At 46.7% G+C, this 144179-nt stretch overlaps 1 protein-coding gene across 1 annotated transcript; it reads left to right on the plus strand.

Annotated features, from left to right (window-relative positions):
- Positions 1 to 42856: 42856 nt before the first annotated feature.
- OPTN (optineurin) lies at positions 42857 to 107342 on the plus strand. Its single transcript, XM_082256806.1, has 13 exons — positions 42857 to 42998; positions 43961 to 44145; positions 44508 to 44654; positions 53396 to 53472; positions 54702 to 54836; positions 65332 to 65434; positions 68881 to 68996; positions 81266 to 81415; positions 81626 to 81698; positions 93874 to 94032; positions 104912 to 105036; positions 105786 to 105853; positions 107075 to 107342. The coding sequence occupies exons 1-13, from the start codon at positions 42863 to 42865 to the stop codon at positions 107185 to 107187; spliced, it is 1587 nt and encodes a 528-aa protein (XP_082112932.1). The 5' UTR covers positions 42857 to 42862; the 3' UTR covers positions 107188 to 107342.
- The last annotated feature ends 36837 nt before the right edge of the window (positions 107343 to 144179 follow it).

Raw genomic sequence — 144179 nt, forward strand, 5'->3', positions numbered from 1 at the left:
TTCTGGGTATTACCAGGTGTGGGTATTACTGTTCTGTGTATTACCAGGTGTGGGTATTACTGTTCTGTGTATTACCAGGTGTGTGTATTACTTTTCTGTGTATTACTGTTCTGTGTATTACCAGGTGTGGGTATTACTGTTCTGTGTATTACCAGGTGCGGGTATTACTGTTCTGTGTATTACCAGGTGTGGGTATTACTGTTCTGTGTATTACACAGTGTGTGTATTACTGTTCTGTGTATTACCAGGTGTGGGTATTACTGTTCTGTGTATTACTGTTCTGTGTATTACCAGGTGTGGGTATTACTATTCTGTGTATTATACGGTGTGTGTATTACTGTTCTGTGTATTACCAGGTGTGGGTATTACTGTTCTGTGTATTACCCGGTGTGTGTATTACTGTTCTGTGTACTACCAGGTGTGGGTATTACTGTTTTGTGTATTACCAGGTGTGTGTATTACTGTTCTGTGTATTACCCAGTGTGGGTATTACTGTTCTGTGTATTACCAGGTGTGGGTATTACTGTTCTGTGTATTACCAGGTGTGTGTATTACTTTTCTGTGTATTACCCAGTGTGGGTATTACTGTTCTGTGTATTACCAGGTGTGGGTATTACTGTTCTTTGTATTACCAGGTGTGTGTATTACTGTTCTGTGTATTACCAGGTGTGGGTATTACTGTTCTGTGTATTACTGTTCTGTGTATTACCCGGTGTGTGTATTACTGTTCTGTGTATTACCAGGTGTGGGTATTACTGTTCTGTGTATTACACGGTGTGTGTATTACTGTTCTGTGTATTACCAGGTGTGTGTATTACTGTTCTGTGTATTACCCAGTGTGGGTATTACTGTTCTGTGTATTACCAGGTGTGGGTATTACTGTTCTTTGTATTACCAGGTGTGGGTATTACTGTTCTGTGTATTACCAGGCGTGTGTATTTCTGTTCTGGGTATTACCAGGTGTGGGTATTATTGTTCTGTGTATTACTGTTCTGTGTATTACCAGGTGTGGGTATTACTGTTCTGTGTATTACCAGGTGTGTGTATTACTTTTCTGTGTAATACTGTTCTGTGTATTACCAGGTGTGGGTATTACTTTTCTGTGTATTACTGTTCTTTGTATTACTGTTCTGTGTATTACCAGGTGTGGGTATTACTGTTCTGTGTATTACCAGGTGTGTGTATTACTTTTCTGTGTATTACCAGGTGTGGGTATTACTTTTCTGTGTATTACCAGGTGTGGGCATTACTGTTCTGTGTATTACCAGGTGTGTGTATTACTGTTCTGTGTATTACCAGGTGTGGGTATTACTGTTCTGTGTATTACCAAGTGTGTGTATTACTGTTCTGTGTATTACCAGGTGTGTGTATTACTGTTCTGTGTATTACCAGGTGTGGTATTACTGTTCTGGGTATTACCAGGTGTGGGTATTACTGTTCTGTGTATTACCAGGTGTGGGTATTACTGTTCTGTGTATTACCAGGTGTGTGTATTACTTTTCTGTGTATTACTGTTCTGTGTATTACCAGGTGTGGGTATTACTGTTCTGTGTATTACCAGGTGCGGGTATTACTGTTCTGTGTATTACCAGGTGTGGGTATTACTGTTCTGTGTATTACTGTTCTGTGTATTACCAGGTGTGGGTATTACTGTTCTGTGTATTACTGTTCTGTGTATTACCAGGTGTGGGTATTACTGTTCTGTGTATTACCAGGTGTGGGTATTACTGTTCTGTGTATTACTGTTCTGTGTATTACCCGGTGTGTGTATTACTGTTCTGTGTATTACCAGGTGTGTGTATTACTGTTCTTTGTATTACCCAGTGTGGGTATTACTGTTCTGTGTATTACCAGGTGTGGGTATTACTGTTCTGTGTGTTACCAGGTGGGGGTATTACTGTTCTTTGTATTACCAGGTGTGGGTATTACTGTTCTGTGTATTACCAGGTGTGTGTATTACTGTTCTGGGTATTACCAGGTGTGGGTATTATTGTTCTGTGTATTACTGTTCTGTGTATTACCAGGTGTGGGTATTACTGTTCTTTGTATTACCAGGTGTGGGTATTACTGTTCTGTGTATTACCAGGTGTGTGTATTACTGTTCTGTGTATTTACCAGGTGTGTGTATGACTGTTCTGTGTATTACCCAGTGTGGGTATTACTGTTCTGTGTATTACCAGGTGTGGGTATTACTGTTCAGTGTATTACCCGGTGTGGGTATTACTGTTCTGTGTATTACTGTTCTGTGTATTACCAGGTGTGGGTATTACTGTTCTGTGTATTACCAGGTGTGGGTATTACTGTTCTGTGTATTACCAGGTGTGTGTATTACTTTTCTGTGTATTACTGTTCTGTGTATTACCAGGTGTGGGTATTACTGTTCTGTGTATTACCAGGTGCGGGTATTACTGTTCTGTGTATTACCAGGTGTGGGTATTACTGTTCTGTGTATTACTGTTCTGTGTATTACCAGGTGTGGGTATTACTGTTCTGTGTATTACTGTTCTGTGTATTACCAGGTGTGGGTATTACTGTTCTGTGTATTACCAGGTGTGGGTATTACTGTTCTGTGTATTACTGTTCTGTGTATTACCCGGTGTGTGTATTACTGTTCTGTGTATTACCAGGTGTGTGTATTACTGTTCTTTGTATTACCCAGTGTGGGTATTACTGTTCTGTGTATTACCAGGTGTGGGTATTACTGTTCTGTGTGTTACCAGGTGGGGGTATTACTGTTCTTTGTATTACCAGGTGTGGGTATTACTGTTCTGTGTATTACCAGGTGTGTGTATTACTGTTCTGGGTATTACCAGGTGTGGGTATTATTGTTCTGTGTATTACTGTTCTGTGTATTACCAGGTGTGGGTATTACTGTTCTTTGTATTACCAGGTGTGGGTATTACTGTTCTGTGTATTACCAGGTGTGTGTATTACTGTTCTGTGTATTTACCAGGTGTGTGTATGACTGTTCTGTGTATTACCCAGTGTGGGTATTACTGTTCTGTGTATTACCAGGTGTGGGTATTACTGTTCAGTGTATTACCCGGTGTGGGTATTACTGTTCTGTGTATTACTGTTCTGTGTATTACCAGGTGTGGGTATTACTGTTCTGTGTATTACCAGGTGTGTGTATTACTGTTCTGTGGATTACCAGGTGTGTCTATTACTGTTCTGGGTATTACCAGGTGTGGGTATTACTGTTCTGTGTATTACCAGGTGTGGGTATTACTGTTCTGTGTATTACCAGGTGTGTGGATTACTGTTCTATGTATTACCAGGTGTTGGTATTACTGTTCTGTGTATTACTGTTCTGTGTATTACCAGGTGTGGGTATTACTGTTCTGTGTATTACCAGGGGTGAGTATTACTGTTCTGTGTATTACCAGGTGTGTGTATTACTGTTCTGGGTATTACCAGGTGTGGGTATTACTGTTCTGTGTATTACCAGGTGTGTGTATTACTTTTCTGTGTATTACTGTTCTGTGTATTACCAGGTGTGGGTATTACTTTTCTGTGTATTACCAGGTGTGGGCATTACTGTTCTGTGTATTACCAGGTGTGTGTATTACTGTTCTGTGTATTACCAGGTGTGGGTATTACTGTTCTGTGTATTACCAAGTGTGTGTATTACTGTTCTGTGTATTGCCAGGTGTGTGTATTACTGTTCTGTGTATTACCAGGTGTGTGTATTACTGTTCTGGGTATTACCAGGTGTGGGTATTACTGTTCTGTGTATTACCAGGTGTGTGTATTACTTTTCTGTGTATTACTGTTCTGTGTATTACCAGGTGTGGGTATTACTGTTCTGTGTATTACCAGGTGCGGGTATTACTGTTCTGTGTATTACCAGGTGTGGGTATTACTGTTCTGTGTATTACTGTTCTGTGTATTACCAGGTGTGGGTATTACTGTTCTGTGTATTACTGTTCTGTGTATTACCAGGGGTGAGTATTACTGTTCTGTGTATTACCAGGTGTGTGTATTACTGTTCTGGGTATTACCAGGTGTGGGCATTACTGTTCTGTGTATTACCAAGTGTGTGTATTACTGTTCTGTGTATTACCAGGTGTGTGTATTACTGTTCTGGGTATTACCAGGTGTGGGTATTACTGTTCTGTGTATTACCAGGTGTGGGTATTACTGTTCTCTGTATTACCAGGTGCGGGTATTACTGTTCTGTGTATTACAAGGTGTGGGTATTACTGTTCTGTGTATTACCAGGTGCGGGTATTACTGTTCTGTGTATTACCAGGTGTGTGTATTACTGTTCTGTGTATTACCCAGTGTGGGTATTACTGTTCTGTGTATTACCAGGTGTGGGTATTACTGTTCTGTGTATTACCAGGTGTGGGTATTACTGTTCTGTGTATTACCAGGTGTGTGTATTACTTTCTCTTACGTCCTCCGACAGTCGCCGCCATCTTCATATTCGTCACAAAGGGGTATTAGACTTTGCTCCGTAGGAGTAGCTAGGCAACAGAATATGTCAATATTAAAGCTTTTACATATCCCCACCCCAGGGGGTGGTCCCCTCAGTCTATACCCTCCTGCTTCCTGTTTCATATCTCAGTTTCAACGTCTAGCTTGTCAGGAGTAGCTGGATGTCTCTATGCTGGGGCATTTTGTCTCAGCCTTTCTCTATTCTTTTTTGATTTTTGTTTGAGTTTTTTCTCTCTCTTTACTTAGCTGTTATTTTTGTCAGCATTAGTTAGTTCTTCTGATGAAGAGGATTCGTGCGGGCTGGGTCTCGGGCTGATCCCCCTGGTCGCAGGTTGTGGGTCAGTGGCTTCCCGGCCTGCCTTCGAGCGTTCAGTCAGGTAATGCTCCTGGCATAATGAACGACCCATGCTTGTTCCGTGCAGGGATGCTATGGTGAGGTGGCTACCTCACTGGACGCTGTGCGGTTTCTCAACCCCATTTTTGCTGCGTCCTGGATGCGACTCTCCCTGTCACATGTGTAGTGGCTTGTTCGCCTGTGCGGGTTCCCCACGCCATCTAGGAGGTAAGTGTATTTGTGTGGGGACCTGTCTGTTTGGGGGGTGTCAGTCTGGGACTGTGTAACCCTGCCTGTGTTCACACTGTTAAGTTTCCCTATCTCTCTGGCTGCATGCTGTGGGCTGCAAGGAGGGGGGGATGTGCTGCACTAATTGTGTCAGACTGTGAATGTGTGAACGGCTGTGTGCTGTGGGGCATGTTTATATCATGTTGGGGCACATTACAGTTACCGCTGCGGCGGTCCGTCATGTTTTAACATACTGTGGTGTGTTTTTTTCCACTTCACTGAGGTGGAAGAGCGGCGTTTTCGGCGCCAAACGGCGCCATTTTGGCAGCGCTCACTCCGGCCGCATGGTCTCACTGCAGGCGGCCATTTTCTTGTAGCCTTCCATAGGCTTGCATAGAGCGCCCTGTGTTACATCGCTTCCTTTCCCTGGGCGCATCGATCGAGGCAGCAGCAGCAGCGGTGGTCTTTACAGGTTTTTACCTAACCTATCCCTATATCCTTGCCTGAGTTGAGTTTTTTCTCCACTGTGGGGGTCAAAAATTGTGCTGGTGTGTGTGTGCGGTGGGCAGCGCTCGCCGCGCTTGTTTAAGGGGCTATTAACCCTTTATTCTCCGGCATTGTATTGGGGCAATGGATTCTCTGGAAAAGCAAAATTCCTGCCACTTGGTGGGTGACCAAGGGTCTGCTGTTTTCCCTCCCAGGGGGGGGTTTTGGCTGCGGTTGTGGCTAACCTTGCTGCCCAGGTAAAAATGCTTGTGGCTGCTCAATCCACAAAATGGCCCAGAGTTTCAATTTCCTCTGATTCAGAGGGTGCTGGTGATGGGGCTGCTATAGCTGGGATCTCCTTATCGGGGTCCCGTTCCTCCCTGGATCTTGTGGGGTCCGAGGTGGAGGCTGAGGTAGAAGGGGTGGATACTTCTCCCCCTGGCTCGCCTGAAGAGCTTGCACTCATGGATGAATTGATTGCTTTTATCAAGCAAACACTGCGTTTTTCAGGATAAACCATGTCCTCCTGCTGCCCTGGCAGCTTATGGGACGCAGAAGAGACGCAAAACGTCGCAGGTCTTTCCTTGCACTGATGGTTTTCAGCACGCTGTTAAGGAACAATGGCGCAATGTACACGAGCCCTTTGCTGTACCAAGTAGGTTCAAGCTGTGGTATCCTTTCACGCCCGCTACTGATGAGCGGTGGTGTGTGCCACCTCCGGTGAATCTCGCGGTGGCGGTTTTGATTAAGTCCGCTGCGATTCCTGCAGAGGACACCCCGGGGTTCCGGGATGCTGCGGACAGGAGGCTGGAGTCCCTTGCCCGTCATACTTACTCTATTACGGGTTCTATGCTAAAGGCTCTATTGGCTTCGCTTATGGCAGCCCAGGCTGTCGCGAATTGGACGCAGGTACTCAGGCGCGTCCTGGTGGCTGAATCAGCCTCACCGGCGACATTGGATATGGTGGATAGAATCCATCAGGGTGTCATGTATTTGTGTGATGCGGACTTGGATATAGTACCGTTGGCTGCACGGGTACACGGTGTGGCGGTATTGTCTCGCCGCCTGGTTTGGTTGCAGTGTTGGTCTGTGGACCAATCTTCGCGCAAGACCTTAGCCGATCTGCCCTATGATGGATCTCGCCTTTTTGGAGAATCTTTGGATAAAAGGGGATCACGGGTGGTAAGAGCACGCTCTTGCCCCAATCCCACAAGGCTAAGGCGGCTTCTGGTAAGAAGCATGCTTCTTTTCGGCCCTCTCAGGGGTCCTTTCGTGCCTTTCGGGCGCACTAGGAGGGCAAGCCGTTCAACGGTCAAGGTTCCCAAAAGGAGCTGTGGTCAGGTAAGCAGAAGTCCGGCCAGTCCGGACCCGCTGCCCATGACAATGCGGCCTGAAGGGGCGCCCTCATCCAGTTCTGGGGTGGGGGGACGCTTGCTCAGTTTTTTTCTTCAACCCTGGTTGGTCCGTGTTCGGGACAGGTGGGTTCAGGAACTCGTTCGTTTCTGGTTACAAGATCGAGTTTTCTCTCTCGGCCGGGGAGCAGATTGTTTCCCTCAGGTGGTTTCGGTGCCTCATCGGGACAGATTTCGGGGGTTCCCTTCCAATCTGTTCACTGTGCCCAGGAGGGAGGGCAGGGTGCGTCCAATTCTGGGCTTACAGGCTCTGAACCGCTTTGTGCGGGTTTGCAAGTTCCGCTTAGAATCCCTGCGGTCGGTGGTGGCTACCCTGGTTCCGGGGGAATTCATGGCTTCCATCGACTTGAAGGATGCGTGTCTTCACATCCCGTTTTTCGAGGATCACCTGTGGTACCTTCGATTTGCCGTTGCGGAGGATCACTACCAATTCGTGGCGTTACCTTTTGGTCTCGCTTCGGCTCCACGGGGTTTCGCCAAGGTGCTTGCGCCGGTTTCTGGCTTTGTTGAGAGCCCAGGGCATCTCTGTCCTGGGGTATCTGGAAGATATTCTGGTTCGGTCTACGACCGGCCAGGGTCTGGAGGAGGACCTGTCCATCATGATGCTGACTCTACAGGAGTTTGGTTGGACGATATATTTTTCCAAGGTCGACGCTGTGTCCGTCGATTCGTCTTCCCTACCTGGGAATGATTCTGGACTCGGTCCAGGCGAAGGTCTTCCTACCGGACGACAATCTCAGGACTCTTCAGGAGGGAGTCAGGTCCCTCAGGGACGTTCCGTGCTCGTCAATTCGGACGTGCATTAGATGTTTGGGATTGATGGTCTCGGCTTTCGAGGCGATTCCCTTCGTCCAGTTTCACACGCGGGGTCTCCAAGCGGAGATCCTGTCCAGGTGGGACGGGCGACCGCAATCTCTGGATCTCCAGATTTAGTTGAGCCATCGCACCAGAGGGGATCTTCTGGGGTGGCTCCGGTCCCCGACGGTGTCAGGGGGCAAGTCTTTTCGTCCTTTTTTCCTGGACGGTGATCACCACGGTGTAATGTTCTGGTACCTCTGGTACCCTTGTTCCATATTTCTCCTTTGCTAATTGCGTCCCATCTTGTTACACAAGAGACGCATATACCTTTAAGACCGGATGACATCATTGCCGAGCGCCGCTATGAGCGGCTATTTCAATCGCCGGCTTTCTCTCACTCATCGCCCGTTCAAACCACATGTTCACCGCTCCTTCTCCTGTGAAGTCGGAGCTGCTGACATTTCCTTTGCTGAACTGACGCCGGAACCTCGCTACTTATCCGTATCTCGCTACGGGATCACCTCTCTCTCTCTATGGACATTATTACTACTAACCTATCTAAGTGATAAGTACCCCACAGGGGATTCCTTACTAACCAATCTCCTACTGTCATCTACTGCAATTACCTGGACTATCTATCTATCTATTCCATACCATCTGCATAGACTGTTGGCTCTTGGGACTACCTTCAACTATCCTTGCACTAGGTTACTCTGTCTAAGTATACTCCATCTGTGTCCTCTTACCATCTGCACTATACTAGACATCAGAACCTATCTGCTTTACCATCACCTGCAACTCTCCTAATACTACTCCTAGTAATCACCATACAAACCTGTCTCTCATCTATACATTCTCATATGTTCTATCCCTCCACTAAACAACTGATTGAGTATATGTATATTGCATAACAGGCTGTACACCGTGATGAAGTCCTGAGAGTTGGATAGGTTTATTCAACAGTATCTCTACAAGGCTACTGAGTGTGATAATTCTGCAGCTGAAAATCCATCCATTAACAAAAACGCATGAACGTTACACACGGATGCCAGCCTGTCGGGCTGGGGTGGTGTCCTGGGCATTCTGTCCGCCCGGGGGACTTGGTCGGGGGAGGAATCCACCCTTCCGATCAACATTCTGGAATTGCGTGAGATGGATCTCTGCCTTCGACGTTGGACGGACAGGCTGCAGAGCTGTCCGGTTCGGGTGCAGACGGTCAATGCCGCGGCGGTGGCTTACGTCAATCGCCAAGGGGGCACCAGGAGTGCCCGAGCAGCTCAGGAAGTGGCCGACTTTCTGTCTTGGGCCGAGACACACGTCCCGGCGATATCAGCGGTTCACGTTCCGGGGGTGGAGAACTGGCAGGCGGCTTCTCTGAGCCGCCGATTCCTGGACCAGAGGGACTGGTCCCTCCATCCGGATGTCTTCTAGATGTCGTGCGCGAAGTGGGGTCTTCCGGATGTAGACCTGTTCGCGTCTCGTCTGTACGACAAGGTGAAACGGTTCGTGTCAAGGACGCGCGATCCTCGGACAGACGCGTCAGCCGCGTTGGTAGCTCCGTGGCATCAGTATCGACTGATGTATGCATTTCCACTGATTCAATTGCTGTCCGGGTTCCTTCGCAGGTTGAACTTGGAACCAAACACAGTGATTCTTGTGGCACCGGACTGGCTTCGCCGGTCCTGGTACGCAGACCTCGTGTTTCTGGCGGTCGACGCTCCGTGGCGTCTGCCTCTTCGAGTAGATCTCCGGTTTCGAGGGATGATATTCCATCCTGCTTACAGTCGCTGGCTTTGACGGCCTGGCTGTTGAAACCGAGGTGCTGAGGGATAGGGGTCTCTCCCCTGAGGTCATTCACACTTTGATCGACGCGAGGAAATTTTCCTCGGGGAAGGTCTTTTACCGTACTTGGAAGGTTTATTTTGCCTGGTGTAAGTCCGGGGGGTTTTCACCTCGACCGTACTCGGTGTCTGGGGTGTTGTCCTTCCTTCTAAAGGGTGTTGCCAGCGTTTGGCGCTGGCTACGATCAAGGGTCAGGTGTCTGCGATGGCCATTCTTTTTAAGCGTCCTATGGCATCTAACTCCTTGGTTGGCACTTTTGTTCAGGGGCATCTGGTCCCTCCTAGGAGGGTGCCTCTGCCTCCTTGGGGCTGGAATCTTGTTCTGTCCATGTTACAACATGGTCCTTTTGAAGGGATCAGGTAGATCTCGTTGTCTATGTTGTCCAAGAAGGTCATCTTTTTTGGTGGCGATCACTTCGGCTCGCAGAGTGTCGGAGCTGGCAGCTTGGCCTGCAAATGTCCGTATCTGGCCACTCACTTGGTTAAGGTGGTCTTGCGACCTAACCCTTCTTTTTTTCCGAAGGGGGTTTCGGAATTTCGCCTCAATGAGGATATTGTCTTGCCTTCGCCTTGCGCGAAGACTCACCGTCCGAAGGAGGTGGAGTTGCACTCCTTGGATGTTGTTCAGGCGGTTAGGTTTTACCTAAATTCGTCTGAATCTTTTCGCTAGTCGGATTCTTGTTTGTCCTTCCTGGGGTCCTCGGAAGGGCGTAGCGGCGTCGGCTTCTGCCGTCGCCAATTGGTTCAGACAGGCCATTGCACAGGCCTATACTTTGCAGGGAAAAGTTTCCCCTATGCCTGTGACGGCGCACTCTACCAGATCTCTGAGTACGTATTGGGCCTGTCGTCATGGGGCTTCTGTGGCCCAGGTGTGTAGGGCGGCGACTTGGTTGACCGTGCACACCTTCACTCTATTCTACAGAGTGGATGTTCATGCATCGGCAGATGCTTCCTTTGGCAGCACGGTTCTTAGTGCGGCGGTCCCTTTGGGTTCCTTGTTTTGGACCTTTGGGCTGTTTGGGATTTCTTTTTATCCCTGGGTTTTTGTTTTTTTCCTGGGTTATTGCTCCCGTTGAGCAAGTTTTTTCTCATGTTGCCCAGCTTGTTTCCTTCCTTTGGTAAGGTTACTTTCTTTGATGTGGAGACTGCGTTGCCTTTAGGCGCGGCTGCGTTTCCCTCCCCTCATGTTTGCACTGCTTTGGGACGTCCCCATTGTGACGAATATGAAGATGGCGGCAACTGTCGGAGGACGTAAGAGAAAACGGAATTTTTGTAAAATCTTACCTGTAAAATTCCTTTCTCTGAGTCCTCCGACAGTCGCCGCCCCCGCCCCTCTTTTGGGGTTTAGGTACTCTACTGCTATTCCACTGAAACTGAGATATGAAACAGGAAGCAGGAGGGTATAGACTGAGGGGACCACCCCCTGGGGTGGGGATATGTAAAAGCTTTAATATTGACATATTCTGTTGCCTAGCTACTCCTACGGAGCAAAGTCTAATACCCCATTGTGACGAATATGAAGATGGCGGCGACTGTCGGAGGACTCAGAGAAAGGAATTTTACAGGTAAGATTTTACAAAAAATCAGTTTTTCTGTGTATTACTGTTCTGTGTATTACCAGGTGTGGGTATTACTGTTCTGTGTATTACCAGGTGTGGGTATTACTGTTCTGTGTATTACCAGGTGTGGGTATTACTGTTCTGTGTATTACACGGTGTGTGTATTACTGTTCTGTGTATTACCAGGTGTGGGTATTACTGTTCTGTGTATTACTGTTCTGTGTATTACCCGGTGTGTGTGTATTACTGTTCTGTGTATTACCAGGTGTGGGTATTACTGTTCTGTGTATTACCAGGTGTGGGTATTACTGTTCTTTGTATTACCAGGTGTGGGTATTACTGTTCTGTGTATTACCAGGTGTGTGTATTACTGTTCTGGGTATTACCAGGTGTGGGTATTATTGCTCTGTGTATTACTGTTCTGTGTATTACCAGGTGTGTGTATTACTTTTCTGTGTATTACTGTTCTGTGTTGTGGCAAACATCGCCACTTACAGAGTATTCTGTCAGGAATGATTGTACAACTATATTATGTGTGCATTGTATGTGTAAACGTAACCCGAGCAGTACCTGTAGGATTTTGTATGGTGTTAGCTGCTGGCTCATGAATGTGTATTGGAAACCCCTGCTGTCCCTCTGTGGAGACCCCGTGTGGCAAACACAGCCACTGGATATTGTCCTATTGTTTGTCTGGCAGAGTAATGTATTATGGGATGTTCAGTTTTGTGTGTGGAATGTCTCTAAGAGGGAGGGGTTTTGGCTGAGTGTAATCCCTGTGTTTTTCAATAAACAAGGCAGTCTAGTGTTGACCTTCAAGCCATGTGTCTGCTGGTTATTATAGGGTTGTTAATATTATACGCTACCAGGATTATTGTATGCTCTGCCTGACTACCAGTGGAGATATCGTGGATCGTACTGCTACTCCGCTACAATTGGTGGCAAGCGACGGGATCTTTATCCACACAGCGAAGCAGCGTTCGGCAGTATTCATGCGAACAAAGAGAAAAGAAATCATTCAGATGAAACCGGAGTTCGGCAGTACGTAAAACTACACGAAAGGCTGGTGAATGGGAACGGATTATACACGGCTAAAGCGGCAGACATTGAAAGCATTGCTGGAGGCAAGATAGCCAGCAACAAAAACAAGGCGACACTGATCGAAGAACTCATGGAAGAAGACAGAGCAGCCATGGATGCAAGGCCAGAAACAGACCGAGAATTTGAACTGGAATTTCTCAGCAGGATAGCGTTGTATCCAAGTACCCCATCAATGGAAACCCATGAACGGGTCGCAGCGGACGTACATGAATACATCATGGCCAAAAGGGGGCCCCAGCCACAACCTCTCCAAGTACACCCAACTCCACTCAGCATGCCGCAAGGTAAACCCAAAATACCGTACCAGGCATTTAAAAACTTCACGGACACGGAGGGAGAAATAGATGGGTATTTGCAAGACTTCGAGAGGCTGTGCCAGTTACATAACATTGATTTAGAGGATCAGGTACAGATATTGGCTGGGAAATTGTCTGGCCGGGCGGCCGATGCGTATCGGGCAGTCCCTAATGCTGACATCCGGGACTACCAGAAAGTTAAGCAGGCGATTTTGACCAGGTATGCCATCACCTCCGAGGCATACCGACTCCAATTCCGGGATCTTAAAAAGCAGGACCAAGATTCCCACACTGAGTTTGCCCATCGTTTGCACAGGGCGGCCACCGGATGGTTAGATGCAACACAAGCCACTTCACGAGAGGATGTTTTGCAATTATTATTGTTGGAGCAGTTTTTCCGGAGACTACCTCAAGAAATGCAGCTCTGGGTAAGGGACCGTAAACCTTGCACCCTTCCAGAGGCTGCCAAATTAGCAGATGAGCACCAAGACACTAGACGGGAACAACGACCACCGCCTAGGGTAGTTGCCCAGCAACCCTATCACCGACCAGTAGTCACCGAACCAGCACACCCGCATTCAGGAGGAGGTAACAGTCAGTACCCCAGGTACCAACCACGAGCCCATACCCGGTGCCATCTCTGCAATGAAATGGGGCACATACAGAAAGACTGTCCCCGGAATCGTCCTCGTCGGCCCTGGCCAAATCAGGGCTACACACCAGCACCTCGAGCCGCGGTACACTGTTACCAAGCAGCCCCTGCATTACAACCCTCCACAGCAATCCAAATGGAGGAACCCCTGGGCACCCTACATGAGGTTAACCCCATCCAAGCGGCATCGGACAATCGACAAAACCACCGACAAGCTGTTCACCTGGAGGGGAGACAACTAGAAGGGTTACGTGACTCTGGGGCTACCATCACGTTGGTCCGGAATCACCTTATTACATCCAGACAACTCACTGGGGATTCTGTAGCTGTGCGAGTAGCAGGGGGAGCCATTTTCAAAGTTCCCACTGCGAAAGTACACCTGAATTGGGGAGCTGGGTCAGGGAATGTGGAGGTGGGCATGATGCAGGATTTACCCACAGACGTTATTTTGGGCAACGACCTGGGGGAGCTGACTTCAGCTTTTGTTCCCCAATCTTCCATCCACGAAGCTTATTCGGTTGTTACCCGGCAGCAGGCTCGCACCACAGGACCACTACTACCACAGACGGGGCGAAACTCCTCCAAACACCAGACACCCAGATTCTCGTCACACAGTGGGGTACAGTGCCACAGGTGCAAGCAGTTTGGGCACTATCAACGAGACTGTACCCAGAGCAGGAACCAAGCTGCGTGGATCCGACCAGGGTCACCCCCTTCAGCACGGACAACGGTCCCCTACTATCCCACAGAGGTTTCCCCAGTCGTACCCAGGTTCAAACACACCGAGGAGCAATGGGGTACCCTTCATGAAGCTAACCCGGTGCAAGCCGCTACGGAGAATCAACAGCATCATCTACAATCGGTCCAGTTAAATGGAATGCCCGCTCAAGGTCTCCGAGACACGGGAGCCACTCTCACCTTGGTCAAGCGACACCTGGTTCCAGATGCTGCCCGAACCGGAGGCTCAGCAGTGGTACGGATGGCAGGGGGAGCAGTACACCGACTACCCACTGCGAGGGTCCACTTGAATTGGGGTGCCGGGTCAGGTCTGATTGATGTGGGGTTGATACGGGAGCTCCCCACCGACATCTTACTGGGGAACGATCTAGGCCAGTTGCCCTCAGCGATCCTGCCAGTCCAGATCCCCGGCCAATATCCTGGAGACCTACTGGCCTTCTGAGGTCCAGACGCTTCAATGTTTGGATTAAGAACAGTATTGAGCCCGGTTGTTGCACTGGAGTTTGGTGGTACAACCTTATGACTTTACTATTCACTACCGCCCCGGAAAACAGAATGGCAATGCCGACGGGTTATCGCGACAAACTGAACTGGAAAAATTATCTGTGAGTATTCCCCGGACATCCCCAAGCCGATCCGTTATGGATCAGACTGTGTATGCCGGCTTGGTTCTGGGGGGAGCATTGTGGCAAACATCGCCACTTACAGAGTATTCTGTCAGGAATGATTGTACAACTATATTATGTGTGCATTGTATGTGTAAACGTAACCCGAGCAGTACCTGTAGGATTTTGTATGGTGTTAGCTGCTGGCTCATGAATGTGTATTGGAAACCCCTGCTGTCCCTCTGTGGAGACCCCGTGTGGCAAACACAGCCACTGGATATTGTCCTATTGTTTGTCTGGCAGAGTAAGGTATTATGGGATGTTCAGTTTTGTGTGTGGAATGTCTCTAAGAGGGAGGGGTTTTGGCTGAGTGTAATCCCTGTGTTTTTCAATAAACAAGGCAGTCTAGTGTTGACCTTCAAGCCATGTGTCTGCTGGTTATTATAGGGTTGTTAATATTATACGCTACCAGGATTATTGTATGCTCTGCCTGACTACCAGTGGAGATATCGTGGATCGTACTGCTACTCCGCTACATGTGTATTACCAGGTGTGGGTATTACTTTTCTGTGTATTACTGTTCTGTGTATTACCAGGTGTGGGTATTACTGTTCTGTGTATTACCAGGTGTGTGTATTACTTTTCTGTGTATTACTGTTCTGTGTATTACCAGGTGTGTGTATTACTTTTCTGTGTATTACTGTTCTGTGTATTACCAGGTGTGGGTATTACTGTTCTGTGTATTACCAGGTGTGGGTATTACTGTTCTGTGTATTACTGTTCTGTGTATTACCCTGTGTGTGTATTACCCGGTGTGTGTATTACTGTCCTGTGTATTACCAGGTGTGGGTATTACTGTTCTTTGTATTACCAGGTGTGGGTATTACTGTTCTGTGTATTACCCAGTGTGGGTATTACTGTTCTGTGTATTACCAGGTGTGGGTATTACTGTTCTGTGTATTACCAGGTGTGGGTATTACTTTTCTGTGTATTACTGTTCTGTGTATTACCAGGTGTGGGTATTACTGTTCTGTGTATTACTGTTTTGTGTATTACTGTTCTGTGTATTACCAGGTGTGGGTATTACTGTTCTTTGTATTACCAGGTGTGTGTATTACTGTTCTGTGTATTACCCAGTGTGGGTATTACTGTTCTGTGTATTACCAGGTGTGGGTATTACTGTTCTTTGTATTACCAGGTGTGTGTATTACTGTTCTGTGTATTACCAGGTGTGGGTATTACTGTTCTTTGTATTACCAGGTGTGTGTATTACTGTTCTGTGTATTACCCAGTGTGGGTATTACTGTTCTGTGTATTACCAGGTGTGGGTATTACTGTTCTGTGTATTACCAGGTGTGTGTATTACTGTTCTGGGTATTACCAGGTGTGGGTATTACTGTTCAGTGTATTACCAGGTGTGGGTATTGCTGTTCAGTGTATTACTGTTTTGTGTATTACCCGGTGTGTGTATTACTGTTTTGTGTATTACCCGGTGTGTGTATTACTGTTCTGTGTATTACCAGGTGTGGGTATTACTGTTCTGTGTATTACCAGGTGTGGGTATTACTGTTCTGTGTATTACCAGGTGTGGGTATTACTGTTCTGTGTATTACCAGGTGTGGGTATTACTGTTCAGTGTATTACCAGGTGTGGGTATTCCTGTTCTGTGTATTACTGTTTTGTGTATTACCCGGTGTGTGTATTACTGTTCTGTGTATTACCAGGTGTGGGTATTACTGTTCTTTGTATTACCAGGTGTGTGTATTACTGTTCTGTGTATTACCCAGTGTGGGTATTACTGTTCTGTGTATTACCAGGTGTGGGTATTACTGTTCTGTGTATTACTAGGTGTGGGTAATACTGTTCTTTGTATTACCAGGTGTGGGTATTACTGTTCTGGGTATTACCACGTGCGGGTAATACTGTTCTATGTATTACCAGGTGTGGGTATTACTGTTCTGTGTATTACCAGGTGTGGGTATTACTGTTCAGTGTATTACCAGGTGTGTGTATTACTGTTCTGTGTATTACCAGGTGTGTGTATTACTTTTCTGTGTATTACTTTTCTGTGTATTACCAGGTGTGGGTATTACTTTTCTGTGTATTACCAGGTGTGGGTATTACTGTTCAGTGTATTACCAGGTGTGTGTATTACTGTTCTGTGTATTACCAGGTGTGTGTATTACTGTTCTGTGTATTACCAGGTGTGTGTATTACTGTTCTGTGTATTACCAGGTGTGGGTATTACTTTTCTGTGTATTACTGTTCTGTGTATTACCAGGTGTGGGTATTACTGTTCTGTGTATTACCAGGTGTGGGTATTACTGTTCTGTGTATTACCCGGTGTGTGTATTACTGTCCTGTGTATTACCAGGTGTGGGTATTACTGTTCTTTGTATTACTTTCCTGTGTATTACCAGGTGTGGGTATTACTGTTCTTTGTATTACCAGGTGTGTGTATTACTGTTCTGTGTATTACCCAGTGTGGGTATTACTGTTCTGTGTATTACCAGGTGTGGATATTACTGTTCTGTGTATTACCAGGTGTGGGTAATACTGTTCTTTGTATTACCAGGTGTGTGTATTACTGTTCTGGGTATTACCAGGTGTGGGTATTACTGTTCTGTGTATTACCAGGTGTGGGTATTACTGTTCTGTGTATTACCAGGTGTGTGTATTACTTTTCTGTGTATTACTGTTCTGTGTATTACCAGGTATGGGTATTACTGTTCTGTGTATTACCAGGTGTGGGTATTACTTTTCTGTGTATTACTGTTCTGTGTATTACCAGGTGTGGGTATTACTGTTCTGTGTATTACCAGGTGTGGGTATTACTGTTCTGTGTATTACTGTTTTGTGTATTACCCGGTGTGTGTGTATTACTGTTCTGTGTATTACCAGGTGTGGGTATTACTGTTCTGTGTATTACCAGGTGTGGGTATTACTGTTCTTTGTATTACCAGGTGTGGGTATTACTGTTCTGTGTATTACCAGGTGTGTGTATTACTGTTCTGGGTATTACCAGGTGTGGGTATTATTGTTCTGTGTATTACTGTTCTGTGTATTACCAGGTGTGGGTATTACTGTTCTGTGTATTACCAGGTGTGTGTATTACTTTTCTGTGTATTACTGTTCTGTGTATTACCAGGTGTGGGTATTACTTTTCTGTGTATTACTGTTCTGTGTATTACCAGGTGTGGGTATTACTGTTCTGTGTATTACCAGGTGTGGGTATTACTGTTCTGTGTATTACTGTTCTGTGTATTACCCGGTGTGTGTATTACCCGGTGTGTGTATTACTGTCCTGTGTATTACCAGGTGTGGGTATTACTGTTCTTTGTATTACCAGGTGTGTGTATTACTGTTCTGTGCATTACCCAGTGTGGGTATTACTGTTCTGTGTATTACCAGGTGTGGGTATTACTGTTCTGTGTATTACCAGGTGTGGGTATTACTTTTCTGTGTATTACTGTTCTGTGTATTACCAGGTGTGGGTATTACTGTTCTGTGTATTACTGTTTTGTGTATTACTGTTCTGTGTATTACCAGGTGTGGGTATTACTGTTCTTTGTATTACCAGGTGTGTGTATTACTGTTCTGTGTATTACCCAGTGTGGGTATTACTGTTCTGTGTATTACCAGGTGTGGGTATTACTGTTCTTTGTATTACCAGGTGTGGGTATTACTGTTCTGTGTATTACCAGGTGTTGGTATTACTGTTCAGTGTATTACCAGGTGTGTGTATTACTGTTCTGTGTATTACCAGGTGTGTGTATTACTTTTCTGTGTATTACTGTTCTGTGTATTACCAGGTGTGGGTATTACTGTTCTGTGTATTACCAGGTGTGGGTATTACTGTTCTGTGTATTACCCGGTGTGTGTATTACTGTCCTGTGTATTACCAGGTGTGGGTATTACTTTCCTGTGTATTACCAGGTGTGGGTATTACTGTTCTTTGTATTACCAGGTGTGTGTATTACTGTTCTGTGTATTACCCAGTGTGGGTATTACTGTTCTGTGTATTACCAGGTGTGGGTAATACTGTTCTTTGTATTACCAGGTGTGTGTATTACTGTTCTGGGTATTACCAGGTGTGGGTATTACTGTTCTGTGGATTACCAGGTGTGGGTATTACTGTTCTGTGTATTACCAGGTGTGGGTATTACTTTTCTGTGTATTACTGTTCTGTGTATTACCAGGTGTGGGTATTACTGTTCAGTTTATTACCCAGTGTGGGTATTACTGTTCTGTGTATTACCAGGTGTGGGTAATACTGTTCTTTGTATTACCAGGTGTGTGTATTACTGTTCTGGGTATTACCAGGTGTGGGTATTACTGTTCTGTGGATTACCAGGTGTGGGTATTACTGTTCTGTGTATTACCAGGTGTGGGTATTACTTTTCTGTGTATTACTGTTCTGTGTATTACCAGGTGTGGGTATTACTGTTCAGTTTATTACCCAGTGTGGGTATTACTGTTCTGTGTATTACCAGGTGTGGGTAATACTGTTCTTTGTATTACCAGGTGTGTGTATTACTGTTCTGGGTATTACCAGGTGTGGGTATTACTGTTCTGTATATTACCAGGTGTGGGTATTACTGTTCTGTGTATTACCAGGTGTGGGTATTACTTTTCTGTGTATTACTGTTCTGTGTATTACCAGGTGTGGGTATTACTGTTCTGTGTATTACCAGGTGTGGGTATTACTGTTCTGTGTATTACCAGGTGTGGGTATTACTGTTCTGTGTATTACATGGTGTGGGTATTACTGTTCAGTTTATTACCCAGTGTGGGTATTACTGTTCAGTTTATTACCCAGTGTGTGTATTACTGTTCTGTGTATTACATGGTGTGGGTATTACTGTTCAGTTTATTACCCAGTGTGGGTATTACTGTTCAGTTTATTACCCAGTGTGGGTATTACTGTTCTGTGTATTACCAGGTGTGTGTATTACTGTTCTGTGTATTACCAGGTGTGGGTATTACTGTTCTGTGCATTACCAGGTGTGTGTATTATTTTGTAGGCATTACTCTAATTTCAGAGTGAAGTCCTGCTCTTTCCAGCCGTGTTATCATTTTCCAGCCTGCATTATGGCTCAATAATAGCTGAGCCCGTCACTGTCACACCCCGCCCTATCCCTTCTCCAAGAAATGGAAAGTAGAAACTGGCAGCGGGTCACATGACTGAGCAGCCCGCATCACATGGTCTGGCTGGGAATTTCCCTTCGTTTTGACGTTGAAGTCAGGTGACCCGGGGGCGTGTTCTGAGCTGTAAGCTGCGGAGTATACAGAGAGAGGCGGAGAGCCCCCAGGAAGGGGGGTAGCAGGTGAGTGGTCGGCGGGCAATGGGCTCTTTTTCTTTCACAGGATGCCGAGGACTCAGAAAGAAGTATTACAGCTGACCTTTACCACGTGACCTGCCCTTCATGGTTTAATTATAATTCCTCTACCAGACTCCTATACATCGTGTAATACATGTGTACATGAAGGCTCTGCGAGGTGTGAGTTCTGCATGTCACTGTATGTTATGTATGATGACTGGGGCCATGTATAGAGGTCATCTAAACTTCCTGGTATCTGCAAATTGTCCCGTACCGCTGCGTACCACCCCAACATTGTCCCGTACTGCCGTGTGCCACCCCAACATTGTCCCGTACTGCCGTGTGCCACCCCAACATTGTCCCGTACTGCCGTGTGCCACCCCAACATTGTCCTGTACCACTGCGTGCCACCCCAACATTGTCCCTTAAAGCCATGTGCCACCCCAATATTGTCCCGTACCTCTGTGTGCCACCCCAATATTGTCCCATACCACCGTGTGCCACCCCAACATTGTCCCTTAAAGCCATGTGTCACCCCAACAATGTCCCGTACTGGCGCCGCTTCACCCCAACAATGTCCCGTACTGGCGCCGCGTCACCCCGGCACTGTCCCGTACCGGCGCGTGTCACCCCAGCACTGTCCCGTACCGGCGCGTGTCACCCCAGCACTGTCCCGTACCGGCGCGTGTCACCCCAGCACTGTCCCGTACCGGCATGTGTCACGCCAAAATTGTCCTGTACCGGTGCGCCCCCCCAAGCACTGCCCCGTACAGTGCGTGTCACCCCAGCACTGCCCCCATTTGGAAGATCTTCATTCTCTTCCTGTATTGGTGATAGGCTCCCCATTGGGGAGATCTCCACTCACTCACTGTGACAGGATCCCCATCTGAGAGATGGGAAGAAACAGGACCTGTGTCAGGATTCCATTACTGTCCCTATGTTTGGTAGCTCTCACTGTTCTTATTGCAAGGCTTAGAACTTCTGGAATGATTGTTGTGTCTATCCTGGAGACACCCATACCCTTCCCTATAAGGGACACAGTAATGGGCCATACACACTATACAATTGTCCTTAGATTTTTTTCCTTTGGATTTACCAAAACCATATAATATGAGGTCAAATCTAAACACTTTCAATTTGTATGCAAGCAGGCAGGCCCCTGCACTACATAGTTGAAGGTAAATCTAAAGGAAATCTAACAGCAAAAGTTGTATAGTGTATATCCAGCTTAAGGGCTCTTTCACACTAGTGTCCGTCGGACGGACTCCCGTTTTTCTCAGCGGGGGATGGATCCGCCGATCCCCCGCTGAGCAGCAAGATGACTGCTGTGTCTCCGCGCTGTGGTGTACGTTTATGAAAGGGTGACTTTTTTTCTCTGTTCGGTTCTCTGCAGTTCTCCGGGGAAAATGATCTCCTCTGGCACCCTTTTTATGAAGCGTAGAACTTCAGTTCTTCCAGGGTGATCAGAGGAGAATTGTTTCCTCGGCGAACGGCCGAGATCTCTATACAAGTGAATGGGGCACCTGTAATCTCGTGAGACAAAGCGAGATTACCTTACTATGAAAATCACTGGCGCTCTTTTAATAAGCAGTGATAAATTATCACTGCTGAATACACGATCCCCACTAATGTTAATAAATAATAGTCCCCTTACATAAATATATATATATATATATATATATATATATATATATATATATATATATATATATATATATATATACTGAATACACAAATGCAAACATTTTATATATATATATATATATATATATATATATACATGTATGTATGTATGTATGTATGTATATATATATATATATATATATATATATATATATATATATATAAATATGGCAGGGGGGCATGATTACTGTGTTGGGGGGGTCTGAACGAGGAAGAACGATGTCAAAAATCTTCCTCCTTCCCCCTCAGTTCTCCCCCGATTTGGTCTTCACTCCCCGATTCACAAGCTCCAGGCTGGTGAATCCGGGAGTGTGAATTCTGACACAGATCACCAGTGAAGTGCGGAGATCGCAGCTTCATAACCTTGCTGTTTCTGTGCCAGGCAATGACAGATTCCCGTGTAAAGAGATGATCATAAACTGAGAATGATCGGAAATGAGCTGTGATCAGCAAGATCACTGCTCATCTCCGTTTCATAAAAGGACACCTGTGTGCGGAGACACAGCTGTCAGTTCCCCATGCATCTCTATGGGGGAAATGGGATGGGAACGGACCGTCGGTCCGTTCTCATCCGATCCAACCCGCTGAACGGATGGAAAATAGGGTTTCCATCTGTCCAGATTTGACGGATCGGGTCGGATGTCAGCGGACATGTCTCCGCTGACATCCAATGCCCTATAGGAATGCATGGGGGGACCGTTGAGATCTGCCAAAAAAACGAACAGGCGGATCTGAACTGTGTGAAAGGGGCCTAAGAAAACCCCATCAGAAATTCTACTTCTTCCTCACTCTAGCCAAATGAAAAAAAAATGCTTTAGCTGGAGTTGGTTTTTAAAAATAGATGATGTGAATAGACAGGGCTATTTAAATTTGTTATGAGATGTGAATCCCTATTTATATTTTGCACTGCACCTCTTGGCATTTGCCTAGCACATGAGAACAGGGTGATATTACCAAGAGGTATTTTACTTGTGGACCAGCAGGGTGACGTGGGAGGACAGCACCCAAACAAAACCCAAGAACGATGCATCCTTCTGCTCTTCCTGGGAAATCTCCTGTTTAATCTAATGTATGCTCTGATGGCATTTAATCTAATTGGCAGCTAACAGGGTGAAGCCTTTCTAAGACAATGCCATTGGTGTTTTAGGCAGGATTAGCTCTAAATTCTTCATTAATGTAACCCTTTAGTGGATTCTGCTAACACTTCTATTGCAGGTATTTTGTTCTGATTAATAATTGACAAACTAAACTTGTACTATGTGCATGTCGTTTCCTGATTCCTGACTATTACATTACCACACCCTTCCTCAGCAAGCACGCTCTACCTGGATCACTTTGTATTTATTTGCAGAACTTTACTGCTCCTTTTCTTATTGTGTGATAACACCCAAACAGAAGTTGCACTCCTCGCATGTACGTGATAGGTAGGTGCGCATATTGATTGATGTTTTGGGGCCTCGCAGGGTCCCTTCCTTAAATGCCACTGCAATAAATGTGTGAAAATTTACATTTATCTGGCGTGGCAGCAGCTTTGTATCGTCTTCCTTATTGCATATCATTAAATGCAGTCTTGGCAAGGTTAAGTGATCATGTATGTTTTTCTCTTATAAGCATTTCTGCTTTCGCTTTCAAGCGGAACTCCAGTCTGGATGTTTTTTTTGTTTGTTTTTCTTCTCAGCTGCAGAGGGGTCCTGAGGCCACTTCTTTCTATTACTCATCATAGCTCCATGATATGCAGCAGGTCACCTTTGTGTACTCTCCTCCACCAACAGCTTTGTGAAACTAGTTTTCTGGGATAAGCCTAACTAATCTTAAAAATGCTCCCTCTCCATTTTTAACACATGTTCTGACTAACCTGTGTAAGAAAGGTCTGTATACTTATTTTCAGACCCCTTTAGTCCAATAGCCTGATCTGTAGGGAGTGCTGCCAACAGATGGGCCATTAAAGCCTATTGGTGATGTCAGGGTTCCCAGGCATTGCCAGCCATTGTCAAGAGCTCTATCCTCTCCCCTGCAGCTGACACGGGAGATCACATGACTTAACCGAAGCGACCTGATAATACGTAAGTAAACATTTTTCTTTTACAGATTAGTTTGCATAGTTTGAAGGAAAGGAATATGTTTATTGAAAGTGGTGGAGTACAAATGTACAATGGCTTACGCGTTTCAGTTACAGAGCGTTCATCATAGCCAGTCTAGTCTGCATAGGTGTTTAGAGGGGAGAAAGAGCATTCTTAAGATTAGTTAGTTTTATCCTGGAATTCTACTTTAACCACTTGCCGACCAGCCGCTGTACTTATACTGTGGCAGGTCAGCTCTGTCCCGCGAAACGACATATCTATATGTCGTTCCGCAGTCCGCCAGTGGGGGCGCGCTGCCTGGCCACAGGGGGAGCCAATCAGTGGATCCGGTCATCGCAATTGCCGCCGGGCACCCGCGATCACTCCCCGTGAAGACGAACAGTGGTCTGCTGTTGTAAACACGGCGGGCCGCTGTTCTGTCAGTAGGGATCCTGTGTTCCTCTTCTTTAGGAACACAGATCACTGTGTTCATTCAGCAAGCCCATCCCCCACACAGAAAGCGCCCTCTAGGGACACATTTAACCCTTCTATCGTCCCTGGTATTAACCCCTTTGTTATGACACCCCAAAGTATGAAAGGGGTTACAGTCGTCTAGGATAATCCACTCCCGAACACCCGGACAGCTATCGACCACTCCAATCTGCCATACATGAAGCACATCAATAATTCCCCCCCAAGTACGAGACAAGGCTCTGTAGTGAGGTTTGATCAAGAGTAACTCTCTTCTCTTTTATTGCAAGAAACACAACACTTATATATACTTTGAAAATACCACATGAACAATGACTGTGTAATTACAGCCAGGTGAGCTCATTAACATACTTATCAATAGTCTCAGACCCTATTAACATACTGTCCTATTTTAGACAAAAGCACTGAGTTAATCAGTAGACATTCTTTAGGAGGGGGCTGCTGGAAACAATCCCCCCCCCCCCCTCTCTCTGCAGCTAATACACATTGAATTTGCAGACATAGTGTCTCTCAACCTCTTTAAAGGAATTTGGAGCGTAGCAGCTAAAACATAGGGGAACAAAGGGGGGCTGTACGGGCCGTGGAACAACCGAACAAACAGACGAAAGGAGGCAGCAACAATATAATACAAAGTCAGATGGTTCTGTCACATGGCTCCCTCCTTGTGGGACACTCCAGCAGACCCGGCTTGACCCTTGCGGGTCAACGTGGGGATGACCAGGACTAGGAAGCTGGAGTGATGTCTGTTTGTCGGGACAACCCATCAGCATTGCCATTGTACTTACCGGGTCTGTAAGTGATGGTAAAGTTATACGGTTGCAGGGCTAGACTCCAGCGTAGCAACCTGCCATTGTCCCCAGAGACCCGGTTAAGCCACACCAATGGGTTGTGATCAGTCACGAGGGAGAACTCCTGCCCGTACAGAGAGGGACTCAACTTTTTCAGGGCCCAGACCAGGGCCAAACACTCCTTCTCCACTGCCGCATAACTCACTTCCCGGGGTAACAGCTTTCTGCTGAGATATGCGACAGGGTGCTCTCCTCCATCCTCCCCGACTTGGCTCAGCACAGCCCCCAGTCCATACATGGAAGCACCTGTGTGGACTAGAAAGCGTTTGTTAGGGACTGGGGCAGCCAAGACAGGGACATTCACAAGAGCTTGTTTTAATGCCTGGAACGCGGCTTCACGAGCTGGAGACCACAGGACCTGCTTAGGGAGGTTCTTTTTAGTCAGATCAGTCAGGGGTTTAGCAATAGCGCTGTAGTCAGGGACAAAACGTCGGTAGTACCCTGCTGTCCCCAAGAAGGCTAGCACCTGGGTCTTAGTGATAGGTGTGGGCCAGTTAGCCACTGCCTCTACCTTGGCTGGCTCTGGTCTCTGGCTCCCACACCCCACTCGGTGACCCAAGTACTGTACCTCTGCCATACCTAGACGGCACTTCTCTGGCTTCAATGTCAGGCCAGCGGCCCGAATCTTATCCAGCACCACCCCTACATGAACCAGGTGTTCCTCCCAGGACTCACTGAATATCGCAATGTCATCCAGGTATGCGCAAGCAAATTCCTGGAAGCCATCGAGGAGTTCATCCACCATACGTTGGAAGGTAGCTGGGGCATTTTTCATCCCGAATGGCATGACCTTAAATTGGTACAGGCCAAACGGGGTGATAAATGCCGACTTGGGGATAGCATCCTCGGCCAGGGGAATCTGCCAGTAGCCTTTACACAGGTCTATGGTGGTCAGTTAACGTCCCCTAGCAATACGATCAAGTAAGTCGTCTACCCGGGGCATCGGATAGGCGTCAGTGGTGGTCCGCTCGTTGAGTCGCCTGTAGTCCACACAAAACCGTGTAGTTTCATCTTTCTTAGGCACTAGGACTACAGGCGAGGCCCAAGGACTATTGGAGGGCTCGATAACCCCAAGCTGGGTCATCTCCTGTATTTCCTTCCACATTCCTTCTCGGACTGCTTCCGGGATGTGGTAGGGGGGCTGTCGTAGGGGGTTCTGTCCGGGGGTCTCTACCTTATGTACAGCTAGAGTAGTGTAACCCGGTTCTTGGGAGAACGTCGCCTGTTTCTCCCACAGAAGCTGTTGAGCCTGAGCCCTTTCCGTGGGGTTTAACCGGTCCCCCAGCGGCAGTGAGGTTCGATCAAGAGTAACTCTCTTCTCTTTTATTGCAAGAAACACAACACTTTTATATATACTTTGAGAATACCACATGAACAATGACTGTGTAATTACAGCCAGGTGAGCTCATTAACATACTTATCAATAGTCTCAGACCCTATTAACATACTGTCCTATTTTAGACAAATGCACTGAGTTAATCAGTAGACATTCTTTAGGAGGGGGCTGCTGGAAACAATCCCCCCCCCCTCTCTCTGCAGCTAATACACATTGAATTTGCAGACATAGTGTCTCTCAACCTCTTTAAAGGAATTTGGAGCGTAGCAGCTGGAACAAAGGGGGGCTGTACGGGCCGTGGAACAACCGAACAAACAGACGAAAGGAGGCAGCAACAATATAATACAAAGTCAGATGGTTCTGTCACACCCTTCCTTGCCAGTGTCATTAGCACAGTAACAGTGCATATTTTTAGCACTAATTACTGTAGTAATTTCACTGCCCACCCCCCAAAGTGTCAGAAATGTCAGGTGTCCGAACTGTCCACCGCAACGTTGCAGTCCCGCTAAAACTTGCCAATCGCCGCCATTACTAGTAAAAAATAAAAATAAGAAAATTAAAATGACATAAATCTTTCCCCTAGTTTGTAGACACGATAACTTTTGTGCAAACCAATCAATATACACTTATCGGGATTTTTTTCCAAAAATATGTAGCAGAATACATATTGGCCTAAAATGATGAAAAATGTGATTTAAATTTTTTTTTTTTTGGGAATTTTTTATAGGAGAGGGTTATACTGCTCCCTACAGGAGTAGGGACACTAGGCCAAAAAAAAAATCTGGCTACACCCATGGGCAGTCCTAGGGGGTATACGCCCTCTCTGCTATAGCCACTTAGTTTCTTTTTTCTGCCTAGTCAGGAGTAAGGACCTAGTTCCTTGCTGGGATCTTTGGTCCTGGCAAAAAAAATTTTTTAGAAAATATTTTTCTCCTGGATTTTTCCTGTGAGTTCTACAATTAACTGCCAGACTGGGCGACAGGCTGGATAATCTTGATCCAGTGGTCCCCCCAGTCTGGCCAGTGAGCGTGTGCAGGCCTCAGCTCCGCGCTAGGTCGGCCCATGCAGCGTTCCTCCTGGTTGACAGTCCCACCCCCCATTTTCGATAGAGAGGAGGATCTGTCTTGAGCGGTGCCCGTCTGGTTCCTGGTATGGTGAGTAGTTGTCCCCTTCTTCCCCTGGAGGGTTTTGGGGCGGATGCAGGCCCCTCCATGAGAAGGTCGGACCCCCGAGTTCTCCTCCTTCCTGGCACCCCTCCTCACCTATCCTAAACCCCCCTCCACCATTACGGGGTCTGTATGGGTGGTCTGTACACTCCCTGGGGTAGGGGGTGGGCCACCAGCGATCGGACGATTGGCTGTGTGGGAGGGGGTTGCACATGGTGGGGGCTCCTGCCAGGGCCCCCATCCAGTCTTGTGCCTATCCTGTGGCTAGGGATACCTCCTAGGTCCCCGAGAGCCTTGTGGTGCCGCCATTTTCTTGTAGCCTTAAGGCTGCAATGCACAGAGGCCATTTTGCGGTGGTTTGCCATTGAAAACAGTGGCCCGAGGGTGGCGTTTTTGGTAGTGGGAGCCCCTCCTCATCCCCTAGTGCTTACTCCTGGATACTTTTCACTTCCCGATCGCATACGTGCTGTGCAGATTCTCCTGGTGACTAGCAGTGCCTGGTTCTGCGGGTGTTTGAGTCTGGTGGGGTCCTTCCCTCTCTGCTGAGAGTTGATTGGTGCTTGTAGCTGGCGGCGGGGGTGTTTTTACACTTACTCTGTGGGTCCCCCTGGGGGCTAATGGTGTCTTTGGAGCACATCTCCCCACCTGATCCCCTTTCTGAGGCTGTGGGGCCCTCCAGGTCCTGACCACCCATCCATGCACTGATGGCAGTCCTGGAGTCCAAAAAACAACAATATCTCTCCTGCGCTCGAGTGGTATGCGGGAAGGTGAATCTTTTAGGCGGTTTTAGGACACAAATGAAGTGGTCTTGTTGCCCCTCTCAGGACCAAGGGTATCCAAAAGGCCCTACAAGAAAAGAACAAGAGAAGGGCGACCTTGTGCATTACCAATTAAAAGTTTATTAAAATCAAAGAAGGGTAGCGTACAATATACTCAAACGTATCATATGAACAAGCATATAGGAAATGGGCACCGCTCGCTTCCAGGATGCTTCTCTACTGCTGGATAGCGTGATGGCGTCCTCAAACCTGATGTGGCTTGCGCGTTTTGAGGGTGGACCCTCTTCCTCCGTGCTAAAATTGCCACTCAGTCCTCCCTCGAAACGCGTAAGCCACATCAGGTTTGAGGACGCCATCACGCTATCCAGCAGTAGAGAAGTGTCCTGGAAGCAAGCGGTGCCCATTTCCTATATGCTTATTCATATGCTACGTTTGTGAGTATATTGTACGCTACCCTTCTTTAAATTTTAATAAACTTTTAAGTGGTAATGCACAAGGTCGGTGCGCCCTTGTCTTGTTGTTTTCTGGCAGTCCTGGAGTCCCTTGTGTCCTGGGAGGAGGTGGCTTTTGGGCGACAGGCTAGTAAAAAGCACCCCCCCGCCTTCCCGTGTCTCATCTGTCACATCAGATTCTGAATCTGATTCGGCCGCCGCGGATGTGGGTCTCCAACCACACACCCTGCTTACTCAGATAGTGAGGATGATTCCTTCACGTCTGCAGTCGTGCACTGGACGCACTTATTGTATTTGTGCATAAGCCTCTAAAAAATGAGGGACGCAGCTGTGACTGCGACAGGAGTTCAGGTTCCCTTGGCACTTACAAACCACCCAGAAAGGCAAAGACGTTCCCCCTTCCCCACCTATTTTGACAGAATTGTCGCAAAAGAGTGAGGACAACCGAAGCGTCCCCTTGGGGTCCCTAAGCCGTTTGCTAGGCAATACCCCTATGAAGAGTCCCTTTTCAAAAAGTGGTATGTTCCACCGGTGGTGGACCCTCCGGTTTTCAGGATAAACAAAGCAACCATGATTCCGGTTGAAGAGTCTCCAGCCTTTAAGGACCCAGCTGACAAAAAAGGCGGAGGCTGTGGCCCGCAATATGTTCACCCTGGCTGGCTCAGCATTGAGGCTGGTGTTCACCATTGCTCTGGTGTCGCAAACTCTGACTGAGTGGGCTAAGCTTTTGCACCGTGACCTGGAGAGAGAACAGCTCCCATCTGCCTACGCTGAGCTGGCAGACCAGCTTGTCCAGGGGCTGCAGTTTATCTGTGGTGCCTCTTTGGATGCAGCTCCCCTAATGGTTAAGAATACCAGAAGCTGTGTCTGTCAATGAACAAAAGAGAAAATGGGATTTTTGACTTTCAGTAAAATCCATTTCTCTGATCATTAACGGATACAGTACCCACCCCTCTGTTTAGTTATAATTCTCCCGCCACTGCTTGTAACAAAAATGAGTGGCTTTAGCAGAGGGAGGCAGTATACCCTCTGGGACTGCCCATGGGTGTAGCCAGAATTTTGTTCTGCCTAGTGTCGTCCTCCTGTAGGGGGCAGTATAACCCAATGGTTAAGAATATCTGGAGCTGTGTCCGTCAATGAACATCAGAGAAAAGTATTATATGGTAAGTCAAAAATTCCATTTTTTTTTCTTTTTTGGTTTATAGCACACCAAAAAAAAAAAAACTCAGAGGTGATCAAATACCACCAAAATAAAGCTATATTTGTGGGGAAAAAAGGAAATCAATTATATTTGGGTACAGCGTCGCACGACCATGCAATTGAAAAGGAACGCAGTGCCGTATCGCAAAAAATGGCCTGGTCATTAAGGGGTAAAACCTTCCGGTCCAGATGTGGTTAAAGTGATACTAAAGTCTAGTTTGCAATTTAAAAAAAAAAAAAAAAAAACATGGCATAATCACCTGCTCTGTACAGTGGTTTTGCACAGAGCAGCCCAGAAAACGGCATGGGGTCCTCCAAAAATCCATACCAGAATCTTATGCCAGCATGCAGGTCAGAAAACAGGGGGGATGAGAGAGCGGCCCCCCCTCCTGGACCATACAAGGCCACATGCCCTTAACATGGGAGGGGTGGGTGCTTTGGCAATCCTGGTGGTTTTAGGGGTCTGCGAGCAGTGTAGGTTAAATAAAAGCCAAGACGGTTTTTGACAAGTCCTCTATTGAAAGTGAGGCATGTCCCCTGTTGTAGCTCCAACATGTCTTCTTTCTCCGATTCCTCCGCCAATGTGTTCTTCCTCCAGTGATGTGCTCTTTCTCTGGTCTTTGCCCTCCGGTGATGTGTTCTTCCTTCGGTCTTCTCCCTTATGGTGATGTGTTCTTCTTCCGTTCTTCTCCCTTATGGTGATGTGTTCTTCCTCCGGTCTTCTCCCTTATGGTGGTGTTCTTCCTCCGGTCTTCTCCCTTATGGTGGTGTTCTTCCTCCGGTCTTCTCCCTTATGGTGATGTGTTCTTCCTCCGGTCTTCTCCCTTGTGGTGATGTGTTCTTCCTCCCGGTCTTCTCCCTTGTGGTGATGTGTTCTTCCTCCGGTCTTCTCCCTTGTGGCGATGTGTTCTTCCTCTGGTTTTCTCCCTCCGGCGATGTGTTTTTCCTCCGGTCTTCTCCCTCCGGCGATGTGTTTTTCCTCCGGTCTTCTCCCTCCGGCGATGTGTTCTTCCTCCGGTCTTCTCCCTCCAGCGATGTGTTCTTCCTCCGGTCTTCTCCCTCCGGCGATGTGTTCTTCCTCTCGTCTTCTCCCTCCGGCGATGTGTTCTTCCTCCGGTCTTCTCCCTCTGGCGATGTGTTCTTCCTCCGGTCTTCTCCCTGGCTCCCGCAGTAGCGGCGAAGAAGACTGGAGGAATAGCACCTCCCCAGAGGGAGAAGGAGAAGACCGGGAGGAATAGCACCTCCCCAGAGGGAGTAGAAGACCGGGAGGAAGAACACCTCCCCAGAGGGAGAAGACCGGAGGAAGAACACCTCCCCAGAGGGAGAAGGAGAAGACCAGAGGAAGAACACCTCCCCAGAGGGAGAAGGAGAAGACCAGAGGAAGAACACCTCCCCAGAGGGAGAAGGAGAAGACCGGAGGAAGAACACCTCCCCAGAGGGAGAAGGAGAAGACCGGAGGAAGAACACCTCCCCAGAGGGAGAAGGAGAAGACCGGAGGAAGAACACCTCCCCAGAAGGAGAAGACCGGAGGAAGAACACCTCCCCAGAGGGAGAAGACCGGAGGAAGAACACCTCCCCAGAGGGAGAAGGAGAAGACCGGAGGAAGAACACCTCCCCAGAGGAAGAAGGAGAAGACCGGAGGAAGAACACCTCCCCAGAGGGAGAAGGAGAAGACCGGAGGAAGAACACCTCCCCAGAGGGAGAAGACAGCAGTGGAGGAAGAACACATTGGTGGTTGAACTGAGAGAAGACCTTTCGGAGCTACGATGGGGGACATTCTTCACTTTTTAGTAAAGAACTTGTCAAAAACCGTCTCTTGTTTTATGTACACTAACACTTTTTTTTTTTTTTTTAGAGTGAATGGGTACATTGTACCCCATACTCATTCACAAAGGTGAGCGTTCCAGAATCTGATAAGCCCCTTGCCCACAGACCCCCATAACCACCGCCCAGGGTTGTTGGGAAGAGGGTTTTGGGGTAAGGGGTGCAGGGAGGGTGGGGGGGGGTCATCTGCCAAGCTGCAGGTTCGGATACGGCTCAGGTATGGATTTTGAGGGGGGGACCCCATGCTGGTTATTATTTTTTATGTTTTTTGCCGTGGGATTCCCCCCTCAAGATTCATACTAGACTCAAAGGGCCTGGTGTGGTTGAATTCTGTTCATTGAAGTCGCATGGAAGTAGGAAATAAGGTCGCAGGGCAAAGTCTGATCGGAAGTCGCACATTTTTTCGTGTTGAATGAGTGTGGACATAGCCTTAGAATCCATGTAGGTTATATTCCCAATAGTGCAACTTTGGACCTTTTCAAAGTCGACGTGACTTTGTTGCACCGATTTGAATGGGTGCCACTGAAATCAATGGGTTGTGACTTGTCATGAGACTAATGTGTCCAAAATCCCATGACAAGTCACACTAGTGGGAACAAAGCCTAAAAGTTATGATGCAGCTCCTGCAACCATTGGAGTTTACTACTGGCCTAAATAACACGTTCACAACCACTTGAACTACACAGACCTTTGGCATATGTAGTGCCTGCATCTCTGCTGCTCCTTCCCACAAGTCTATACAGTAGCTAGAAATTAAAAAAAAAAAAATAAAGAAAATAAATTAAAATAAATGTGTACATTGCCATTTGGACTGAGGAAATTATTACTTAATTGCCTTAAAGCGGTTGTATACTCAAAAAAAAAAAAAAAAAAAAAAACCCTGCAGGAGAAAGGCATACTAGCTCATTATGAAATACTTACCTTAAAACGAAGCCCCGACCAGGTCGCCCGGACACAGCTGAGGGAGCCATCATGTTCCCTCTGCGTCTCTTTCGGGTTCGGCGCCTTCCGGCGCTGTGAGTGGCCGAAGCCGCGAAGACGTCACTCCTGGGAATGCGCGCGGAGGTTACTTTCCGGCAAGGAGCCGGCAAAGAGCTCCGAAGGTCCCGCGGACCTTCAGAGCGCATGCGCCGCTGGTGTCAGCGGCTGCATGCAGGGCGAATATCTCCTAAACCATGCAGGCTTAGGAGATATTCATTTTACCTACAGATAAGCCTTATCATAGGCTTACCTGTAGGTAGAAGTTTAATGGTGGAGTATACTACCGCTTTAAGTGGTTTCCTCCACCCATACAGTATGTTTACCAGTGAGGTTTTTTGAGGGTGACATGTTCAAGACCACACACAATGTTACTGGTTTGTGTGTATTTTGCAGATGCAGACATATTGTGCTTCATATATACGTCACATTTGTAATATTTGTATGCTAATACACTTGTAAATGTTGTTTTCTGTATTAACTTGGGTATGGCTAATGGGCAAGTTGAACATTTTGGCTGTAATTCGGCTGTTCTACAGTTATAAGAGCTGCCCTCTAGGTCATATAAACATTTGTACTAAGAGCACACAAAGGAGTGTGTATGATTTCAAGGCTGTCATCTGTTGTTGAAACCTTGTGGTTAGAGGCTGGGGTCATTGCTGGAGGGTGAGGTGCAGTTCATCTCACATAGGTAAAAACCGCTATAGCTTTGTCAATCATGCTTATTGGTTACTCTTCCTGTACAGTCTGCCTTCTTTCTTTGAAATAATTTTTTCTCTTTCGTTCATTGACAAACACAGCTCCAGATATTCTTAACCATTTGGTTTTACTGCCCCCTACAGGAGTAGGACACTAGGCAGAAAAAAAGTCTGGCTATGCTATAAGCACTCAGTTTTTTTTCTGCCTAGTCAGGAGTAAGGATCTAGTTCTTTGGTCCTGGCAAATTTTTTTCTTTTTAGATAGAACATTTTTCTGCTAGATTTTTTTTCCTGTGAGATCTACAATCAACTGCCGGACTGGGTGACAGGCTTGATAATCTAGATCCAATGGACATAATCCCCTTCCCCTGTCTCATCAGACCCTGAATCTGATTTGGTCTTTGCGGATGTGGGTCACCCTGCTGGGTCTGCAACCTCGCGCCCGAAATTCTCTGATAGTGAGGATGATTCCTCCACGTCTGCAACCGCGCACGAAAAGGCGTTGGTGGAGGCACTGATTGTATCTGTGCGTGAGACCCTGAAGTTGGAGGACGCAGCTGCGATGGAGGCCTTGGCATTCCTTCGAGGCGGTTCCATTTTCACAGTTCCATACGAGGTCCCTGCAAAGGGAGATTCTGACCAAATAGCATAAGAATCTGCTTTCTCTGGACAATCCTATCCGGCTGAGGGGAACGAAGGAGTCCCTGATATGGTGGTTTCGTGCTTCGACTGGGCAAAACCTTCCTCCCCTTGTATTGGACAGTGGTCACCACGGATGCCAGCCTGTCCGGCTGGGGAGGCCTCCACGACAAGCATTCTGCTCAGGGGATCTGGACTCTGGAAGAGTCCAGACTACCGATCAATGTCTTGGAACTCCGAGTGATCAGACTGTCTGGGCCACTGGACGGATTGTCTTCAGGATTGTTCAGTGCGCATTCATTCAGACATGGCCGTGGCTTCTGTCAATCACCAAGGGGGCACAAGAAGTGTCCTGGTGGCTCTGGAGGTAGCCGGTATTCTAAGGTGGGCAGAACAGTTCATTCTAGCCCTCTCCACTGTACACTTTCTTGAGGTGGGAAATTGGCAGGTGGATTACCTCAGTCGACAGCCGTTGGATCAAGGGGAGTGGTCCCTTCTTCCGAAAGTGTGGTGGGGCACCCCTGAGATGCATCTGTTGGCATCTCAGCTCAACAGAAAGGTGCAGAGGTTTTTGGCTTGGTCAAGGGATCCTCTGGCGGACGCCACAGATGCGTTGGTGATCGTCTGATTTATGCCTTCCCTCCTCTCAAGCTTCTGCCAAGACTTCTCTGCAGGATCGAGGCAGAAGGGATACCGGTCATCTTTGTCGCTCCGGACTGGCCTTGCTGGGCTTGGTATGCCGATCTGGTGCGGCTGGTCGTCAACGTTCCTTGGAGGTTTTCTTCTCAGGGAGGATCTGCTGTCCCAAGGACTGATCTTCCATCCTGCTTTACAGTCACTGGCTTTGACGGCTTGTCTGTTGAACGCCAGGTGCTGACGAATAGGGGTTTATCTGAGTCTGTGATTCCTACCCCTTTGAAAGCTAGGAAATCTATTTCTTGGAAAATCTACCATCGTACGCGGAAGACGTACATTGCTTGGTATGAGTCTCTTGGGATTCATCCTCGCTCCTGCTTGGTGACTCGGATCTTGACCTTCCTTCAACGGGGGGTTGAACAGAAGTTGACCTTGAGTACCATCAATGGCCAGGTGTTGGCTTCGGTGGTCTTCTTCCAATGACTTTTGGCCACACACTCCCTGGTGCGTACCTTTCTGCAGGGTGTCCGACGTTGGTTCCTCCAGTGCGGACTCCGTTGCCACCTTGGGATCTCAATTTGGTGCTTTCGGTTCTCCAGAAGCCTCCCTTTGAGAATCTTTGGGAGATTCCCCTGCTTATGTTGTCCCAGAAGGTGGCCTTTTTGGTGGCTATCACCTCTGTGTGCAGGGTATCGGAACTGTCTGCGTTATCCTGTCATTCACCTTACCTGGTGATTTACAGGGATAAGGAGGTTCTTCGTACCGGTCCGTCGTTCCTTAAAAAGGTTGTCTCTTGTTTTTCATTTGAATGAAGGCATTTTGTTGCCTTCCCTGTGTCCCAGGTCTAAACAGCTATGGAGTCTTTTAGGACGTCAGACTCTTTGTGCTCACGGATGGACCTCGTAAAGGGTTGTCCGCTTCCTTTGCGACCAATTCCAGATGGATCAGACAGGCAGTGGTTCAGGCCTATGCCGTCAGGGGTCAGGTTTCTCCTTTCCCTGTCAAAGCACACTCTACTAGGGCTTTCGGTCATCAGGCATCAGTAACGCAGGTTTGCAAGGCGGCCATCTGGTCGTCGGTGCACACTTTCACAAAGTTCTTTTAAAGTGGATGTGTTGGCCGCAAGGTTTTCCAGGCTGCTGTTTAACAAGACCTGATCCTCTTTGGATTGTTTTTTTTTCAGGTGGGCTCCAGTTGGTTTGGTTGAGCTCCTGTTTACCTGGTTGGCTATAGTTTAGCCTTGGGAATTTTTTTTTCTCTTACGTCCTCCGACAGTTGCCGCCATCTTCATATTCGTCACAATGGGGTATTAGACTTTGCTCCCTAGGAGTAGCTAGGCAACAGAATATGTTAATATTAAAGTTTTTAACACATCCCACCCCCAGGGGGTGGTCCCCTCAGTCAATACCCTCCTACTTCCTGTATCCATACCTCAGTTTCAATGTCTAGCTTGTCAGGAGTAGCTGGATGTCTCTATGCTGGGGCATTTTGTCTCAGCCTTTCTCTTCTTTTTTGATTTTATTTGAGTTTTTTTCTCTTTCTTTACTTAGCTGTTTCTTTTGTCAGCATTAGTTTAGTCTTCTGATGAAGAGGATCATGCGGGCTGGGTCTCGGGCTGATCCCCTTGGTCGCAGGTTGTGGGTCAGTGGCTTCTCAGCCTGCCATAGAGCGTTCAGTCAGGTACTTCTCCTGGCATTCTGAACGACCCATCCCTGTTCGGTGCAGGGATGCTATGGTGAGGTGGCTACCTCACTGGACGCTGTGCGGTTTCTCAACCCCAGTTCTTCTGCGTCCTGGATGCGACTCTCCCTGTCACATGTGCAGTGGCTTGTTCGCCTGTGCGGGTTCCCCACCCCATTTAGGAGGTAAGTGTATCTGTGTGGGGACCTGTCTGTTTGGGGGCTGTCAGTCTGGGACTGTGTAACCCTGCCTCTGGTCACACTGTTGGACTCCCTGTCTGCTGGCTGCATTCTGTGGGCTACAAGGAGGGGGGCTATGCTGCACTGTTCTGTGTCAGTTTTATGTGCTGTGTCTTACTGTGTGCCAGGCTGTGTGCTGAGGGGCATGATTGTATCGTGTTATGCACATTTGCGGCGACCGCTGCGGCGGTCCGCCATTATTTTAGTTTACTGCATGTGTTTTTGGCGGTTTCACTGTGGTGGAGGAGCGGTGTTTCGGCGCCAAATGCTGCCATTTTGGCGGCGCTCGCTCCGGCCGCATGATAGCACTGCAGGCGGCCATTTTCTTGTAGCCTTCCATAGGCTTTAATAGAGCGCCCTGCGTGACATCACTTCCTTTTCCCTGGGCGCACCGATCGAGGCAGAAGCAGCAGCGGTCTCTCCAGGTTTTTACCTCCCTATCCCTGTATCCTTGCCTGAGTTGTACTTTTTCCCTGTGGGGGTCGACTTGTGTGTGTGTGTGCGGTGGGCTGCGCTTTTTAAAGGGGCAGTTAACCCTTTATTCTTCCACATACTTTGGGGCATGGATTCTCAGGAAAGCAAATTTCCTGCCACATTGGTGGGAAGCCAGGGGACTGCTGTTTCCCCCCCAGGGGGGGATTTGGCTACGGTTGTGGCTAACCTTGCTGCTCAGGTGCAAATGCTTGTGGCTGCTCAATCCACTAAACGGCCCAGAGTTTCAATTTCCTCTGATTCAGAGGGTGATGGTGATGGGGCTGCTATGGCTGGGGTCTCCTTATCGGGGTCCCGTTCCTCCCTGGATCTTGTAGGGTCCGAGGTGGAGGCTGAGGTTGAAGGGGTTGATAATTCTCCCCCTGGCTCGTCTGAAGAGTTTGCACTCATGGATGAATTGGTTGCTTCTATCAAGCAAACACTGCGATTACAGGATGAACCATGCCCTCCTGCGGCCCTGGCAGCTTATGGGATGCAGAAAAGACGCAAGACATCGCAGGTTTTTCCCTGCACGGATGATTTTCAGCGCGCTGTTAAGGAACAATGGCGTAATATATGCAAGCCTTTTGTTGTGCCAAGTAGGTTCAAGCTGCGTTTATCCTTTCACGCCCGCTACTGATGAGCGTTGGTGTGTACCGCCTCCGGTGGATCACGCGATAGCGATTTTGAATAAGTCCACTGCGATTCCTGCAGAGGATAACCCGGTGTTCCGGGATGCCACGGACAGGAGGCTGGAGTCTCTTGCCCGTCATACTTATTCTATTATGGGTTCTATGCTAAAAGCCTTATTTGCTTCCCTTATGGCAACCCAGGCTGTCGCGAGTTGGACGCAGGTGCTTAGACGCGTCCTGGTGGCTGATTCTGCCTCACCGGCGACATTGGATATGGTGGATCAAATCCATCAGGGTGTCATGTATTTGTGTGATGCGGACTTGGATCTGGTACCGTTGGCTGCATGTGTACACAGTGTGGCGGTGTTGTCTCGCCGCTTGGTTTGGTTGAAGTGTTGGTCTGTGGACCAATCTTCGCGCAAGACCTTAGCCAATCTGCCCTATGATGGATCTCGCCTTTTTGGCGAATCCTTGGATACACTGATAAAGGGGATCACGGGTGGTAAGAGCACGCTCTTGCCCCAATCCCACAAGGCTAAGGCGGCTCCTGGTAAGAAGCATGCTTCCTTTTGGCCCTCTCAGGGGTCCTTTCGTGCCTTTCAGTCGCACTATAAGGGCAAGCCTTTTAAAGGTCAAGGCTCCCAAAAGAAGCAGTGGTCAGGTAAGCAGAAGTCCGGACCCGCTGCCCGTAACAATGCGGCCTGAAGGGGCGCCCTCACCCAGTTCTGGGGTGGGGGGACGCTTGCTCGGTTTTCTGCAACCCTGGCTGGCCCGTGTTCGGGACAGGTGGGTTCAGGAAATCGTTCGGTCTGGCTACAAGATCGAGTTTCTCTCTCGGCCGGAGAGCAGATTTTTTCCCTCCAATCTTCAACTGTCTGCGGAGCGTTTGCGGGATCTGCACCTAGCGGTGCGGGACCTGCGGGCTCAGGGAGTGGTGGTTCCGGTGCCTCATCGGGACAGATTTCGGGGGTTCTATTCCAATCTGTTCACCGTGCCCAGGAAGGAGGGCAAGGTACATCCAATTCTGGACTTAAAGGCTCTGAACCGCTTTGTGCGGGTTCGCAAGTTCCGCATGGAATCTCTGCGGTCGGTGGTGGCTGCCCTGGTTCCGGGGGAATTCATGGCCTCCATCGACTTGAAGGATGCGTACCTTCACATCCCGATTTTCGAGGGTCACCAGAGGTACCTTCGATTCGCCATTGCGGAGGATCACTACCAATTCGTGGCGTTACCTTTTGGTCTGGCTTCGGCTCCGCGGGTTTTCACCAAGGTGCTTGCACCGGTTCTGGCTTTGTTGAGAGCCCAGGGCATCTCTGTCCTGGGGTATCTGGACGACATTCTGGTTCGGTCTGCGACCAGCCAGGGTCTGGTGGAGGCCCTGTCCGTCACGGTGGAGACTCTGCAGGAGTTTGGTTGGACGATAAATGTTCCAAAGTCGACGCTGTGTCCGTCGATTCATCTTCCCTACTTGGGAATGATCCTGGACTCGGTCCAGGCGAAGGTCTTCCTTCCGGACGACAAACTCAGGATTCTTCAGGAAGAAGTCAGGTCCCTCAGGGACGCTCCGTGCTCGTCCCTCCGGACGTGCATGTGGTGTCTGGGATTGATGGTCTCGGCTTTCGAGGCGATTCCTTTCGCCCAGTTTCACACGCGGGGTCTCCAAGCGGAGATCCTGTCCAGATGGGACGGACGGCCGCAATCTCTGGATCTACAGATTTCGTTGAGTCGTCGCACCAGAAGGGATCTTCTGTGGTGGCTCCAGTCCCCGTCGGTGTCGGGGGCAAGTCGTTTCGTCCTCTTTCATGGACGGTGATCACCACGGATGCCAGCCTGTCGGGCTGGGGTGGTGTTCTGGGCATTCTGTCCGCCCAGGGTACTTGGTCGGAGGAGGAATCCTCTCTTCCGATCAACATTCTGGAATTGCGAGCGATAAATCTCTGCCTTCGACGTTGGACGGACAGGCTACAGGGCTGTCCGGTTCGGGTGCAGATGGACAATGCCACGGCGGTGGCTTACGTCAATCACCAAGGGGGCACCAGGAGTGCCCGAGCAGCTCGGGAAGTGGCCGACATTCTGTCTTGGGCCGAGACACACGTCCCGGCAATATCGGCGGTTCACATTCCGGGGGTGGAGAATTGGCAGGCGGACTATCTGACTCGCCAGACCCTGGACCAGGGAGAATGGTCCCTTCACCCGGAGGTCTTCCAGATGTTGTGCGCGAAGTGGGGGTCCCCAGATGTGGACCTGTTCGCGTCTCGTCTAAACAACAAGGTGGAAAGGTTCGTGGCAAGGACGCGCGATCCTCAAGCAGACGCCTCAGACGCGTTGGTGGCGCCCTGGCATCAGTATCGTCTGATGTATGCCTTTCCACCGATTCAGCTGCTGTCCAGGCTCCTTCGCAGGTTGGCCTCGGAACCGCACACGGTGATTCTGGTGGCACCGGACTGGCCTCAACGGTCTTGGTACGCGGACCTCGTGAATCTGGTGGTCGCCGCTCCGTGGCGTCTACCTCTTCGAGAAGATCTCCTGTCTCAAGGACCGATATTCCATCCTGCTTTACAGTCGCTGGCTTTAACGGCCTGGCAGTTGAAAGCCAGGTCCTGAAGGATAGGGGTCTTTCCCCTGAGGTCATTCCCACTTTGATCAAGGCTAGGAAGGCCTCTTCGGGGAAGGTTTACTACCGTACTTGGAGGGCGTATTTTGCCTGGTGTGAGTCCAGGGGGTATTCCCCTCATTCATACTCGGTATAGAGAGTGTTGGCTTTCCTTCAAACGGGCGTGGACCAGCGTTTGGCGCTGGCCACGATTAAGGGTCAGATTTCTGCGCTGGCCGTTCTTTTTCAACACCCTGTGGCGTCTAATTCTTTGGTTAGCACCTTTGTTCAAGGGGTGCGACACTTGGTCCCTCCTCGGAGGGATCCTTTACTTCCGTGGGACTTGAACCTTGTTCTGTCCGTGTTACAACATGCTCCCTTTGAGAAGATCAGAAAAATCTCGTTGCCTCTGTTGTCCAAGAAGGTTGCTTTTTTGGTTGCGATCACTTCGGCTCGCAGGGTGTCGGAGCTGGCGGCCTTGTCCTGTAGCTCTCCCTACTTGGTGATTCACTTGGATAAGGTGGTCTTACGACCTAACCCTTCTTTTCTTCCAAAGAGGATCTCGGAATTTCACCTCAATGAGGACATTGTTTTGCCTTCGCTTTGCGCGAAGCCTAAGCATCCAAAGGAGATGGCTTTGCATTCCTTGGATGTTGTTCGGGCGATCAGGGTTTACCTGTCATCGACGAAATCCTTTCGCAAGTCGGATTCTCTCTTTGTTCTTCCAGAGGGTCCTCGGAAGGGCATGGCAGCGTCGGCTGCGACCATCGCCAAATGGATCAGGCAGACCATTGTGCAAGCCTATGCTTTGAAGGGGAAGGTTCCCCCTTTCCCTGTGAAGGCGCACTCTACCAGGTCTCTGAGTACGTCCTGGGCTTACCGTCATCAGGCTTCTGTGGCCCAAGTGTGTAAGGCGGCGACTTGGTCGTCCGTTCACACCTTCTCCAAATTTTACAAAGTGGATGTTCAGGCATCGGCAGATGCTTCCTTTGGCCGTAAAGTTCTTAGTGCGGCAGTGCCTTAGGGCCTCTTGTTTGGGTCCTTGGCTGTTGGGGTGTTTTTACCCCGAGGTTACTTGTTCTTTCCTGGGTTGTTGCTCCTGTTGAGCATGTTTTTCCTGTTGCCCAGTCGGTTCTCTTACTTTGGTAAGGTTCTTTTCTCTGATGTGGGTACTGCGTTGCTTTAGGCGCGGCTGCATTTTTCCCACCCCTCATGTCTACACTGCTATGGGACGTCCCCATTAGTGATGAATATGACGTGGCGGCGACTGTCGGAGGACGTAAGAGAAAACTGAATTTTTGTAAAATTCCTTTCTCCGAGTCCTCCGACAGTCGCCGCCCCCGCCCCTTTTTTGGGGTTTGTTTATGTACTCTACTGCTATGCTACTGAAACTGAGTTGGGAATGCAGGAAGCAGGGAGGTATTGACTGACGGGACCACCCCCTGGGGGTGGGATATGCTAAAAGCTTTGATATTAATATATTCTGTTGCCTAGCTACTCCTGCGGAGCAAAGGTCAATAACCCCATTAGTGATGAATATGACGTGGCGGCGACTGTCGGAGGACTCAGAGAAAGGAATTTTACGGTAAGATTTTACAAAAATTCCGTTTTTTTCACAAATAGAGCTTTCTTTTTGGTGATATTTAATCACCGCTGGGGTTTTTCTTTTTTTACTAAAAAAAAAAAAAAGACAGAAAATTTTGAAAAAAATGTCTTAATTTTTGTCAGTAAATTGTGTAAATAAGTAATTTTTCACCTTCGCTGATGTGCACTGATGAGGTGGCACTGAGACAGCACTGATGAGGAGGCACTAATGTGCAGCACTGATGGGCACTGACAGGCAGCACAGATGAGCAGGCACTGGTGGGCATCACTAATAGGCACTGATTTGGGTCACTGATGGGCATTGGTTGGTGTCACTAAGGGCACTGTTTTTTTTTTTTTCTTTACTGTAACCAGGGCACTGATGATCAGTGCCCTGTTTATCTGTCCTGGACTTCCCTTTGAGGAGGAGCCGCTGATCGGCTCTCCTTGCCACACACTGTATTTGGACACAGCCGATCACATGGGTAAAAAGCCATGTCATTGAGTCTTTACCAAGATCGGGGTCGCGCCTTGTTCTAGTAACACGACGCGGCCACAATCGCTGTGCGCCAGAGCGGCTGTTCAGGGGCGCCGTCAAACGACGTCCTCCCACAACGAGAGCCGCACCACTCCGCTGTCGTTTGACGGTAGGCGGGCGGCAAGTAGTTAAAGCATGTTAAACAGCACAGTGCTTGTGCTGAGTAATTTGGACCCTTGTATCGCCTGTCAGGCTGGTTCAAGAGGATGAATCCGGTGTTAAATTGGTAACCATACATGGCTAACAGCGTATCAGATACAGGTGCTGCAACAGATGAATATAATAGATGGGGATGGAGATTCCTTCATCCATGCTGTTTAGGAAATTGGTGAATTCCCCCAGAAGCTGAACGAGAGAACATTGAACTGTGTATGGCTAGCATTCGTTTTAAAGCTGTGCTAGAATCTTGAAATGGGATTACCTTGTTAATACTGCATTTGCTTATTAAAGTCTGTTAAATTGGCTTTTGGTGATGCATGAAAAAATTATTTAATCATATATATTTTATATTTTTGTGATTGCAGAAATGGCCAACCAGGCTCATGGGAATGAAATGGTGAACGGACACCTGGATCTCTCTCAGTATAGTTTGATAATTAAAAATGAAGCAGAGATGCTGGAACAGATTAAGCAATTGCTTGTGGAAAACAACATACTGAAAGGTAACAAATTATTTGCACTCCTTCCTAATGACTCACTGATATGTACTAGTATTATACTGGCCTTTTCCCTCTGGAGATGCGTGTAAAGGTTTATGGTTGATGAAAGAAAGAATTACATATTATGCATAGATATTTTAATTTCATGATGTGTTCCCTTTGTCATTCTGGTTATCTGTATTTTAAATTAAAAAGCTGCACTTTCTTAGATGAGAAATTCCAAAAGGGTGAGAAGCCCATTACATTTAGGGCCCCTTTCACACTAGCAGTCATTTTCAGGTGGACCTGATCAGGCCCTCCAGTGTCCTCTATGGAGCGGCAGGTGTAAATGGACATGTGTCAGTTTACACAGTCAACACCTGATCCTATCTACTAAAAACAGAAGGATGAGGATCCGTTCCCCATCTGTCTGGCAGATTGGATCAGATGGCAGTCGGGTGTAAACGGACAGGCGTTAGCTTTACATCTGACCCCCCCCACATAGAGGAGAGTAGGCTGTGTCTGCTCTGCATAAGCGGAATGGACACTGACCAGCCATCCGCCTGCTCAGCAGGGATCAGCGGAAAGATTCCCCGCTGAGCAGGCAGACTCCAATGGAGCCCGCCCTGTGTGGAAGGGGCCTAAGAGTACCTCCAGACCTTTTTTTTTTTTTTTTTTGCTTTGATCAATTTGATAACTGCAAATCATTTCCAATGTTTGGGAAAGAGAACCTCTGCCAGGTGTTAATTATTGTCTTGGTCTCCTGTGGGGTGAGTTCACCTCATTTCAGGTCTCTAAGATAGGAAGTAAGAAAACTAATCTCCAAGGGGAACAAAGGCAGCAGCAAATACCTAACCAACATTCCTCTCCACTCTCAAACGAATGGTCTGGATTTCTGCTTTCAGAACACTGTATATTCCTGGTTCGTTCCTGCTGTCTATTGCAAGAGTACACAAATTAATAAATAATGTGTATCTTCTGTTTAGAAACCATGAAGCAGAAAAGTCAGGAGATGAAGGAGCGTCTTGAAGAGCTCTTAAAAAGAGAGGAGCAAGGACGGGGTGAGGCTGGAACTATGGAATTTAAACAGCGTGCATTCGATCTTAGTAAAGAAAATGAATTACTGAAGATTGAAATCCAGCATTTAAAAGCGAAACATCTGCATGGACAGGTACTTGTCTTTTGGTATTGATATCAGATATGTCAGTGGGGTTCTGAGCCCAATATTAGGATGTACCTAAAAAGCCTTCAGTTTCATTCACTCTAAAAAAAGAAAATCCATAAAGGGAATTTACATGGAAACTCATCAGCTTGTAGCATTCATTTCCAAACTTTAGCTGAACAAGCTGAGGATAGAACTAGGCACAGCTACTCCAGATTCTGTTTGTTTGCTCCAGTTTTAGTCCTCCCACATGTTCAATCTCCTCATTGATAGATTCCAAATTCAGCAGGTATAGTTGTATATGAATCCATGTAATGTCTGCATATACTCTCATTAATGTTTTGTAGTCATGAATACATTCTGCCTCTTAGAGTGAAGATGAAAACCTGAAACAGCTGAAGGCACAGATTGTACGTCTTCAGGCAGAGAAGGCGGATCTACTTGGAATTATTTCGGAGCTGCAAGTGAAACTTAGCAGCTGTGCATCCGAAGACTCATTTGTTGAAATCAGAATTGCAGTAAGTTGACCTTTTGTTAGAGAATTTAATTTGTATTTAAGCAACTTATTCTTTCTCTGCAATAACGTATCCAATGGTTTTGCACACAGGCCATTTTGCTAACTCTCCTAGTCTCCTTCCCTCCTGGCAGCAGCGTTTTGGCAGAAAAACTCTTGAGGTTTGTAGCTGTGTATAACGCGTTTAGGCACCGCAAGCGCTTGGGCGTTATTTAATTGTACTGGCCAGAATAATAATTTAATCTGGCCATTGAAATTGACAAGTTCAATATTGTAGACTTATGGTGTCGCACTCTAATCAGCTAATTAACTTAAAACACCTGAAAAGTTTTCCTGAGCCTTTAAAAGGTTTCTCAGTCTGGTCCAGTAGATTACACAGTCATGGGGAAGACTGCTGACTTGACAGTTGTCCAGAAGACCATCATAAACACTCTCCACAAGGAATATAAGTCACAAAAGGTCATTGCTAAAGGAGAAGGCTGTTCAGAGTGCTGTATCCAAGCATATTAATGGAATGTTGAGTGGAAGGAAAAAGCGTGGTAGAAAAAGGTGCACAAGCAACAGGGATAACCGCAGCCTTGAGAGGATTGTAAAGCAAAAGCCATTCAAGAATTTGGGGGAGATTCACAAGGAGTGGACTACGCTTGTGTCAGTGCTTCAAGAGCCACCACACACAGAGGTATCTAGGACATGGGCTACAACTGTCGCATTCCTTGTGTCAAGCCACAATTCTGCCCATCTAACAAGATCATTAATTGCTGTTAGCTCTCGATACTGCAGGAGAGACCTCACAACAGTTATAGCTTTCCCTTAAAACTGCTATAAATGACTGTCACTGTTAAGGCAGAGAGAGTTATTAACAATATTGTGAAAGTGATGCCCTTCACTGACCCTATACGTCTAACTAATGCAAAAAAAAAAAAAATGTATTTCATGCAATGTAAAAAGTGCTCAAATCATACACAATATAGTCAAATGTATAAAATGTATATAATATGATTTGAGCACTTTAGCACATTTCACATTGTAGGAGATGAAGCAAAAGGTACAGTAAGAGAGAGAATATGGAAAGGAAGCGATATGAATGAATAGTAGAAGATAAATTAACTTTGGAAGAGATATGTAGAAGGAAAGAGATTAAAGTATAACTAAACTGTATCTATGCACCACAAACTGATAACAATATTTCATTTTTAATCTTCAAAGCAACCTCACACATACATCCATATCTCCATGCTTTATTTTGTTGAGAAATCCCTTTGAAAAACTGGGGAACATCACCCGGGTACTACCCCTTGAAGCAGAAGGCCGCATTTATGTGTTACGTCGACGTGAAAGAGTAATAACCAAGTCTGTTTATTTTTCGGTGTGTGTGTGTTGTTTTTTTCTTTTTTTTTTACTTTCTAGTTTAACCCATTGAGCACAATAACATAAGCGTTCCCCAGTAAACTATTTAAGATTTCTACCCCAGCACTTGCTGTTTACGACATTCAATGCTGCTGTCTACTTATTACTTAGTGCTGCTTCCCACTTTCACAGGAAAGGGTTTATAATGGACCGTATAGTCTCCAGCCAGTCTGTGTTAACTACTTGAAGAAGGGGAGGAGGAAGAAAGAGCAGGGGAGTGCCTTGCCACCCTAGCCTACCAGACAGTGTGTTTCTATTGAGGCACACAGTGTAGGGGGGCACAATTGTAGTTACTACATGCATAGGATTCAGCAAGACAAAAAAACCGACCACAAAAACATGAAACCTGGGACAGCAGTCCTGGAACCAGCTTAAACAGGAACATAGACACGGATTAAAAGATAAAGAAGCTACATAGTAAGTGATAAAATCAACTGGTAAAAGTGTTTTAAAAATTGAGGGTTTATTATCACTTACGTTGTATGTTCTGTTGATACCAAATGGTAAAGTCCACTACGGGAAACCCCGGAATGGGGCTTTAACATGCTGTTCACTACAATTCTGTTACTGCGACTCCTAGATCCGATGCATGTATCACTGCCTAAAAAATGTAACCAAATGGTTATCCTTAAATAAAACATTTCTTGATTTAAAAAAAAAAAAGCCCAGGCTCACGTCTCATAAATATTTCCAATATATTGGATATACTTTCTACAAAAATACACCTAAAAAAGCATAACCTATATATGGGGAATAAATAATTTTTCATAATAAAAAGTTATGTTTTATTGTTGCATGTGTTAGATATGTGGTTTAATGGCCCAGTATTGTTAAGCCATGCTCGCAGTCAGTTGCTAGCTAAATACATGGAGGATCTTTGTAATGGATCCTGAGGTTTTTTGCAATTTTTTGAGTAATCAGTGCGGAAGTAGGGCTAAACTTGTCTAAAAAGGTTCCGCATATCCCCCCCCCCCCCCCCCCCCCCCACAATCATAAAGATATTTGACTCTAGAAGAACTGCACACAGTCCAGCACCAGATGTAATATTATCGCTGTGTGTTGGGTTTCTTTAATATGCCTGCAGCAAGCACTGTTCACCTGACTCATAATAGAGGATAGCTCTTCTAAGCAAAGCATGTTTCTCTTACGTCCTCCGACAGTCGCCACCATCTTCATATTCGTCACAATGAGGTATTAGACTTTGCTCCGTAGGAGTAGCTAGGCAACAGAATATGTTAATATTAAAGCTTTTAACATCTCCCACCCCCAGGGGGTGGTCCCCTCAGTCAATACCCTCCTACTTCCTGTATCCATACTTCAGTTTCAATGTCTAGCTTGTCAGGAGTAGCTGGATGTCTCTATGCTGGGGCATTTTGTCTCAGCCTTTCTCTATTCTTTTTTGATTTTTGTTTGAGTTTTTTCTCTCTCTTTACTTAGCTGTTATTTTTGTCAGCATTAGTTAGTTCTTCTGATGAAGAGGATTCGTGCGGGCTGGGTCTCGGGCTGATCCCCCTGGTCGCAGGTTGTGGGTCAGTGGCTTCCCGGCCTGCCTTCGAGCGTTCAGTCAGGTAATGCTCCTGGCATACTGAACGACCCATCCCTGTTCCGTGCAGGGATGCTATGGTGAGGTGGCTACCTCACTGGACGCTGTGCAGTTTCTCAACCCACTTTTGATGCGTCCTGGATGCGACTCTCCCTGTCACATGTGCAGTGGCTTGTTCGCCTGTGCGGGTTCCCCACGCCATCTAGTAAGGTAAGTGTATTTGTGTGGGGACCTGTCTGTTTGGGGGGTGTCAGTCCGGGACTGTGTAACCCTGCCTGTGTTCACACTGTTAAGTTCCCTATCTCTCTGGCTGCATGCTGTGGGCTGCAAGGAGGGGGGGCTGTGCTGCACTATCTGTGTCAGCCTGTGTATGTGTGAATGGCTGTGTGCTGTGGGGCATGATTATATCGTGTTTGGGGCACATTACAGCAACCGCTGCGGCGGTCCACCATGTTTTTTACTACATTATGGTGTTTTTAATCACCTCGCTGAGGTGGAGGAGCGGCGGTTTCGGCGCCAAACGGCGCCATTTTGGCTGCACTCACTCCGGCCACATGTTAACACTGATGGCGGCCATTTTCTTGTAGCCTTCCATAGGCTTTCATAGAGCGCCCTGCATGTCAGCACTTCCTTTCTACTAAGCGCACCGATCGAGGCAGAAGCAGCAGCGGTCTCTCCAGGTTTTTACCTCCCTATCCCTGTATCCTTGCCTGAGTTGTACTTTCTCCCTGTGGGGGTCGACTTGTGTGGTGTGTGTGCGGTGGGCTGCGCTCGCCGCGCTTTTTAAAGGGGCAGTTACCCTTTGTTTTTTCCACATACTTTGGGGCATGGATTCTCAGGAAAGCAAATTTCCTGCCACATTGGTGGGAAGCCAGGGGACTGCTGTTTCCCCCCCAGGGGGGGATTTGGCTGCGATTGTGGCTAGCCTTGCGGCTCAGGTGCAAATGCTGGTGGCTGCTCAATCCTCTAAAAGGCCCAGAGTTTCAATTTCCTCTGATTCAGAGGGTGATGGTGATGGGGCTGCTGTGGCTGGGGTCTCCTTGTCGGGGTCCCGCTCCTCCCTGGATCTTGTGGGGTCCGAGGTGGAGGCTGAGGTTGAAGGGGTTGATAATTCTCCCCCGGGCTCGTCTGAAGAGCTTGCACTCATGGATGATTTGGTTGCTTCTATCAAGCAAACGCTGCACTTGCAGGATGAGCCATGTCCTCCTGCTGCCTTGGCAGCTTATGGGACGAAGAGAAGACGCAAAACATCGCAGGTTTTTCCCTGCACTGACGATTTTCAGAGCGCTGTTAAGGAACAATGGCGTAATATCCGCAAGCCTTTTGCTGTACCCAGTAGGTTCAAACTGCGTTATCCTTTCACGCCCGCTACTGACGAGCGTTGGTGTGTACCGCCTCCAGTGGATCACGCGACAGCGGTTTTGAATAAGTCCACTGCGATTCCTGCTGAGGATACCCCGGTGTTCCGGGATGCCACGGACAAGAGGCTGGAGTCTCTGGCTCGTCATACCTATTCTATTATGGGTTCTATGCTGAAAGCTCTGTTTGCTTCACTTATGGGGGCCCAGGCTGTCGCGAGCTGGACGCAGGTGCTTAGGCGCGTTTTGGTGGCTGATTCTGCCCCACAGGCGACATTGGACATGGTGGATCAAATCCATCAGGGTGTCATGTATTTGTGTGATGTGGACTTGGATATGGTTCCGTTGGCTGCACGTGTACACGGTGTGGCGGTGTTGTCTCGCCGCTTGGTTTGGTTGAAGTGTTGGTCGGTGGACCAATCTTCGCGCAAGACCTTAGCCAATCTGCCCTATGATGGTTCTCGCCTTTTTGGCGAATCCCTGGATACGCTGATAAAGGGGATCACGGGTGGTAAGCGCACGCTCTTGCCCCAATCCCACAAGGCTAAGGCGGCTCCTGGTAAGAAGCATGCCTCCTTTCGGCCCTCTCAGGGGTCCTTTCGTGCCTTTCGGTCGCACTATAAGGGTAAGCCGTTCAAAGGTCAAGGCTCCCAAAAGAAGCCGTGGACAGGTAAGCAGAAGTCCGGCCAGTCCGGATCTACTGCCCACAACAGTGCGGCCTGAAGGGGCGCCCTCACCCGCTTCTGGGGTGGGGGGACGCTTGCTCGGTTTTCTTCAACCATGGCTGTCCCGTGTTCGGGACAGGTGGGTTCAGGAAATCGTTCGATCTGGCTACAAGATCGAGTTTCTATCTCGGCCGGAGAGCAGATTCTTTCCCTCAAATCTTCAACTGTCTCCGGAGCGTTTGCGGGATCTGCATCTAGCGGTGCAGGACCTGAGGGCTCAGGGAGTGGTGGTTCCGGTGCCTCATCGGGACAGATTTCGGGGGTTCTATTCCAATCTGTTCACCGTGCCCAGGAAGGAGGGCAAGGTACGTCCAATTCTGGACTTGAAGGCTCTGAACCGCTTTGTGCGGGTTCGCAAGTTCTGCATGGAATCCCTACGGTCGGTGGTGGCTGCCCTGGTTCCGGGGGAATTCATGGCTTCCATCGACTTGAAGGATGCGTACCTTCACATCCCGATTTTCGAGGGTCACCAGAGGTACCTTTGATTCGCCATTGCGGAGGACCACTGCCAATTCGTTGCGTTACCTTTTGGTCTCGCTTCGGCTCCACGGGTTTTCACCAAGGTGCTTGCACCGGTTCTGGCTTTGTTGAGAGCCCAGGGCGTCTCTGTCCTGGGGTATCTGGACGATATTCTGGTTCGGTCTGCGACCAGCCAGGGTCTGGAGAAGGATCTGTCCGTCACGATGCAGACTCTGCAGGAGTTTGGTTGGACGATAAATTTTCCGAAGTCAACGCTGTGCCCGTCGGTTCGTCTTCCTTACCTGGGAATGATTCTGGACTCGGTCCAGGCGAAGGTCTTCCTGCCGGACGACAAACTCAGGACTCTGCAGGAGGAAGTCAGGTCCCTCAGGGACGTTCCGTGCTCGTCCATCAGGACGTGCATGCGCTGCTTGGGATTGATGGTCTCGGGTTTCGAGGCGATTCCCTTCGCCCAGTTTCACACGCGGGGTCTCCAAGCGGAGATCCTGTCCAGGTGGGACGGGCGACCGCAATCTCTGGATCTCCAGATTCCCTTGAGTCATCGCACCAGGAGGGATCTTCTGTGGTGGCTCCAGTCCCCGACGGTGTCGGGGGGCAAGTCTTTTCGTCCCCTCTCATGGACGGTGATCACCACGGATGCCAGCCTGTCGGGCTGGGGTGGTGTTCTGGGCGTTCTGTCCGCTCAGGGCTCTTGGTCGGCGGAGGAATCCTCCCTTCCGATCAACGTTCTGGAATTGCGGGCGATACTTCTCTGCCTTCGAAGTTGGACGGACAGGCTGCAGGGCCTTCCGGTTCGGGTGCAGACGGACAATGCCACGGCGGTGGCCTACATCAACCACCAAGGGGGCACCAGGAGTGCCCGAGCGGCTCGGGAGGTGGCCGACATTCTATCTTGGGCCGAGACGCACGTCCCGGCGATAACAGCGGTTCACATTCCGGGGGTGGAGAATTGGCAGGCGGATTATCTGAGCCGCCAGACCCTGGACCAGGGGGAATGCTCCCTCCACCCGGATGTCTTCCAGATGTTGTGCGCGAAGTGGGGTCTTCCGGAGGTGGACCTGTTCGCGTCTCGTCTGAACAACAAGGTAAAAAGGTTCGTGGCAAGGACGCGCGATCCTCGGGCAGACGCGTCGGACGCGTTAGTTGCTACGTGGCATCAGTACCGACCGATGTATGCGTTTCCACCACTTCAATTGCTGTCCAGGTTCCTTCGCTGGTTGAACTCGGAACCACACACAGTGATTCTTGTGGCGCCGGACTGGCCTCGCCGGTCTTGGTACGCGGACCTCGTGAATCTGGCGGTCGACGCTCCTTGGCGTCTGCCTCTTCGAGAAGATCTCCTGTCTCAAGGGCCGATATTCCATCCTGCTTTACAGTCGCTGGCTTTGACGGCCTGGCTGTTGAAACCGAGGTCCTGAAGGATAAGGGTCTTTCCCCGGAGGTCATTCACACTTTAATCAACGTGAGGAAGTCTTCCTCGGGGAAGGTCTATCACCGTACTTGGAAAGCCTATTTTGCCTGGTGTGAGTCCAGGGGGTTTTCACCTCGCACATACTCGGTGTCTAGGGTGTTGTCCTTCCTTCAAACGGGTGTCGACCAGCGTTTGGCGCTGGCTACGGTCAAGGGTCAGGTGTCTGCGCTGGCTGTTCTTTTTCAACGTCCTGTGGCGTCTAACTCCTTGGTTAGTACTTTTATTCAAGGGGTGCGACATCTGGTCCCTCCTAGGAGGGTGCCTCTGCCTCCTTGGGACTTGAATCTTGTTCTGTCCGTGCTGCAACATGCTCCCTTTGAACAGATCAGGGAGATCTCGTTGTCTATGTTGTCCAAGAAAGTCGCCTTTTTGGTGGCAATCACTTCGGCTCGCAGGGTGTCTGAACTGGCAGCTTTATCCTGCAAGTCTCCGTATCTGGTCGTTCACCTAGATAAGGTGGTCTTGAGACCTAACCCTCCTTTTCTTCCGAAGAGAGTTTCGGATTTTCACCTCAATGAGGACATTGTCCTGCCTTCGCTCTGCGCGAAGCCCAAACATCCGAAGGAGGTGGAGCTGCATTCCTTGGATGTTGTTCGGGCGATTAGGGTTTACCTGAAATCGACTGCATCTTTCCGCAAGTCGGATTCTTTGTTTGTCCTTTCGGAGGGTCCTCGGAAGGGCATGGCGGTGTCGGCTTCTACCATCGCCAAATGGATCAGACAGACCGTTGAACAGGCCTATGCTTTGATGGGGAGAGTTCCCCCTGTGCCCGTGAAAGCGCACTCTACCAGATCTCTGAGTACATCTTGGGCCTGTCGTCATGGGGCTTCTGTGGCCCAGGTGTGTAAGGCGGCGACTTGGTCGACCGTGCACATCTTCACAAAATTCTACAGAGTGGATGTTCAGGCATCGGCAGATGCTTCCTTTGGCCGCAAGGTTCTTAGTGCGGCAGTTCCTTAGAGCCCCTTGTATTGGGCTCCTTGGCTGTTTGGGATCTATGTTTTTATCCCTAGATTATTTGCTTTTCCTGGGTTATTGCTCCTGTTGAGCAAGTTTTTTTCTCAATGTTGCCCAGCTGGTTTCCTTCCTTTGGTAAGGTTCCTTTCTTTGATGTGGGGACTGCGTTGCCTTAGGCGCGGCTGCGTTTCCCACCCCTCATGTTTACACTGCTTTGGGACGTCCCCATTGTGGCGAATATGAAGATGGCGGCGACTGTCGGAGGACGTAAAAGAAAACGGAATTTTTGTAAAATCTTACCTGTAAAATTCCTTTCTCTGAGTCCTCCGACAGTCGCCGCTCCCGCCCCTCTTTTGGGGTTGGTTGTATACTCTACTGCTATTCCACTGAAACTGAAGTATGGATACAGGAAGTAGGAGGGTATTGACTGAGGGGACCACCCCCTGGGGTGGGAGATGTTAAAAGCTTTAATATTAACATATTCTGTTGCCTAGCTACTCCTACGGAGAAAAGTCTAATACCCCATTGTGACGAATATGAAGATGGCGGCAACTGTCGGAGGACTCAGAGAAAGGAATTTTACAGGTAAGATTTTACAAAAATTCCTTTATCTTATTGATCAGTTGTAGCTCTCCATTCTAAAAGCTCTGATGGCTCTACAGACATAAATTTAAAAACATAGAATATAGAAACAAATGTATGCTTTAAATGTGGTGAACATGTGCATGGAATGACAACGTACAGAAAAAATTCACACGTTTCCTCTAATATTTAGTAATTCTGGTTCTTCTTTCCATGCTCTAGGGAAATGACGCTGAAAACAAGGTGAAGGAGAGCAAGTCAGAGGATGAAGCATCACATCCGGAAATGATTACATACAGGTGTGTGTATAGTGTGCTGCAGTCACACATAGGAATGTAAATCCTCCTCAAGGTGTATATGGTGGAAACTAAATATAACAATTTCACTTCCACCATTTACATTACATTTCATTGGGGGTCAGCAACCTGTAGATCGCGATCTACCAGTAAATTGCGCTCAGGTGACTGGTAGATCGCAGTCTGGGCTTGTTGACCCTTCCAGAGCATCAAACGGAGTGCAATTCAGAGGAATTACTTGTAAAGTTGGAGCTGTAATAGTGGGCAAGAGCTGCATAAGCCGATTCCTCCTCTGTAGTGCTGGCTCCTGTCCCATGCGGAGTGATACCAACTGCACTTTACCTTTTATCCCAGGTAGCATTCTCCAGAGTGGTGCCAGCAGCAGGAAAGCTCTTCAGGTCAGTGTGAAGCAATACACTGGGGATAATCTAGTATAAGGCTGCTTTCACACTGATGCGCTGTGGTTTAACCACATCACATGTGAAATGTAGTTTACCTGCACCTTTCCTGCGAGTTTGCTGTGCTTAGTCATAGACTTCTGTTATATCCTGTGGATTTGGTGCACTTTCTGAAAGCGCACCGAAACTCCTGAATGCAGGAGTTTTGGTGCACTTTTGGAAAGTGCAGAACACCTGCAGGATATAATAGAGGTCTATGGTAAAGCGCAGTTAACCCAGGAAAGTTGCAAATGCACTGCACCTGCGGTGTGGGTAAACAGTGCATCAGTGTAAAAGCAATCCTGTAGGGGGCTCTGAACAGTAAGGGTTTATTTACATTTGCGGTTTGGGGGATAGTAAAACCCCATAGTTAAGATGTGTTTTTATCACATCCACCCCAGCAGCACCCCCTTTAGCAAAAGTGGCCAGGGGTGCAAACATGTCACAGCCGTATCAGGCGTTCTATGCCCTGTCATGGTTAGTGGGTGTAGCACCTGCCAAGCATGACCTGTTCAAGTCAATGAGGCCACTCTGCAAGTGCCCTGCAACCTTGAGTTGTGTGGATTCTGGAAATTCTTGACTCTAAAGTATAGTTAGCTGCACTTGTACAGAGATGAGGAATCTTAATGTCATTCATCAGTCATAGAATATCATGGGTGGCTGCAGACTGAAGTAGAAAGGCAATTTTAATAAATATACTTTCCAAAATAATAGTTTCTATATCAATTTGTCAGAAACTGAAATACTAGCAGCTATTGTATTTGGATACCTGAGTAATTGTATTTACTATGATAGGACAACATCCTCCAATGAAGACAGCTGTGGAAAGGAATCCGAAGAACTGGCAGTGAGCAAGCTTCTTCATAGCTTGCGTGAAGAAACTGAAAAGTTTGATCGATTGCAGAGAGAGCTAGCCAGTGCAAATGAGAAGTAAGTCATTTTTTTACCTTCGGTTTTTAATAGACTTCTGCAATTGGAGGTAATGTTTGCTGCTTCTTATTACTACTTTAATAATTGATATTACTGTCATTTTTCATAGCTGTAAAACATACCAGCAAAGCCAGTCCCTACTCTACCAGAATTTAAAGTCCTAACAATTATCCACTTGAGTGCCAGAAACGAAAGTATTGCAAATGTTTATTCTTGTGTAATAATTACCAATGTCTGGTGAGCTAGGAGAGTATTACACAGGAAATCTAAATTTGCTTTGCTTAACTTTGGGTAACAGTAAAATTAAATGTGCAGAGCATTGTTCAGTTTTCACAATGCAGTGCACATAACTTTGACATTTTGCCCCAAATTGGTTTTAGCTATCAGTTTTATTGATTTAATATGCAACAGTAGAGAATTACATAACGCAACTAGTTCTTGTAGTTCTACTAATGGATACTATTATGTTTGGAGGAGAAGAAAAATTCAGTCACTAGACATTAACATACATAGGTTGGTTTAAAGTGAACACATGAGGGCAGAAATATAGGAGTTGCCTTTGCTAACTTACTTTTTGGGTACTTTGGGTACCACCATCGATGACCTGTCGGTGAACGGGGCAGGTGGTCACATCTAGCCGCTTAGAACTGCATCAGGAATCAGAAGTTTCCTGCTGCTACATCGCACTGGCCCTATTCGCCCAAAAAAGGCGGGGCTTGACAAATTTGCTTGGAATCTAGGAGCCAGCTAAAAAAGTTAGGAGCCAGTTTTTTTTTTTTAACAACAAAGCTTTATTTTCAAGGACAAAAATAACGGATCTTAAATTTACATTTGGTCATGTGCTGATTACATGCACCTCCCCCCCCAAAAAAAAAAAGAAAAACTCTCTAGCAATACACACCAAACTGAGCATGTGCCGAGTGCTTCCAAGGCATTGTGCTATCAGCAAATAGATTGGGGACAATAAAAGAACGGGAGGATCAGAGAAGACAGGATCAAACAGCCTTTCTCTTACGTCCTCAGACAGTCACCGCCCACTCACAAGTCTTCACCAATGGGTATTGACCTTTGCTCCGTAGGAGTAGCTAGGCAACAAGAATTGTTAATACAATAGCTTTTAGCATAGACACACCCCTAGGGGCTGTCCCCTCAGTCAATACCTCCCTGCACCAGCAATCCCAACTCAGTTTGATCTTGCCTAGCTTAGGAGTAGCTGGCTTTCCTGTGCTGGGGCTCAGTCTCAGCCTTCTACCCTTTCTTTGATTTTATTTCAAGTATTTTTCTCTTTTCCTTGCTAGCTGTTATTTTGTCAGCCTTAGTTTAGGGATCTTCTGATGAAGAATCATCATGCGGAGCTGGGTCTCGGACTGGCCGCCCTGGTTTCCAGGGCTGAGAGCCAGATGGATCCCCAGCCTGCCATTGAGCGTTCAGCTTAGGTTTTACCCTGGCACATTGAACGACCCATCCCTGTTCGCTGCAGGGATGCTGCCTGTGAGGTGGCTACCTCACTGGACGCCATGACTGCGGTCCACAAGCGTCCTGGCTGCGGCACTCCCTGTCTGCCCTGATAGCGGTTTGTCGCTGGAGACGGCTCCCCACGCCATCCGGTACGGTAAGCACCTTCTGTGTGGGGACCTTCTGTATGGGTGTCAGTCTGTGGCTGTGTATTACCCTTCATGTCTGTGTAACTGCGGGCTCCCTGTCAGATCCCTGTGTGGCTGCACTGCCTGTGGGCTGCGGGGGGGGGCATCCTGCTCTGCTGTTTATTATGCTCTGGGTGCAGTTTTGTGTGCAGACGTGTGTGTGCGGCGGTCGCTGCGGCGATCCGCCATTTTATTTGCCTGAATACTGTGACCGGCCCTGTCCCTATGCAGCGCCGTGTTTTGGCGCCATTCGCCGCCATTTTGGCGGGCTGTACTCGTCCATGCACATGGCGGCGCCATTTTATTGTAGCCTTCTCCCCCGGCCGAGCGGCCATTTTGCCGGAGCCTTCAATAGGCTATATCAGTCAGCCAGCATTGCATCACTTCCTCTTTCTCTGGGAACAGCGATCGTGGCAGCAGTCTGGTGTGCTCTCTCCAGGTTTTTACCTTCTTGTCCTGTCATTCCTTGCTCAGTATTTTCTATCCCTGCGGGGTCAGTGCATACAGTAGTGTGCGGTGGGCTGCGCTCGCCGTGGTATTAAAGGGCCAGTACCTTTATACCTTTCTGTACTGGGGCATGGATTCTCAGGATAGCAAGTTTCCCCCCGCCCTGGTGGGGGACCAGGGGGCTGCTGCACCCCCCGAGGGGGGCGATCTAACCACTGTAGTGGCTTCCTTAGTGTCTCGGGTGCAGATGCTGCTGGCTGAACGATCCGCAAAAAGGGCCAGGTTATCCATTTCCTCTGATTCAGAGGGCGATGTGGCTGGCGTACCCTTCTCGGGGTCCCGCTCATCTTTGGACCTTGTGGGGTCCGAGGGGGAGCCTGAGGTGGAGGGGGTTGATGTTTCTCCCCCTGGCTCGCCTGAAGAGCTTGCACTCATGAATGAGCTGATTGCTTCCATAAAGGACACCTTGCACCTGGAGGATGAGTTTACTCCTCCTGCTAGGGTGTCTTCTTTTGGAACACAGAGGGCTCGCAAATCGGCGCAGGTTTTTCCCTGCCCTGCTGAATTTCACCATACGGTTAATGAACAGTGGCACAATTTAAAGAAGCCCTTTACTGTGCCAAATAAGTTTAAACTGCTTTATCCGTTTGCGCCTGCCACCGACGAGCGTTGGTGTGTGGCGCCTCCGGGGGATCACGCGGTGGCCGTGTTGAACAAAGCTACTGCGGTGCCTTCTGAGGATACCCCGGTTTTCCGGGACCCTACAGACAGGAGAATAGAGTCTCTTGCCCGTCATGCCTATATGGTGGCTGGTTCTATGCTGAAGCCTATTTTTGCTTCCATTATGGCGGCATAGGCCGTTGCTGATTGGACTAAGATGCTCAGGCGCACCTTGGTGGCTGATTCAGCTTCGCCTACCACGTTGGCTATGGTGGACCAGATCCATCAGGGTGTCATGTACTTGTGCGATGCGGACTTGAATTTAACTCCCTTGGCTGCACGCCTGTCCGGCGTGGCGATACTGAATCGTCGTCTGATTTGGCTGAAGAATTGGGCGGATTTTCCCTACGCGGGATCTCGCCTTTTTAGCGAGGCTTTGGATACTCTGATTAAAGGGGTTACGGGGGGCAAGAGTACTCTCCTGCCTCAGTCCTACAAGCATAAGTCCTTCCGTGGTAAACGGAATTCCTCGTCTAGGCCCTCTCAGGGGTCCTTTCGTGCCTTTCGGTCACAGTCCAAGGGCAAGCCCTTCAAGGGCCAAGGCTCCCAGAAGAAGCCGTGGGCGGGGAAACAGAAATCCAGCCAGTCCGGTTCCACTTCCCATACCACTTCCGCCTGAAGGGGCGCCCTCACCCGTTTCTGGGGTGGGGGGACGTCTGCGCGGTTTCCTACAACCTTGGCTGACCCGCATTCGGGACAGATGGGTTCAGGAAATCGTTCGATCTGGTTACAAGATCGAATTTCTCTCTCGGCCGGCGGGCAGATTTTTTCCCTCAAATCTTCAGCTGTCTCCAGAGCGCTTGCAGGATTTGCACCTGGCGGTGCGGGACCTGCGGGCCCAGGGGGTGGTGGTCCCGGTGCCTCATCGGGACAGATTTCGGGGGTTTTACTCCAATCTGTTCACTGTGCCCAGAAAGGAGGGCAAAGTGCGTCCGATTCTGGACTTGAAAGCTCTGAACCGCTTTGTGCGGGTTCGCAAGTTCCGCATGGAATCCCTGCGCTCAGTGGTGGCTGCCCTGAGTCCGGGGGAATTCATGGCCTCCATCGATCTGAAGGATGCGTACCTACACATCCCCATTTTCGAGGGTCACCAGAGGTACCTTCGATTCGCCATTGCGGAGGATCACTACCAATTTGTGGCATTACCTTTCGGTCTCGCTTCGGCTCCGCGGGTTTTTACCAAAGTGCTGGTTCTGGCCCTGTTGCGAGCACAGGGCATTGCTGTCTTGGGGTATCTGGACGATATCCTGATAAGGTCAAACGCCAGTCAGAGCCTGGTGACAGACCTATCCGCCACGATGCGGACACTGCAGGAGTTCGGTTGGACTATAAACATTCCGAAGTCGACTCTGTGTCCTTCGGTTCGTCTTCCCTACCTGGGAATAATTCTGGACTCTGTCCAAGCGAAGGTCTTCTGCCGGAGGACAAGCTTCGGACTCTTCAGGACGAGGTCGGGTCCCTCAGGGACAACCGGAACTCGTCTCTCCGGACATGCATGAGACGTCTAGGTTTCATGGTCTCGTCTTTCGAGGCGATCCCCTTTGCCCAATTTCACACGCGGAGTCTCCAAGCGGAGATTCTGACCGAGTGGGACGGGCGGCCGCAATCCCTGGATCTGCGGATCTCGTTGAGCCACAGCACCAGAAGGGATCTTCTGTGGTGGCTCCAGTCCCCGGCAGTGTCGGGGGGCAAGTCTTTTCGTCCATTATCGTGGACGGTGCTCACCACGGATGCCAGCCTGTCGGGCTGGGGTGGTGTTCTGGGCGTTCTGTCCACCCAGGGAACTTGGTCGGAGAAGGAGTCCTCCCTTCCGATCAACATTCTGGAATTGAGGGCGATAAAGCTTTGCCTTCTGAGATGGACGGACCGGCTTCGGGGCCATCCAGTTCGGGTTCAGACGGACAATGCCACCGCGGTGGCCTACATCAACCATCAAGAGGGCACCAGGAGTGCCCGAGCGGCTCGGGAAGTAGCCGACATTCTGTCTTGGGCCGAGACGCACGTCCCGGCGATAACGGCAGTTCACATTCCGGGGGTGGAGAACTGGCAGGCGGACTATCTGAGTCGCCAGACCCTGGACCAGGGAGAATGGTCCCTTCACCCGGATGTCTTCCAGATGTTGTGCGCGAAGTGGGGTTCCCCGGATGTGGACCTGTTTGCGTCTCGTCTGAACAACAAGGTGGAAAGGTTCGTGGCAAGGACGCGCGATCCTCGGGCAGACACCTCAGACGCGTTAGTGGCGCCCTGGCATCAGTATCGTCTGATGTATGCCTTTCCACCGATTCAACTGCTGTCCAGGCTTCTTCGCAGGTTAGCCTCGGAACCACACACGGTGATTCTGGTGGCGCCGGACTGGCCTCGCCGGTCTTGGTACACAGACCTCGTAAATCTGGCAGTCGACGCTCCGTGGCGTCTGCCACTTCGAGAAGACCTCCTGTCTCAAGGGCCGATAATCCATCCTGCTTTACAGTCGCTGGCTTTAAAGGCCTGGCTGTTGAAAGCCAGGTCCTGAAGGATAGGGGTCTCTCCCCTGAGGTCATTCCCACTTTGATCAAGGCTAGAAAAGCCTCTTCGGGGAAGATTTACTACCGTACTTGGAAGGCGTATTTTGCCTGGTGTGAGTCCAGGGGGTATTCCCCTCGCTCATACTCGGTGTCGAGAGTGTTGGCTTTCCTTCAAACGGGAGTGGACCAGCGTTTGGCGTTGGCCGCGATTAAGGGTCAGATTTCTGCGCTGGCCGTTCTCTTCCAACGCCCTGTGGCGTCTAATTCTTTGGTCAGCACCTTTGTTCAGGGGGTGCGACATTTGGCCCCTCCTAGGAGGGAACCTTTACCTCCATGGGACTTGAACTTGGTTCTGTCCGTGTTGCAACAGGCTCCCTTTGAAAAGATCGGGGAGATCTCGTTGTCTCTGTTGTCCAAGAAGGTTGCCTTCTTGGTGGCGATCACTTCGGCTCGCAGGGTGTCGGAGCTGACGGCTTTGTCCTGCAACTCTCCCTACCTGGTGGTCCACAAGGATAAGGTAGTCCTGCGGCCTAACCCATCTTTTCTTCCAAAAAGGATCTCGGAATTTCACCTGAATGAAGACCTTGTCTTGCCTTCGCTCTGCACGAAGCCTAAGCATCCGAAGGAGGTTGCCTTACATTCCTTGGATGTTGTCCGGGCGATCAGGGTTTACCTGTCGTCCACTAAATCTTTTCGCAAGTCGGATTCCCTCTTTGTCCTTCCTGAGGGACCTCGGAAGGGCATGGCGGCGTCGACTGCGACCATCGCCAAATGGATCAGACAGATCATTGAACAAGCCTATGCCTTGAAGGGGAAGGTTCCTCCCTTCCCTGTGAAGGCGCACTCTACCAGGTCTTTGAGTATGTCTTGGGCGTACCGTCATCAGGCTTCTGTGGCCCAGGTGTGTAAGGCGGCGACTTGGTCGTCCGTTCACACCTTCTCAAAGTTCTATAAGGTGGATGTTCAGGCATCGGCTGATGCCTCCTTTGGCCGTAAAGTTCTCAGTGCGGCAGTTTCCTAGGGACCCTTGTTTTTGTGGGCCCTTGGATATTGGGGTGTTTTACCCCTGGGTTACTTGTTTTCCTGGGTTGTTGCTCCTGTTGAGCACGTTTTCCTGTTGCCCAGTTGGTTCTCTTACTGTGGTAAGGTTCCTTTCTCTGATGTGGGTACTGCGTTGCCTTTCTACGGTTGCGTCTCCCACCCCTCATGTCTACACTGCTTTGGGACATCCCATTGGTGAAGACTTGTGAGTGGGCGGCGACTGTCAGGGGACGTAAGAGAAAACTGAATTTTTGTAAAATCTTACCGTAAAATTCCTTTCTCTGAGTCCTCCGACAGTCGCCGCCCCCCGCCCCTCTTTTGGGGTTTTTGTGTACTCTTACTGCTATGCTACCAAACTGAGTTGGGAATGCTGGTGCAGGGAGGTATTGACTGAGGGGACAGCCCCTAGGGGTGTGTCTATGCTAAAAGCTTTTGTATTAACAATTCTTGTGGCCTAGCTACTCCTACGGAGCAAAGGTCAATACCCATTGGTGAAGACTTGTGAGTGGGCGGCGACTGTCGGAGGACTCAGAGAAAGGAATTTTACGGTAAGATTTTACAAAAATTCCGTTTTTTACACAGTGCAGAATGTTAACCCCTTAGGTTCCACAGTAAGTGAAACAAGCATGCTTTACTGCATATAGTACAGATAAAGAGAAATTGGGTTTTTAAGGTGCTACACAAAAAAGAAAATATTTCTTTAAAAAAAATCTGAATTTTATTTATACAATGTTAAAAATAATCAACAATAAAAAAGACATTGTTACATATGTTGTGCAGTTTTTTTCAAATTCACTCTACATGTTTCGCTATGAACTAGCTAAAAAAAACACAAAACAGAATCTACATCAGCAGTTTGGGTATATGAACAGTGATACTTACATTAATAGGTCTTCTGGAAAGAATTGTCCAGTTTCTGTCCAGTTTCTTTGCATCAAGTGATAAGGTGTATCAGACACATAAAGGAGACCTTTATAGTTTATAGCCCAGGTGTTGTTAGGAAGATATCAGCATACCACAGAGATAGGCCACCCAAGGAATTTGATGCCTTAGAGGGGGAATAGCAAAAATTGTTTCAACTTATGTGCATGCCTATTCAGCCAAAAACAATACATACCCTTAAAAATTTGGCAGTTGTAAATGAGAACAATAAGGCAGTAGTCAAAACTCTTGTCAATCCTATTGTTCTACTAGCACAATATGTCCTTTGAAGTTTCTCCAAAAATGACATCCTCATCCAAGAGTATATAAACGCTAAATAGCCTCAATCCTGGGCTTGTAAATATCTCACCCCCCACACCTCCCTGGCGTCCGCAGGCGCCAAAATAGCGCTTGTTGGTGCAGTATTGGAAATCCAAGCTCTGCCAGATGAATGACAATCAGTTACAATGCAAACTGCAATTTCACAGATGGAACAATTCGCACACTGGGGGGTTCTAAATAGGGTACCTGCCAGGACAGAACAGTGGAAACAACATGTATTGCCAGATAATATGAACTGGGCATCCGTATGGTAGCCCATCAATTCACAACAACCTGAACGAGTAGAGCACCATCTAGTGGCCTTTTAGTATATCCGAAAAAAGGAAAAACAAAAAGTTTTATTAAATGTGACATTCATCAAAACAGAGGGCATTTACAAAAATGTACAAGCATCATAAAAGATACTGTATGCAGAATATATAATTATAAAAAAGAAAACACAAAAAAGGAAGAAACCAATAATCCGGCTAGAAATATAATAAATAAGAGAATAAGAAAGTATTTATTACAAAAAAGGTTTGGAACCTATGGACTCATCGAGTCCTGGAAATCTTGTGGCTGCTAAGATATAAATCCATTTGTATTCGCGCTGCAGCGGGAGTTTTGTTAATATCTTCCCCTCTTTAATCATATACATTATCATGAAAGGAGAATCAGGAGATATCCATAGCATAATTCCATTTTTAATAAAAAATTGTTTAAACACAGATTTAGCACTCACATATACTATTCTTGGGTCAATAGCATGCAACGCCGGGTTCGAACACAACTTCTGCAGTTTGCGCTCCAAACACCGGACGTGACATCCCTGGGAGTTCCCGCCTAATGCATTTCACTTCCCCCCCGGAAGCTAACCTGTGACGCTTTCGGGGAGGAGCGAAATGCATTAGCCAGGAACTCCCGGTGAGGTGTCCATGTTCGGTGTTTGGGGCGCAAACCACAGAAGTTGAGTTTCAAGCCAGCGTTGCATGCTATTAACCCGAGAATCGTATAGAGTGTTAAATCTATAAATCTGTTTTTAAACAATTTTTTATAAAAAATTTAATTATCAGAGACCTGTCACCCTGCTGGAATATATAAAGGAGTTGGGAATTGCCCATCAGACATGATGGTCATACAACCTATTGGGAGTTGGTGAGTGAGGGCACATGAGGATGGGAGCACAGCACTTTATTGCTTTTCATTGTACATCATTGGCAGAAGAAAACTGAAGCACAGATTGCACTTTAAGGACTAATTCAGTCGTTGAAACTGAATAGATGCTCGGATATATGTTGCACTATATGAACTTTATTTGACTTTTTTACAAATTGATAGATTATTATATCTATGTAGATGATTTCAACATTCCTTGCACAGAGTGAAAATATCATTTAGCTTGGCACATATTTTACTTTAAAAAAGGATGCTGCACCGCAGCAGCAGTCTGTATTACCACATATCGCATTGGTACATATACCGCAGCAGGGGGACACTAATACTTATGATAAAAAAATAATGTTCTTAAGCAAGGAACATGCATTCCACATTTAATAATTATGCTACCAAAATTAGTGTGTGCTGTAAATTTCCTCCAGCATTGCTCCTGTTTCTTCTTGCTGGAGGCTGCCTTTTTTCTGAAGCCTAGAGCCCCTGAACAGCAGTAAATCCGAAAACTAAACCCATTGATTTTACGGTTTCAAAAAACAGTTACATTCCTGGAATGCCAGGATTTCCAACCCCTCGCATTTGCTTGTGTCCTCAACCAAACTTTCAAACCATAAAATGGCTGGTGTCATAACTGATCACATGTGCAGCACCATTGCAGTTGTAGATTAACCGAAACTGCTTCCAATTGCTGTAAGGATAGGAGGGTTTATTTCTGCTTTAAGATTGGCCTCTACAAATTTAGCCGTGCCCTAAAAATAAAGAGCAACTGAGCATGTGCAGAGCAGGGTGAGACAGTATATTACTGTCTATTAAACAATATAGACACTTATTTTTAATGTTTCACATCAATTTAGGCTGGCCCCTTTGCGAGTATAGCTATCTAGCAGGACTAAGCCCCGTTCACATTGACTGCAGCTTTGAAATCGTGTTACTTCATCTGAAATTGCACAATTTTAAAGCCGCATATCAGTGCGACTTGCACATCTGTGCAGCTTCATGCACAAATGTCTATTCAAGTTACTCCCAAAATCGCCAACAGTAGTGCAAGAACTACTTTCTGAAAATTGATGCGGCACTGCAAAGTTGGCGTTTCATCTATTTGAACACTGCTGTCGCTGGCAATATGATGCGACTTGTCATGCCATTTGACCTGTTAAATCGCTTGACAAATTACTCCAATGTGAATCGGGGCCTAGTTTTCTGACTAAAAGTTCCACTTTAGGCTGGCCATAGACCATTCAAATCTCGGCCGGTCCCTTCTGATCTGGCCGAGATTCAAACCATCTATGGGCAGGCTGATTGTACCAAAGCCGATTGATGGAAGTGTGTTTGATTTTCAGCATGCGATTATTGCCAGTATCCATAGCCAGTAGCAATAATTACTGCTTTTTCCCGGAAGGGATGGCTCCCTGTGCCCCTGCTGGAAGAACACAATATCCATGTGGGAGGAATTCCCTGATCAACATTGACTGTGTTGAGGGGGGAATCAAGCGATTTTTTTTTTTTTTGTTTTTGTTTTTTTTTGTTTCCTCCTGCTACGCGTTTCATAAAAAAAATTCACATCTATGGCCTGCCTTAGTAAACTGAATCTGATTGTGTAAAAGTCACAGTACCAATAAGCTGGAGTAAAACAAATATTCACAACAAATAATAGCCTATTTTAAAGTAAAGGCCTAGTTATGTATGCTGCCTCTAAAGAATGTTATTAAAATATGCTTTATGTGTTAGACTGTCAGATCTTGAAAAGAAATCCTCAAATTGCATACATAAAGAAACGGAAACCGAACCAATAGTGGAACAAAATGACGAAGATAGACAGGCAGCAGAACTTGTAAGTAAGCTGTGAAAATACTGGGCCTTGTGTGTCCAACTGTCAGAACTTTTAAAGTGTGTATCCATTGCAACCAAGCAAATGCTCATGTTTATACTGCAAGCATGATTGTAACTTATAGCAACCATGTTTCCATAAATACCTATGCCAGTGCTGTAGATGGGCAGTGTGATTTGTCAGCCTTTATTAATAACCTGTGTATCTGTGTATGTTTTATTACTATTCACCCAGCTATTAAGTCCCTCACTTCCCCCCATGTGTAAGCTGCATTTTGATTTAGTAAATTAAGAAAAAAGGTGTAAATTGTGCACTACAGACGAAAAATGAGACACAAGGTTTTTTTTAACCCATTCATAATGAGGATAAAACAAACCTGAATGCCTGAATACAGTTTTGCAACTTTTGACATATTAGAAAAAATGTACATTACAACTACTTAGTGTCTCCAGGTGGATTATAATCTTTTTTTTCCAAGTACAAATTTGTATCAAAAGGAAAACTGCTCCAAAATAGTAAAAAAAAATGTTTTTATTATTTTCCTACCAAAAATACAGTGACCTTTTGACCTTGACTCGAGCCCTGACTTAGCTGTTTTATTTGTATTTCTTTATTATTTTAGGTTCTAAACATTACTATTTATTTTATTTTTACCTTTTAATGCATTCCCTGCATTAAGGTACAAAACTTCCCACTAATCCCCCCCCCCCCTCCAATCCCTAACACTCATCTGCTTTTTCTTGCTACTGTCCCGGCTGCAGCACTGCTCTCCTGTCTTTCTGATGTCACAGAAGACATTGAAAACAGACTACTGTCAGACACGTGAGGAGGGAGCAGTGGCGTGCCTTGCCAGCACTGTGTGTCTTTGGGGGTGGGGGGACAGCCCAGCTTGGGAGCGCACCCACACAGGTGCTCTTGTAGCAAAAGGCTTGCCTAGGGGGCACTTGGAGGAAGAAGGAGTGCGGGTAGGGGACTTCTAGAAGGAAAGGTAGGGGATCGCTCTGTGCAATATCGTTGCCCAGAGCAGGTAAGTATAAATTATTTTATTTGAATTTTAAAAAAAATGTAGCTTTTAATGTAGGGCTGGGCGATAAATCGATTTAATCGATTTATCGATTTTTTGGTGTGAAACGATTTTTTTTTTCCAAACTCGAGTTTTCACTCCCCAGTAACGGACCACCGCCGCGCCTGGATGTGACGTCAGCTGCGGGCGGTGCGTCTGTACAGGGGCTGCAGCGCACTGTGATAGGAGGTTGTTTGTGTGACGGAGGTCCTGTTGTGGGCATGCGCAGTGTGCAGGATCTGTGTGGGGGAGATTGGACGCGGTAAAACTTTGAGTGCAGAGGCGTCTGTTGCTGGAAGCGGAGAATGACATGTGTGTGTGAGGGGAGGAGGCCGAGAAAGTCCCGGGCTGGTGTAACCTGCGTCCTCAGTACTGGGCCTTCCACCTGGACGTATAGTGGTGAGTTCCGCCTGTTCCTCCGGACAGCATCCGGCCAGCCTGCTCCTCTCCTCCCAGATGTACAGGAGAGGCAAAGTCCTCCCTCTGCAGATCACTGCGGGTCTTCCTCTGCCACATGAATTCTTCCCTGCTGCAAATCATACGATCAGATTGCATGGTCAGCTCACACACCTTACTATCTGATTGTATGATCTCTGTTATAAGTATGTAGTGCCAGGGCAGGCCTGCTTGTATGGAGGTGGGTGAGATGGAGTAGGTAGGTCCTTCTATTACATACATACAGTAGATAAGATCTCAAGCTGATGGTGTGAACAGGTTGTAATGTGTGGGGTGAGCCTACAGGAGATCGTACAATAAGATTGTATAGACTCTGTACAGTCTCCTGTAGGGTCACCCAATGCGTACAGGCAACCTCAGATCTACCGAGTCTCCGTAGGGTCACCCCACCTGTCACAATCTGATTGTACAATCAAATTTCAGATCTACTGAATCTGTATAATATATGAGGACCTGGCCTATCCATCGCTATACAGTCAGGCAGGTCCTTGTGCCTGGTGTTGGATGATCTAAGAGTGATTGTACAATCAGATTGTATAGACTGTATCTGCTATACACAGTACAATCTCCTTTGTATCTCCCTTCAGCTGTGTAGTGGGTGTGACGGATTGGATGCAGACTGAATGAATTGTTCAGGTTTGCTCTGATATAACACTCAGTCTTGTTTACAGGGGGGGTGCAGTAAAATCACGTTGTTAAGCCAGGTTTGTACCGCTCCCCTTTTAGCTGCAGTCGCTGGGGAGGGGTGTACATATGCTGCAGATGCAGTGTTTTGCGGTCACACCAGGAATTACCTACTGTCGTGTTTGACCTTTGCTGCTGCCAGGAATTCGCGACCCATTCATGTCCAATGCAGTGTGCGCGGGACACAGGAGTGTGACATTTAGGGGATAAAAAAAAGGCATCCTATCGCCTCACTGCCTATTCAACACTTCTGAAAAGTACAGATCACTTTTCAGAGGAGTCCTTGCCTCTAGCTAGTGTAAAGAAGCCCTTATGGTGGCCATACAAGGGCTTCATAAATCATCAGTTTCTTCTCCCTTCTGATTGGAATAATCAGTCCAGTCTCTCCAGCAGGACAGTCACTAAGAACTGTATTCTGCTCTCTCCACAAAGTCGGTCTACAGACTCTATACTGCTCTCTCCAATAGAATTCTATACTGCTCTCTCCAGCAAGACCGTCAAACATTCTACATTGCTTAGGACAGTCAACAAGCACTCTATTTACTACTCACCCAATAGAACTCTACTATGCTTTCTTCAGCAAGACAGTCTACAAGCACTTTATAAAGTTGCACTTTTGACACTATATCTGATGTCTGCAGTCATTTTTTAAGTGCATTGAAAAAAAAAAATCGAAAATCGAATCGAAACTCGAATTTTTCTTTAAAAATCGAAGATTTTTTTTTTAGGCAAAATCGCCCAGCCCTATTTTAATGTCACTTTACTTAGAAGCCTACCCGTTCCTCTGCTTCATAAATAGCAACGTGTTTACTAAGAGGCTGTGTTGGACCATTTTGCAACCATAATTTTAATTTTGGCTTTTTTCTGTATTTTTAACACACTCCTTTTAGCAAGTAAACAATGACCTTGGTTTGTCTGGGACTGAGCTCAGGTAGTCCATAATAAGTGTCAATTTGCACACTAAAGATACTGTTCATACTTCCTAATTTTAATCAAATGCAGTTTTAGGTCTGATGTTCCAAGATTTTTTCCAAGAAAAAAAAAAAAAAAAGCCTAACTGGAAAATTTCTGGACAATAGAGCCCATACCTTGCATGCATTCTCCAAGTTTATTATTCAGGGAAGGTGACAATAATGTAATTGCTTAGTCACCAGTGAATGTACATGTTTATAGTGTGTTCATGATAGTAAAGATGTCTTCAACAACTCATTTACTATATTTGAATGATGTGAATTCTGTTTTCCAGCTATCTGGGGAAGTAGAGATGCTTAAACAAAAGGTGGAAGTGCTCAACAGGGAACTTTATGAGACAAATGAGAAGTTAAATGAGGCTCAACTGATTAAGAATAAGCTGGAAGACAGGTAAACATAATGACGTTCAACTATAAGCAAGAGATAATTGAGCAGTGAGGTTTAAGGTGGGCTAATGGACTTTGGTGCCCAAGCCATCCCAATAATTGATGTCCATATATCTGGAGGGCCAACACTATCCAGCATGTAGGAACATTTAACCACTTGTGGACCGGGCCTATTTCTGACACTTGTTTACAGATCCTAGAAAATAAAATGGAGATCATTGCAATATTTTTTATCACACCGTTTTTGCGCAGTGGTCTTCCATAGGCAATTTTTTTGCAAAATATTCACTTTTTTTAATTAAAAAAAAAAATAAGAAAACAGTAAAGTTAGCCCACATTTTTCTATAATGTGAAAGATAATGTTACGCTGGGTAACTTCCACTTCGTGGAATGGCGATAAACATTGGTACTTAAAAATCCCCATAGGCAACATTTTAAAACTTTCTACAGGTTACCAGCTTAGAGTTACATAGGAGGTCTAGGGCTCCAATTATTGCTCTCACTCTAATGATCGCGGTGATACCTCACATGTGTCGTTTGAACACCGTTTACATATGTGGGCCGGACTTGCATGTGCGTTCGCTTCTGCGCGAGAGCTAACGGGTACAGGGCGCTTTAATTTATTTTTCCTATTTATTTTATCTATTTTTTATTTTTACACAGTTTGTTTTTTTTTTTTAAATGTTTTTGATCATTTTTATTCCTATTACAATGTAAACATCCTTTGTAATAGAAATATAAGCCTGACAGGACCTCTTTAATGTGAGATCTGGGGTCAAAAAGACCTCAGATCTCACATCTACACTAAAAAAGAAAAGAAAATCATTTTTTTTTCATAATGAGAAAAAAAAAGGGGCTCTTTAAATGCGTTGCTAGGAGACGACGTTTGACGTCGCTTTGGTCCTCCAAGGCCATAGATTATAGAGTCTAATGAGGGCCATCTTGTCCTCACTCGACTTCCTGCCTTTGAGGAGCACGGACCAGAGCCTTTTCCCGGAAGGCAGGGAAACGACCTATAAGTGGGGGGGGGGGGCACCTCCCCCGCCGCACCGTAAGGGTGATCTCGTGGTGAATCTGCCGCTGAGACCACCCTTATGTGAAAGAGGACCCCGCCAGCAGTTTAAAAAAATACCGGATATTTAACGTCAAAGTACCGACGTAAAACTGCGGCGGGCAGTCCGGAACTGGATAACTCTGTTAATAAAGCTGCTTTAACTGTTTTTTGACATCCAGCAAACCTGTATTTTGCTCATGCAGTCAGTTAGTTTAAGGGACACTTTTAGGGCTTCATTCAGACTGTTGTAGTGCGGTAGTCCACACGTGTTGCAGTCTATTCATTTTGCATGGGTTGCCAACGCACTGAAAAAGCAACTGGAAAGGATGTTTTTTTTTTTGTTTTACAAAGCAGTGCACCACAACACAAAGATGACACTTGCATTGATGTGCCTTTTGAAAACTTGAGCGTTTTTTTTAGGCATATGTAGGCATTTAACAAGCATTTTTGCATGCGTTTCAGGCTTCAGGAGTTTGTTTCCTGAGGTGGGGAAGAAGAGGACAGCAGCTCTATAAATAAAGAAGAGTTCTTCAGGTGTAAAAACACACTTATTGAGTGTTTTACAGGTGCTCCCATTAGCACTATGGTGCACTAATGCTAATTACACTCATTAGCTCCTGTACTTTAATGAGCGTAGGGCATAGAGCACAGGGTGACAGTATACAAGTGTGTACAAGAGGGGTGACAAGTGTGTACAGCAGGGGTTCTTGAGGGCCACTTAAGTGATTTGGTAACCGGTTGCGGGCCACAAAGAAATACATTTTTCTGAATTTTGAATAGCATAATGAAGATTTTAAACGATTATCAGGATCATCATTTTTAGTGGGACCAATGTCTATTGGGTGTTTGTTTAATCACAACCAAAAAGAAAACGAACTGATTGTGTGAAAGGGGTCTAGGTCTGCTTTCACACTGATGCACTGTGGTTTACCCGCACGGATGGTGCTGCGCAGTGCTCTTTAGGTTTAGCTGCACTTTGCCATAGACTTATATCTTGCAAGTGTGGTGCACTTTCTGAACATGCACACTGCATTTAGAAGTTTTTGGTGCGCTTTCAGAAAGCGCACTAAACCTTGAAGATATAATGGAAGTCTATGACGCTCAGTGCAGCTAACCCACAGGAAAGCTGCAGGTGCACTGCACCCACAGTTCACTGTGAAAGCAGCCTAAAAAAACATTTTTCTCTTTCGTTCATTGACAGACACAGCTCCTGATTCTTCTTAACCATTGGGTTATACTGCCCCATACAGGAGTAGAACACTAGGCAGGAAAAAGCTTGACTACGCCTATGGGCAGTCCCAGGGGGTATACTCCCACTCTCAGCTTTAGGTACACAGTTTTTTTCTGCCTAGTGAGGAGCAAGGGATCAAAAGTTAGGGCCTCCACCAGAGGTTCCAAGAGGACCCGGTCTGGCAAGCCACGAGCGGACTCTTCTAGACCTGCGGACAAGGCTGCCTTTGCATGAAGGTGTTCCCTCACACGTATCTGGGGTGGGGGGGACGTCTTCGTTGTTGTCTGGATCCATGAACGTCCCTGGTACAGGACAAGAGGGTCCACAAAGTTATTCGGTCAGGATACGAGATCAAAGTCTTATCCCCCAAAGGATCTTCTGATAGCGAAGTCTCCGACTGCTCTAAAGGACAGCTGGAGATTGCTCTGCAAACTCTGAGGGAGTTTGTTAGGATCTAAACCTTCAGGAGTCTGCTTTGGTTCTGTCCACAAAAACTGGACTATCTGGGTCTGACTCTGGACTCGGCCTCAGCCAGAATGTTTCTTCCTCTGGAATAACTGCAGACATTGCAGGAGGCAATTCAGCTTCTGTTGTTCAGCAGACGGTCATCCCTCCAGGCTTGCATGCAGGTCCTAGGCCTGATGGTGTCCACCCTTCACAAAGTCTCTGCTAAAGAGATTCTGGTGAAATGGGACAAGGATCCACGGTCTCTAGCTTTGTTCTCCGGCACTTCGACAGGGAAAATCCTTTCTCCCCCTGTACTGCACAGTTGTCACCAGGTACGAATTTGACATAGACCACAGCCGTGCTCTATGTCAATCACAAGAAGTGTCCTGGTGCCTCGGTAAGTAGCCGGCATTCTAAGTTGGGCTGACCGATTTTGTTCCAGCCCTCTCAAACGTCTGCCACAACTCCTGTGCAGGATCAAGGCAGAAGGGATTGTTATTCTAGTGGGTCAAACTGGCCTCACCGGTCCTGGTATGGCTGGTTGCCGATGCTCCTTGGGACTTCCTGTCAGGGAGGATCTGTTGTCCCAAGGACCAATCTTCCATCCTGCTTTACAGTCGCTGGCTTTAACAACTTGGCTGTTGAACGCCTGTTGCTAAAGGATGGAGGTGTTGATGGATAGAGGTTTGTCTGAGTCAGTGATTCCTATGCTGTTAAAAGCTAGGAAATATACTTCTAGGAAGATCTACCATCCTACTTGGAAGACGTACATTGCGTGGTGTGATTCTCTTGGGGTTCATCCTCATTCTCAGTGGATCGGATATTAACCTTCCTTCAAGGGGGGTTAACCTGAAATTGGCCTTGAGCACCATCAAGGGCCAGGTATTGGTTTTGGCGGTCTTTTTCCAATGAACTTTGGCACACACTCCCCGGTGCGTACATGGTTTCAGGGTGTCCGTCATTTGGTTCCTTCAGTGTGGGCTCCGTTGCGACCCTGTGATCCTAATGTGGTGTTCTAAAGAAGCCTCCCTTTGAAAATATTTGGGAGGTTTCTCTGCTGACGCTGCCCCAGTAGGTAGCTTTTTTTGGTGGCTATCACCTTTGCATGCAGGGTGTCGGAACTGGTGGCATTATCCTGTCCACCTTATTGGTGATTTCACAAGGATAAGGTGGTGCTTCGCCCCTGTCCGTCATTCCTTCCTAAGGTGGTCTCTGACTTTCATTTGAATGAAGACCTTGTGTTGCCATCCCTGTGTCCCAGGTCTAAACTTCCGAAGAAAATTTCCTTGCATGCCTTGGATGTTGTCTGGGCAATTAGGGTGTACCTGGCAGCTATGGAGTCTTTTAGGAAGTCAGACACTCTATTTGTGCTGATTTACGGACCTCACAAAAGGGTTGTACGCTTCTTCTGAGACCATTTCCAGATGGATCAGACAGACGGTGGGCCTATTGCATCAGGAGTCAGGTTCCTACTTTTCCCTACTAGGACGCTTAGTGTCTCCTGGGCTTTCCAGCATAAAGCATCAGTGAGGCAGGTTTGCAAGGCAGCCACCTGGTCGTCAGTGCACTTTTACAAAGTTTTTATAAAGTGGATGTGTTGGCATCTGCGGATGCTTCTTTTGGCCGCACGGTTTTGCTGGCTGCTGTTTAGAGGACCCGGTCCTCTTTGAGGGTGTATTGTTTTTTCAGGTGAGCTCCAGTTGTTTATGGTTGAGCTCCATGTTACCTGGTTGGCTATAGTGGGAATTTTTTTCTGCTGGTTTTCCCATCCCTCATGTTTCACACTGCTTTGGGATGTCCCGATGGTTAAGAAGAATCGGGAGCTGTGTCCCTCAATGAACGAAAGAGAAAATAGGATTTTTGACTTACCCTAAAATCCATTTCTTTGATGTTCATTGACCGACAGCACCCACCCCTCTGTGGAGTTGACTTTCTTCTGACACTGCTTGTAACAAAACTGAGTGGCAGTATACCCCCTTGGACTGCCCATAGATGTAGTAAAGCTTTTTCCTGCCTAGTGTCTTACTCCTGTAGGGGGCACTATAACCCAATGGTTAAAGCGGTTGTAAACCCTATAACAAAAAAAGTAAAAAAAAAAAACCTGCAAGACAAAGGCATAATGAGCTAGTATGCATCGCATACTAGCCCATTATGTGTAACTTACCTTAAAACGAAGCCCCGACACGGACCCCCGGACATCGCTGCGGGCGCTGCCATGATCCCTTGTCGTCTCTTCCGGGTTCGGCGGCTCCGGCGCGCTGATTGGCCGATAGAGACGGCTCCGGCGCGATGATTGGCCGGAGCCGCGATGACGTCACTCCCGCAAGCTCCCGGCAACTTAATTGAAGGTCCCCCCGGACCTTCAGAGCGCATGCGCCGCTCGCGCGAGCGGCTGCATGCACTGTAAATATCTCCTAAACCGTGCCGGTTTAGGAGATATTATTTGTACCTACAGGTAAGCCTTATTATAGGCTTACCTGTAGGTAAAAGTGTCAAAAAGCGGGATACTACCGCTTTAAGAAGAATCAGGAGCTGTGTCTGTCAATAAACATCAGAGAAATGGATTTTGCGGTAAGTCAAAAATCCAATTTTTTCAAAGTGCTCATATGCCCATTGCAAAACTACAATGTTTATTACATAATATGCCCATTGCCAAACTGATTTTTAATGAATTGACCTTTGATTTTTCCGTTTCTGATGGCATCACTGGCTGTTAAAAAGGTTCTTAACCCATGGGAAGTGATACCAATTGCACCTCACCTGGGACATCAGCTGGCACTATAAAGGAAGCATCAGCTTATGTGGCTCCTGCTCCCGTCGCAGCCACCTGCTTCCTCCAGCGCCTGCTCCATCCACTATGATGCTCTGGGATGGGGGGGTCGGCAGCCCACAATCTGGGCTTGCCGACCTGCCATTCCAGAGCAGGAGGGCACGGGTCTGCTGATTAAGCACCCCTGGTGTACAGGAACAATTAGAATGAATGCATGTTGAGCATATTAAGGCGTACGGAATTAAGCAGCAAAATGTTCAAGTGTGAATGGGGGCTTACACAACCGTATATATTGGCCTTCAGAATCATTGATATATACCAGATTGCTGGAATATTTTATCAGCACATGCCCTAAAACCCAGAGAGCAAACTAGTAGTATTTATTTATTACAGGTACTTGCATAGCGCCATCAATTTACAAAGTGCTTTACATATATATTGTACATTCACATCACTCCCTGATGTCCCTGAGCTTACAATCCTAAGGTCCTAACTCACATACATACACATACTAGGGCCAATTTATCTAGGAGCCAATTAACCAGTCGGCGTGTCTTTGGAGTGAGGGAAAACCCATGCAGGCACAGGGAGAACATGCAAACTCCAGGCAGGTAGTGCTGAGGTTGGGGCAACGGCCCTAGTGCTGTCAGGTGGAAGTGCTGACCACTTAGCCACTTTGTTTTACACTCATTCAAATACTACCGTCAGTGTCAAGAAATACTAGAAGGAATCAATATTTCTCTTACGTCCTCCGACAGTCGCCGCCCCTCCATATTCATCACAATGGGGTTATGACCTTTGCTCTGTAGGAGTAGCTAGGCAACAGAATATGTTAGTACAAAGACTTTTAGCATATCCCACCCCCAGGGGGTGGTCTCCTCGGCTCATAACCCTCCACTTCCTGTATCCAACTCAGTTTCAATGTCTAGCTTGTCAGGAGTAGCTGGATGTTTCTATGCTGGGACACTTGTCTCAGCCTTCTCTCTTTTTTGATTTTATTTGAGTTTTTTCTCTCTTTCTTTATTTAGCTGTTATTTTTACCAGCATTAGTTAGATCTTCTGATGAAGAGGATACTGCGGGCTGCGTCTCGGGCTGACTCCCCTGGTCGCAGGTTGTGGGTCAGTGGCTTCTCAGCCCGCCATCGAGCGTTCAGTCAGGTACCGCTCCTGAGTTTTCTGAACGACCCATCCCTGTTCCGTGCAGGGATGCTAGGGTGAGGTGGCTACCTCACTGGACGCTGTGCGGTTTCTCAACCCACCTTCTGCTGCGTCCTGGATGCGACTCTCCCTGTCTCATGTACAGCGGCTTGTTCACCTGTGCGGGTCCCCCATGCCATGTAAGAGGTAAGTGTATCTATGTGGGGACCTGTCTGTCTGGGGGGTGTCAGTCTGGGACTGTGTTACCTTGCCCTGTGTTCACACTATTGATGTTTCCCTATCTCTCATACTGCATGCTGTGGGCTGCAAGGAGGGGGGGGCTGTGCTGCACTCTGTGTCAGTCTGCCTGTGTGAACGGCTGTGTGCTGTGGGGCTTGATGCTATCATGCTTGGGGCACATTACAGCGCCGCTGCGGCGGTCCACCATGTTATTCATGACTTATGGTGTATTTTCATTTCACCTTCATGAGGTGTGGGAGGGGCGGTTTCGGCGCCATTTTGGCTGTGCTCGCTCCGGCCGCATGGTACACATGCATGGCGGCCATTTTCTTGTAGCCTCCATAGGCTTTCATAGAGCGCCCTGCATATCAGCATTTCCTTTCATCCAGGAGCACCGATCTAGGCAGCAGCAGCAGCGGTCTCTCCAGGTTTTTTCCCTCTATTCCCTGTATCCTTGCCTGAGTATACCTTCTCCCTGTGGGGGTCCCTGGTGTGAGTGTACTTGTGTGGCGGTGGGCTACGTTCGCAGCGCCTTATTTAAAGGGGCGGTCACCCATATACTTGTACTCAATTTGGGGCATGGATTCTCAGGAAAGCAAATTTCCTGCCACATTGGTGGGAAGCCAGGGGACTGCTGCTTCCCCCCCAGGGGGGGATTTGGCTGCGATTGTGGCTAGCCTTGCGACTCAGGTGCAAATGCTGGTGGCTGCTCAATCCTCAAAAAGGCCCAGAGTTTCAATTTCCTCTGATTCAGAGGGTGATGGTGATGGGGCTGCTGTGGCTGGGGTCTCCTTGTCGGGGTCCCGTTCCTCCCTGGACCTTATAGGGTCAGAAATGGAGGCTGAGGTTGAAGGGGTTGATAATTCTCCCCCTGGCTCGTCTGAAGAGCTTGCACTCATGGATGATCTGGTTGCTTCTATCAAGCAAACACTGCGTTTACAGGATGAAAAATGTCCTCCTGCTGCCTTGGCGACTTATGGGACGCAGAAAAGGCGCAAAGCATCGCAGGTGTTTCCTTGCACTGATGATTTTCAATGCGCTGTAAAAGAACAATGGCGTAATATACGCAAGCCTTTTGCTTTACCAAGTAGGTTTAAGCTACGCTATCCTTTTACGCCCGCTACTGATGAGCGTTGGTGTATCCCACCTCCGGTGGATCATGCGATAGCGGTTTTGAATAAGTCCACTGCGATTCCTGCTAAGGACACTCTGGTGTTCCGGGATGCCACGGACAAGCGGATGGAGTCCCTTGCCCGTCATACCTACTCTATTATGGGTTCCATGTTGAAAGCCTTATTTGCTTCACTTATGGCGGCCCAGGCTGTCGCTAGTTGGACGCAGGTGCTTAGACGCGTCCTGGTGGCTGATTCTGCCCCACAGGCGACTTTGGATATGGTAGATCAAATCCACCAGGGTGTCATGTATTTGTGTGATGCGGACCTGGATATGGTTCCGTTGGCTGCACGTGTACATAGTGTGGCGGTGTTGTCCCGCCGTCTGGTTTGGTTGAAGTGTTGGTCGGTGGACCAATCTTCACGTAAGACCTTGGCTAACTTGCCTTATGATGGTTCTCGCCTTTTTGGTGAATCCCTAGATACCTTAATTAAGGGGGTCACGGGTGGTAAGAGCACGCTCCTGCCCCAATCCCACAAGGCTAAGACGGCTCTTGGTAAGAGGAATGCTTCCTTTCGACCCCCTCAGGGGTCCTTTCGTGCCTTTCGGTCACACTATAGGGGCAAGCCATCCAAGGGTCAAGGCTCCCACAAGAAGCCGTGGGCTGGTAAGCAAAAGTCCGGTCAGTCCGGTTCCGCGGCCCACAACAGTGCGGCCTGAAGGGGCGCCCTCACCCGGCTCGGGGGTGGGGGGACGCTTGCTCTGTTTCCTTCGGCCTTGGCTGTCCCATGTTCGGGACAGGTGGGTTCAGGAAATCGTTCGATCTGGTTACAAGATCGAGTTTCTCTCTCGACCGGAGAGCAGATTTTTTCCCTCAAATCTTCTACTGTCCCCGGAGCGTTTGCGGGATCTGCATCTAGCGGTGCAGGACCTGAGGGCTCAGGGAGTGGTCGTCCCGGTGCCTCATCGGGACAGATTTCGGGGGTTCTATTCCAATCTGTTCACCGTACCCAGGAAGGAGGGCAAGGTGCGTCCGATTCTGGACTTGAAGGCGCTGAACCGCTTTGTGCGGGTGCGCATGGAATCCCTGCGGTCGGTGGTGGCTGCCCTGATTCCGGGGGAGTTCATGGCTTCCATCGACTTGAAGGATGCGTATCTTCACTACCCGATTTTCGAGGGTCACCAGCGGTACCTTCGATTCGCCATAGCGGAGGATCATTACCAATTTGTGGCGTTACCTTTTGGTCTCGCCTCGGCTCCACGGGTGTTCACCAAAGTGTTGGCCCCGGTTCTGGCTTTGTTGAGAGCCCAGGGCATCTCGGTCCTGGGGTATTTGGACGACATTCTGGTTCGGTCTGCGACCTGCCAGGGTCTGGAGAAGGATCTGTCCGTTACGTTGCAGACTCTGCAGGAGTTTGGGTGGACGATCAATTTTCCAAAGTCAACGCTGTACCCATCGGTTCGTCTCCCTTACCTGGGAATGATTCTGGACTGTCCAGGCGAAGGTCTTCCTTCCGGACGACAAACTCAGGACTCTTCAGGAGGAAGTCAGGTCCCTCAGGGACGATCCGTCCTCGTCCATTCGGACGTGCATGCGGTGTCTGGGATTGATGGTCTCGGCCTTCGAGGCGATTCCCTTCGCCCAGTTTCACACGCGGGGTCTCCAGGCGGAGATTCTGTCCAGGTGGGACGGGCGACCGCAATCTCTGGATCTTCGGATCTCGTTGAGCCATCGGACCAGAAGGGATCTTCTGTGGTGGCTTCAGTCCCCGTCGGTGTCGGGGGGCAAATCTTTTCGTCCCTTCTCATGGACGGTGATCACCACGGACGCCAGCCTGTTGGGCTGGGGTGGTGTTCTGGGCGTTCTGTCTGCCCAGGGTATTTGGTCGGAGGAAGAGTCCTCCCTTCCGATCAACATTCTGGAACTGCGAGCAATAAGTCTCTGCCTTCGACGTTGGACGGACAGACTACAGGGCTGTCCGGTTCGAGTGCAGACGGACAATGCCACGGCGGTGGCCTACATCAATCACCAAGGGGGCACCAGGAGTGCCAGGGCGGCTCGAGAAGTGGCCGACATTCTGTCTTGGGCCGAGACGCACGTCGGGGCGATATCGGCAGTTCACATTCCAGGGGTGGAGAATTGGCAGGCGGATTATCTGAGCCGTCTGTCCCTGGACCAGGGGGAATGGTCCCTCCATCCGGATGTTTTCCAGATGTGCGCGAAGTGGGGTCTCCCGGAGGTGGACCTGTTCGTGTCTCGTCTGAACAACAAGGTACCACGGTTCGTGGCAAGGACGCGCGATCCTCGGGCAACTGCGTCGGACGCGTTGGTTGCCCCGTGGCATCAGTACCAACTGATGTATGCGTTTCCACCGATTCAATTGCTGTCCAGGTTCCTTCGCAGGTTGCACTTGGAACCAACCACGGTGATTCTTGTGGCACCGGACTGGCCTCGTCGGTCCTGGTACGCAGACCTCGTAAATCTGGCGATCGACGCCCCGTGGCGTCTGCCTCTTCGAGAAGATCTCCTGTCACAGGGGCCGATCTTCCATCCTGCTTTACAGTCGCTGGCTTTGACGGCCTGGCTGTTGAAACCGAGGTCCTGAAGTGCAGGGGTCTTTCCCCTGAGGTCATTCACACTTTGATCAATGCGAGGAAGTCTTCCTCGGGGAAGGTCTATTACCGTACTTGGAAGGCGTATTTTGCCTGGTGCGAGTCCAGGGGGTTCTCACCTCGCACTTACTCGGTGTCTAGGGTGTTGTCCTTCCTCCAAACGGGTGTTGACCAGCGTTTGGCGCTGGCTACGATCAAGGGTCAGGTGTCTTCGTTGGCCGTTCTCTTCCAACGTCCTGTGGCATCTAACTCTTTGGTTGGCACTTTTGTGCAGGGGGTACGACATCTGATCCCTCCTAGGAGGGACCCTCTACCCCCTTGGGACTTGAATCTAGTTCTGTCCGTGTTGCAGCGTGATCCTTTTGAAAGGATCAGGGAAATCTCGCTGTCTTTGTTGTCCAAGAAGGTCGCCTTTTTGGTGGCTATTACTTCGGCTCGTAGAGTGTCGGAGCTGGCAGCCTTGTCCTGCAAGTCTCCGTATCTGATCGTGCACTTGGACAAGGTGGTCTTGCGACCTAATCCTTCTTTTCTTCCGAAGAGGGTTTCGGACTTTCACCTCAATGAGGACATGGTCTTGCCATCGCTTTGCGCGAAGCCTAAACATCCGAAAGAGGTGCAACTGCACGCCTTGGATGTTGTCCGGGCGATCAGGGTTTACCTGAAATCGACTGAATCCTTTCGCAAATCGGATTCCTTGTTTGTTCTTCCGGAGGGTCCTCGGAAGGGCATGGCGGCGTCGGCTTCTACCATCGCCAAATGGATCAGACAGACCATTGAACAGGCCTATGCTTTGAAGGGGAAAGTTCCCCCTGTGCCTGTGAAGGCGCACTCTACCAGATCTCTGAGTACGTCTTGGGCCTGTCGTCATGGGGCCTCTGTGGCCCAGGTGTGTAAGGCGGCGACTTGGTCGACCGTGCACACTTTCACGAAATTCTACAAAGTAGATGTTCAGGCATCGGCGGATGCTTCCTTTGGCCGCAAGGTTCTTAGTGCGGCAGTTCCCTAGAGCCCTTGTTGCGGGCTCCTTGGCTGTTTGGGATTCTTTGTTTTTCCCTGGGTTCTTGCTCCTGTTGAGCAAGTGTTTTTTTCTCATGCCCGACTGGTTTCCTTCCTTTGGTAAGGTTCCTTTCTCTGATGGGTGACGGCGTTGCCTTAGGCGCGGCTGTTTTTTTCCCGCCCCTCATGTTTGCACTGCTTTGGGACATCCCCATTGTGATGAATATGGAGGGGCGGCGACTGTCGGATGACGTAAGAGAAAACTGAATTTTTGTAAAATCTTACCTGTAAAATTCCTTTCTCTGAGTCCTCCGACAGTCGCCACCCCCGCCCCTCTTTTGGGGTTGGTTATATACTCTACTGCTATTCCACTGAAACTGAGTTGGATACAGGAAGTGGAGGGTCATGAGCTGAGGGGACCACCCCCTGGGGGTGGGATATGCTAAAAGTCTTTGTACTAACATATTCTGTTGCCTAGCTACTCCTACGGAGCAAAGGTCATAACCCCATTGTGATGAATATGGAGGGGCGGCGACTGTCGAAGGACTCAGAGAAAGGAATTTTACAGGTAAGATTTTACAAAAATTCCGTTATTCTATATGATGCAATTCAGAAATGACTATCTTTCACACTTATTTAGTCTTAACATGGCACTTTTTCTCTACTTTCCAGATGTTTGTCTCTTGATAAGAAGCTTGCAGATAACCAGTTTGATATGAATGAGAGACAGAAACTTCTATGTTCTGTCCAGACATTGGAGCTCCAAGTAGAGAGCTTGAAGTCCGAAATCAAAATGGAGCAGAGCAAAATTGAAGAACAAAAGTAAGTGTGTTCTGACCTAGAATGCCTAGCTCAAACCAGTGGCGGTCTAATCAGTATGATTGCAAAACCAATACATTCATGTTTTTTATCTACCATTTTATTCCAGTTTTCATATTTTTGTTCAGAAAAACTTAGGTTTATTACACTTCCTGTTTTTGTCTTATATAATCTAATTTACAAATGACTTGCACTTCTCTTTATTTTAAAAAGGAGGCTGATGTCTGCTCTGCAGGAATCATTTGACAAACAGAAATTGGACTACGAGCTGTTGAAAAAAGCAGAGGTAAATTCATGGTACATGTTTACATGTCTGTTTATGTTATGAAGATCATGAAATGTTGCTGTTTTATATTGTATGCTTTGATTGCTTGAAATGTACTATGCCATATCTTTACATTGTGATCTGTTCAGGTATTTTAAGGCACCATGCAGACCTGGAGTGTGATGCACTGCAGTACATGCGCATTAATGCACGTTAAGTGCATAGCAGGTCATTTTAAATGCACCTCTGATGCACATATGTTGCAGCGCACCAAAACACAATAACCCCCTTATGTGTGTTATAGTGTGCTATAGCAGGAAAAATGGTGCATGTTGAATCTATGTTCCATTTCTAGTGTGTAAGCCTATTCGTTTCAATGGGCTGCCTTAATGCAGTGCAAGTTAAAACAAAATGCATGTCAACACAACACACCAGAATAAACCGCTCTGAGTGGGCCCTGAATGTATGTTCATAGTATTGCTATTTTGAGTATGTCAAAAAAATAGTCAGATGATTGGTTATGTTGGACTGGTCTGTTGAATGAAGAATGGTATACCTGTGCGAACTTTCATACTTAATTAAGTTATTTACACTTGGTGCACTGTGATGTGTCTTATTGCATGTTCCATTGCAGGTAAAAAAGCATTGGCATGAGAAAATCAATTTTTTTCAATGGGGACTATTCACAAATATGAGTTATGTTGAGGTTACACTGGGAAAAAAAATCAAGAATTCTGTACTTTCTGGTGCATTTTCTCATGTACAAATTATTTCAAGTCTGTACCGAAAATGCATGTGATGTGAACAATCTCTTAGGTTCTATTCACATCTGCATGTTGGTAGAACGCATGTAGAAAAAAATGTGCCTCATGCTTGCAGTGCCATTAATTTTTAATAACACCCCAAACATTGATGGGGAAACGTGCATTTTGTTGGTAAAGAAACACACAAACCATATTGCAGCAGAATTCTCCATGAGCTACTTTGCAGCACGTAGGGCAGACCATTCTTATGGTGGATGAATGTACCTTTAATTACCATTTTGTTATCCTGCAAATCTAACAGAATTAAAAAAAAAAAAAAATGAGATTTTTGACTTACTGTAAAATCCATTTCTCTGATGTTCATTGATTGACACAGCTCCTGATCTTCATAACCATTGGGTTATACTGCCCCCTACAGAAGTAGGACAATAGGCAGAAAAATAATCTGGCTATGCCTATGGGCAGTCCCAGGGGGTATACTCCCTCTCCCTGCTATAGGTACTCAGTTTTGTTACAAGCAGTGTCAGAATAATTACAACTCCACAGAGGGGGTGGGTGCTGGTGTCCCTCAATGATCATCAGAGAAATGGATGTTACGGTAAGTAAAAAATCCCATTTTCACTTTCGTTCATTGACGGACACAGCTCCTGATCTTCATAACCATTGGGGTGTCCTAAAGCAGTGTTAAACATGAGGGGTGGGAACCGGAAAAAAAAATCCCCAGGCTAAACCGTAGCCAACCAGGCAACAGGGGCTCAACCAAAACAACTGAATCCCACCTGAAAAAAAAAAACAATACATCCTCAGAGGATCAGGTCCTCTAAACAGCAACCTGCAAAACCTTGTGGCCAAAAGAAGCATCCACAGAACTTTATAGAACTTTGTGAAAGTGTTCACTGACGACCAGATGGCCGCCTTGCAAACCTGCTTCACTGACGCCTGATGACGGAAGGCCCAGGAGGCACTAAGTTCTCGAGTAATGTGCACCTTAACAGGAAAAGGAGGAACCTGACCCTTGATAGAATAGGCCTGAATAACTGTCTGTCTTCTGTCATCTGGAAATGGTCACAGAGGACGCGGATAACCCTTTCCGAGGCCCATCTGAGTACAAATAGTGAGTCTGACTTCCTAAAAGACTCCGTAGCTACCAGGTACACCCTAATTGCCCCGACCCCATGCAAGGCAATTTCCTTCAAATGTTTTGGCTTGGGACACAGGGAAGGCAACACAGTCTTCATTCAAATGAAAATCAGACAACCTTTGGGAGGAAAGACGGACAGGGGCGAAGAACCACTTTATCTCTGTGAATCGCCAAGTAAGGTGAACGACAGGATAACCCCGCCAGTTCGGACACCCTGCACGCAGAGGTGATAACCACCAAAAAGGCCACCTTCTGAGACAGCGTAAGCAAGGGAATCTCCTGAAGATTCTCAAAGGAGGGCTTCTGGAGGACCAAAAGCACCAAATTGAGGTCCCAAGGCGGCAACGGAGACTGCACTGGAGGAACCAAACGTTGGACACCCTGAAAAAAGGTACACACCTGGGAGTGTGGCCAAGTGTCCTTGGAAGAAGACCGCCAAAGCCGAAACCTGGCCCTTGATGGTACTCAAGGCCAATTTCTGTTCAATCCCCGTTGAAGGAAGGTTAAGATCTGAGCCATCGAGAAGGAGCGAGGATAAACCCCAAGAGATTCACACCACGCAATGTACGTCTTCCATCTACGATAGTAGATCTACCTAGTAGTAGATTTCCTAGCTTTTAGCAGCGTTGGAATCACCGACTCAGATAAACCTCTATCCATCAACACCTGGTGTTCTACAGCCAAGCCGTCGAAGTCAGCGGTTGTAAAGCTGGATGGAAGGTTGGTCTTTGGGACAGCAGATCCTCCCTGAGAGGAAGCTTCCAAGGAACATCAGCGATCAGTGAGGCCAGTCTGGAGCCACTAAGATGACCGGAATCCCTTGTGCCTGGATCCTGCGTAGAAGTCTTGGCAGAAGCTTGACAGAAGGGAAGCGTAAATCAGACAATACTGACCCCACAGGGCCACCAGCCCATCTGTGGCGTCCGCCAGAGGATCCCGTGACCGAGCCACAAACCTCTGCACCTTTCTGTTGAGCCGTAGAAGTGAATACTGGCCTCAGTGTCAAACCAGCCAGAGTGTACGTATTGGGGGCCACAGCCTCCGTCTTCCTGTCAGCCGGATCCTTAAAGGCCGGGGACTCTTCAACCAGAATCATAGTTGCCTTGTTTAATCTGGAAATCGGAGGTCTCACCACCGGTGGAACAATCAACTTCTTAATAAGGGACTCCTCATAGGGGTAACGCTTAGTAAATCGCTTAGGGACCCCAAGGGGACGCTTTGCCCCCCCCCCCCCCACACACACACACACTTTAGCGACAATTCTGTCAAAATAGGCGGGAAAAGGAAACACCTTTGCCGCTCTTGTGACTGCCAGAGGGAACCTGCGCCTCCGTCGCAGCTGTGTCCTCCATCTTCTTCAAAGTCTCACGCACAGATACAATCAGTGCTTTCACCAGTGCCTTTTCATGCGTGGTTGCGCAGATTGCAGATGTGGAGGAATCATCCTCCCTATCTGAGGATTCCAGGCGTGTGGTCGCAGACCCAGCAGGGTGATCCACGTCCGCGGGGGCCAAATCAGATTGAGGATTTGATGAGTCAGAGGAAGGTGCTTTTTGCTAGCCCGTTCCCCGAAAGCCACCTCTGCCCAGGACACAAAGGACTCCGTCAGTGCATCGATGGATGGTTGGGAACCAGGGGGGGGCCCGCAACCTCAGAGAGGGGGGGTCAGGTGGGGAAATGTGCTCCAAAGACTACATGAGTCACCAGGGGGACCCCACAAAAAGTGTAAAACACTGCAAAGGGATAACCCCCACCATGCTGGCATCCCCACCCGGTCGCCAGTCACAAAGCACCAGAGAGGGAGAGAACCCCGCTAGACTCAACACACAGCAGAAACGGGCCCCTGCAGCCACCAGGATAAACTGCACTCCAAGTGCAGCGATCAGGAAGTGAAAAGATCCAGGAGTCTGCACCAGGGGATGAGGAGGGGCTCCCACTGCCAAAATCGCCACCCACAGGGCTCCACTTTCATGGTCACCGCTATTTTAAATGGGAAACCCCCATGTGTGCAGTCACAGCTGATCACATGTAAACAAACTTGCTGGTTATTGGCATTCCTTTCCTCACACGCTGTCGCAGCGTGAGGAGAGCCGGTAACTGGCAAGTGTGACAGAGGACATTTACACTGATCATCAGACAGTGCACATCAGTGAAGGAGAAAAAAACTTATTTGCTAAATTTCATAACCGAAACTAAGAAAACCATATTTCTCTTACGTCCTCCGACAGTCGCCGCCTCTTCATATTCGTCACATATGGGGTATTAGACTTTGCTCCGAAGGAGTAGCTAGGCAACAGAATATGTTAACATTAAAGCTTTTAACATATCCCACCCTCAAGGGGTGGTCCCCTCAGTCAATACCCTCCTACTTCCTGCAACCATATCTCAGTTTCAATGTCTAGCTTGTCAGGAGTGGCTGGCTCTCTCTGTGCTGGGGCTTTGTGCCCCAGACTCTTTCTTCTTTTTTGATTTTTTGTTTGAGTTTTCTCTCTACCTTTACTTAGCTGTTCTTTTTGTCAGCGTTAGTTAGTTCTTCGGATGAAGAGGATCATGCGGGCTGGGTCTCGGGCTGATCCCCCTGGTCGCAGGTCGTGGGTCAGTGGCTTCCCAGCCTGCCATCGAGCGTTCAGCCAGGTAACGCTCCTGGCACTGTGAACGACCCATCCCTGTTCGGTGCAGGGATGATTGGTGAGGTGGCTACCTCACTGGACGCTGTTCGGTTTCTTAACCCCCATTCTGTGTGTCTTGTATGTGACTCTCCCTGCCTCATGTGCAGCGGCTTGTTCGCCTGTGCGGGTCCCCCACGCCATTGTGAGGTAAGTGTATCTATGTGGGGACCTGTCTGTCTGGGGGGGTGTCAGTCTGGAACTGTGTAACCTGCCTCTGTTCACACTGTTTGTCTCCCTATCACTCGGCTGCATGCTGTGGGCTGCAAGGGGGGGGGGGAGCTGTGTGACACTGTGTGTGTCAGCCTTGTCAGTGTGAGAAGCTGGGTGCTGTGGGGCATGTTTGGGCACTATACAGCGATCGCTGCGGCGATCTGACATGTTTTTTATACATGGATGACATGTGTGCATTACTGTACTGTGGAGCGGCGGTTTCGGTGCCAAACGGCGCCATTTTGCCTACACTCGCTCCGGCCGCATGTTCTACATGCATGGCGGCCATTTTCTTGTAGCCTCCCATAGGCTTTCATAGAGCGCCCTGGCAGCATCACTTCCTCTTCTCCAGGAACACCGATCGAGGCAGCAGCAGCGGCGAGGGTCTCCTCAGGTTATATCCTTCTTGTCCATTGCCTGTGTCAGTTTTATTGGCCCTGTGGGGGTCTCATTGTGCTTGTGCTTGTGTGTGGTGCGGTGGGCTGCGCTTGCCGCGCTTGTTAAAGGGGCAGTTAACCCTTTATTATCCGGCATTTGTAGTAGGGGCAATGGATTCTCAGGAGGGCAAATTTCCTACCGCCTTGGTGGAAAGCCAGGGGACCGCTGTTTCCCCCCCCAGGGGGGGATTTAGCCACTATTGTGGCTGGCCTTGCTGCTCAGGTGCAGATGCTGGTGGCTGCTCAATCTACTAAAAGACCCAGAGTTTCTCTTTCCTCTGATTCTGAGGGTGAAGGTGATGGGGCTGTTATGGCGGGGGCCTCCTTATCAGGGTCCCGCTCCTCCCTGGATCTAGTGGGGTCCGAGGTGGAGGCTGAAGTTGAAGGGGTTGATAATTCTCCCCCTGGCTCGCCTGAAGAGCTTGCAATCATGGATCAATTGATTGCTTCCATAAAACAAACGCTGCGTTTGCAGGATGAAGTGTGTCCTCCCGCTACCTTGGCGGCTTATGGGACGCAGAGAAAACGCAGGACGCCGCAGGTTTTTCCCTGCAATGATGATTTTCAGCGCGCTGTTAAGGAACAATGGCGCAATCTGCGCAAACCTTTTGCTGTACCAAGTAGGTTCAAGCTGCGTTATCCTTTCTCGCCTTCCACTGATGAAAGGTGGTGTGTGCCACCCCCAGTGGATCACGCAATTGCGGTTTTAAACAAATCCACTGCGATTCCTGCAGAGGATTCCCCTGTGTTCCGTGATGCCACGGATAGGAGATTGGAGTCTCTTGCCCGTCATACTTATTCTGTTACGGGTTCTATGCTTAAGGCTCTGTTTGCCTCTCTCATGGCGGCCCAGGCGGTCGCAAGTTGGACGCAGATGCTTAGGCGCGTCCTAGTGGCCGATTCGGCCTCGCCGGCGACCCTGGATATGGTGGATCAAATCCACCAGGGTGTCATGTATCTGTGTGATGCGGACTTGGACCTAGTCCCGTTGGCTGCACGTGTGCACAGCGTGGCGGTGTTGTCTCGCCGCCTGGTTTGGTTGAAATGTTGGTCGGTGGACCAGTCTTCACGTAAGACCTTAGCCAATCTGCCTTATGATGGGTCTCGCCTTTTTGGGGAGTCCTTGAATGTGTTGATTAAGGGGATCACCGGAGGTAAGAGCACTCTCTTGCCCCATTTCCCCAAGGCTAAGGGGGCTTCTGGGAAGAAGCATGCTAATTTTCGGCCCCCTCAGGGGTCCTTTCGTGCCTTTCGGTCGCACTACAAGGGCAAACCGTTCAAAGGTCAAGGCTCTCAGAAGAAGCCCTGGTCTGGTAAACAGAAGTCCGGTCAATCCGGATCCGCAGCCCATAACAGTGCGGCCTGAAGGGGCGCCCTCACCCAGTTTTGGGGTGGGGGGACGCTTGCTCGGTTTTCTTCAGCCCTGGTTGGCCCGCGTGCGGGACAGATGGGTTCAGGAGATCGTTCGATCTGGTTAAAAGATCGAGTTTTCTGTCTCGGCCGGAGAGCAGATTTTTTCCCTCAAATCTTCAACTGTCTCCAGAGCGTTTACGGGACCTGCACCTGGCGGTGCGGGACCTGAGGGCTCAGGGAGTGGTGGTTCCGGTGCCTCATCGGGACAGATTTCGGGGGTTTTATTCCAATCTGTTCACCGTGCCCAGAAAGGAGGGCAAGGTTCGTCCAATTCTGGACTTGAAGGCTCTGAACCGCTCTGTGCGGGTTCGCAAGTTCCGCATGGAATCCCTGCGGTCGGTGGTGGCTGCCCTGGTTCCGGGGGAATTCATGGCCTCCATCGATTTGAAGGATGCGTATCTTCACATCCCCATTTTCGAGGGTCGCCAGAGGTACCTTCGATTTGCCATTGCGGAGGATCACTACCAGTTCGTGGCGTTGCCTTTTGGTCTCGCCTCGGCTCCGCGGGTCTTCACCAAGGTGCTTGCACCGGTTCTGGCATTATTGAGGGCCCAGGGCATTTCTGTCCTGGGGTATCTGGACGACATTCTGGTTCGGTCTGCGACCAGCCAGGGTCTGGAGAAGGACCTGTCTGTCACGATGCAAACTCTGCAGGAGTTTGGTTGGACGATAAATTTTCCAAAGTCGACACTGAGTCCGTCGGTTCGTCTTCCCTACCTGGGAATGATTCTGGACTCGGTGCAGGCGAAGGTCTTCCTGCCGGAAGACAAACTCAGAGCTCTTCAGGAGGAAGTCAGGTCCCTCAGGGACGTTCCGCACTCGTCTCTGCGGACGTGCATGAGATGTCTGGGATTGATGGTCTCGGCCTTCGAGGCGATTCCCTTCGCCCAGTTTCACACGCGGGGTCTCCAAGCGGAGATCCTGTCCATGTGGGACGGGCGACCTCAATCTCTGGATCTTCGAATCTCGTTGAGTCATCGCACCAGAAGAGACCTTCTGTGGTGGCTCCAGTCCCTGATGGTGTCCGGGGGCAAGTCGTTTCGTCCTATCTCGTGGACGGTAATCACCACGGATGCCAGCCTGTCGGGCTGGGGTGGTGTTCTGGGCGTTCTGTCCGCCCAGGGTATTTGGTCGGAGGAAGAGTCCTCCCTTCCGATCAACATTCTCGAACTGCGAGCGATACGTCTCTGCCTTCGACGTTGGACGGACAGACTACAGGGCTGTCCGGTTCGAGTGCAGACGGACAATGCCACGGCGGTGGCCTACATCAACCACCAAGGGGGCACCAGGAGTGCCCGAGCGGCTCGAGAAGTGGCCGACATTCTGTCTTGGGCCGAGACTCATGTCCCGGCGATAACGGCGGTTCACATTCCGGGGGTGGAGAACTGGCAGGCGGACTATCTGAGTCGCCAGACCCTGGATCAGGGGGAATGGTCTCTCCACCCGGCTGTCTTCCAGATGTTGTGCGCGAAGTGGGGTCTTCCAGATGTGGACCTATTCGCGTCTCGTCTCAACAACAAGGTGAGAAGGTTCGTGGCAAGGACGCGCGACCCTCGGGCAGACGCGTCGGACGCGTTAGTGGCCCCGTGGCATCAGTACAGGCTGATGTACGCGTTTCCACCGATTCAGTTGCTGTCCAGGTTCCTTCGCAGGTTACATTCGGAACGCAGCACGGTGATTCTTGTGGCACCGGACTGGCCTCGCCGGTCCTGGTACGCAGACCTCGTGAATCTGGCGGTCGACGCCCCGTGGCGTCTGCCTCTTCGAGACGATCTCCTGTCTCAAGGACCGATATACCATCCTGCTTTACAGTCGCTGGCTTTGACGGCCTGGCTGTTGAGACCGAGGTCCTGAGGGAGAAGGGTCTCTCCCCAGAGGTCGTTCATACCTTGATCAACGCAAGGAAGTCTTCCTCGGGGAAGGTTTATTACTGTACTTGGAAGGCCTATTTTGCCTGGTGTGAGTCCAGGGGGTTTTCACCCCGCACGTACTCTGTTTCCCGAGTGCTGTCCTTCCTTCAAACGGGTGTCGATCAGCGTTTGGCGCTGGCTACGATAAAGGGTCAGGTGTCTGCGCTGGCCGTTCTGTTTCAACGTCCCGTGGCTTCCAACTCCTTGGTTGGCACTTTTGTTCAGGGAGTGCGGCATCTGGTTCCTCCTAGGAGGGATCCTCTGCCCCCTTGGGACTTGAATCTCGTTCTATCTGTATTGCAACGTGTTCCTTTTGAACAGATCAGGGAGATCTCGTTGTCTATGTTGTCCAAAAAGGTCGCCTTTTTGGTTGCGATCACTTCGGCTCGCAGAGTGTCGGAGCTGGCGGCTTTGTCCTGCAAGTCTCCGTATCTGGTTGTTCATTTGGATAAGGTGGTCTTGCGACCTAATCCTTCTTTTCTTCCGAAGCGAGTTTCGGAATTCCATCTTAATGAGGATATTGTCTTGCCTTCGCTGTGCGCGAAGCCTAAACATCCAAAGGAGGTGAGATTACATTCTTTGGATGTTGTTCGGGCGATAAGGGTTTACCTTAAATCGACTGAGTCTTTTCGAAAGACGGACTCCTTGTTTGTTCTTCCCGAGGGTCCTCGGAAGGGCATGGCGGCGTCGGCCTCTACCATCGCCAAATGGATCAGGCAGACCATTGAACAGGCCTATGCTTTGCAGGGGAAGGTTCCCCCTGTGCCTGTGAAGGCGCACTCTACTAGATCTCGGAGTACGTCTTGGGCCTGTCGTCATGGGGCTTCTGTAGCCCAGGTGTGTAAGGCGACGACATGGTCGACCGTGCACACTTTCACCAAACTCTACAAAGTAGATGTTCAGGCATCGGCGGATGCTTCCTTTGGCCGCAAGGTTCTTAGTGCGGCAGTTCCCTAGGGTCCCTTGTTGGGGACCTCTGGCTGTTGGGATAAGTTTTTTATCCCCTGGTTATTTGTCTTTTCCTGGGTTGTTGCTCCTGTTGAGCACTTGTTTTTCCTGTAGCCCAGCTGGTTTCCTTCCTTTGGTAAGGTTCCTTTCTTTGATGCGGAGACTGCGTTGCCTTTCGGCGCGGATGCGTTTCCCACCCCTCATGTTTGCACTGCTTTGGGACGTCCCCATATGTGACGAATATGAAGAGGCGGCGACTGTCGGAGGACGTAAGAGAAAACGGAATTTTTGTAAAATCTTACCTGTAAAATTCCTTTCTCTGAGTCCTCCGACAGTCGCCGCCCCCGCCCCTCTTTTGGGGTTTGGTTGTATACTCTACTGCTATTCCACTGAAACTGAGATATGGTTGCAGGAAGTAGGAGGGTATTGACTGAGGGGACCACCCCTTGAGGGTGGGATATGTTAAAAGCTTTAATGTTAACATATTCTGTTGCCTAGCTACTCCTTCGGAGCAAAGTCTAATACCCCATATGTGACGAATATGAAGAGGCGGCGACTGTCGGAGGACTCAGAGAAAGGAATTTTACAGGTAAGATTTTACAAAAATTCCTTTTTTTTTTTTTGTTAGGCAAAAAATCAAAAACCCAGCGATGATTGAATACCACCAAAAGAAAGTTCTGTCTCAAGAAAATGATAAAAATGTCATGGGTACAGTGTAGCATGAACACGCAATTGTGATTCAAAGTGTTACAGTGCTGAAAGCTGAAAATTGGCCTGGGCAGGAAAGGGGTGAAGTGAATAATTAGAAATATGGAATTGGGCAGGCAGGAGATGTCCACCATGCACCAGGCATGGGTCAGTATCGGCACTGCAGAAAAGCTTTTACAATACTGTAAGGAAATGTAAACTAAATAACAGGCAAGGGCTGGTACTGAGTGTCAACCAATAAATTGTTTTGTTAGGAGTAAACAGAAGTCACCAGTAGTGAAGAAGTCCTGTAGTTCTTGTATGGCTTTAAGGCCCCAGCTGAGTGCATTACTGTACATGAGTGCTTTCACTGGATGAGTTTTTTTTTTTTTTTTTTAAAAAAAGACTCAGGAGGTTGCTGAATGACACATCCCATACATTGTTCTATTGTAGGTAGAAAATAATAAAAAGTAATACATTGTGCCAACCAAAGAGTTACATAGGCTCGTGGCTCTAACAGCTGACCCTTTTTACAGTATGTGGAAAAGGATAACTCGTCACTTCTACAATGTTCCATCTATGGTCAAGGATTACAGAGAAAGTGCCCACACTGTGATCTCCAGTCCTGATTAGTGCTATACACACATCAGCTAACCAGCAAAGTGAGCTGCTGTCCCCTGATGAATCCTTCCAAGTGCTTGGTACTGGGCATTTTGTGGCTCCGGATAAGGTTTTTAGCTGCGAGTAAGCAGTGGTCTGAGTGTTAACTGATAATGTTAAAGTGCTTATATATTCTAAAACACTAGCAAATATAAAAAAAACACATTTTTTAAAAATGTCCCAATTTTTAACCACTTCAGCTCTGGAAGATTTTACCCCCTATATGACAGGCCATTTATTGGTTTTTAGCACTGCGCTACTTAAAGTGGTAATTGTGCGGTTATTCTACACTGTACCCAAACAAAATTTTAGATCTTCTTTCTTTTTTTTTTTACACAAATAGAGCTTTCTTTTGGTGTCAGTGGTATTTGATCACCACTGGGTTTTTTATTTTTTGTTATATAAACAAAAAAGACTGAAAATTGTGAAGAGAAAAAAAAAACTATTTCCTGCTACAAAATCTATCCAATAAAAAATCTAATTTCTTCAAACAATGTGGCCAAAATGTTTTCTGCTACATGTCTTGGTTTAAAAAAAAAAAATCCCAAGAGGTGTATAGTGATTGGTTTGTGTGAAAGTTTATAGCATGTACAAACTAGTGTGTGTGTGTGTGTGTGTATATGTGTGTATATGTGTGTGTATGTATGTATATATATATATATATATATATATATATATATATATATATATATATATATATATATATATATATATATATATAGGATTTTTCGTTTTATTTTTTAGAACAGTAATGGCGGTGATTGTTGACTTATAGTGGGACTGTGATAGTGCTGCGGACAATCTGACACTGGGTGGGAACAGACTATTGACACTGACATCACCACTTATACAGTGATCATACTATACACACTCACTGTACTAATGACACTGGCTGGGAAGGTGTTAACATTTGGGGGGGGGGGGGTAATCAAGGGTTTAAGTGTGCGCCTAACAAGTGTTAATGTGTGTATTATATGCCGGTTTTACAAAAAAAAAAGAAATCTAATTGTTCCTTAGAAACAAAGAGATTGTTCCCTCTGTACAGCGCCCCGGGGTTTGTTAATACAGGGCTCTGGGCTGATTGGACACAGCTAATCAGTAGGTCTCGACCTTGAATTATTGGCTGGCATCTGCTGACAAAGTTCCGCTGTGTCTAAACACACCGGAGGTACGCACCCTGAACCCGGAAGAAGGCAGCGATGTACAGGTACAATGCGGACATGCAGTCCTAAAGTGGTTAAACAATATTTGTCACAAATCTATTTTCTCTACAGTCTTTTATCCTTAAAACTAAACAATTAAAATTGGCACTTTTTCATCACATAATATCACTGATTGCGCTTTCTTTTTTGTGCAGGCCGAGAAGGTGCCAAAAGCGCAGTGGACAAATGTTTTAGGAAAGCTGGATGCATGTGAAAAAGCTCTGGCTAAAAAACAGCTAGAGATCGATGAGCTGAAGGAAGAAGTCAACAAACATACGGAAGATGCTGAGACAATGGCACTTCTCAAAGCTCAGGTATGCTAAAGTAGAACTACTTTTATTTGCTGTGTTGTTTGCAAGGTGACAAACTCCAGAACAGCATGATCATTGTAGAAGCTAATCTAAAACTGACACTTACCATAGTACTGTATGTAGTGGGAACATCAGCACTGTTATTTTTTAACCACTTTACCACCGGAGGATTTTGCTGTCTTACGTCCAGGCCACTTTTTGCGATTCGGCGCTGTGCGACTTTAACTGACAATTGCGCGGTCGTGCGACGCCGTACCCAAACGAAATTTACGTCCTTTTTTTCCCACAAACAGAGCTTTCTTTTGGTGGTATTTGATCACCTGTGCGATTTTTACTTTTTGCGCTATAAACAAAAAAAGAGCGTTTATTTTGAAAAAATAATATTTTTAACATTTTTTTTATATGAAATTCCTCCCAAAAAATATGTAAAAATCTAATTTTTTTTAAATTTTTGGCCAATTTGTTTTCTGCTACCTATGTTTGGTAAAAAAAAATCACAATAAGCATATTTTGATTGGTTTGCGCAAAAGTTATTGCGTTTACTAACTAAGGGAAAGATTTCTGTCATTTTTGGTGTTTTTTGTTTTTTTTACGAGTAATGGCGGCGATCTGCGATTTTATTTATTTATTTATTTTTTTTCGGGACTGCGACATTGCGGCGGACAGATCGGACCCTTGACTGACATTTTTGACACTTTTGGGGGTACCAGTGACATTACTGCAGTAATCAGTGGTATATATATGCATTGTTACTGTAAAAATGACACTGGCAGGGAAGGGGTTAATTTTATTGGAGAGGGAGGGGTTAATGTATGCCTGGTGCTTACTAACGTGTGGGGGGGGAGGTGACTGAGTGACACAAGGACAGATCGCATGTTCAGCTATGCTGAACACTCCGATCTGTCACTCCCTGTCACTTAGGAGATCCGCCCGCTCTGTTTACACAGGCGGGCGGATCTCCAAACTAGATTCCCCAACGATCGGGGAAGAGTGGCGGCGATCGCCGCCGCTCCTCCCCTGGCCCGACTCCCGCTGTGAATGAAAACAGCGGGAGTGCCGCCTACAGGGGGAGGAGTCCAGCGACGTAGGTCTACGTCGCTGGACGATAACGAGCCACTGTGCCGCAGTAGAGGCACAGTGGCCGGAGGTAAAGTGGTTAATAGCATAAGCAGGAAAAAATTGGACTTTTGACTTACCGTAAAATCCATTTCTCTGATGAACAGCGAAAAAGAAACTCCCAAGGCAAACTATAACCAACCAGGTAAAACAGGAGCTCAACCAAAACAACTGGAGCTCACCTGGAAAAAAATAAATAAATTATACGCCCCTAAACAGCAGCCTGCAAAAAACTTTGCGGCCAAAGGAAGCATCCACAGATGCAAACACATTAACTTTATAGAATTTGTAAAACTGTGCACCGGCGACCAGATGGCTGCCCTGCAAACCTGCGTCACTGACGCCTATTGACAGAAGGCTCAGGAGGCACTGAGTGCCCGAGTAGAATGCGCCTTGACAGGGAAAGGAGGAACCTGACCCCTAAAGGAATAGACCTGAACCACAGCCTGTGACCATTTCCAGATGGATCAGGCAGAGGAAGCGGACAACCCTTTCCGAGGCCCATCCGTGAGCACAAATGGTGAGTGTGACTTCCTAAAAGACACTGTCTTACTGGAGGGTAAGAACAAAACTCTATCTTGTAGCTGGACTGTATGCCCTCGTGGACCCACTTGTCTTCTACCAGGGAAGTCCACGGGTCCGGGAACCAGCGAAGATGTCCCCCCACCCCATATATGGGTGGGGGGTGTGCCTTCCTGCTTAAGGGGCCCTGTCCACGGCTCTGGAGAAGCCCGCTCTTGACTTGCCAGACCAAGTTCACTTAGATCCTCCAGAGAAGGCCCTGAAGGTCTTCGATCCCTTGTTAGTCGACCCTGAGGGACGAAAAAACTTCTTGTGGGCCCTCCTTGTCTGCTCATATCTACGATGAGGGTCCTTGTCCTTAGTAGCCTGCGGAAGAAAGGTACTCTTCCCCCCTCCGTTAGACCATTTTAATGATGTCATCCAGGGTAGCACCAAACAGGTGATCTCCTTGAAAGGGAAGATCAGTCAGGCCTTTTACCAGCATTTGAGCTAAAGGACATGCCTAAGGACCACTGCTGAAACAGAGAGCTGGGCGACTAGGGCAGCATCACAGAGCCATCACAGAGGATGAACTGCAGCCCCTGAACCAGCTGATCCGCCAGCTCAGCAAAGGCAGGGGGGAGCTGTTCCCCCTCCAGGTCACGGTGCAAAAGCTTAGCCCATTCAGTCAGAGTCTGCGACACCAGGGCGATGGTGAATATTGGCCTCCGTGCCAAACCAGCCAGGGTATACATATTGCAGGCCGCAGCCTCCGCCTTCCTGTCAGCCGGGTCCTTAACACCATGTTCCAAATGATTATGCAAGACAGAGCTCCGAGGCCTACATTGTATCCACGCGGATATCTCCGCAATCCTGGCCCCCACGGCCATAATCTTACTTTTGCTGGATTGCCCGCTTCCCCACAAACATTTTGAGGCCACTCTTGTAGGGATGCGAGCGGGCTGACCGCACGGTCGTTTGCGGCCTACCTCCGTGATTGAAGCCGCGGCCTCGAGTACCGCACGGCGGCCGCCTCCGGAGGTGTAATCGGGACGTTGCAATCCCTGTAAGGTAGGACACGGCTCAAGGGGGGCATTCCGCCTACCACCCCGCCACCACAACCATCAGGCTCCTCTCCCCTGGGATCCCATACCCTGAGCTCCAGCGCTCTCATCCTAGGCCCCCGGTCGCCATCTTGGATCGGGCCCAGCGCTGCCCTGTATTACATCCCTCCTGCTATATCCACTGTGGGGAGATTCGGAGCCACCAGCACACTGCCTATACCACACAGGTGGGGCACGCATCAATTAATCCTGGGACTTGAGCCGCCTGCAGCCCACCTAATCTCCCCCTGGGATTGCCATCCATAACTGGCAGGCTCATCACAACCTGTACAAGAAGAGGTAGCAGTTGGGTTTATACCATCATTACCTACTGCTGTAGTGAGCTCTCACCATCTCCCTGAAAGTACTGTCTGCCTCACTGTCATCTGAGCGGTACCGCCTGCAGGCTATTGCACCCTATTTGCCTCACTGTCATATGTGCTGGACTGCCTGCAGACTATTACACCTTGTCTGCCTCACTGTCATATGTGCGGGACTGCCTGCAGACTTACACCCTGTCTGCCTCACTGTTATTCGGGAGATAGTGCCTGCAGATTATTGCACCCTGTTCGCATCACTCATTTCAATACCCTGGGCATACGCAGATATATGTCTTTCACTGTTTTGAATATATATGCATCAATTAATGCAGTAATGCTCGGCGCTGATATGAGCGAGTGCTAAGTGCGCAGTTTTTTTCGGAGGGGAGAGAGAACGGCTGGATCCCCGGGGCCAATTTAGCTTATACTTGCTCACAATTTTCAACACCCCCGGGGGAACACCTGGTGCATGCCGTCAGCCAAGAAAAAGAATCGGGGGGGCACGCCAAAGCACTCCCTGACGACCTATCTGCTCCGCACAAAGGAAATCACCAAGATGTCTCAGGATGGGGCCCAAGCCCCTCCATTGCCCCAGGCAGTTCCTGCACAACCACCTTCACCACCCAGCCCTCAACAAGTGCCCCGTGAGAACTCATGTATGGTCACAAAGGCCGATTTAGATGCAGGTTTTGCTGCTATGTATGAAAAATTAGCAGACAAATTTCAAACTGAAATTCACAAGGCCACTAATACGCTATCCCAGGAGATAGCTGCTTTGGGAGGCCGCACAGATTTATTGGAGACCAAGCACGACGAACTTTCTATCGCCCATAATGACCTTAGAAAGGACTTTGAGCTGCTTTCTGATAACTATGGCTTGTTACAAACACAGGTGGAGGACTTGGACAACAGAAATCGCAGGAATAACCTGCGCCTCAGAGGCATTCCTGAAACAGTTACAGATCTGATCACCGCAGTTTCCAAGCTCTTCAAAGTTCTGCTGCCTGACAAACAGGAATCGGATTTCACCTGTGACAGGATTCACAGGGCCCTGCGCCCCAAACCTCCTCCTGACAAGCCTCCAAGAGACATCATTTTATGCCTCAAAGACTTCCTAATAAAGGAGGATATTTTGCGAGCTTCCAGGAACACTCCCAACATCTTATTGGAGGGCACTCGCATACAGATCTATCCCGATATTTCCCAGGCCACACTTGAAAGGCGGCGCAAGATGAAAGAGGTCACCTCTGTGTTACAAGCAGCCCGTATTCGATACAGATGGGGTTTTCCCTTCAAGCTGACAGTCCCTCACAATGGCACAGTTTACGTGGTGTATAACCTGGTGGAAGGAAAAGAACTTCTAGTCAAACTGGGCCTACTGGAAGCTGCTCCTGAGGTTCGCCCTCAGAACACCCCTAGGCCGTCGCCATCTTGGTCCACCCCAGCAACCAGAAGAGATCAGCGAAGATGGCGGAATCCTTTTAGAGATGGCGGTTTCTGAGGATGTCCACTATAGAGCTAGGCATTCCTGGTGATACACTAAATCTCACTTAAGTGTCTCCTTGGATTTCTTGAACGCTGGTGTGCCCTTGCCCTAGTGTGATCGCTCCCCACCATGGGGCAGCTGTGCTGGGGTGACTGTGCCCACTAGTGTGTCCGCAAAGACAATCTGATGGTTTAAACGCTCTTGATATAATTACTTGAATTTTCTTGTTTACCTTTCTCTCTCCTCTCCCGTGTGTCAGTCCCCTATGTACCGTTTTGCGGATGCCCGTGCGCCCGAGGCGAGGATGGTCCCCCGGGTCTCTCCGCGCCTTCGGTGCCCGGATTTCCGCACATGGTTTTTGGGCGGTTTTGTCCAATCGGTAATGTTTTTTTGGATGGGTTTTATTTTTCTGCCCATCTCCAAGAAATTTTCTCAGGTTCAAAATTTCTGTATGATCTTCTTTTATTTGATCAGTTGTTGTTTCAAAAAATGTTCGTTTGTTAACAGAAAGTCATTTACTCAGGTCTTTATATACAACATGCAAGTATTTTGGTTGTTCTATACTTTTCTAGCCCCTAATTGGGAGCGAGGTTGACACTATACCGAGTCAGTGATTCAACCCCCAATCAGTCTGGGGCCCACTCCTTGGGTTCCCCAGAGGTTTTACCTGTTTATTATTTACACTCGGCTCTGGTCATTTTTTCTTTTTCTCAAAAGTTTACCCTGCAGGAATTTCAGAATGTACGTAGTCCTTTTAATATAAATCATGGGGATTAAAATTTTGTCACACAACGTTCAAGGGTTCAATTCCCCCAATAAAAGAAATAAGGCCTTCAAACATTATAAAAGGTTAGGAGCGGACATAATTTTATTACAGGAGACGCACTTTGCTACTGACAGACACCCTAAATTCTTCGATAAATTTTCAAGCAGTTTAAATGTTCATCTTTCCATAATAAAACTAGAGGAGTTGCCATCTTTATACGTAATAGTATAATATTTGATATATCATCCACGTACTGTGACCCAGAGAGCAGATTCTTGATTATTAAGGGGAGTATTGCAGGCAAGGCTATTACCTTAGCTTCTGTGTATGCACCTAATGATATGCATGCCACATTTTTTTGAAGTTCTTGACAGGTTTGAATCCCCACACATGGTGGTTGGAGGGGACTTCAATCTAGCTGCCCATCCTTCATTGGACAGAAGTAACATTACGGCCTCATCCAAAGCTTTCCCTAAAAGCCTGAAACGTGCATTAAATGATAAACAATTGATAGACACCTGGCGTGCCCACAATGTTGGTACAAAGGGTTACACTTTTTATTCTCATCCACACGATAGCTCGGCCAGGCTTGATTATATTTTTTGTACCCCGGTTTGGCTGGCTAATTCCTCAGCTGCAGGTATACATGTCTGCCCTTGGTCCGACCACCAGATTGTGCTGTTCGAATCGGGGGGAGTGGGTCTGGGTGGCACGACATTTAACTGGAGACTGAATGACTCCTTACTGAATGATCCGGCGTTAGTTGCCCAGATCTCCTCTTCGCTGATAGATTATTTTCAGATTAATGAGGATGGGATTTCACCCACTCCTGTGGTGTGGACGGCTCATAAGGCAGTCATCAGGGGAAATCTGATTGCCCTGGCCTCAGCCAGGAACAAAGCTAGATTGTCAGACATTAAATCCCTCACGAAAGAATTAGATCAACTATACTATAAACATAATCTCTCCCCCTCCTCTACACTTATGGATCAGATCCATATTAAAAGAAAAGCTTTGGATGACATCCTTTCTAGTGATACTGAAAAGGCCCTTAGGTGGTCCAAAGCCAAATTTACACTCCACAGCAACTCCACATCCACTATGTTTGCAAAGAAATTAACTCAAACAACAAGACCCACTCATGTATACAAGCTCAGAGGGCCAGACGGGAGGATGGTTTCTCACCCCAAGGAAGTCTTGGAAATCTTTACAAACTTTTACAAAAACCTCCTCTCGGTGCCCTCTACGCTACCTGTAAATGAGTTTCACCCCTGGATAGATAACCTTTCTGTCCCGTCTTTGTCATGTACACAAAAGGATACTTTAGAGGCACCTTGTACAGTAGACGAGGTCCTAGATATGATTAAAGCTCTCAAAACCTCCACCGCCCCCGGCCCAGATGGCTTTTCCTCTTCCTATTATAAAACCTTTGCCACAATTCTTGCCCCCAGACTTGCTAAATTATTCAACCATGTTCTTCAGGGAGGAAACTTTCCAGCAGAAATGCTCCTGGCTAACATGTCCCTCATCCCGAAACCGGATAAAGATCATTCCTTTCCTCAAAATTATAGGCCCATCTCGGTCATGAATAATGACCTTAAACTATTCGGCAGACTGCTAGCTAACCGACTATCCAATGTAATTCATAAATTTATCCACCCTGACCAGACCGGGTTTATTCCAGGTAGACAGCTTTCAGACAATATTAGGCTAGTCGCTAATATTATTAATGACGCCAATCTTAGTAAATCCCCTACATGCCTTGTGAGTCTTGATATTCATAAGGCTTTTGATGGCGTCAGCTGGCCTTATCTAGAACACCTTCTTCCTAAGTATGGACTAGGAGAAGGGTTCATTCATGGATTTAAAGCTCTATATCAGTCCCCTCAAACAAGAGTTCGCCTTCCCGGGTGTAACTGAATTTTTCACTATACATAGAGGTACGAGACAGGGCTGCCCACTTTCCCCCCTCCTGTTCGCTCTAGCAATTGAACCCTTGGCTACAGCCATTAGAAAGAATGGCCTTATTACTGGGCATTACAAGGGGGATAACTAATACAAATTAAGTATGTATGCTGATGATGTTTTATTATTTTTATCCAAACCTCACATTTCACTCCCTCACTTGCTGATCGAACTAGAGAGATTTCGATCCATGTCAGGCTTAGGGGTAAACCTCTCCAAATGCTCTATTATGCCGATTAATCTGCCTAATTGGATGCAAACCTCCATCAGAGAGAGTTTCTCTTTCACCTGGTGTTTGAGATCTTTTCGCTACTTAGGGGTCCAGATTACTCCCCATTATGAATCACTATTTATATCCAACTTCCCTCCAGTATTTAAAAAATTTGCTATTGAAGACGTGGTCTTCATACCACATCTCGTTTCTGGGCAGAGTTACAGCCATAAAGATGATTATCTTACCTAAGGTCTTGTTCTTCTTTAGGGCCCTCCCCGTTAATGTCCCTAAATCTCATATCAGCTCTTTTCAGCGGGAGATTTCTAAATTCATATGGAACGGTAAGAGATCCAGATATAACAGTCATATACTTTATGCCCCCCAATCCCAGGGTGGCCTGGGCATTCCAGATTTATGGTCCTATTATCTCTCCGCCAAACTCATTCAAATGGCTCAATGGAATGCAGACCCCGAGAGCATTCCCTGGCTTTCGTTCGAACAGGCCGCAGTTTTTCCGAACTTTCTCTCGGCGGGTCTCTGGAATGGTGCACAGCCGTCTAGTTATAACGCAATTGCGAACAAAATTGTTGTTCATTTATACAGGCTGTGGCAAAGATTTAAAACCCCCTTGGGTCTGTTGTCACGAGTCTCTCCGCTAACATCCTTTTTGGGACACTTTGACTCAGGTTTACACTCCCTCTAAGCAGAGAGGACTTATCCCCTTGGATAACCAGAGGCCTGGTGAACCTCAAAAAGCTCTCCATAGGCAATATTTTCTGTACATTTGAACAACTGGTAGATTTATACGGTCTTCCCAGCTCTGAAAGGGACCACTATACTCTGGTGAGGACATTTTTCCAATCACAGGACCTCCTCACACTAAACCCTCCATTTACCATTTTCGAAAACATTTGCTCCGCCTCACCTAGAGATCGAGGGCTTATATCTAGCCTTTATTCTCATATCGTTACTAGCACCCTCCCAGATAAACATAAGTATATGACTAGATGGGAACAAGACCTAGGTTGTAGTTTCTCCATTCCAGAGTGGCAACACATGATTTCAAACATGCGTAAATGTTCACGCTCTAGTGCATGCAGGGAGACACCCCTAAAAGTAGTTACAAGATGGTATTTGACTCCCTCCTTGATTCACTCATTCTACGATTGTCTCTTCCCCTCTGTTTCAGGGGCTGTCCAGAAGAAGGTAATTTACTTCATATTTTTTGGAGCTGCAAATGTTTGTGACCCATATGGGATCAGGCACAGAGACTGGTGACCAGATTGGCTGGGTCAGAGGTTTCTCTCTCCCCTAAGATATGCTTGCTCTTTGTAAAAGTCCCTGGTGTCCCGAAATCTACATCTAATCTGATTCATACTTTGGTGTGTTCCATTCAATGGATGATAGCTTGTAATGGGAAATCAGATACTCTAGTATGGTCTCAGGTGCTCTCCAGGGTGGAATGCATCAAACTGACAGAAAAAATCTTTCATTCCCTTCATAGCACCATGATGACATTCCATGCTAAATGGGACTCTTGGGACAATTGTGTTGGACCAGTTAGTACTTTTTAACCTATATGGTATGTCTAACTAGACAGTTCTGACCCCTCAGGTGTATTTGACTACTTTATATTCTGCTATATTATGACCAACGTTTATTGCACACTTGCTATGTTTTCAGAGTATTTTTCTATGCAATATATTTTTATATATAGATGCGATGTTACATTGTTGACCTGTGTAAAAGTTTGTTTTTGTTTTTTTGTATTGACTTTCTAATAAAATCTTTTGTAAACAAATTATTATGCAAATGCTATTTTTCACATTTACCTAAATAATTGATTTAAATAACGTGAATTATGCTGACTGTTATCAACTATTTGGAGTACAATTCAAATTTTATTGAACAAACCTCCTAATAATAACAGTATTTTTTTAAAACCTAAACACTTACAATGCACTGTTCCAAATTATTATGCACTGTAAGTTCCAAAACACTTTATAGGTTGTAAAGAACTGAAAATTGTCATCTGTTGCGTTTGCAGCATATTTACTGAAATCAAAAGCTATTTCAATCAAACTTTTGACAACATTTTAACTTTTTAAACATTTTAACAGGTCACGCTACATTTTAACATATGACCCCTTATTTGATAGCAGCTTTACAAGTCTTGCATCCATTGAACTTGTGAGTTTTTGGACAGTTTCTGCTTGAATTTGTTTGCAAGATGTCAGAATAGCCTACCAGAGCGGCTGTTTGGATGTAAGTTGCCTCCCCCCCTCATAGATCTTTTGCTTGAGGATACTCCAAAGGTTCTCAATAAGATTGAGGTCAGGGGAGGATGGAGGCCACACCATGACTTTTTCTCCTTTTATCCCCATAGCAGCCATTGATGCAGAGGTATTCTTTGCAGCATGATATGGTGCATTGTCATGCATGAAGATTATTTTATTACGGAAAGCATAGTTCTTCCTTCTGTACCAGGGAAGAAAGTGGTCATTCAGAAACGCCACATACTTTGCAGAGGTCATCTTTACACCTTCGGGGACCCTAAAGGGGCCGACCAGCTCTCTTCCCATGATTCCGGCACAAAACATGACTCCACCACCGCCTTGCTGACGTTGCAGCCTTGTTGTAAAAGGGTGGCCGTCCACCAACCATCCACTACTCCATCCATCTGACCCATCCAAGGTTTTGCGAGGCATGGAGGGGCCCACTTTCACCCCAAATCCCTCCTGGGGAGGGTACCATACCAGGAACCAGGCGGGCACCGCTCCAGACAGAACCCCCTGCCATAGAAATGGGGGGCTGTTGGCCAGGAGGAATGCTGTGACTGGGGCCAAAACCCGGTCGTATGCGACCTCGCGAGGTGTTTAACTCACAGGCCAGCCCCCATCCAGTGGGGTTATGACGCGGCCGACCTAATGTGGAGCTGAGGTCTGCTCTCGCTCGCTGGCCAAACTGGGGTGACCACTGGATCTAGATTATCCAGCCCGTCGCCCAGTCCAGCAGTTGATTTGTAGATCTCACAGGAAAAAAACACGTATCTAAAAAGAGATACCAGCAAGGAATTAGGTCCTTACTCCTGACTAGGAAGAAAAAAAAAAACTGAGTACCTATAGCAGAGAGAAAGGGAGTATACCCCCTGGGACTGCCCATATGCGTAGCTAGACTTTTTTTCTGCCTAGTGTCCTACTCCTGTAGGGGGCAGTATAACACAAAATTTAAGAAGATCAGGAGCTGTGTCAGTCAATGAACAAAAGAGAAATTCTTGTTCTATGGCATAACCGCTTGGTACTGTGCTGACCTTTGACATGACTATTATACAGAGGTTAAAATAAAGGAATTAAAATAAAGCATATTGCAGTTCATTAGTGCACTTTTTATACATAAATCTTTTACTTATAGATTGATGTCTACTGTTCTGATTTTCATGCGGAGAGAGAAGCCAGGCAAAATATTCATCAAGAAAAGGAGGACTTGGCAACACAGCTGGCACTCATGTTGGAAGAAAACGAATCCCTGAAGGGACGGTAGGTATTTACTGATGGTAAATAGCTTAAAATTAAAGCAAATCATATTTGCATGAACCCCAGGCTGAATATTATTGCAGTATAGTTTGATAGACAGAGCAGCACTAGCCAACCTGAGGTTCAGCACCTCACATGGCCCCTTTAGACTTTGTACATCACAGTAAGATTCTTAATATACTTTTTACAGGGAACATAAGTGACACAAAAGCGTTTTTATTTACCCCTCCATGCTGCATTATGGAATGGCCCACATGGCCTGCTCTAGTCGAGTCATGTTATGACATATGTAATGGCTGAAATCTAGTGCTGGCTCAATGGAAATCTTCCATCCTCTCCCATCCCTCAGCAGTAATCTTCCATGGCTCTGGAACATACAGCCACTTCACCCCCCCCCCCCCCTCCTCTTCTCCCTCCATTTATGGAAACTTTACTATAGGTTTTCTATCAAAAGCACCACATAAATCGATGATGGGCAATACATGAAAGGTCCGCAACTGCCATTCAAAGGAGCGCTTTTTATTGATGGATGCTACAGTACAGCTTCTTCGAATGTGTTGTATGGGGAAAGACTATTATTAGGGAGTGCCTATGACAAGTCCGGCAGCTGTGTTATCTCTGGGGGGGTTAATTGCATATTTGGGTTGGGGATCAGAGGACTGAATATTTCAACTAGGTCAGCTGGCATCAGCACAAGGAACATTTCTCATTATAATGTAGGTAATGTAACTAAATAAAATATTTTCTTACAGGCATTCTATAGAGCAGCTTCAGAGACGCCATGTGCCTTCATCAGAAGGTCCCCACCTCATGTCAAGAGGTAAGGTCCTGAAAATGTCTGAAAGTCCTTCTCTGTTTCAAGCTGTTGTAAATTGCTGTTTGGGTGTGTTTTTTTTTTTTTTTTTTTGTGACAGGCCAGAGCCATGATGGCTCCACTCCCGCGCATGTGTGGGGGAGCTGTCGTTCACAGCACAGATATCAGAAGGAACGGCACGGATGGGCGTTCCTTCAAACCGCATGCGCCGATTACCTCATCGGCTGCATGTAATGTAAATATCTCTTAAACAGTACATGTTTAGGAGATATTTACGGTACCTATAGGTAAGCCTTATTATAGGCTTACCTATAGGCACAAATTATGTCTTTTAAGTTTACTTCCTTTAACATATTTTCAGCTATTTTTTCATGGTGCATAATAAAGTATACCTAGAGTGGCTAAAACCAGTTTGCTGTTCATGCAGTGTGTGTCTGTTTGAGGCAATCTTTTTTTCCCCCTTCCTGTCTTAAGATATAAAATGAAGTAAAGGTGTGAACTCTCCAAAGGCAGGAAAACCCCTCTCTGTTGCAACTAGCAAAAATGTCTTCATTGGAAGAGTCACTATTCCTGTTAACAGTGATATCAATTTCGTATTTTATTTTAAATACAGTCTCAGAGAATTCACCGGGATAGATAGAGAGCATGCTTCTCCCTAGATGGTCACGAACAACAAAAAGACCTGACAGAAGGTTTAACCCTTTCCTACACTATGCTAAATGAAAATAGAGTTTGGATATTAAAAAAATCAGTTAACCATGAAAAACAGGCTTTTTTTTTTTTGTATATTTATTTCAAATTTTTAGAATGATTGATTGATTTTCACTAAAGAGGTTAGTAATTTAAAGCTGTACTAGTGGAAAAGCGAGCAGCAATACTTACCTTTCTTATTCTCTGCCCAATCTGCTCCTCTCCTACTGTGAGCATGGGCCCTCAACATGCTCGCATGCAATGCAGGACCGCTGATCCTGCAATGTAAGTTATGATGTTGGAGAGGCTGGGACTGGATAAATGGCAAAAGGAGTGACTTCTTGGTAGTATTGTTTTTATATGCCTTTTCCCAGATGAAAATGGCATTTAAAGTTTGCAGGGGACACTACTTATTAGTTTTTTAGTGCTGACTGGAGTTTGGAGTAAACAAAAACTGTTACATGAGGTAAGCCATGGATGAAAAGTGCAAGCATATGGAAGTACCAGAACTTAAGTCTACAAATGTTTTTTTTGCAGGAGCGGAGTGCGTGGAGCAGCCAATTCTAAATGTGCATACATGTCCCAAGTGTCAGCTGACTGTACCAGATATGGACACGCTGCAGATTCATGTTATGGAGTGCATCACTTAAATGAACGCTGCTGAAAGCTTCAGAATAATTTAACTGCAAAGATCACGTTTGTGTTATCTGTCTCACAATCTGTCATCGGATCAATTTTATGACATGTAATTTACATAGCTAAAGATTGTTAATATGTAGTTTATACAACTGTATACTTAAACCATCCGGGGACTGTGTACTGCAGCAAAACCAGTATTTAGCAAATTCTCTAGGTAGAAAAAAAAATACTTAGAATTGTTGGATCACAAGTTAAATTGTAGACAGTGTATACCAACTCTTGAGATTACTGCTTGTTATTGGCAATTTACGCTTTCTTTGAGCGTTAAGAGTTTTCACTACACCTATAGCGTTCCAACAGCAGACTTGCAACTTTTCTACATAGTAGCCTTATTTACCTTGTCTATTTATAGAACACATTTGTATTTTGTGATCGGTTCACTGTAAGAATACAAAGTGCTCTGTGGTTCTACGACAGAGCAGGACAAAATACAGGACAGCAGCTGCGTAGGAAGAAAAGTGGCAAGTCTCCTGCCTGGAGTACTGGAAGAATAGCAAAAGGTATACTATCGGAGCTCAGTGAAAGTTAATTGTAGCTATCCAAAAGGTGGTATACCCATCCTGGAATTTAACTGTCTGTAATCCAGCAGGAAAGAAAAAAAACATCCTTTGTATTGCAAACATTTCAACCAGGCAAATGGGGATACTTATGCATCTAAAGCTTAAAAACATAAGCTTCAGAATTCTTACTTTTACATATTAGTCAAACGTTGCGCCTCATAAATGTTACTGTCACAGCTTTTTAAAAATACAGTAATACTTTTCAGTGCACAGTTCCTTGCCAACCATGGGCTTAAGACACATTATAAATGCTTTGGATAAGTCCATAAACTGCAATCACAGGCAATTCACTAAACAGAGCCAAGCCTCATTTTTTGGCATTTTTTAATTACACAACCTTGTTTCCTTTTACAATATTCTTTCATTCTCTGTTTCCCGTTTATTTCTACTAACTCCTAATTGTTAGATTTTGCACTGTCTGGGAGCTTCTATACAATGTCATATTACATAACTGAATAAAAACTACTTTGATAGTTAAGACAGACTTGACTTTTGGCAGGTAAATTACTGTATAATATAATGTAAAGAGTGATCTGTCATTTTTACAGCTGTGTAAATTTGAAGGTTTACCTGTTTGACTTATGTAAATAAATTCTATACACAGTGAAACATAAAATTTATTTTGAATAATTATACATTTTATTCAATTGCTCTGTTTTCATTTACAAGTCTTTATATGAATGTATACAAAACATTACTGCAATGGTAATCTATCCTCTAGTGAGCTTGGATCATGAATTTTAGACTACACACGGGTTTTTAAGGACTGTCTTATACGTATGTACACCTCTTATTCTATGCAAATGGTGAATGCTAATCCTTGTGTAAAAAGGTTTATTTAAGTGCAGAGTTGATCCTCTGTATCAAGTGCTAAACAATGTTTTTTACCCAGTAGAAAAGTAGGACACTAAACATGGGAATATTTTTGAATTTTTAGGGACATAAAATAATATTTAAAAATGATCCTTTTCATAGCAGAGAGCAGTGGCTGACAGTCACCAGTGCTCTGAGAACTGAGTCATCTGCGGTGTTTGATCGATCAGTTCTCAGTGTTAGAGCGGGTGGGGGACTGATGCTGCATCCACCTAGGTAAGTAGGATTCAGGGGGAAAAAACGCCTTACTTCTCTTAACTTGCAGCAGCTAGCTTTATGATATGGATGTGGTGATGACAAACTGTATAACCCACAATATTTGGAAAAAATACCAGCTTCTGTCTTCAATATGCCATTATTCATACAAAAAAAAAAAAATAAAGAATCAATTATTTGCAGTACTGTAGGCAAATGGTTCAAGTGTAAGCTTCAAGTTGCAATGGAGTTTTCGTATTGCATCAGAATCTGATCCGCAAAAAAATAAAATCAACATGCCCTTACTATCTACTGTAGTACTTAATGCTAGCTTTGTTTAAATTCAATGGAGGGGTCGGAAGCTATCAGGTGAATAGATAAACAGATGAAAGTAAGGCAGGCCATACATGGTGCAAATTTTGCTTGATTTTCCCCCATTAACAGTGTGGATGTGGGAATCCCTCCTGCCAAGCCAATGTCTTCTCCCAGGGGAAGCCAGTGATTATTGCTAGCGGCTTTACCAGCCACTAGTGATGATCGCAAATAAAATCCAGCAGGCTGGTTGTAACTAAGATGATCAACTTGGTACATTCAGCCTGCCAACACGGTTTGAATCGATTCGAACAGTCTATGGCTGGCATAAGATGACCTGCTCCTAGCAAGGTTTGTCCGAACACCCAAGTTGCAGAGGCTAATTAAAACTATAGAGGTCTAGACAGTATTTGTTTTGCAAGTGTTCTTTGTTTATTTACTATAGTTGTTTTTTCAATATAAGATTTCCTTAGTTCATAATAAATAGAGGTAATGAAACGCACCAGCTGAAAGTGATGATTGTCCATGTCCAGCTCTGTTTCTGCAATGTGTTCTTGGAGATCAAATATATCTGTTGAACCCAATGTAAGTAGCGCATAGTGCTGCAGCCTAAGGACAGATATGCTATGTTTTGAGTTGCCATGATTCAGCGTACGACGCACAACCTTCTCCACTACTTCCAGAGTCCGAATTGTTCCATTTGAGGGCACAAAATAAGCTGTACCTTCTTTAACTTGCAGCAAGTGATAAGCATTTGTAAAATCCAGTGGGTGTTGTTCAGTCACAAGTGCCCATCTACACTTGTTACAGGACAGTTGGGTAAAGGCTTTCCTCACAACCCAGCCTGCAATGTACATTTCAGAATTGTTTTCTGCCACAGTTAACTTGGATGAGTAGATGTGATCAGGCAGCTCAATACTGGTGTCTGCAAACGGAGAGGAAACATTCTGTCCATATCCACAGAGACTCGGATCTATACTTGTATCGCCAAAGCTAGCTTCGTTCTCAAAATCTGTATCTACAAGTCCGCACTGTACCAAAAGCTTTTCTACAGCACACCTTACCTCAAAAGCAGTAGGGCTTACATCAGATCCATCTAAAATGACAGATAAAGTAATCAAAATGTGCTATACATCAAATCAGAAAAAGGAACACATAGCTGTTTTCCAAAGAATAAGTGTGCATGTCTTCTTGTATTGCTACAGACCTTATTACCATAATTCGGGGCTCCCTGGTACTCATACAATTGCTTGCCTGCTGATTGCTGCAGCTAAACTTCTGCTTTCACATGCACATCGTTATTTATGAATGTAATGAATTGTCTCACATCCTAATGTTTCGTTTTCTTTCCCTTTAAAACTCCGGTTTTGCTACGGGGGCAGCGGATTGGTCGATGTTGGATATTGAGTGTTTAACCACTTCAATACCAGGCACTTTCACCCCCTTCCTGCCCAGGCCAATTTGGTCATGCAACACTGTACCCAAATTCATTTTTTTTTTTTTTTTTTTTACACAAATAGAGCTTTCTTTTGGTGTTATTTAATCAACACTGGGTTTATTTTTTTTGCTAAATACACCATTAATTAAGAAAAAACATTTCTTTATTTCCATTATAAAGTTTTAACAATAAATAATCGTTCTTCATAAATTTAGGCCAAAATGTATTTTGCTACACTTTTTTTGTGGGGAAAAAAAAACCCCAAAATCAGTGTATATTTATTCTGTAGGAAAGTTAGTCCATAAACTATGGTAATTATCTGAAAATCAATCAATCCCGATGTGCTGTCGGCCCATCTCATATTTATTTATTTTTAAAGGCCCGAAAATGCCAGGACACTACACATATCCCCTAAACTACACTTTTTTTTGGAAAGTAGGCAGTCCAAAGTATTTAGTAGAAGGTTGTAATTTTGTTAGTTTTTTGTAAAATGAATTCTCTCTTTCGTCCACCAACAGATGTAGCTGCTGCTTTAAATCATAGACGGATTGGGTAATAAGCCCCTCCCACTAGGGGTGACCAGGTAGAGCCAAAGGCTTTGACACACCCAGGGGGATGGGGTCCCTGGGTTATTACCCCTGGCCTCACCGTTGCATCTTCAGTTTTATCTGCCTGGTCTTAGGAGGGGCTCCATGTTATACAGGTCCCTCTCAAAAAATTAGCATATTGTGATAAAGTTCATTATTTTCTGTAATGTACTGATAAACATTAGACTTTCATATATTTTAGATTCATTACACACAACTGAAGTAGTGCAAGCCTTTTATTGTTTTAATATTGATGATTTTGGCATACAGCTCATGAAAACCCAAAATTCCTATCTCAAAAAATTAGCATATCATGAAAAGGTTCTCTAAATGAGCTATTAACCGAATCATCTGAATCAACTAATTAACTCTAAACACTTAAATCTAAAAGATTCCTGAGGCTTTTAAAAACTCCCAGCCTGGTTCATTACTCAAAACCACAATCATGGGTAAGACTGCCGACCTGACTGCTGTCCAGAAGGCCATCATTGACACCCTCAAGCAAGAGAGTAAAGCCCCATACACACACGCAGATCGTCGTCATACAAATGTTCGTCTTTTCTCCCCGGGATGTCGGTGTCTGTTGAAAAGTGCAAAGACAGCACAAGGACAGCACAAGAATTTTGTCCGCAGACTTCAGCTGACTGCAGAAGTGATGTCATGTGATGGTTAACTTTCCCTGTGTTTTTTATTTTCTGAGCATGCCCAGTCTTGCAAATCTGCGGTCTGTCGGCTGATTTCTGTACTGACAGGCGAACAATCGTCCGTTCTGGTGTCCGCAGACAAAAATTTTCATGTTTGCAAGAAAGACTCTTGTCCGCGGATTGTGTGCAGACATCTGTCGGAGGCACCATACTAACACGCATACAATCGGCAGATCTTTCGTCCGCCGACGTTTGTATGACGACGATCTGCGTGTGTGTACGGGGCTTAAGACACAGAATGAAATTTCTGAACGAATACGCTGTTCCCAGAGTGCTGTATCAAGGCACCTCAGTGGGAAGTCTGTGGGAAGGAAAAAGTGTGGCAGAAAACGCTGCACAACGAGAAGAGGTGACCGGACCCTGAGGAAGACTGGGGAGAGGGAAATGCCTGAAGTCCAGTGTCAAGTACCCACAGTCAGTGATGGTCTGGGGTGCCATGTCAGCTGCTGGTGTTGGTCCACTGTGTTTTATCAAGGGCAGGGTCAATGCAGCTAGCTATCAAGAGATTTTGGAGCACTTCATGCTTCCATCTGCTGAAAAGCTTTATGGAGATGAAGATTTCTCAGAAACGTCTTCCAGGACAGCCCATGGGACCTTAGGGCTCCTCCCCCAGGACAGGAAACACATTCCAAAACTTAAATAAAAGGCGGTCTTTAGTCCTCACCTTCAGTATTTCCTCCGGACAGGGGGTAACATGTTCCTGGAACTGAAGCTCCCGGTCTCCTGGACTGTCCTTGGAAAAAGATGCATCTTCTCCTGCCCATAGCGGTACCCCTTAACCACTTGCCGACCGCCGCACGACTATCTACGTCAGCGGTCAGCCCCTCACAGGCAAACTAACGTAGGGCTACATTGCTTGCTTGTGAGGGTCTAGGGAGCGAGCGAGCGCGCGCCCCCGCGTGGTCACGGACCCCCCCGCGCGTGTGACCAGCGGACCCGATGTCCGCCGGCCACTCAGTGATCGGCGGGGGAGAGGGAGAATGTCAGGCAGCTTGTGTAAACAAGCTGCCTGTCATTCTCCTCGCTGCAAAGACACTGATCACATGGATCTACTATGTAGATCCGTTGATCAGTGTCCTTACAGCTGAAGCCACAGCCAATCACAGTAGAAAGCACGCCCCTAGGGACACACACAGCCCCTCCCTCCCAAATAAAGTTAACCCCTTCACTACCAGTGTATTTTTACAGTAACAGTGCATATATATATATATATATATATATATAGCACTGATTACTGTAGAAATGTCACTGGTAACCCCAAAAGTGTCAAAAATGTCAGTCAAGGGTCCGATCTGTCCGCCGCAATGTCGCAGTACCGCAAAAAAAAAAAAAAATCGCAGATCGCCGCCATTACACGTTAAAAAAAAAAAACAACAAAAATAACAAAAATCTTTCCCTTTGTTAGTAAACGCGATAACTTTTGCGCAAACCAATCAAAATACGCTTTTTGCGATTTTTTTTTACCAAACAGGTAGCATAAAACAAATTGGCCGAAAATGTTAAAAAATTTTGATTTTTACTTTTTTTTTTGGGGGGAATTTCATATAAAAAAATGTTAAAAATATTGTTATTTTTGCAAAATTGACGCTCTTTTTTTGTTTATAGCGCGTGATCAAAAAATCGCACAGGTGATCAAATACCAACAAAAGAAAGCTCTGTTTGTGGGAAAAAAAGGACGCCAAATTCGTTTAGGTACAGCGTCGCACGACCGCGCAATTGACCGTTAAAGTCACGCAATGCCGAATCGCAAAGTACCCCCTGGTCGGAATGGGGGTAAAATCTTCCGGGGCTTAAGTGGTTAAGTGCCGCAATAGGGGCTGACCGCTGTCTCTTGTTCTCTTGGCCAAACTGGCAGGACCGTAGATGTTGTCAGGTGGAGCGCAGGGGGAGTCCGCTCCGTTTCTGGCGGGGTCCTTGGAGCAGCAGTTGCTGTGTACCCGTGGCCCGCTGACTTCGAAAAAGTTTGAAGTTGGCACCAAAACGGAGGGGGCAGAACTCAGGCGCTTCCACTCTGGCCTCACAGGAAGTGACACACGTTGCTTCCGGCGCAGTGACGACATCCGCGGGCGCAAGGAAACCCTCGTTCCAGTTTCCGGAGGCGCGAACAGAGAAGACAAATGGGCGACCGGTGTTAGGTGAAACAGCACACACTGGGACCACCAGACAGAGCGATGGACCCCACGGCAGTAACCGCACAGGCGGTAGAAGTCGGCTCTGGCATCGGCACCTCTCAGGTAAGCAAGGGGGATGTGTGCACCCTATTTGCATATACCTGTTAGGGACTCCGTATTCTTTCCCTTCCTCTGCTTCTCTGTAAGGGGTCGGTTAAAAGAGAGCACTATTCCCTTTCCTGTCCACGAGTTTTTGGGGGGGGGGGGCCACAAAATCCTTACATTAAAAAATGTATGTTTTGTCTCATCTTTAGACCAAGGCTCAGGACAAGGTCCAACCACAACCCCCCAAAAAGAAATGTGCAGTATGCGGAGCAAAATTAAGTTCCACTTGGAACAAAACAGTGTGCCGTACATGCATAGAGAATTTGGTCAGGGATGACCCTACGGTCTCCACTCAGAGGATGCTGTCCTCGGTTAGAGATGAACTGACAAGTACTTTCAGTTCATTTACAACTCTCATAGAAAAAATGCAGGCACCAACCCAGATTCCTACCCAAGTTCAGATCCCTGCATCTATGACCAAGCCAACACAGGGCTTTGAGGAGGAGGAATCTGAGTCTTCCCATTCCTCTTTGGAGGGATCCGGGTCAGGGGAGAAACCTAAAGAAAAGGATTTCTTATGGTAACTCCAATTTTAAACTGAGCTTGGAGGATGTGGACGATCTACTCCAAGCGGTATATGTCACTTTGGAAATTGAGCAGGAGAAGGTGCAGCTCTCTAAACATGACCTTATGTATGCCAGCCATAAGAGACAAACTAGAGTGTTTCCTGTGCATAGCTCCCTGTTGGATACAATCAAGCAGGAATGGAATTCACCTGACAAACCTTTTTTCCCCCAGAAACTTGAAAAGAAGGTTTCCATTTGACGACAGCAAGGAGCAGCCTTGGAACAAAATCCCCAAGTTGGATGTATAGCTTGGAAGAAAGAAGAGACAGAGGGGATAGGATAGAAACTTTTAAATACATAAAGGGAATCAACTCGGTAAAGGAGGAGAGCATATTTTAAAAGAAGAAAAACTACCACAAGAGGACACAGTTTTAAATTAGAGGGGCAAAGATTTAAAAGTAATATGAGGAAGTATTACTTTACTGAGAGAGTAGTGGATGCATGGAATAACCTTCCTGCAGAAGTGGTAGCTGCAAATACAGTGAAGGAGTTTAAGCATGCATGGGATAGGCATAAGGCTATCCTTCATATAAGATAGGGCAAGGGAGTATTCATAGGATTCAGATATATTGGGCAGACTAGATGGGCCAAATGGTTCTTATCTGCCGACACATTCTATGTTTCTATGATGCCCCTCTTGCCAAAATATCCAAGGGAACAGACTTGGCATTTGAGGACTCAGGGTCACTAAAATAACCAATGGATAAGAAAACTGACACCACGTTACGTAGAGTTTGGGAAGCCTCTATTATGAGTCTGAAACCAGCCCTGGCATCCACCTGCATAGCCAGACACCTAGAGTTATGGTTGTCTCAAATCCAATCTCATATATCTGCCGGAACACCGAGGGAACAGATTGTAAAATCTTTTCCACTCCTGTTTCAGGCAGTGGGGTTTTTAGCGGATTCTTCAGCCGAGGCGGTAAGAATGGCAGCAAAAACCTCAACCTTGGATAACACAGCCAGACGAAGCCTATGGCTCAAGGCATGGTCAGGGGACCTTACTTCTAAATCACGCCTCTGTGGTCTTCCCTTTACAGGCGACCATCTTTTTGGCCCAGGCCTAACGGAGGCTCTGGAACGCATGGCTGATAAAAAGAAGGCATTCCCAGAAAGGAGAAAGTACCCTTATACCCAAAAGAATTTTCGTGGCAGGGGCAAACAGCAGAGATCTAGTGAACCTCAGCCAACTTTCAAGAAGCACTGGACTGGGCATAAAGGTAGGGGGAGGGGAAACATCTTGTTTAACCCTCCTCAACATCCCAACAAGCCCCAATGACTCCCTGGGAGGGAGATTAAGGGCCTTCCTCCCTCAGTGGATGGGAATTACTTCCAGGCCCTTTATTCTAGACCTGGTAGGCAGAGGGCAAAAGCTGGAATTTTGTCTCCAGCCTCCAGAAAAAACCTTGATTACATGTTTGCCCAGGGATCCAACCAAGGCCGCCGCCCTGAGTCTCCAATTAGGGGACTTATTTGATCAAGAGGTGATAATCCCAGTCCCCAAGGAAGAACAGGGCAAAGGGTTTTATTCTCACATCTTTGTGATACGGAAACCTTCAGGGAGCTATCGGTTGATCCTGAATTTACGCAATCTGAACCTCTCAATAGCATACAAACATTTTGGCATGGAATCAATATACTCCATAGGGAACCTATTGTATCCAGGTTGTTACATGGCTACCCTGGATTTAAAAGATGCGTATTTTCACATCCCGATACACAAGTCTTACCAGAAATTCCTGAGATTGGCAGTGAGGTTAGGACCAGAAGTCAAACACTACCAATTTCAGGCACTACCCTTCGGGTTATCCTCAGCCCCCCGGATCTTTACCAAAGTCCTGGGGGAAGCACTAGCCCCGCTAAGACTAAAGTCCATCATGATCACCCCCTACTTGGACGACATCCTGGTAGTGGCAGAGTCGTATCAAAAACTGAAGGCAGACCTCCTGATAGTTCAGGAGTTTCTGACTTCACTAGGCTGGATCATCAACAGGCAAAAGTCCTGCCTAAAACCCACGCAGAGAGTAACTTACCTCGGATACGAGATTTCCTCTCGGGATCAGATGATCTTTCTCCCACAGCTCAAGATTTGGAAGATGCACCAGATGGTAGCCTCTTTACAGACCAATTTATGGGTCTCTTTGGAGGGACATAACAAGGGTAATAGGCTTGATGACCTCCTGTTTCCCAGCGGTCCCCTGGGCACGATTCCAGCAACGTCCCCTCCAAAAATTTTTACTAAGGAGTTGGGACGGACGGACGGCCAAGTTCCTTGGAACAAAAAGTAAAGATTCCCACCAAAATAAAAAGAACTCTATGGTGGTGGAGATCTTCTCTTCACCTATCAAAAGGGCTAGGCTGGGCCATCCAAGTGTCACAGAGAATTACCACGGATGCAAGCGCTTCCGGATGGGGTGCAAATCTGCAGAACAAGTGGGCACAGGGAAAATGGTCCCCATCACAGATAAAAACCTCATTGAACCAGAAAGAACTTATGGCGGTCCAGAAGGCCTTAAGAGTTTTTTCAGGTAGAGGTAGAGGGAAGTCATCTACAAATTCGGTCAGACAATGTAGCAACTGTGGTGTACCTGAACAAACAGGGAGGTACTCGGAGTCAGGGTCTACAGTCCATAGCACAGAAGATTTTTGTCTGGGCCGAGCTGAATCTAACATCCATCTCGGCTATACATCTGAAGGGGACGCAGAATGGTCTAGCAGACCATCTCAGCCGCCACCAGGTGAATCAGGACAATTGGTCCCTCAACCCAGCGGTATTTGCAAACATCGCAACCTCATGGGGTCTTCCAGTAGTGGACCTATTTGCTGCCCAGACAAACAGGAAAACAGAAAAATTCTTCTCCATAACTCAGGGGGATCAGGCCTTAGGCATCGACGCTTTTGCCAACCCCTGGAAGTTCAAGCTTGGTTATGCCTTCCCTCCGGTCAGATTAATCCCGAAGGTTCTCCAGAAATTCATCCAGGAAGACACAGAGATGATCTTGATAGCCCCCTTCTGGCCCAAAAGGCCATGGTTTGCACGCCTTCAGGCACTGGCTGCAAAACCTCCAATGGTCTTACCCTGGAGACAGGACCTATTGACACAGGGTCCGGTGGCCCATCCATATCTCAGAACCCTAAACCTGACCGCTTGGTATCTAAGGAACAGATACTAGGCTCTCAGGGGTTCTCAGACAAAGTGATCAAAACATTGATCAGCTGTCGAAAGCCAGTCACAAGGAAAATATATGCTAAAATATGGAAGAAATTCCATTTTTGGATGGCGGAGAATCAGAGACAATCTCCAGATATACCCCAACTATCTTGGAATTCTTTCAAGAGGGCATCGACAAGGGTCTCTCCCTGGGGACTTTGAAAGTACAGGCTGCCGCCCTTAGCGTTTTTCTTCAGTTTTCCCTTAGGGAAAATCCAAATGTAAATAATTTTTTTAGGACAATTGCCCGAACAAAGCCGACCGTGATAAAAACGTGTCCAGCTTGGAATCTATCCCTGGTGCTTCAGGTTTTGGTAGCCAGTCCATTTGAACCCTTGGAAGATTTATCAGTAAAATTGCTCACCCTAAAAGCTTTATTTTTAGTGGAAATAACTTCAGCTAGAAGGGTAAGTGAATTACAGGCTCTCTCGATCAGAGAACCTTTTCTCATAATTTTTGATGACAGGATTGTGCTAAAAACAGATCCAGGGTTTTTACCCAAGGTAGCCTCTTCCTTTCATAGGACTCAGGACATAGTACTACCTACCTTTTGTAAATTCACAAATAATGAAAAAGAGAAAGAATTTAGTTGTTTAGATGTCAGAAGAGCCCTTCTGAAATACCTGGAGGTGACTAAAACCTTCAGGAAAAGTGATACCTTATTTGTGCAGTTTTCCGGCTCCCGTAAAGGGGAAAAAGCTTCTAAGGCCACTTTAGCAAGGTGGATAAAACAGGCTATCACAGAAGCCTATATAGTGAAGAATGTGGCTCCACCTTTCATTAATGCACACTCTACTAGAGCCTTGTCCACGTCTTGGGCCAAAAGGGCCGGTGCCTCACCAGACCAAATCTGTAAGGCAGCTACCTAGTCTAACTTTTCGACCTTTGTTAGACATTATCGCCGGGACCTCCTCTCTTCTCAGCAACAGGCATTTGGTCGAAAGGTGCTCCAGGCAGTAGTCCCTCCCTAGACTGGTAAGTTTCTTGCTCATCGTCTCATGGGCTGTCCTGGAAGACGTTTCTGAGAAAAGATGATTTATACTTACTGGTAACTCCTTTTCTAGTAGTCTTTCAGGACAGCCGGATTCCCACCCGGTTTATCTGGTATTATGTATAATGTATGATATGTGTGTATATATATCTATATATGTACGGTTCTCATGAAATACTGAAGGTGAGGACTAAGGGACCGCCTTTTATTTAAGTTTTGGAATGTGTTTCCTGTCCTGGGGGAGGAGCCCTAAGGTCTCATGGGCTGTCCTGGAAGACTACTAGAAAAGGAGTTACCAGTAAGTATAACTCATCTTTTCATTTTTCAGCACGACCTGGCACCTGCTCACAGTGCCAAAACCACTGGTAAATGGTTTACTGACCATGGTATTACTGTGTTCAATTGGCCTGCCAACACTCCTGCCCTGAACCCCATAGAGAATCTGTGGGATGTTGTGAAGATAAAGTTGAGAGACGCAAGACCCAACACTCTGGATGAGCACAAGGCCGCTATCGAAGCATCCTGGGCCTCCATAACACCTCAGCAGTGCCACAGGCTGATTGCCTCCATGCCACGCCGCATTGAAGCAGTGATTTCTGCAAAAGGATTCCCGACCAAGTATTGAGTGCATAACTGAACATAATTTTTTGAAGGTTGACTTTTTTTGTATTAAAAACACTTTTATTGGTCGGATGAAATATGCTAATTTTTTTAGATGGGAATTTGGGGTTTTCATGAGCTGTATGCCAAAATCATCAATATTAAAACAATAAAAGGCTTGCACTACTTCAGTTGTGTGTAATGAATCTAAAATATATGAAAGTCTAATGTTTATCAGTACATTACAGAAAATAATGAACTTTATCACAATATGCTAATTTTTTGAGAGGGACCTGTATGTTATGTTATGTTACGTATGCTATGTTAGCCGTGGGAATTGCATTCTTTTAAGTTTGTCCTTTCCCCACCCCTCAGTGGTTACTGCTTTTGGACGTTCCATTCATCTAGGATTTAAAGCAGCAGCTACGTCCGTCGGTGGATGAAAGAGACAATGGGATTGTTTACTTACCGTAAAATCAATTTCTCTGAGTCCACCGACGGACGTAGCTCCCACCCCTCTTTTCTCTGAAGAGTTGGGTTTTGGTTATTATTCACTGCTTGCAACTAAACTGAAGATGCAACGGTGAGGCCAGGGGTAATACCCCAGGGACCCCACCCCTCATGGCGTGTCAATGCCTTTGGCTCAACCTGGTCACTCCTAGTGGGAGGGGCTTATTACCCATCTGTCTGATTTAAAGCAGCAGCTACATCCGTCGGTGGATTTTAAATGGATTTTACGGTAAGTAAAAAAAAAAAAATCCAATTTTTTTTACATACCATCACCAGTGCAGTACAGCGTTATCATATAAACACGTGTGGCGATAAGGGACACTGACTGTATGTGTGGTGGGGGAAAAAAAAAGTTTTTTTATCACTTTTTTTCCCCATTTATTTTTAAACACACTGTGACCAGAGCAATACAGTGCTACCATAGTACAACTCTGGGGAAGTGATTCTCTCTCCCCCCCCCCCCCCCCAAAAGAAATGATTGTTTATGCCAGTAAATTTCACTTGAATAAGCAACCATTTTTACTGAAAGAAACTGAATTATTCAGTATTTTTTTGTGATTGGCCACAGCGAATCACATTGTGCAGATGGGCTGTACCATGTAATCACTGTGACCAATCACAGCTGGCAACACAATTGTACACATAAAAGGAAGCCATCTATTGTTTACAATTGGCATGTGATCTGCTGTGACTGGTCACAGTGATCACATGGCACTGGCATTTGGCCGCTACACTGATCAGTCATTGGCGGACACAGCCGGTGACAAATCGTGCCACAGTGCAGCTCCAGGCATGTTTTTGGAGGACATTCTATGATGTCCACCCAGCTGTCATTTTGCTATAGGCCAGGCAGGAAAGGGTTACAATATAGGTCCATCTTTGACCATGTTTCATGTTACACCCATATATCGCACAAATAGAATTGCGGGACGCATGACGCCCAAAGAGGTACAGGAGCTTCTTTTGTGTGTCATGCGCCCCGCGATTCTGTTTGCGCGATGTTACCGCGATTCGACAGACGGAAATCGCGGCAACATCGCACAGCATTTGGGGTGCCATTGCAAATCACAGGCATCGCACAGGCGTCCCGCGATTTGCAATGATTCCGGATCGCGGGCAGAATCGCGGTGATTCTGCCCCTGATCGGCTATGCCCACATGTGAACATAGCCTAAGGGATGTCTTTCGTTTTGTAAAAGGTTAGGTAAAACATTAATCCATTGGGACTCACATTTGAATAAAACATGAACAAGGAGTAAATCACTGCTCAACTAAGACATTCACGGTGCCTTGCAAAATTATGTATCCCTTGGTGTTTTTTTTTTTCTTTTATTGTAATACAACTTGGAATTTGTTTTTGTTTTTTTTGGGGGGGGGGGGGGCTTTGTACTATGTGATGTATAAAACATGACTTTGAAGGTGCAAAGTGTTTTTTTTATTGTGACACAATAAATTAAGCAAAAAAAAAAATAGTGTATTCACTCCCCAATTACAGCTGAAAGTCTCTTGGGCTATGTATCCATTATCTTTGCACATCTAGGGACTGAGATTTTTGCAAAACTGCTTCACCACCTAGCTGGGTTGCGTTTGGTGTACAGCAATCTTCAGGTCATGCCACAGATTCTCAATTGGATTGAAGTCTGTGCCTTGCCTAAATGTTTCTCTTTAAACCACTCCGGTATAGTTTTAGCACTATGCATGGGGTCATTGTCCTGCTGGAAGGTGAACCTCCATCTCGGTCTGAAATCTCTGATATACTGAAAAAGAATTTCCCTGTATTTGGTGCCATCCATCTTTTCAGCAATCCTGACCAGTTTTCCAGTTCCTACTAATGAAATACATTCCCACAGCATGATGCTGCCACCACCTTGCTTGACTGTAGGGACGGTGTTCTCATCTACCCATTAAACCTTATTCCACGTGTTTGGTGATCTCTGCTCTGTGGCTTAAATTTGTCTTGTGTACAGATCCTCCTATTTCCATTGTGGAAATTTCCAGATCCTTCAGTGTTATCTTTCGGTATTTTTGTTGCATATCTGATTAATGCCTTTCTTGCTCGGTCTGTGAGTTTTGGTGGGCGGCCTTCGCTTGTCAGGTTTGTAGTGGTACTATATTTTTTTCATTTTGTTACAAGAGATTTAATGGTGCTCTGTAAGATGTTTACACGGATCTATATTTCTCCACAAATTCGTCTCAGCCCTGTTTTGGAGAGCTCCTTAGTCTTCATATGTTGCTTGCTTTGCGTTGTGTACAGACCTAGGGGCCTTATAGAACAGGTGTATTATATTTACACTGACATCTTATTGCATATTGATTGCACATAGTAGGGTTATGTAGGTTCAACCTAAGTTAAAGTGGTTGTAAAAGCAGAAGATTTTTTTTATCTTAATGCATTTTATGCATCAAGATAAAAAGCCTTCTGTGTGCAGCAGAACTCCCCAACCCCCGCAATACTTACCTAAAGTCCATCTAGATCCAGCGATGTTGTAGAAGTGTCTTGGCTGCCTGGGACTCCCCTCCTCATTGGCAGAGACAGCAGCATGGCGCCATTGGCTCCCATTGCTGTCAATCAAAGTAAGCCAGCCAATAAGGAAAGAAAGGGGTAGGGGCTGCTCGGTGGAAAACCACTTCACAGGGCAGGTAAGTATATAACGTTTTTTTTTTTTTTTTTTTTTAGTTAAAAATAAAAAAAAAGGAGACTTTAGTATAGCCTTAACCATTTGGCATCTGCACTATAGCGAAAATACTGTAGCTTAAAATGCCAAGAGGACATACATGGACGTCCTCATGCTGTGCTCTGTGTGCCGAATTGCTTGGACTCGGCTGATCATAGATCGAGGTAAAGTGCCCATCAAACCGGTCCTTTTACCACATGATCAGCTGTCAGTCAATGACGGCTGATCACGGAAATGTAAACAGAAGCCAGCTATCAACTGGCTTTTGTTAGAGGGACATCGGTCCCCTTAGTGCCATCTATCAGTACTGCTAATCAGTGTCACAGATCAGCTGCCTACTTTGCCTTGAAAAAGTATTTATACCCCTTGACATTTTCCACATTTTGTCATGTTACAGCCAAAAATTTAAATATTTTTTATTTGGATTTTATGTGAGATTAACACAGCGTGGCCCATAATTGTGAAGTGGAAGGAAAATGATAAACGGTTTTCAATTTTTTTTACAAATATCTGAAAAGTGTGGCGTGCATTTGTATTCAGCCCCCTTTACTCTGATACCCCTAACTAAAATCTAGTGGAACCAATTGCCTTCAGAAGTCACCTAATTAGTAAATGGAGTCCACCTGTGTGTGATTTAATCTCAGTATAAATACAGCTGTTCTGTGAAGCCCTCAGAGGTTTGTTAGAGAACCTTAGTGAACAGACAGGTCAGGGATAAAGTCGTGGAGAAGTTTGAAGCAAGGTTAGGTTAAAAAAAAAATATCCCAAGCTTTGAACATCTTACAGAGCACTGTTCAATCCATCATCCGAAAATGGAAAGAGTATGGCACAACTGCAAAGACATGGCCATCCTAAATTGACAGGCCGGGCAAGGAGACCATTATTCAGAGAAGCAGCCAAGAGGTCCATGGTAACTGGAGGAGTTGCAGAGATCCACAGCTCAGGTGGGAGAATCTGTCCACAGGACAACTATTAGTCATGCACTCCACAAATCTGGCCTTTATGGAAGAGTGGCAAGAAGAAAGCCATTGTTGGAAGTAAGCCATAAGAAGTTCTGTTTGCAGTGTGTGAGAAGCCATGTGGGGGGACACAGCAAATGTGGAAGAAGCTGCTCTGCTCAGATTAAACCAAAATTGAACTTTTTGGATTAAAAACAAAATGATATGAAAACTAACATTGCATATCACCTGAACACACCATCCCCTATGTGGTGGCAGGCCGCATCATGTTGAGGGGATGCTTTTCTACGACAGGGAAGCTGGTCAGAGTTGATGGGAAGATGGATGGTGCAAAATACAGGGCAATCTTAGAGGAAAACCTTTTAGAGTCTGCAAAAGATTTGAGACCGGGGCAGAGGTTTACTTTCCAGCACGACAATGACCCTAAATATACAGTAAAAGCAATAATTGTATGGTTTTGATCGAAGCATATTCATGTGTTAGAATAGACCAGTCAAAGTCCAGACCCAAATCCTATGAGAATCTGTGGCTGGCAAGGCTTAAAAATTGCTGTTCAGACGCTCTTTATTCAATATGACAGAGCTTGAGCTATTTTGCAAAGAAGAATGGGCAAAAATGTCACTCTCTAGATGTGCAAAACTGTTAGAAACATCCCAAAAAGACTTGTAGCTGTAATTGCAGCGAAAGGTGGTTCTACAAAGTATTGATTCGAGTGCTAAACACAAATGCACGCCACACTTTTCAGATATTTGTTTAAAAAAAAAACATTCATCATATTCCTTCCACTTCACAATTATGTGCCGCTTTGTGTTGGTCTATCACAAAAAAATCCCAATAAAATACATTTACGTTTTTGGTTGTAACATGACAACCAAAACATGTTTGTCTAGCAAAAAATAAAAAAAACCCAGTGGTGATTAAATCCCACCAAAAGAAAGCTCTAAGTGTGAAAAAAATGCTAAAAATGTCATATGGGTACAGTTTTGCATGACCGCGAAAGTGTCATTGAGAGTGTAAAAGCTGAAAATTCGCCTGGGCAGGGAGGGGGTATAGGTGCCCAGTAAGCAAGTGGTTATTTGGTTTGACCATATCTTATTTAGGGGTTTCATGGCAAAGGTGTGTGCACACAAGATTTTTTTTTTGTCTTGTTTGTGTCATAATAACAAATATTTTGTGCATACTTTCACAAGGGATTGTAAGGGACATGCTCAATGTGTTTGTATAACTGTACCTAAATCTTTTAAATATAAAAAAAAAAAATACTCACCTTTAGGCCGGAGACTACTGAAAAATCTCCTGAGGTAATATGTGCTGAATCTGTGTGTGGTGACATATTCCTGCTCTGTCAGCAGATGTGGCAATAGTGCAGACAGTGAAATAATATTCACAAGCAGACCAATAATATACCACCCTCTGAAAAAAAGAAAAAAAAAAAAATTAGGGGATGCAAGAAGAAAAATGTAAGCCAGTAGAAAACCTAAACTGACAAACTTTGGTTTAACTACTTCCCTACCAGGCCAATTCTGGCATTTCTCTCCTACATGTAAAAATCATCATTTTTTAGCTAGAAAATTACTCAAATATTATTTATCTTTTTTTAAGCAGAGGCCCTAGAGAATAAAATGGTGGGTATTGCATTTTTTTATGTCGCATAGTATTTGTGCATCAATTTTTTTAAATGCAAATTTAAAAAAAACATTTTAATGCAAAAAAAAAAAAAAAAAAAAAAATCTATAACCCATTTTTTTTTTTGGGGTAAAATATAAAAGATGTTACGCCGAGTAAATAGATATGGAACATGTCACGCCTTAAAATTGTGCACACTTGTGGAATAGCGCCAAACTACGGTACTTAAAAGTCTCCATGGGTAAAACTTTAAGAATTTTTACAGGTTACCAGTCTAGAGTTAATGGAGGTCTAGCGCTAGAATTATCCCTTGTTCGTGGCAATACCTTATGTGTGGTGCAAACACTGTACATATGCAGGCGCAACCTACGTATGCATTTGCTTCTGCACGTAAGTATGACAGGATGGAAGCGCTTTAAAAAAATGTTTATTTTATTTTTTACATTGTCCCTTTAATTAGTTTTTTGATCACTTTTATTCCTATCACAAGAAGTATAAACATTAGGGTTGAGCGAACACCTAGATGTCCGTGTTCGACGGGTTCGGCCGAACTTTAAAAAAAAGTCCGGGTCCGTGTCCCGGACTTTTACCGAACTTTTCCCGGACACCGAACCCCATTGAAGTCAATGGGGACCCGAACTTTAAGGCACTAAAATGGCTCTAAAACACCAAAGGAAAGGGCTAGAGTGCTGCAAATGGCAGCAAAACGTAATTAAGAGCATGGCAAGTGCTCTGCAAACAAATGTGGATAGGGAAATAACTTAAAACAACAAAAAAAAAACAGAAAAATAAAACAATGTTCTTCTTCATCTCTGAAGGACGAGGCCCATATGGAGTAGGAGGGAGGTTGAGGTGGTGGTGGATGTGGCGGTGACATAGGCGTGCGCACAGGGTGTGCTGGGTGTGCCTGGGCACACCCTAATCACCTAGGGCACATAGCATTGCCAGTGAGGAGATGGGAAAGATCTCCCTGGGACCTGCTCTGCTCTATTTCTCCTTGCCTACAGGTACATGGCCCCGATACATTACTCTCCCTGCTGGCAAACACATGCATGTGTATTTCAACTTTGGGGTGCACACCTTAATGCAATAGGCTGCGCACACCTATGGGCGGTGTAGGTGGAAGCGGCGGTGGAGGAGGACCAGGGCCGGATTAACAGCATCATGGGCTTGGTGCTGAGGATTTTGAAGGGCCTTAAGGGCCGTGCCTTGCCATGCACCCAGAGGAGGAAGGGTGCAGCCATGCATGCCTAATTCAACATGGGATGCTGTCTCTGAAGCCCATAAACACATCCATGCATCGCCAACTGTCCCTCCTTGTCCGGCCTTCACGCTGTGTGGGGAGGTTCTGAGGGTGCTGCCTGGGGAAGCGAGCATAGAAGCCAGACTTCTGTGTTTACAAGTGACAGAAGAGCGGTAACAGTGAATATGGCCAACCCGGGGCCTATATAAAAGGTAGGGGCCTGGAGCTGCAGCTCCAATAGCCCCTACATTAATCTGGCCCTGAGGAGGAGGACGAGGTAGCCAACACTGCTTCTTTTCAAAAATTTTAAATGAGGGTACACCCCAAAAGAGTGAGAAAGAGCAAAAATGGAACAATGGGTGGGTAAGGTCGGTATCCATTGCTATTCTGCATAAGGTACGGAAAAGTCCCGTGGGATCCATGCCTGGTTCATTTTAATGAACGTGAGCTTGTCCACATTGTCTCTGGACAGGCGGCTGCGCTTGTCTGTTATAACGCCCCCAGCCGTGCTAAATACCCGTTCAGATAATACACTGGCTGCAGGGCACGCCAGCACCTCCAAGGCGTAAAGGGCAAGCTCAAGCCATGTGCCCAATTTGGAGACCCAGAAGTTGAAGGGGGCAGACCCGTCATTCACTACATGTAGGCGTGTGCACACATACTGCTCCACCATGTTGGTAAAATGCTGCCTCCTGCTAAGACGTTCCATCTGAGCTGCTGGTGCTGCTGTTTGTTGTGGCGTGCTGACAAAGCTTTTCCACATTTCGGCCATGCTAACCCTGCCTTCTGAGGTGCTGGCGGTGCCCTGGTTGCGTTGGCGACCTCCTCCTCCTCCTCCTCTGCCTTGTGCTTCCACTGTGGCCCCGCTGTCAGATGGGAATGCCAGCAGCATGGCGTCTACCAGCGTGCGCTTGTACTCGCGCATCTTGCGATCGCGCTCCAGTGAGTGAATTAAGGACGGTACGTTGTCCTTGTAACGGGGATCCAGCAGCGTGGCCACCCAGTAATCAGCACAAGTTAGAATGTGGGCAACTCGGCGGTCGTTGTGGAGACACTGCAGCATGTAATCGCTCATGTGTGCCAGGCTGCCCAGAGGCAACGAAAGGCTGTCCTCTGTGGGAGGTGTATCGTCCGTGTCCTCTGTATCCCCCCAGCCACGCACCAGTGATGGCCATGAGCTGGCCTGGGTGCCACCCTGCTGTGAACATGGTTCCATCTCCTCCTCCAGCTCCTCCTCCTCATCCTCCTCATCCTCCAGAACTGTGCCCCTGCTGGACAATTGCGTCCCTGGCGTTTGCGTGTGCAGGAACCCACCCTCGGAGCCCCTTGCGAATGACTGCCCTGAAAGCCTTGGAAATGTTACCTCTTCATCCTCCTCCTCCTCCTCATCCTGTGCCACATCCTCTTCCATCATCGCCCGAATTGTTTTTTCAAGGAGGCATAGAAGTGGGATAGTTAAGCTGAGAACGGCGTCATTGCCACTGGCCATGTTGGTGGAGTACTCAAAACAGCGCAACAAGGCACACAGGTCTCGCATGGAGGCCCAGTTAAATTAAATAGCGGAATAGAAAATATGATCCAAAAAAAGTGTATGTATATCACACGTACACAACCACACTGGGCCCCAATTACTATTGTTTGTACCCCTAAAAGGCTAGATGAGGAGAAGGGGGAGTATGGAACAGGCAGCACCCTCAAACCTTCAGAAGTATGAGATGAACCCCAACAACTTGGAAAGGTGGATCTCTCTCACACGTACCGACACAGACTATCCCGCAATTCAATTGATCCTCAAAGGTTTTTATTGAATAGCGGAATAGGAAATATGATCAAAAAAAGTGTATGTATCTCGCACGTACACAACCACACTAGGCCCCAATTACTATTGTTTGTACCCCTAAAAGGCTAGATGAGGAGTAGGGGGGGTATGGAACAGGCAGCACCCTCAAACCTTCAGAAGTATGAGATGAACCCCAACAACTTGGAAAGGTGGATCTCTCTCACACGTACCGACACAGACTATCCCCCAATTTAACTGATCCCCAAAGGTTTTTGATTAAATAGCGGAATAGAAAATATGATCCAAAAAAAGTGTATGTATATCACACGTACACAACCACACTAGGCCCCAATTACTATTGTTTGTACCCCTAAAAGGCTAGATGAGGAGTAGGGGGGGTATGGAACAGGCAGCACCCTCAAACCTTCAGAAGTATGAGATGAACCCCAACAACTTGGAAAGGTGGATCTCTCTCACACGTACCGACACAGACTATCCCGCAATTCAATTGATCCTCAAAGGTTTTTATTGAATAGCGGAATAGGAAATATGATCAAAAAAAGTGTATGTATCTCGCACGTACACAACCACACTAGGCCCCAATTACTATTGTTTGTACCCCTAAAAGGCTAGATGAGGAGTAGGGGGGGTATGGAACAGGCAGCACCCTCAAACCTTCAGAAGTATGAGATGAACCCCAACAACTTGGAAAGGTGGATCTCTCTCACACGTACCGACACAGACTATCCCCCAATTTAACTGATCCCCAAAGGTTTTTGATTAAATAGCGGAATAGAAAATATGATCCCAAAAAAGTGTATGTATATCACACGTACACAACCACACTGGGCCCCAATTACTATTGTTTGTACCCCTAAAAGGCTAGATGAGGAGTAGGGGGAGTATGGAACAGGCAGCACCCTCAAACCTTCAGAAGTATGAGATGAACCCCAACAACTTGGAAAGGTGGATCTCTCTCACACGTACCAACACAGACTATCCCCCAATTTAACTGATCCCCAAAGGTTTTTGATTAAATAGCGGAATAGAAAATATGATCCCAAAAAAGTGTATGTATATCACACGTACACAACCACACTAGGCCCCAATTACTATTGTTTGTACCCCTAAAAGGCTAGGAGTAGGGGGAGTATGGAACAGGCAGCACCCTCAAACCTTCAGAAGTATGAGATGAACCCCAACAACTTGGAAAGGTGGATCTCTCTCACACGTACCAACACAGACTATCCCCCAATTTAACTGATCCCCAAAGGTTTTTGATTAAATAGCGGAATAGAAAATATGATCCCAAAAAAGTGTATGTATATCACACGTACACAACCACACTAGGCCCCAATTACTATTGTTTGTACCCCTAAAAGGCTAGGAGTAGGGGGAGTATGGAACAGGCAGCACCCTCAAACCTTCAGAAGTATGAGATGAACCCCAACAACTTGGAAAGGTGGATCTCTCTCACACGTACCAACACAGACTATCCCCCAATTTAACTGATCCCCAAAGGTTTTTGATTAAATAGCGGAATAGAAAATATGATCCCAAAAAAGTGTATGTATATCACACGTACACAACCACACTAGGCCCCAATTACTATTGTTTGTACCCCTAAAAGGCTAGGAGTAGGGGGGAGTATGGAACAGGCAGCACCCTCAAACCTTCAGAAGTATGAGATGAACCCCAACAACTTGGAAAGGTGGATCTCTCTCACACGTACCAACACAGACTATCCCCCAATTTAACTGATCCCCAAAGGTTTTTGATTAAATAGCGGAATAGAAAATATGATCCCAAAAAAGTGTATGTATATCACACGTACACAACCACACTAGGCCCCAATTACTATTGTTTGTACCCCTAAAAGGCTAGGAGTAGGGGGAGTATGGAACAGGCAGCACCCTCAAACCTTCAGAAGTATGAGATGAACCCCAACAACTTGGAAAGGTGGATCTCTCTCACACGTACCAACACAGACTATCCCCCAATTTAACTGATCCCCAAAGGTTTTTGATTAAATAGCGGAATAGAAAATATGATCCCAAAAAAGTGTATGTATATCACACGTACACAACCACACTAGGCCCCAATTACTATTGTTTGTACCCCTAAAAGGCTAGGAGTAGGGGGAGTATGGAACAGGCAGCACCCTCAAACCTTCAGAAGTATGAGATGAACCCCAACAACTTGGAAAGGTGGATCTCTCTCACACGTACCAACACAGACTATCCCCCAATTTAACTGATCCCCAAAGGTTTTTGATTAAATAGCGGAATAGAAAATATGATCCCAAAAAAGTGTATGTATATCACACGTACACAACCACACTAGGCCCCAATTACTATTGTTTGTACCCCTAAAAGGCTAGATGAGGAGTAGGGGGAGTATGGAACAGGCAGCACCCTCAAACCTTCAGAAGTATGAGATTGTGTTCACTGTACCCCACAAAGATTGAGTTCACTGCACCCCACAATGATTGTGTTCACTGCACCCCACAAAGATTGTGTTCACTGCACCTCACAAAGATTGTGTTCACTGTACCCCCCAAAGATTGTGTTCACTGCACCCCACAAAGATTGTGTTCACTGTACCCCACAAAGATTGTGTTCACTGCACCCCAAAAAGATTGTGTTCACTGCACCCCAAAAAGGATGTTGTTCACTGCACCCCAAAAAGGATGTTGTTCACTCCACCCCAAAAAGATTGTGTTCACTGCACCCCACAAAGATTGTGTTCACTGCACCCCAAAAAGATTGTGTTCACTGCACCCCAAAAAGGATTTTGTTCACTGCACCCCAAAAAGGATTTTGTTCACTCCACCCCAAAAAGATTGTGTTCACTGCACCCCACAAAGGATTTTGTTCACTGCACCCCAAAAAGATTGTGTTCACTGCAGCCCAAAAAGATTGTGGATTGTGTTCACTGCAGCTCACACACAGAAAAATGGATGTGGATCACTGACACCTGCCTATCTCCAATCCCACACCACACAGCAATATCGATTGTAGTTTGTAGAACACAGTTTCCCTAAAATTCAGCAGACTCTGTCCCTAACAGGATTGAGAAGAGATCGTAGATCAGGATTGAGTGCAGATTCACCCCACCCCCCACACAGCAATATCGATTGTAGTTTGTAGAAGACACTGACCCTATAATTCAGCAGACTCTATCCCTAAAATGCCTACAACTCGCCCTGCCTAAACACTCCGACCTGTCCCTCAATTCTATCCGGACACAAATGGTTTTTTCCTGCCTATCTTTCCCTAATCAGCAGCCAGCACGTTGATGTGTGCTCTGTCCCTTAGCTAAGCAGCATAATGACGCCGCTGCGGCTGCCTCGAACTTATAAAGACTTGGTCACATGCTTCAGACGGCCAATCACAGCTACTGAGACATTTGCAGGCATGGCTGGGATGGCTTAAGGCACACCAGTTAAACGATTGTTGATTGGCTGTTGAAAGCCCGCCATGAAAAGAGCGCCAAAGCATGCAAAACCCGGAAATAAAACGACCGAACACGGATTTTTACCCGAACATACAGTAAAGTGTCCGTGTCCGTGTTCGGGTACAAAAAATCCAATTATTCGGTACGAACACGAATAATACAGTCCGTGTTCGCTCAACACTAATAAACATCCCCTGTGATAGTAATAAGGCATTACATGTCCTCTTTATGGAGACATCTGGAATCTATAAGACCCCAGATCTCTCCTGTACCCTGGAAAGAATGGGATCAAAAAAAAAAAACAAACAAAAACCAAAAAACATTAATCTATGCTTTCCAAAAAAAAAAAAATTAGCATCTGCCACAGCCAAAAGGGACATGACCTTGATCCCGGCCTCCCAGGATCAGAGATGGCTCAGGACCATCTGGTCTATGGCCAGCTCTTTTCTAACTCAGCAGCACCGCCAGATCAGATCCCAGGCTCCCCAATTGCACGGGAGAGCCCAGAAAAGCACCATTGGGTAGTGGGGTGTTGCCAATAGCTGCAGGCATCACCCCTATTTTTCCACTTCAAGACCAGGATGTCATATGACGTCCTACAGGTAAGAAGTGGTTACAAAAAAAAGAAAACTACTGAAATATGCACTTTTCAATGTCTCTCAGCCTTCTCCAATTTGTTTGATTTTGCTGCTGTGCTCTAAATTCCTGTTGGAGGGTGGCTGCATTCATTCACCATTGTCCCACTGTATGCAAGTACATAGTCACCCTCTCTTGATCGCACTAGGGATTATGGACTATGGGATGTGTAGTGTGCATAGAAGTTTGGGAGCACATGAAGTATATTACAATGAGGCATAAAAATACAGTAGGAAAGTATTTCATGAAAACTAGATTGCAGGGTCATTAGTAGTGGATCTATGTGGATTATTTTTAGAAAATCAGGATTGTGTTTCGTGTCATTTTACGTCATAAAATAGAAAAATCCTTTAGGCACTTTATTTTTAAAAGGGGAATCATTACTTTACCATGAATACATATCCTGGTCAATGAGTTCACTGCAAACTGCACTTCTCTATGAAAATATGAAGTAAAGCCGGCCATAGACTAAGCAGTTTTTTTTTTTTCCTCTCTTCCTTTGGTTGCAGGAAATAAATACGCTAAATTCCCCATTCCGCGGAGGCATTGTGTTCTTCGGGTAGGGGGGTCGTGGCCTGGTTGGAGCCCTGGCCGAGGCTGTCATACACCTCCTCACAGGGTTTTAGTTGCGCTCTTTGCGGTTTGTCATGCAAGAGGACCTGCTGGAGCTTTAAGCGGCTCTTTATTTTTTGGTTGTGTGTCATGTTGTTATCAGCAAATTTTACTAAAGAGTTAGGGCTCTTTCACACAGTCCGCCTCCGTAGGCGGATCCGTGCTGCTCAGCGGGGATCGATCCGCGATCCCCGCTGAGCCGGTGGATGACAGCTCTGTCTCCGCTTGCAGTGTGGAGAGGGAGGTGCCACAGCCCCCGCTGCTCTCTATGGGGAATCGGATGAGAGTGGACCGCATGTCCGCTCTCATCCGATCCCCAGGACGGATGGAAAATAGGGTTTCCATCCGTCCGGATTTCACGGACAGGATCGTATGCGGATGGTAGTGGGTGTCTGCGGACATATCACCGCTGACATCCGCTGCTCCATAGGGCTGAATGGGGCATCCGATCAGATCCGCCTAGAAAACTGACAGGCGGATCTGATCGGACCGCCCGTGTGAAAGAGCCCTTAAAAGCATGTAAAGGAATGCAATCATGTTTAAACAGGGCTGGACTGAGCACATACTCCTGTATTGAATTGACTTCCTATTCTCACAGTTTGTGGCCTATTCGTTAGAAAAAGTCCATGAACAAAGTGAAGAACATAGACCCAAATCAAAGTTTATTCACCAATATAAAATTAATTATGGTGTTAAATGCTGAGCTAAACCCATAAATAGCATCTTAACACAAGTACTTGTGTTACAAGTACACAAGTGATTGAAATGAGTCAAGGAAGCATGAAAAGCAATGACAAGGGTGTAATCAGTCGACCATAACACACCAAAAAAGCTGCATCCAGGATTTTTTTTGTACCACAACGCACAATAGTGCAATAAAATTGGTTGCGGTGGATAGTAATGTAGGCAAATTAAGAGTGCCAATAAAGAATAAATGGCACCAACATACATTATCACACATTACCAAAGCAAAACAGTAGGTCCTCTATTCATAAGTTAGACAACTCTCATTTACAGTAAGGGCAACAGTTCTGTACAAAGAACATATAGGCTGCAATCGCACATATGTAGGGCTGAAACAACTAATCGACTAAATCGATAATAATCGATAATTACAATCGTTGTCAACGATTGTCATTATCGATTAGTTGCTCCGTCGATTAGTTGTGCTGCTTTGTGAAGTTTCCCCACTTGTCAGCGAGCTGTCTGCTCGGTGAAGCCAACGGCTGCATTCACTGTCTCTCTCTCTCACAGCTCTGCACTTCCGTGACTTCCCCCCTCCTCCCCCCTCCTTTCCTCTCTGCCTTTCCTCTCCGCCCTCTTACTGATGTCAGTGAGGGAGTCAGTGAGTCAGCAGCTCGAGGTGAGGCAGGAAAGAGGGCAGAAGCAGCAGAACGTGAGTGCCGAGATTAGAGCTACAGTGTCCTGTGACTGTCCATGCAATGCAGCCCGCCAAAAAATATAATAAAGGCTTCTCCAGATAAGAGTTAATATTCCTTATAAAGTGCAATATTCGAATAGAAAAATAAGTGATTAAAAACGTCCATATAGCACATAAAGGGGGTCTTTCTATGCTGCCTATTTCATATCTATGGCTGACATGGATGTTTTTATTCACTTATTTTTCTATTATAATATTGCACCTTATAAGGAATATTAACTCTTATCTAGATAAGCATTTATTATATTATTTACAGTATATAGGAGCTTAATTAAGAAAAAAAAAAAAAAAGTTTTGGTATAAGGCTCGGTTCACATTTGTGCGATGCGGGAAGGCTGCGAATATGCAGCGTGTTCCCGCATCGCATCCGCACAAGAGGCAGTTCACACTGCCATATGCGATACGCAGGGGGTGTCAATTAAATGTTAACGACACCCCCAGTTTGATCGCATATCACAGTGCGATCTGACAGTTTACACAGAATCGGATCGCACAAGTGTGAACCACTGTGCGATCCAATCCTGAGGCGGCTCAAAAAATGCCTCCTGTGCGAGTTTGCTGCGGATGCGCTGCGAATTCAGCCATACAAAGTGTATGGCTGAACTCGCATCTGCACACGAGATCGCATGTAATTTAGGAGCAGTGCGCTCCGAATTACATGCGATCTCGCAAACCGCACAAGTGTGAAAAGGCACTAAGTGCTGGTTCACACTACTGCGGGTGCGCTGATTCGCACTGCACCCGCACAAAAGTCACACATGACCCTTTTTTTCAGCCGCATCAGGATCGGATCGCACAGTGTTTCACACTTGTGCGATCCGATTCTGTGCGAACTGTAAGATCGCACTGCGATATGCGATCAAACTGGGGGTGTCGTTAACATTTAATTGACACCCCCTGCGTATCGCATATGGCAGTGTGAACTGCCTCTTGTGCAAATGCGATGCGGGAACAGGCTGCAAATACGCAGCCTTCCAGCATCGCACAAGTGTGAACCGGCACTTACACTCTGTTTGCTCATTATTATTTTAAATAAATGAAAAAAAAAGGCATATACAGTTTTTTTTATTATTTTATCCGATTAATCGAAAAAATAATCGGCAACTAATCGATTATTAAAATAATCGTTAGTTGTAGCCCTACACATGTGTTAATCCAACTGCACAGACACACTTTTTTTTTTTTTTTAAAGCACCCCATTTGTATAGAATTGGTCTCACTTCATGCAAATACATTCCTGCCCAATTGTTTTTTTTTTTACCAGTGCAGCACACCACAAGGCACAGTGCCATGGCTTGTGGCACACCAAAGAGAATACTCACTAGTATTATTTCGAGAGTGTGTGTGTGTGTGTGTGTGTGTGTGTGTGTGTGTGTGTATATATATATATATATATATATATATATATACACACACACACACACACACACACACGCACACACGCACACACACACACACACACACACACACACACAGTATATTACAAAAGTGAGTACATCCCTCACAATTTTGTAAATCTCTCTATATTTATAATTATATTATTTTCATGTGACAACACTGAAGAAATGACACTTTGCTACAATGTAAAGTAGTGAGTGTACAGCTTGTATAACAGTGTAAATTTGCTGTCCCCTCAAAATAACTCAACACACAGCCATTACTGTCTAAACCGCTGGCAAAAAAAGTGAGTACACCCCTAAGTAAAAATGTCTAAATTGGGCTCAATTAGCTATTTTGCCTCCCCAGTGTCATGTGACTCGTTAGTGCTACAAGGACTTGGGTGTGTTAAATTTGGTGTTATCACTCTCACACTGGTCACTGGAAGTTCAACATGGCACCTCATGGCAAAGAACTGAGGATCTGAAAAAAAGAAGTGTTGCTCTACATAAAGATGACCTAAGCTATAAAAAGGTTGCCAAGTTCCTGAAACTGAGCTGCAGCACAGTGGCCAAGACCATACAGCGGTTTGACAGGACAGGTTCCACTCAGAACAGGCCTCGCCATGGCCAACCAAAGAAACTCAGTGCCCAGCGACATATCCAGAGGTTGTCTTTGGGAATTAAACGTATGAGTGCTGCCAGCATTGCTGCAGAGGTTGAAGGGGTGGGGGTCAACCTGTCAGTGCTCAGACCATATGCCGCACACTACATGGCTGTCATCCCAGAAGGAAGCCTCTTCTAAAGACAATGCACAAGAAAGCCTGCAAACTGTTTGCTGAAAACAAGCAAACTAAGGACATGGATTACTGGAACCATGTCCTGTGGTCTGATGAGACCAAGATAAACTTATGTGGTTCAGATGGTGTCAAGCGTATGTGGCGGCAACCAGGTGAGGAGTACAAAGACAAGTGTATCTTGCCTACAGTCAAGCACGGTGGTGGGAGTGTCATAGTCTGGGGCTTCATGAGTGCTGCCGCCACTGGGGAGCTACAGTTCATCGAGGGAACCATGAATGCCAACATGTACTCTGACATACTGAAGCAGAGCATGATCCTCTACCCTCGGAGACTGGGCCGCAGGGCAGTATTCCAACATGATAACAACCCCCAACACACATCCAAGATGAGCACTACCTTGCTAAAGAAGCTGAGGGTAAAGGTGATGGACTGACAAAGCATGTCTCCAGACCTAAACCCTATTGAGCATCTGTGGGGCATCCTCAAACGGATGGTGGAGGAGAGCAAGGTCTCTTAACATTCACCACCGGATGATGTCATCATGGAGGAGTGGAAGAGGACTCCAGTGGCAACATGTGAAGCTCTGGTGAACTCCATGCCCAAGAGGGTTAATTAAGGCAGTGCTGGAAAATAACGGTGGCCACACAAAATATTGACACTTTGGCCCCAATTTAGACATTTTAAGAGTGAGGATTCTTGTTCCATTTCACCAGGTTCTCTTTTTGCAGGGATCTTGTGTGGAACTGTGCAAACGGAACCGCCTCAAAAAGGTAGACACCATCAGGCCCAGCACCCACATGCAAGTCCGAAGAGATGACTGTCTGCTGGACAGCAGAAGCTGAATAACCCCTTCAATTTCTGGAGAGTTTCCAAAAGGAAGAAACACCTTGGCTGAGGAAGAGTCCAGAGTCAGACCCAGATAGTCCAGACGGGTGGACGGAACCAGAGCAGACTTCTAAAGTTACAGAACCCAACCAAACTCCCTCAAAATTCACAGAGTAATCTTCAAGTTGTCCACCAGAGCAGTCGGAGACTCTGCTCGCAACAGCAGATCGTACCCAGTACCACGATTCCCCCGCTGACGCAACAATGCTAGCACCGGGGTCAACACTTTTGTGAAAACCAAAGGGTAACGCCACAAACTGATAATGCTCCTCGCCCACGGCAAAGCAGGGGAAGCGCTGGTGGCTGGCACATATTGGGATGTGAAGGTAGGAGTGCTTCATGTCGATGGAAGCGAAGAAATCCCCCTGGTGTAGGGATGCCACTACTGTGTGAATGGACTCCATTCGGAACTTCTGTACCAAAGCAGTTTAGCGCCTTGAGGTCCAGAATTGGACGTACCTTGCCTTCCTTCCTGGGAACTGTAAACAAGTTTGAGTAAAAACCTTGAAAACCTTCCAATGTCGGAATCAAAACAATCACCCCTTGAAATAAGTCTTGCACTACCCTAAAGAGATCCCTTAAGCGATCTGGGGACAAGCGTAGGTTGGAAGATAAGATCGAAACTCGATCTTGTAGCCGAAGCGAATGATTTCATGTACCCACTTGTCCTGTATCAGGGAGGTCCACAGATCCGGAAACCAAGGAAGACGTCCCCCTTCCCCAGATATGGGTGAGGGCGCCCCTTCATGCAGAGGGAGCCTTGTCCGTAGGTCTGGTAGAACCCACTCGTGGCTTGCCAGACAAGGTCCTCCTAGAAACCCCAGCGGAGGCCCTGAAGGGCTTAGAACCCTTGTCTTGAAGGAAGAAAAGGCCTCTTGTGAGCCCAAAATAAAGGCCCCTGTCTGTGATGGGGTTTCTTACTCTTGGAAGCTTTTGGAAGAAGAGTACTCTTTCCCCCTGTGAGGCCTTTGATATCATCCAAGGAAGCTCCAAACAGGCAATCCCCCACGAATGGAAGATCGAATAAGGCCTTCTTAGAAGCCTGGTCCGCAGACCAGCATTTCAGCCAGATAATATGCCACAGGACCACTGCTGAGACAGTCTAGAAATCAAGGTAGCTGCATCCAAAGAGGCATCACAGACAAACTGGAGCCCTTGGACCAACTGATCCGCTAGCTCCGCAAAGGCGCGCGGGGGGGGGGGGGGCTGTTCCCCTTCCAGGTCCTGGCATAGAAGTTTTGCCCACTCGGTCATAGCTTGAGACACCAGAGCAATAGTAAATACCGGCCTAATTGCCAAACCAGCCACAGTGAACATATGGTGGATCAAGGCCTTGGACCTCCTATCAGCCAGATCTGTAAAGACCGGGGACTCTTTAATCAGAATTACGGTGGCTTTATTCAACCTGGAAACCGGAGAGTCCACTACAGGAGGAATTGTCTATTGTTTAAGGAGGGAGTCCCCATAAGGGTACCGCATTGCAAACCGCTTAAGAATTGCAAAAGTGCGTTTTGGGCACCCCCACTGTTTTGTGACGTTTTCGCCTCCAATGCTGCATTAGTCGCATCCTCCATCTTTAAGGTTTCCAGCACTGACACAATCAGCACATCCACTAGCGCCTTTTTCATGTGTGGCTAGAGGAGCAGAGGAATCATCCTCACCTAGAAGGATAACTGGTGTCCGAGGAGGCCGAACCAGATTCAGGCGAATTCAGATGAAGCAGGTGAAGGCGGGGGACACTTTATTCTAGCCCGTTTTCCCAGGGCCAAATCTACCTTGGACACCAAGGACTCCAGGACCACCGTCAGTCCAGTCAGTTGGTGGGACCCGGAGGGCCTGGCAGCCTCTGAGTGGGGATCAGGTGGTGAAATATGCTCCAGGGACTCCCATTACTGGAGAGGAGAACCCACACAAAAAAAAGTGTATCACACTGCAAGGGACACCCCACCGCACTGGTGGCATCACAAGGCCCAACAGAGAGCACTACCACTGCTACAGCAGAGAGAGGCAGAGAGAACCCCACAAAAACTCACCACCACCGATCAGGCACTTACAGCACCAAATGAACTGCACACCATGCAGCGATCAGGAAGAGAAAAATGCAGGAATCAGCACTAGAGGCCGAGGAGGGGCTCCCACTGCTGAATCACCGCCTATCCGGCTTAAAAAACATAGCTGCCGCTATTTTCAATGGGAAACCACATGAAAATGGCCGCCGAGGCTACACAAACATGGCCGCAGATCTGTAGCATAAAAAAACTACAAGAAAATGGCGGACCCCAGGAGCTCCAAAACTATCCCAACAGAAAGGGGGGCCCTAGCAGTCACCCCCACCAGGCTCAGCCCCCTCCCAAAGTTTGATTGTCCAGTCGCGTGCTCCCCACCCACCCCCATCGCCAGCTCAACACACAGACAGACCTAAAAAGGTATGTCCACCCCCATGGAGGGGGGGGGGGGTGTGGGCAAATGGGGGGTGACAAAAGCCTGCAGAAGACCATGGAGAAAGGGGGGGGCCATCTTGGAAGGAGGGGAGCTTGGGGGTGACCATCCCAGGGAGGGGCTCATGTCCACCCCAAAATCCTCCAGGGGTATGGGAGGGGGGGCCACACCAGGAACAGGGTGGGCACCGCTCTGGACAGACCACCGCTCCTTCGTAAGGTGGGTGCTGTCGGCCAGGAGGAAGGATGCGACTCAGGCCGTAACAAGGGCGTATGCGCCCTCACAAGACCCTTAACTAGCAGCCCATCCCCCATCCAGTGGGGCTATGTCATGGCCTACCTAGCTTGGAGCTGCAATCTGCACGCGCTCGCTGGCCAGATTGGGGGTACCCTCTGGATCTAGATTATTCAGTCCGTCGCCCAGTCCGGCAATTGATTGTAGATTCTCAACAATAACAAAATAAACAAGAGAGGAAAAAAATCCATTTATTTAAAAAGAAAAAAAAAAATAGCCAGGACCAGAGATCCCTGTAAGAAACTAGGTCCTTACTCCTGACTAGGCAGAAAAAAAACCCATAGCAGAGAGTGGGAGTATACTCGCTGGGACAGCCACATAGGCGTAGTCAAATTCTTTCCTGCCTAGTGTCCTACTCCTGTAGGGGGCAGCATAACCCACGTAGTCAAGAAGATGAGGAGCAGTGTCGTTCAATGAAGGAAAGGGAAATTTTTGCTAAAAAATTACTTAGAACCCCCAACCATATTATATATATATATATATATATATATATATATATATATATATATATATATATACATACATACATACATACATATATATATATATATATATATACACACACATATACATATACATACATACCACACACACACACAGTACAGTAAAACCTTGGATTGCGAGCATAATTCGTTCCGGAAACATGCTTGTAATCCAAAGCACTCTTATATCAAAGCGAATTTTCCCATAAGAAATAATGGAAACTCAGATGATTCGTTCCACAACCATTTATTCATAAGTCTTTCAGTTTATAGTCTATAAACAAAGATTCTAGCAATGTGATTGGTTGTGTCATCATAAAATGTCCATCCACAAATGGCGCCTCCACAAGGGGATTAGAAGCAAAATCCAGCAGGAGGTACAGAGTATAAAAGAGAAGAGAGCCTCTAAGTGTACCAATATGGGGACATTTAATGAAGGTACAACATTTAGCAACTCACATGGTTGATGAATGATGATTAAACAGGCACATCTAAGTATGCCGGCATCCGGGGTTAAGCTGTCCACATAGACCATCTTCTGAACCACTGGCTCTCATACATGTCAGTCTGCAATCGTGATTGGGAAGACTACCCTGCAGTAGAGTGATCTGAAAGTGAGACTTAGGAGCGCAGCCTGGAAGAGTGTGATGGAGATGGCAGTGCAGAGGATGGTCTATATGGACAGCTTTACCCCGGATGCCTGCATACTTAGATGTGCCTGTTTTAATCCTCAACCATGTGAGCTGCTAAATATTGAACCTTCATTAAATGTAACCATATTGCTACACTTCGAGGCTCCTCTCATCTCTTTTTACCCAGTTGTGACATAACGCTACTTGTATATCAAGACATTGCTTGTATATCAAGTCAAATTTTTTTTTTAAAATGTGCTTGTCTTGCAAAGCGCTCTCAAACCAAGTTACTCTCAAACCAAGGTTTTACTGTATATAGATTATATATATTTTTTAACTTGAATTAATTAAAAAAACACAATGTATAACCCAATTTTTAATTAGTAAATAGATACCCAACATGTCATGCTTTAAAATTACGCACGCTCGTGGAATAGCGGCCAAACTACGGTACCTGAAAATCTTCATAGGGGACATTTTAAAGATTTCAACAGGTTACCAGTTTAGAGTTACAAAAGGAATCTAGTGCTAGAATGATTGCTCACGCTCAGACGTTCGGGGCGATACCTCATGTGTGGTTAGAACACAGTTTACATATGTGGACGTGACCTAGGTATGTGTTCACCACTGCGGGATAGCACTGGGGCGCTTTAAAATTTATTTTATTACATATTTTTTTATTTCTACACTGCCCCTTCAACAACAAAAAAAAATAATAATAATTTTTTGATCACATTTATTCCTATCACAAGGAATGTAAACATTCTATGTGATAGAAATAAGCACAGACAAGTCCTCTTACCAGACCATTAACAATATCGGGGTTATGGCATATTGCTGCAGCTATAACCCCCGGTATACCTAGGGCGTCTTGTCTATGGCCCAGTCAGCAAGTGGTTTAATCAAAATTTAGTGTCACTTTAAAAAGTGTAAAGCTTCCTCTATGACAGTAGGACAATCTAATAGTTAAGATTACAATAGTTGTTACCTGGAGGCCTGAAAAAGGAAATCTACGTCACTGGTCATCAGAGTCAATAAATATTCTCGGGTCTCTTGGAGGATCTGGAGCTTTTCCTCTAGGTTAAAATAATTGATTGAGCCTTTGTTACCTTGTAGCCGCAAACTGCTGCTATTGAAGATGTCAAATAATTGACCAATTATCTAGAAATAAAAAGTTAAGCCACACTTTAGGAATGCTATAAGCTATTGCCAAACAATAGCTGGCTTCTCAAAATAAAACAATTCACAGAATGATTATTTTTAAACAAAAAACGGATAACGTCTTCAGTTGTGCAAACAAAATCCTCGTTCCCTTTGTGACTTTTCCTCAGCAGCCTATACATGCAGTAGTGTATTTAGATTTTGTGCTGCCCTAGGCCTGACTAAACTCGTGCACCCTCTAATTTAAATATGATCCACCCCTTTCTCCCAAGGCCACACCCCTTCCTGTTTAAGACCCGCCCCAATAAGTGGCCATCAGTGCAGCCTCATTAGGGGCCACCAGTGCAGCCTATCAGTGCCCATCAGTGCATATCAGTGCTGCCTTAGTGTAAATTAAGAATGCCACCTCATTAGTGGGCATCAGTGCCGCCTTATTAGTGCCCAACAGTACAGCCTCATCAGTGCAGTTTATCAGTGCCCATCAGTGCAGCCTCATCAGTGCAGCCTATCAGTGCCCATCAGTGCAGCTTATCAGTGCAGCTTATCAGTGCAGCTTATCAGTGCAGCTTATCAGTGCAGCTTATCAGTGCTCATTGGTGCGGCCTCATCAGGGGCCACCAGTGCAGCCTATCAGTGCCCATCAGTGCAGCTTAATAATGCCGCCTGATCAGTGGCAATCAGTGCAACTTCATCAGTTTCATAATATCATAGCTTATTAGTGTATATTAATTATAGCACGGAGCACTTTGCAGTACATGAATTTTCACTGAATGTTGACTGTTAAATGAGTTTGCATTGATTTCAGCATGGGGCACTTTGCACATGCTAAAATCAATGCAAACTCATTAAACAGTCCACATTCAGTGAAAATGTATGTACAGTACTGCAAAGTTTGCAGTACATGAACTTTCACTGAATGTGGACTGTTTAATGAGTTTGTAGCATGGAACACTTTGTTACAATTATGATCTGTATATTAATTTAATGCAGATTGAGCACTTTATATTTAATTGAAGTAACAGTAAACTTATTAATCATGATTCACACCTGCTGTCCTGACATGGGGGTTTCCCCCATCCTTTCTCTCCTCCTATCAACACAGACAAACCCTGCCCCAGGGAGAAGTTGCAATGTGTAAGAATGCCGCACAGAGGAGGGTAGGCAGAGCATTAGGGTCCGCCTCCGCCAGTTGAACTAAGTGCAGCCAGTTTGGCTAGTCCCCCCGGCCAAGTACACCCCATACTGCCAATAATACCAAGTGTCGTGATACAGCAAGCCACCGGGGACTGTATGTGTGCGGGAGGCGGCAGCAGGAGCCGGGACTCGGGAGGACGGGTTGGGGGGGGGGGGTTATTTTTTGCTACCTTCATTAAGTGTCAGCCTTTGCCAAGACACAGCACTGTATACATGTAGCCTTGGCTGTCAATCAGCATGATATAATTGAGGGTAAGTGGTCAGGCACTGGGTGTCTTTATCAGCTATTCCCATTGATAAGAAAGTGTTAATTGGCTGTACTGAGTGACTTCAACCATTAATTATACCATTAATTATATTAATATTTTAAATTAAGCTAATGTTCTTGGTAAAAAATGTGAAACATACCTGAATAAAATTTACAGTAGCTT

Source organism: Pelophylax lessonae (assembly GCF_965119305.1).
Source record: "Pelophylax lessonae genome assembly, chromosome: 4".
NCBI classification, from domain to species: Eukaryota; Metazoa; Chordata; class Amphibia; order Anura; family Ranidae; genus Pelophylax; species Pelophylax lessonae.

Excerpts from the sequence above, each read along its gene's own strand:
- OPTN (XM_082256806.1), top strand. The coding sequence starts at position 42,863 with ATGGCCAACCAGGCTCATGGGAATGAAATGGTGAACGGACACCTGGAT. Across the intron at positions 81,416-81,625 it reads AGCAAAATTGAAGAACAAAA|GAGGCTGATGTCTGCTCTGC; the intron begins GTAAGTGTGTTC and ends TATTTTAAAAAG. Across the intron at positions 81,699-93,873 it reads AGCTGTTGAAAAAAGCAGAG|GCCGAGAAGGTGCCAAAAGC; the intron begins GTAAATTCATGG and ends TTTTTTGTGCAG.